Source organism: Hippopotamus amphibius, chromosome X (assembly GCF_030028045.1).
Source record: "Hippopotamus amphibius kiboko isolate mHipAmp2 chromosome X, mHipAmp2.hap2, whole genome shotgun sequence".
NCBI lineage: Eukaryota > Metazoa > Chordata > Mammalia > Artiodactyla > Hippopotamidae > Hippopotamus > Hippopotamus amphibius.
This window is the reverse complement of record NC_080203.1, coordinates 3906178-4012861: the sequence shown is the minus strand read 5'-3', so window position 1 is coordinate 4012861 and position 106684 is coordinate 3906178. Positions and strand designations below refer to the sequence as shown.

At 51.0% G+C, this 106684-nt stretch overlaps 2 protein-coding genes across 13 annotated transcripts; both read left to right on the top strand.

Moving 5' to 3' along the window:
* The first annotated feature begins 25321 nt into the window (after window positions 1-25321).
* Window positions 25322-83123, top strand: ZNF185 (zinc finger protein 185 with LIM domain). 12 transcript variants are annotated; one of them, XM_057717789.1, is made up of 24 exons: window positions 26525-26704; window positions 39312-39390; window positions 39513-39636; window positions 39801-39866; window positions 40915-40953; window positions 41058-41135; window positions 41533-41622; window positions 42401-42487; window positions 43192-43275; window positions 43568-43606; window positions 45044-45127; window positions 45531-45620; window positions 53826-53930; window positions 54948-55046; window positions 57143-57238; window positions 57959-58048; window positions 62540-62737; window positions 70463-70660; window positions 73007-73120; window positions 74198-74278; window positions 75373-75444; window positions 76681-76783; window positions 79778-79876; window positions 80813-81198. In XM_057717789.1, the coding sequence occupies exons 2-23, from the start codon at window positions 39357-39359 to the stop codon at window positions 79874-79876; spliced, it is 2070 nt and encodes a 689-aa protein (XP_057573772.1). In that variant the 5' UTR covers window positions 26525-26704; window positions 39312-39356; the 3' UTR covers window positions 80813-81198. The 12 variants fall into 12 exon arrangements, with proteins under 12 accessions (XP_057573762.1, XP_057573769.1, XP_057573763.1 ...); XM_057717782.1 differs by having other exon boundaries at window positions 43565-43606; XM_057717783.1 differs by having other exon boundaries at window positions 43565-43606; window positions 81056-81191.
* Window positions 83124-94377: 11254 nt separating this feature from the next.
* On the top strand, window positions 94378-96182 carry LOC130842649 (paraneoplastic antigen-like protein 5). Its single transcript, XM_057719332.1, has one exon. It carries the CDS (start codon window positions 94378-94380, stop codon window positions 95716-95718), a length of 1341 nt encoding a protein of 446 aa, XP_057575315.1. The 3' UTR covers window positions 95719-96182.
* The last annotated feature ends 10502 nt before the right edge of the window (window positions 96183-106684 follow it).

Below are 106684 nucleotides of genomic sequence, written 5' to 3'. Positions count from 1 at the left end.
ACACTAGAACCTTCCATCACCAGCATCCACTTCTTCACAAGCAGTGTGTAGTTGTTGATCTCGAAACACTACAAATTATGGTGGGCCCAAATTAGACTTCCGTTTGTCAGGTCTGCCTCTCACCCACTCAGCCCCAGAAGTTTTGTTCACATTAGCCTCTTCAGCCCAGAGAACTTTCTAGAGTGATCTGTGCAGGGGAGAAAAGGAGGGAAGAGGGTCTGCAGCCTGTCTCCCAACTCTTGCAAGATGCCTTGTCTAGCAGGCACTAGGAGACCCACACGCCATTGGCTTTGTTCTCCATGGGAAGCAGGGGGGTCGGGGACCATCAATTTAGAAAATATTAACTGACCACCTGCTAAGTCCAAAGGGATACAGAAGTGACCAAGATAGAGCCGTCACTCTCAGAGAGTCCCATAGAGAAAGCAACAACTCAAGTGCTCCTTGCAAACTGTAAAGTCAGGGTCAAATCCTGCTTGTTGCCTGCTTTGGTCACTATAGTTTTATTGGCGCATAGCCATGTCCATTTGTTTACGTATTGTCTATGGCCGTGTTGTGCTACCATGGCAGAGCTGAGCAGTTATGACAGAGATCGTGTGACCCACAAACCTAAAATAGTTACTACTTTCCTCTTTACAGAAAAAGTTGGCCAACCTCTGTTTGAGTGACCGATATGCCAATAGGCAAATGAAAAGATGCTCAACATCACTAATCATTAGGGAAATGCACATCAAAACCGCAATGAGATACCCCCTCACACCCATTAGGATGGCTACTATCAAACAAAACAAAACAAAAGAAAACAGAACAGAACGAGACAAATTTGGCCAGCTTGAGGAAGAACAGGATTCCACCTTCCTGGCTAAGTGTACCACTGTGGGCTCTGGCTGAAAATGGTAGGAAATGAGGTTGCAGGAGTCAAGGAGCTTTGACTCGATCACCCCTGGACAGTGACATGGTGACAGTGTTTGGATGCTAAGAAGAGTGCAGGCAGAGGGACCAGAAGCAGGGTCCAGTGGGGAGAAATGGTGACAGTGTGTCTGTCTTGGGGGACTGGTAGTGAGGAGACAGGACGTAGTCTGGAGATGATTCGAGGCTAGAATGGACAGTACTCAGTGATTGATTGGATGTGGGGCTAAGGAACACGGAGGCGTTAAAGATACTAGGAAGTTTCTGTGCTGGCCATGGTGAGTCTGAGGAACCTTGGAGTTCTAGAAGGCAAGAGATTGATATTTAAGGGATCTTGGTCTATTGCTGCTACTTAAACCATAGGCGGATGAAAACTGGGACCTTGAGGATTAAGAAGTGAACTAACAAGTAAGTCACCAAGAAGTGAGAGACTGCTCAGTGGTGTCAGACAGTGCAGAAAAGTTTAGGAGGCTAAGAACAAGAACAGATGCCCAGACAACGAGCAGGGACGTGTCCCTGAAAGTCTAACAGTCACAAATACTTACTGAGCACCTACTGTGCAAATGGCCTTGTGCTAGGGGCTGGGGCACCATGGCGAGCAAGGCAGACAAGAGCCTTCATGGAGCTCACGGTTTCGTGAGGGAGGAGGAGGTAGTTATTAATGAAAGAATCACAATTCATTACAACTGGGCTCCGTGGTCACAGAGAGGCTTCAGCCTGAGGCAGCAAGCGTTGTCAGTTGGTGGTACCCTTGTGCCCAAGGCAGATTTCCGTGTCCTGTTCATGCAACTCATACCCTTCCTTCACCTTCCCCTCCATATTCTTCTTTGATGATCGTCTTCTCAAGGGCAGATTTTCTTTGACCCAGATGATGCTAGTCACACCAATGACACTTCACATTTGTTCAATGATTTTCATAGGAGGGGACTGGAGAAAAGACCAAAGCGGAATGCAGAGAAAGATGACAGGAGCAGGGTCTTGGGGAGGAGGGCAGAGGGCTGGCTTTTGTTCAGCAGGTCCTCAGCCAGCACATTCTCAAATATACGGATGAACAGACACGTGGATCGGCATTCCCTCCTTTGATCCTCACAACAATCCTGTTTATTCTGATCCCCCCTTTGTACAGGGAAGCCCAAAGCCTTGGGCTGGGCAGAGGGGCTTTCTCCAGACACACAGCTGATTGGGTCAGAGTTGTGCCTTAACCCCAGGCTGGCTCTCCTCTGGCCCAACATTCTTTTCCCCGATGGCTTTCCATTCTCCCAGGAGAATCCTGAGTGGCCTAAGCCCCTAACCCCTACACTGGATGGGAATACTAGATGTACAATTTCCCTGTGGCTGCTGTAACAAATTACTGCAAACTTAGTGGCTTAAAACAATGCAGGCTTATTCTCTTCGAGTTCTGGAAGTCAGAAGTTCAAAATCAGTTATGCTGACATAATGTCAAATTGTCAACAGGGTGGTTGCTTTTGGAGGCTCTGCGAGGGGAAGTGCATTTTCTTGCCTATTTCAGCTTCCAGGGGCTGCCTTTCAGCCTTGCCTTGTAGCCCCTTCCTCCATCTGTGAAGTGCCTCACTCCAGCCTCTGGTTCCATTGCCATGTCTCCTTCTCCTCAAGATACACACATCTTTGGGAGCCATTAATCAACTTACCACAGTAGCTAATGAGGTACATGGGATCTAGAAAGGGATTCCTCTGGGCTGGTGGTCAGTGGGGTGGGAGTGTCCTGGTCCTCTAAGATTTGTCTGGCAAAACCAGCCACGCATGAGGTTCTGTCTGAACCCAAGTGCAAGACAGTGAGACAAGTAGCTTAGGCAGTGGCCAGGTAGAGTCGCAGCACTATGGGTAGAGGCACACAGAGGATGCTGAGCAGGCCACTGAGGCATGGAAGGTAGTGGGTCCCACGTACGTGGCAGGCCTCCAGCTGCAAGAGGGGGCTGAAGGGCAGACAAGTCCTGACAGGCTCAACATCATGAATCCAGGGTGGGGCAGCTCCTGCAGAGCTGGCTGGAAGAGGCGAGGCCCTGGGTAAAGCGCCTACCTAACACTCTAACCTGCCTCTGATGGGCCAAGGGCTTTGAGCAAACCGCTAGATCCCTGCCAAATATTATTCAGATCATTCACTAGGCTAGTTTGGCACCAAGTGACGACTGTAAAACTTGTACAGAGGTCATGAACAGGATGGCGCTGGCTTAGAAGGTGCTGAGAAATGTGGGTGGATCTGTAGGGTGGGTTCAGAAAGGCCTGAGAATCCAGTGGCCCAGGTGAGCAAGTGTTTGTTCCAGCACTGCCTCCAGGCCCAGGACCAGGGCCTCTGCTCCTGGACTGGGCCTTGGGTCCCAGTAGGGGAGGGGCTGGCATTTGGACATGCTCTTTGTGCCCTGTTTGGGGCTGGGATTAGTATTCAGGGGAGTGAAGCTCAGAGGCTAAGCTAAGGCCACCCAGCCAAAGGCCATCTAGCCATAGCCTACTAAAGGGGCTCCCAATATGGGCCCATGTGGTGCCGAGACCGAGCCTGTGGAGACTGGGCCCTGCAAGAGAGGCAGGGACAAGACCCAAGGCCCCATGGCACTACAGGCTGTTCAGGAGAGGGTGCCCCATGCCACTGCAACGCCAAGGGCTCCAGAGGTCCCTGTCCTATTAACATGACTGTCTGATTGCTCCCTTTTCCAAAGCCAGTTCTGGCTCAGAGCACTGGATGTTGAGAGGCTGTTTTCAGTGTGGAAGGGCCTAAGATAACCTTTGACATCTACGGCCAGGGATTCCATGGGGAGTCTGCTCAGGAGCTTTAGAGGGAGACCCATGCAGCATGTAAGGGCCTCTCCCTGGAATGGCTCCTGTCCCCTTTGCCAGGGCTGGCAGCCTGGCCAGTTGAAGCTCCCGCTGTGCCCTCCCCTAAGCTCCCATTGTGCCTGCCTCGTCCACCACTGGCACTAGCCCAAGATTCCTGGCTCTTATATCTGTGTCCTTTTAGAATAAGGAGTCCTCCAAGACAGGGCCTGCTCAGAACTTCCCTGTGACCCCTGCAGTGCCAGCACAGGTATTGGCACCCTGGAGCCTACCTCTCCCCACCTCAGCATGTGTTCCACAGAGCTGAGCTAAATGGAATGGAAAGGAAGCAGAAGCTGCCTTATGGGTTAGCCAGAGGAGGCCTCTGCTGTAGGAGGCCACTGGCATAAAAAAGCCAGCAATACAGTAATGAGAAAACAGTAATGACCCAGGGCTAAAGGAATACTCCAGGACCCAAGTTCCATGACTTCAAGTTGGCCCAGGACTGCCTGGGAACAGCCAGGCTCTGCCTAGCAGTCTTCTGAGGCCAGATTCGAGTACCCAGTTGGCTGAGCTTCCTCCTCCAGGATCTGGAACTGAGTGAGGCACCTAGGTCAGCCCTTTCTTTGCTCAGGTGAGGGGCCAAGACTCAGGGAGGGCAGAGATTAGTCTAAGAAGAAGAGCCTATTCATGAGAGAATAGCTATTACAATGATAATCCCATCCTAGAGTCTTCTGACCAGCTCCTTCTAGAAGTCTGTGCTGAGGAAAGTAGTGATGGAGGGAAAGTCACAGGATTGAAGCACTCAACTGGCTGCTGGAGACCAGATGAGCACCGTTACAGGTTGCCTTGTGTTCCTCCAAAAGACATGTTGAAGCCCTAACCCCAAGTACCTGTGAACGTGACCTGATATTGGAAATGGGGTCTTAGTAGACGTAAGCAAGTTAAGATGAAGGTATTTGGCGGGGGGGGGGGGGGAGGGGGCAGCTGCTGTTAGTGCAATAAGATGAGGAGAGGAAACAGAGACACAGCCAGCCATGTGGATATGGAGGCAGAGGTGGGAGGGATGCAGCCACAAGCCAAGGAAATCCTAGGGCCACCAGCATCTGGCAGAGGCAGGAAGGATTTTCTCCTAGAGGTTTCTGAAGGAGAACGGCCCTGTGCATACCTTGATTTCAGATTTCTGGCCTCCAGAACTTTGATAAGATCAATGTTTGCTGTTTAAAGCCCTCCCCCACCCCCATGTGTGGCTCTTCATTGTGGCAGCCCCAGGACACTCGTACACACACACTCCTAGCCAGCGGCAGAGGCCTTGCCCATCTTCCCATTCCAGTGTCAGCGTTCCTGGCGCTGCCTCTCGGATTACCACTTTCACCCCAGTCCTGAATAAACAGCGCTCCTCGGCTTCAAAGCACTCCAGACATACTAATTAACTCTCGGTTAACTGGATGAAATAACGTGAAGCTCTAGTGACATCATCTCCATTCTGTGCCCAGATCTAGTCACAAGCGAAGTCTGGTGACTGCTGGGCTGTGAGCTTCATCTTGTGGTAACATGTCGTGGCTTTCACAACCGTCCCTGGAACCCCCTCAGCTTCGCAGGCTTCAGATAACGACCAGCTGTGGACACGCATGGCCAGTCAAGCACATGTGATCCAGATGGTTTCTGTGATTGTGTGTGTGTGTGTGCCTGTGTGTGTGTGAGAGAGAGAGAGAGAGAGAGGCAGAGACAGAGAGAGACAGAGAGGGAGAGAGCCACACAGACCTGCACTGTCCCATGTCACTAAAATGGCCTTACTGGTGGTTCTAAACAACAGCCTACAAAAACTCAGATGTACCTTCAGGTATTCCACAGGATGGCCCGCTGGGGCTCTGTGACCCTCAGGGCCTGTGCACCCCCTGCCTTGTAGAACCAAAGAAAAGAATCCCTCCATCCTTTATGTTCAGGACCTCAGAGGATGAGCAGTACTCGAGCTGGGCACGTAGCTGCTTGCAAGGCCTAGAGTCAGAGTGGGAGAAACTCAGACCAAGGTCATAGCAGGGAGGAGCAGGGCTGGGGCTGTCCCCACAGCACTGGGGGCCCCAGTGCAGTAGACGGTGGGCATGCTGTGGTGCACAGAGTCAGGGATGAGGTGGGAGTCCTGTCTTGGACTCTGCCACTGATTAATCTGGAGGAGGGCAGCAGCCCTGGCCCAGGTCTCCCTGACTCCACTTGGCCTCCCCTTCATCCCCCATCCAATGACCAAGGGCTCCATGCACCAGGTGGGACACAATCAGTGGTTAAAAAAAAAAAAAAGCCATCGTTGTCCAATAACAAAGAAAGGAAGGCCATCCCAGCTCAATTCTCTTCCAGTCCTTCAGATAATTTTTTTAAAATACAAAAACTCCAAGTTTGGTGCCCTTGTGGCTTTTTCGTTTGTATTGAACCAGAATAGACAGTAAAAAGAATGTGTATCTCATACATAAGTGTGCAGCGTGATGTCAGCTCACAAAGAGAACATTATCTGTGCAAAATCATGCAAATCAAGAAACGGAATATGACCAGCACCCCAGAAGCCCATTTGCCAGGTCCCCTCCTAGTCACTACCTCCCTGAGGGGAACCACTCTCTTGATATCTAGTAGCAGACATTAGGTTTGCCCATCTTTATGTTTTACATAAATGGAACCACACAGTGTGTGCTCTTATATGTCTGGCTTCTCTCACTTATTATGTTTGAGAGCCTCAGCCATACATTTGTGGTTCTGCAGAAATGCTTTGACGGGCATTGGGGCTGCTTCTGACTATTATAAGTAATGCTGCTATGGATATTCCTTGTGAGTGCCTTTTGTTGCATGTATATATGCAATTGTGTTGAATGTATACTGTGTGAGTCTGCTCAGGCAGCCATGACAAAGTATTACAAGCTGGGTGGCTTAAATAACATTTATTTCCTCCCAGTTCTGGAGACTAGAAGTCTGAGATCAAGGTGTGGGAAGGGCTGGTTCCTCCTGAGGTCTCTCTCCTTGGCATACAGACAGCTGTCTTCTCCTTGTGTCCTCGCGTAGTCGTCCCTCTGTGTGTCTCTGGGTCCTCATCGCCTCTTCTTATAAGAAGTCATATTGGACTAGGGCCCTCCCTAATGACCTCATTTTTATTTAATTACCTCTGTAAAGACCCTGTCTCCAAATACTACAGTCACTTTCTAAGGTATGGTGGGTGAAAATGTCAAGATAGGAATTTGGGAGGAACACTATTCAACTCATAACAACCCTTGAGAGTGGTTGGGATATACTTTTATCTCCTCTTTCCCCGGCCCCTGCTCCCAGCTTTGATAAGGGTCAGAGAACATGCATATTCAACTTCAGCAGACAAGGTCAAACAGTCTTTTAAGGTTCTTGTACCCAGTTACCCTACCGCCAGCCATGTGGGAGTATTCTAGTTGCCCTCACATTCCTGCCAACACTTGGTATTCTTTGTTGTTTTTAATTTTAGATCTCATGGTTTTAATTTGCATTTCCTGAGAACTAATGAGACTGACCACCTTTCCATATGTTGAACCATTCGGTTATGCTCTTTGGTGAAATAACTGCTCAGACCTTTTACCCACTTTCCTATTGGGTTGTTTGTCTTGTTGATTTATAGTAGTTATTTGATATATTCTGGATGAGTATTTCATTGGATTTCTGTATTGTGAATATTTCCATGTTGCGAGTGGCCTTTCATTTTCTTAACAGTGTGTTTTCATGAACAGAAGCTCTTCATTTTCATGTAGTTCAGTTTATCAATTTTTTATTTTATACTTCGCACTTTTCTTGTCATGTTTAAGAAATCTTTGATTACTCTAGGTTCACAAAGATATTCTCCTGTTTTTCCCCAAAAAGCTTTCTTCTTTTATCTTTCACATTTAGATCTGCAGCCTGTCTGGAACTAATTTTTTTATATGACGTGCAGTGGGGATTCATCAGCATTTTTTTCCATACAGATACCCAACTAGGTGATGTTGTGTCCTTGTAAGTGTGTCATCTACATGATACTAATTTTGAATGCCCAACGTGATAACCAATTTCTCCCATGTGTAGTTACATTGTCCCCCCTTACAACTAATAAGTAATCTGCAAGAGACGCTTCAGGACCACACAAATAATTTTCGTGAAACTTGCCCCCTGCCCTATATTTAGCATCCATTGACGATTTTTGCAGTGATGATTGTAAAATGATGGGAAAAATGTTTTTAATGTCATGTTGCAGATAATATTTACTGGAAAATCTATCCTTTTCCTACTGCCCTGTTTCAGTAGGTCCTCAAACACTTGCTAAGCCTTTTTGTTAACAATAAGAGAGAAGACCTCAGCCTTAAAGCATTCATCAGATGATAATATTTTAGGTAATTTGTCATATTATTTCCTTCTTATTATAATGTTTCTTTTTATGGCTACTACTTATGACAAATGATACTAGTTTTCCATTTATAATCATAATATAAAATTTACCTTTTATGTAAACATATGTGACTTGTAAAGATTGAGTCAATTGAAATAACACATTTTAAGTAAATATGGTACTTGGATGTGGCAAAATTTAGTGAAGATAGCATGCAAGTGACCTGCAATAACATGTTCTAGCTCTTAGTGAGATATTCAATATTCTCCACAGTGAGATTCTTGCCCGAATTCCTAATCTTCCCTGTGGCAGGTACCTCCCACCCCACAAGACCATTACTTATCAGACACATACTATAAAAGAGCTACATTTATTATGTTTAAGGAAATGAATGAAAACTTGAAAAATATCTACAGGGAACAGGACTGAAATCATGTAAAGTATATACCCTATGACAACAATGCAATTAAGCTACAAATTGATAACAAAAAAATACCTGGAAAATTGTGGCATGTTTGGAAATTAAGCAACATGCTTCTAAATAACTATAGGTCAAAATATCATAATAGAAAGTTGAAAACATTTTGAATGTTTTGATAGGGAAAATACTACATATCAAAATTTGTGGGATACAGTCAAGGTCATGCTTAGAGGGAAAATTTAGCCACAAATGTGTGTGGTTCAAAAAGAAGCAAGGCTAAAATTAATGAGCTAAGTGTCTCTTTTGAGAAGTTAGAAAAAGAAGAGCAAAATAAACCAAAAAAAAAAAAAGAATGAATGAATGCAGATGACAGAAATTAATGAAAAAGGGGAAAAAAAACTCAATACAGAGGGGTCAACAAAACCAAAATTTACTCTTTGAAAAGACTAATAAAATTAGCAAAACTTTGGTGAAATTAATCAAGAAAAAAGACAGAAGGCACAGGAATGGAAAAGAGTCTGTAATTATAAATGCTGTGGACTCTAAATGATAATAAGGAAATTATGAGCAAAAACAGAAAGTTTGAAATAAAATACAATTCATAGAAAAAATGCAACTTAGAAAAGTCCAAATAGTCTTATAACCATTTAAAAATTGAATCAGCAATTAGAAGTCCCCCCACCCTGTGATGGCCAGTTTTACTTGCCAACTTGACTAGGCTACAGTCCCCAGTTACTCAATCACTTTTCTAGGTGTTGCTGTGAAGGTATTTTATAGATGTGATTAAAGCCCATAATCAATAGACTTTAAGGGAGATTATCTTGGATAATCTGGATGGGCATGATTCAATCTGTTGAAAAGCCTGTTCTTCCTCACAGCCTGCCCTACAGATTTCGGGCTTCCTAGCCAGCCCTCAATTCCTGACAATACATGTGTTTATAGATCTCCTACTGATTCTGTTTCTCTGGTTGAACCGTAAGTGATACATGCACGCACCCCCCAACACAACTTCCAGGCAAAGGTGGTTTCAGTAGTGAATTCTATCAACCATCCAAGGAAAAGATTCCAGTCTGACAAAAACAGTACTTTCCAGAGACTAGGAAAAGAAGGATGCCTCCCTAATAGAAACAGAATGGAAAAGAAAAATGACAGACCAATCCCACTCACCATAAATACACACACACACACACACACACACACACATACACACACAAACCCTCAACAAAATATTAGCCAAGTGGCCACAGTCAAAGGATCTTATATTATGACCAACCTTGATGGCACTGGAATGCAATTGCACACTGGGTTTTGCAGGGCCAATTCATATTAATGTAAATGATGAAATTTAATTTGGGAAGTAAGTAGCACATTAACAGTCTAACTTTCTAATGAAATACATTGAAATCAACCCACATCCTCCAATTACATTCATATCCTTGGTATCCTTTCCACCTTCATGCCCCAGGACCTAAGGATGAGAAACTGGACTGACGAAGGTTCCTGACCCCACAACTGCTTCGGCTCCACCCCGAATTACCTCCTGAAACTCCCCACACCACCCTGCCCACCTTGCTCGGGAGCCACAGTCCTCAATCTTTGGAGCACACCTGAGTCTCCAGGGTTATTTGTTTTAAATGTGAATGGTCAGATCTCACCTCGAAGCTAAAAATTAGGAGCTAGGTGAGCAGAGCCTGGGCATGAGTGTGGTTCCCTGCAGCTCGAGGAAGGCTCCTCAAGATAAGCATTGAGCTCCAGCCTGACAGGGGAAGAAGAATCTGTCAACTATAAAAGCTGCATCCACACGTATACTGGCCTAGGGCTTGCAGAGCCAGGCAGCTGTGTCTCCTGGGGTAAGTTAGTGGGACCCAGCAGACACATGTTCCTGAAGGGTTCTGGCTGCCTCGGCTTGCCATCTGGACTCAGACACTCCTCAGCTGTGTGGCCTTGGGCAAATGACCTCATCATTTTGAGCTTCAGTGTCTTGGACCATAGCCTAAAGTGGGGGGAGAGGGTAGCAACTCCTCTGCCCTTCAGGCAGCCCACCGAATGTGTGATGGCAGCAGCTGGTGGGGCAGAGGGTGGCATTATTCAGGCAGCCTAGGGACTGGGGCAGCAGCTCTGCCTGCTCAGACCCGGAAGGAGGAACACCTCTGCCAGGGGCTCAGCTGCACCCCCTCCCCCGCCCTTTCACCAAAGGCAGACAGCCATGGGGCACTTCCTTGGGGTCTGGTGCCCAAATGCAAGTCACCCTCTGCTCTTCCTAGAAATATCCTGCTAAGAGCCAAACACATGCTTTCTTTCAAATGTGGCATTTTGCACAGATGTTTAAACTCTGGCATAGGCAGCAGGTTGCATCAGCCTCTTCTATTTATGACCTGAAGAATTCAAATAATTTAATTTTTACCAAAAGAAGAAAGCCTCCTTACAAAGTGACAGGAAGAAGGGAGGCGAGGCCTCCAAGGGGATTTTCCTAGGATACCTAGTAACAGAGGCACTCTGTTTTTTTTGAGCTCCCACAAATGCCATCTGATTCCGGATTCCAGATTCTGCATGTAATTGGCTACTTGACTGGTCTGAACCCAGTGAGGTGATAGATGTGGAAGTTAGGAGTCCAGGCCTTGGAGACAGCCCATTCTCAAATCCTAGCTCCAGCACATGCTAGCTGTGTGACCTTGAACCTCAGTCTCCTCATCTGTAAAATGGGGATAATCATCGTATTGCCCTCAGAGGACATGTTGCAGAAGTTTCTCCTTTTTGGTTATTGAAATTCAGAGAAGACTAAAATGTCAATCTCAGGCTGGGATTTAACTTTCCTCTCCCTGCCTCCTGCCCAGTGCAGCCTCCCTGAGACCCTGGCTGCTCTGAGACCCACCTGCCACTGTAACCTCTTGAAGAAAATTCAGGGACACTGGCCCTTTCATGGCGGGGGGGGTGGTGGGGTGTGTGTTGTGGGCTCTTTTAAGGATTCTTTGGGAGCATCGCCACTGTCAGTCCCCGCCCTGTCATGGACAAGCCAGGCCCTGCTGTTTTTTCTCCCCTGGTGGGGAGAGGAATGGGGGTGGGGAGGGCTGTGACAGTGACTGGTAACAATGGCAAGGCCTGTATGGCCACCTTTTGTACATCTCAGTGGAAGGTATCTGGCTGCCACTGTCAGTGGATGCCTTTAGATTGTGAGGGCACTTAATGCCGCACCTTTCGTTGTCAGCCGGGGGCTAGAGTAGTGCCTGACTCTTAGCAGGAACAAATCAATTGTTTGCAAACAGCCCCTGGGAGCAAACAGGTCAGAGCCACAGGCATCCTGTTCCCCTGTGCTCAGGCTGCCTTGAGTATTCAGCTCCTGGCAACTGGGTGAGCCTTGACAAACGTTGACTGCTGATGCCTGATCTCTGACCCCTTCTTCAAAGGCTCTTTCTTCATGGGGGCACCCGTTCAGTTAAGCTGGGCGGGGCTCCTCCCTGGCCTTCCTTATCATTCTACACACTCAACCTTCCCATACTGCCCAGGGGATGCCATGTCCTCTGTGGCCTCCAGCGATCATCACAAACTACCTCTGCCCCCACACACTTGGCCTCCACCCTGGACAGTCTCTCTGAGGCCCAGCCCCGTAATATCCTAGTGGCAGTTTGTCTTCTCCACTTGGTTGTTGCACAGGCCCCTCAGTCTCACTACCTCCCAAACAAGTTTCACTCCCTGCCCCTCAGAAGGGCACTCCTGAAGACTGGATTCCCGCCCCACTCCCTTCCTCAATTATTTCACGAGGCTTCTCTAAGTCCTGAAGAAAAGATTTGTGCAAGTAACTGAAGCAAGCAGGCACCCTTTCTGTGTTTCTCTCATGGCCAATCCAAACTCCCTCTGGGCTCAGCCCATTTCTTGTTCTAATGCCACCAAACACTTGCCCCTCTCTTCTTGGATGGAGCAAACGTCTCAACTCCCCTGAACCTAGGGAGGACAGGGCTGGTGGGGGCCTCCCTTGTCAAAGCTGGGAGTGGGGGCCAGGGGAAGAGGAGATGAAAGTCTATCCCAGCCACATAGGAATGTTTCTGCTGCTGCAAGAAACCTACATCAAAGTGGCCACAATATGAGCTAATAGAAGATGAACAAATGTGACTCCAAGTATATTAGTTTTATGTGGAGTCTGGATTCCGTACAGAGGGGGGCCCAATCATGCCATTTCCCTGACCCCTTGCCCTCCTCCCCCCCCACCTCCCCCCACCCCATGTTTAGGGTTAGTTCCTGGCATTTGAGATTCTTATCTGTTCCTTTTATTATTTTGAAGCGCATGCTGACCCTCTCTCCAACCCTTGCTTTTTTCCCTAGGGGAATATCAAGAAAGAATAAAGACATTCTTATTCAGTTGGAAGAACTGCTGTGAGTCCAACTTTTACATGTAGGGAATAAACTGCAAAGAACCTTGATGATGGTGGCATGTCAGTGACAGGAGATTTCCTACTTCCTTCCCTTTTTCCCTCCGTCACCCTTTTTCCAAACATCGACAGAGCAGCCCATGTCCCCTGTGGGTGCAGCAGTGCACTGGCCAAGACCTGTGACCTAAACGAGCTATCTGCCACTGCAGGAGGCCATGCTTTCACCTGCCATCTCTGCCTCCTGCCTCCTTGAGGCCTGAGACTCAAGGGAACTTGGAAATCGTTCATAACTGGCAGAGCCATAGCCAGGCTCCCCTCTAGCCCACTCTCTCCAGGACCACCTCTTTCACTTTTCCCCCAGCAGTCCTCTGCCTCCTCCCCACTGGCTCCCACCCCATCCCAGTGGCTCTTCCTCCCTCCAGTACTAACTAGTTCTTGCCTCAGGACTCAGTGACTTGTTGCAGTTTTGTTTCCCTTACCAGACAAACGTGCAGGCCAGCTGAAGCCTGCCTGCCAAGGTCATGTCCCTCTGTGCTGGCTCTGGGAGCACCGTCTGGGATGACTTCATACAATCCTATGCAATTTTGATATTTTAGAGCAAGTATGTATGACTTTTAAGATATAACTTGAAAAAGCACAATTTAACCTGTTTTAAAAAACATACCAAACATTTACTTGGCTCCTAGAAATATTATCTTCATGCAGATGTTAAGAGCGGCCAAACGCTGGTTCTGCCTGCCTCCCACAGTGGGCGAGGGGAGAGAGGTGGGCACTGTGAAGTCCCATACAGTTTGTGTTTTGCGTGGCTGTTCTATTAAAGAGAAAGTATATGTTCAAGGGAGTGTCACCTCCTCCCAGCCACTCCCTGGGGAGGGACCCACTTGACAGTCCTGCTGGGCCATTGCAGATTGGACAGTGATGCCACGACTCGTCCAGCTGTGACTCTACCTTGAGTTTTGAAAATGAGCATTTGCAAAATGGCATCTCCATGTTCTTTCTATACTGAAGACGATCCCATTCCGTTCACCCAACACTTACTGAGCCCTTAGTGTGTGCCAGGCCCTGTGCCTGTCACAAAGAGGAGGGGTATGAATGGGAGCTGGTTTCTCCCTTCTAGAGCTCACAGGCTGTGGGGGAGACAGAGGCAAACTGCACGACCACCACGTGACGTGCTCCATGAAGCAGGGCGTCCCCAGTCCCCGGGCCGCAGACTGGTACTGGTCCTCGGCCTGTTAGAAACTGGGCAGCACAGAAGGAAGTGAGTGGCGGGTGAGCGAGAGAAGCTTCATGTGTTTTTACAGGCGCTCCCCATGGCGCGCATCACTGCCTGAGCTCCGCCTCCTGTAAGATCAGCAGCGGCATTAGATTCTCACAGGAGCACAAACCCTACTGTGAACAGCGCACGCGAGGGATCTAGGGTGCACACTCCTCGTGAGACTCTAATGCCTGATGATCTGAGGGGGAGCTGAGGCAGTCCCATCACCCCCAGATGGGACCATCTAGTTGCAGGAAAACAAGCTCAGGGCTGCCAGTGATTCTGCATTATGGTGACTTGTAGAATTATTTCATCATATATGACAATGTAATAATAATAGAAATAAAGTGCACAATAAATGTAATGTGCTTGAATCATCTTGAAACCTTCCCCCCCCCCCGCCCCCCACCCACATCTGTGGGAAAATTGTCTTCCATGAAACCAGTCCCTGGTGCCAGAAAGGTTGGGGACCACTGCCATGAAGGGACTGAGCCAGGTGTGTTGACATGGCAGTGGCCAATAGCTCAGAGGGGCTCCTGTGAGGAGGAGGAAGTAGCCCCTTCTTGTGGCCCTCAAGAGACAACAGTCCCATTGTACATCCAGCCCCTGCTGTGGGAAGTCTTCTTTTTGTTTTAGATCCAATTCATTCATTCTTAATCCCGAGCGACTCCTGATTCTGCCATACAAGTGTGTTGTAAATGAGCCCATGTTCACTGTCTACACCTTTCTGATTTTGTAGACTTTATTTCTCCCTAGCTCTGATCTTTATAGACTTAAAAGTTCTTCGTTAGAGACACAAGTTGTTCATTATTGGAGCTTGTCCCCGCCCTCTGCCGCCTGCCCCAACTGTCAGTCAGCTCCTTGGCTGTGTGAATGGTTTCTCTCTGGGCCCTCTGAGGGGCCGGCCTCTCCTTCCAGCACAGAGGGTGGGGGAGCCCACACCAGGATGGTGTATGGGGGTGAAATATGCCTTGGCTCAGGGCAGCACCCAGAAGCAGGAGGAAATCTCTCCTGGGCAGCCCACGGACTGGCCCTGGCTCCACAGCTCGAAAGCTCTTGGGCCAGAGGCGGTCTGGCACAAATTGAGTGGGCTCCTTGTGAAGTCGTTGGGGCCTCAGCATGGCTAGGTAGGCTGAGCTGGGCCGGCAGGGGAAGGGGCTGGCAGGGTTTGCCAGGGTGTGAAGAATAGCTCTCTTTTCTTTTTTGTTTTTATTAGTGTTTTTTTTTTTTTTTATTATGAAAGTAATACCCTGCCATAAAAATTCAAAAAGTAGAGAGTGGAATAAAGAGAAAACTCAAAGTACCTTCCCACTCGGCCCACACAAACCCACTGCCTAGAGGCAGCCACTCTGATCACTTTCATGTGAAACCTTCCAGATACTTTCTAGCATATGCAAACACAAATATAATAATGTATTTTTTGAAAATCACTTTTTTAAACAAAAGAGATACACACATTTTTTAAAAATCTAACGTTGAAGAAAATAGAAAAAAAAAAAGTAAAGGTAACTCAAAATCCATCTCCTAGAGATATGAAGTCTTAATATTCTCCGAGGTGTTTCTCAATGCCTTCAGATAATGTTACAGAAATGAAATCACGCTATATATGCTGTCATGTGTCTCGTGGAAACTGCTTTTCCCCTCTTGTTCAACAATATATTATAGGCATTTTCCATGGGGTTGGAAGAGAGAACATGTAGTTGCCACCTGAATATAGATGCTGGTAACTCAAAACCGGCAATGAGTTAACACTTTGTATCCATTACATTGGCAACCATAGCACCTCTGACAACATCAAGTATTGGCAAGGATGTGGAGCACTGGGCACTTTCGCGCACTGCTGATGGAAAGGAAAATCAGTGTTGTGTTGTAAGGTCGAATATGCACGTATCCAGCATTTCCCCTCCTGGGTATATTATACCCTAGAACTGGGTATAATATACCCACACACTCTCCAAGTGCGATTGCCCCACCAGTAGCAACAGCATCACCTGGGATCTTGCTAGAAATGGAAGTGCATTCCTAACCAAATTGGGATCTCTGGGGGTGAGGTCCAGCACTCTTGGTTTTAACAAGCCCTCCAGGGGATTCTGAAGCCCACCAAAGTATGAGAACCACTCATCTAAAGAATCTCTTGCCCACGTGGTCAGGAGATGTGTACAAGAATTCCAGAGCAGCCTTGTTCTAAACAGCAAAACACTTAGAAACTCACCAAACAGTAGAGATGGGGAGAAGTGGCCAGATTTCTGTATCCTCAGCTTTGGTGGGGACGGCTGTGGAAGGAACAGGTTTGGAAGGGCTGAAAAGGAGTTTCATTTGGAATGAATGAAATATATAATAGATATGCATTGGATAGGCCTTGGGATATGTGAGTCTGAAATTATGGGGAAAGGCCTGAGTTGGAGATGTAAATTTGGGAGTTAGCAGCCTTCAGATGGTGTTTCAAGACACAAGATGGATAAAAATCACCATAAAAATGAATATCATTGAGAAGAGTTCCAGGGACTGAGTCCTGGGGCCCTCCAAAGTGAAGAGGTTGGACAGGGTGGGGGCAATGAGAAAGGGTCAAGAGAAAAGTGTTTGCAGAAGCAGTGTTTCCTGTGTCCAGTGCTGCTGACACATTGAGTAAAATGAGAACTGAAAGATGACCATTGGATTTAGCAAGATGGAGAGCACCGGGGGCCTTGACAAGAGCCATTTCTGTGAAGTGCTGGCCGTGAGATAAAAGGGAAGAGGAGGAATCAGAGACGGGAAGTGTAGATAATTCTCTCCAAGACTGCTACTGAGAAATGGGGAAGGGAAATAAATGGAGAGTAACTGGAGGGGAAGATGCAAACATGGAAAAGCATTTTGATGGTGGGAAGAATTACAGCATGTTTGCATGCTGATCACAGTGATCCAGCCAAGAGGAAATAATTGATGACCCCAGAGAAGAGGAAACAAATGTTTAGCAGGCCATCCCTGAGTAGGTGGCAGGAGATGGATGGGATCAAGGGCCCAAGCCAGACAGATCATCCCGACTACTAGGCCAGAGGGCAGAAAGTGTAAATAACGGTGGGTAGATGTTTACATGCATCACATTTTATATAATATACATACATATCATTTTACATATATATCAGATAATAAAAAGAATTTTTTTAATTTTTATTTCTTTTACTTTAATTTTATTGAAATATAATTGATTTACAATGTTGTGTTAGTTTCAGGTGTACAGCACAATGATTCAGTTTTGTTTTGGTTTGGTTTGGTTTTTTGGCTGCACCTGCCGCACCACATTTGGGATCTTAGTTCCTTGGCCAGGGATCGACCCAGTGCCCCCTGCACTGGAAGCATGGAGTTCTAACCGCTGGACCGCTAGGGAATTCCCAAAAAGAATTTTTGAATGTTGGTATTGTTAGGTCAAAGGGAGTCCTCATCGTTCTTGTTGTCATGTATTTCTAGAAAGGTCACAACAATTAATCCTCCCATCTTTAGGGCCCCTGGGGCCTGAAGGTGACCATTTTCCCACACCTCAGGTAACCCTGGGTTTTGTAGATCCCATGTAACTTTAACTTCTCGGAGACTGTATTTCCATTTAGCTTCACATGTTAACAGAGGCTCCCACAAGTCTTCTTTTGTGAATTGTCTGTTCCCTTCTCTGCTGGCCCATTTTCCCATTGCTCACTTTGAAAGGAGCCCTTCTTTATTTTAGGAAGATTAAGTCTTTTGCTGTCACATGCAGTGCAAATAACTCTTCCTTGTTTGTCATTTGTCTAAGGACAGTTATGATGGGTTTTGCCATACAGAAGTTTTTAATTTCTCTGTCTTTTACGGTTTCTGGTTTTCATGACATATTTAGAAAGGCCGTCCCCACCCCAGGATTCTTTCTAGTACTTTTATGGTTTCATTTCTTTTTTTTTACATTAAATTTCTGAACCATCTGGAGTTTATTTCAGTGTGGAGTATGAGGTAGGAAATCCAGCTTGTTTTTCCACACAGCCAGTCGTTCCAACGTCATCTACTGAATGATACATTTTTAATTCACTGCTTTGAAAAGCCAGTGTATTATTTGATAATGCACGGCATTTGACATGAACTTTTATCCCTTCTTTCATTCATCTGGCAAATATTTCTTGTGTGCCAACTCAGGAACCCTACCAGATGCTTGAGTGAGCGAGTGAGCATGAGACGTGTTTCCTACATCCAAGTGGAAGGGAGGAGAGAGACAGAAGACAGTGACTCTGCAGGGTAATGAGTGCCGGGGCTGAAGGGCAACCCGGTAAGAGACATTTGACTGGGTCTTGGTGGTTAGGGATGACTTCCTGCTAGAGGTGTGCGCATAGTAGCAGTTAACCCAGGCAGGGGAACCTCAGTCAACACTAAGGTTTGGAAACAGAGAACAAAGCTTATGTGGGGATCAGCAAGAAGTTCAGTGTAATGGGAGCTTGGAGCTTGAGAGTTGGGAGAAGAGGCTGGAGCCACAGCAGGCATCAGACCTGGAGGGGGAGAAGGAAAGAGGAGTCTCAGCTGGTACACCAATTTCCAGCTTGGACAGCTGAGTGAATGAAGTCACCGTTTATTACTCAGACTGAGAACAAAGGGGGAGATTGCTCTGGGTGATTCTCAGGGAGCAGATGCAGCAGGGCTAGAATGGAAGCCAGAAGACCAGGGAGGAGGTGAGTGAGGGTGGAGGCTTGGACTAGGATGGTGGTGGCAGTGGAAGTGGGCAGAAGTGGTCAGGCTCTGGGTATATTTTGGAGGTGGAGCTGTAACCAGGACTTGCTGATTGATTGGATGTAGGAGATGAGGGAAGGAAAGAAAATCAGGTTTGCCATCTGGGCATTTGGATGTGCACATCTGGAAGGTGCCACTGATGGAGATGCGGAAGACCTAGACAAGAGAGGTTTGGAGGGTGTGGAGTAGAGAACGAGGGCTTTATTTGAATGTGTTTGGTTTGAGTCAACCCTTGGACATTGTAAGGGAGGAAAAATGTTTCCTCGACCTTCTCAGGGTCCCTGGCTAGGTATCAAAATTAGACTGACAAAGAATGATTGACAGGAGAAAAGTGTACACATTTAATCTAAGCTTGGGAGCCCTCATAAGGAAATGAAGACCTGAAGAAATGGTTAACCCTGAGTGGTTTTATACTGGATTGAGGAAAGTGTAATCAACTGGGGGAAACTTAGCAACGCCTGTTTTTTTGGATTCTTCTTGGCGTTACCCCTGTCTTAGAGATAAGGCTGCTCCTTTTCTCCAGGTATGGGGAGGGCACCTCTCACATGAGGGTCTTATGATCTGTTTCCAGGGAGAAAGGCAGGAGTCTGGGGAAGGTCAGACAGACCTTCTTGCTTCTGCCATTTTCTCAAACTCCTTCATCTTAAAATATTCGACGTGCTAAAGTGCCATGTTTGGGGGTCATGTGTCTTGGACCCCATCAACATCCATGTGGGGATTTCATGGAGCATCTCTCCTACCTCTATTCTTAGTACTTTTATCTGTTACCAATGAAACCTTCACAACAACCCCAGGAGGTAGATGCTGGTATTTTCACCTCCTTTGTACAGGTGAAAAATGGAAACCTAGAGAGGGCAAGTAACTTGCCCAAGGTCACACAGCTATTAATTGGCACAGCCAGGATTTGCACCCAGACAGTCCAGTTTCAGAGTTTGTGCTCCTAACCTTCAATACCTTCTGGGAAGTGGAGTGTCAGGGAAGCCAAGAGAAGCATGTTTTTCCAGAATGAAGGAGTGATCAACTGTGATTTAGAGGTTAAGCGAAGGCAGAGGTGTGAGCAGCTTTGGCAACATGGAGATCACTGGTAACCTCGACAAGAACAATTTTAAGGGAGCTGTAGGGTTGAAATCCTGATGGGAATGGGTTTATGAGAGAATGAGAAGCAGAGACAATGAGTGCAGACAACTCTTTGGTGGAGTTTTGCTCAGTAGAGGAGCAGAGAAATGGGACACTAACTGGAGGTGGGAGTAGGGTCAGGTGAGACTCTTCTTCTTTTTTTAACATTGATGGGAATGCTCCAAATAAAATGGACCTTCTTATGATGCAGAAAAGAAAGGGATCATTACAAAGACGGAAGTCATTGCGGTGGTGAGAAGGGGTGGGACCTTTGCCAGCACCATCATCACCTTGGTGCAGGCAGGAAGAAAGCAGATGTTTAGATTTGTCCAGATTTGATGCAGTGTCAGGTGGAGGTGACAGAGGGACAGCGGAGCAAGGGAAATTCAGATGCTAGCAAAAGAGGTGTCGAAGTCATGGGCCATTGACTCTATGTTGGATAGGGAGGGAAAGGAATGGAGGAAAGGGCTAATGGATGGGAAGAAAGCAGACCAACAGACAGGAGGTCCCGATGAGCTGGAAAGACAGTTGGCGCTATCTTTCATCAGGAGGCTGCTGAACAGGCCCACTAGAAAGAGGGGAGACAGGGGTCAGAAGGTGACAACAAGATGTAGCGTGCCCCTGTGGGAAGAGGCAGCTGCAGTGGTCTTGACAGGGTCTTCAGAGATGTCAAGGTTGAAGAAGCAGGAGGCTTGAGGGCTGAGGATGGATGGTCCACAGGCAGGGATGCTGAAGTGTCACTACTCTACATCATTGCCGTCCTGTCTCATTCTCCCAGTCACGTTCTCACATGCAGTGAGGTCTGGGTGGAAAAGAAGAATGAGCCTGATGCAAAGACTTGCCTGAATGTTGGGTAGTGTGTTAGCCAGCTAGCCTGAGCTCCGAAGGAGGAGAGGTTTTCATCCAAGGAGAGACTAGTCTACCCCAAGGTAGGTGGGGTGTGGGAGAAGGAAACACCTCCCTTGGGGAGGTTGCAGGGGGTACCTTGCTTAGTGGAGGGACCCTGGCTTCAGTTAAGGAGGAAGTTGAGAGCTTCCCTCTGAGGAGAAGTGAAGCAGCCAGAGTGGCAATGTGGAATAGAACTTTCTGTGGTGATGAACTGTTCTCTATCTGTGCTGTCAATTCCAGGAGCCACTCGCCACATAAGGCTAAATGTGGCTACTGTGACTGAGGAACTGAAGGCTCCTCAGTTAAATGAATTACAGTTTTATTCCACTGTAATTCATTTAACTTTAAATAGCCACATGTGGCCAGTGGAGATCTAGAGAGGTGTGATGGTGAGCAGGGGTTTCCAATCCCCGAGCTGCAGACCAGTACCGGTCCGTGGCCTGTTAGGAACTGGGCTGCAGAGCAGGAGGTGAGCAGCCGGTGAGTGAGTGAAGCTTCCTCAGCGCCGCCTCCCCCACCATCGCTCACATTACCATCCCCCCAACACCATGGAAGAATTGTCTTCTACGAAACCGGTCCCTGGTGCCAAAAAGGTTGGGGACCGTTGCTGGTGAGGGAGCTGCAGTCCTCAAGGTCACAAGGGGGCAAGTGGGGGAGAAAGGGGAGTGGTGGAGGGCACAAGGCCAGAGAGCCTGGAGCCATGTGGTCAAGTTCATAGTCCCCAAGTACAGGTTACTGGAGACAAGTGGAACACACAGGGGCCAGATGCACCCCCATCCACACTGATGTGACCCCCTTCCCTCCACGCTGAGGCTGCTCCCCTTGAGGGAATCAAGGCATCTAAGCACCCAGGGAGGTTTCTGGGAAAACTAAAGTGAGTCACAGTAACCCGGCACTCCTGTGTGAAGAAACTTCAGGGATCTACTGCATTTCCCCTTCCCAGATGGGCATCGCCCGAGTGCAAGGTCAATGCTTGACCCAAAGGAACAAATCAGCAACTCCTGGAGCTGGACAGACCTTCAGGTTGTTTTGGCCTCAGCTCCTGCCACGAGTGGTTGAGCCAGGCCAGGCTTAGTGGGGCCCCTGGGCAAGCACATCCTTCCTTGCTGGACAGATCTAGATGTTTAGAAGTCAGCTTTCCCATGCATCCTGCACCCTTGCCAGGTCTCCCAGCCCAGGGCCCCAGTCAGGTCGGGGGCACCTTTCTGTTTCTTGACCAGGTGGCTGCTTCCACACCTTTCCTCTTCTTGGCCTGTGTTCACAATGCCCAGTGGGCATGGGTCCTGCCAGAGGGTCCTGGGGGTCTGGACTGCTTCTGGGGCAACAGTGAGGCCTCTGGGGGGCAAAGCTCAGGCTCAGCTTGGGGGAGGGACTCCCAGCAGGATGAGACAGGCTCCAGATTCCCCAGGCCGCTGAAAAGACTGGACCCTCAGCATGGCCCCTTGCCGAGAGTGGCTGAGCTCAGGGGACGAGGGGGCGCTGGGCAGCCATCCCACTGTCTCCTCCTCATGACTTCCCTTCCTCCTCATCCCAGGAGCCTCCTTGCCGGCCAACTGTACTAAAACTCCGGAAAACCATGGCGGGGAGGTTTTCCAATTAGAACATTCTTTTTCCGATCTGTGGATGATTCTTAAAGCAGCAAAAAGCCATTCTTCAGGGCATGTGGGGATTATCTGCCAGCGAAGCCTTGGCTCGGCTTGTGCACTCGTGCTCTGGAGGCCTGGCCTGGGGATGCTTCAGAGCCAGAGACAAAAGGCAGCCTGCGTTCTGGGGCATCAGGTCACACAGGCCAAGACTGGTGGCTGAGTGTTTCCTGGGCTTATTCAAAGTAGTAGATTCAAAAGGCAGCGGGCAACTATACTCCAATAAAATTTTTTTTTAAAAAGGGAAACAGGGTGTCCATGCTACAGGAGTGGGAGTTGTCCACGTGGCCAGGCAGGCCTGCCTGTACAACCTCCCTGCTCCTGGTGGGGCCACCGTCCACAGAGCAAGACATCCTCGGGTGTGCATTCTGCCCCTTGGAGCTGCACTGGTCTGCCTTCCCCACCAGACTGGGGGCAACTCCAAACCAGGACTGCATCTGGCTGGTCTCTGGGTGGGGTGGGGTTGCAGTGCGGTGGGGGATGGGAGGGCCTAAAGGGGGCATTCGGTGAGTGAGAGTATGGTATGTGTGTATGTATGCCAGGGCGGGGGAGCAGCCCCTTAGCCAGCAGTGCAGGCTGAGGGTAAGGCAGGGGCCTCAAAGGCAAGACCGGGCAGGCAGGATCTCACTCCATGCGCTGCCGGGTTGGACCAGCTCCCAGCAACACAGAGAGTTGGTTACAGACTCAGAGGCCTGGCCTGCAGGTCTGGGGCTCTGTAGGGGCCACTGTGGCTACCACCACGCCTGGGGACTCCTGCCCTGAGGGGACCCACCCTGCTTGGAGCCAGTGGAGTCACCCAGCAAGTGGAAACTGGTTGAAGAGCTTAGGAGGATGAGGTGTCAGGGCGGGCCCTAGAAGGAGGGAGGGAAGGAGGGGATTAGGGTGCAAACAGAAGCCTGGCCCTCCCCACACGTGAACCTGAGCACCCCAGCTGGGTGGTGGTTCCATCCAGCAACTGGAGCCCCGGTTTTAGTCCCAGCTCTGCCTCAGACTGGCTGCGTGGCCCCTGCTGAATGCCACCCCTCTCTGGACCTGTTTCCCCTTTTGCACCCTGGCAGGGTTTGGGTCAGTTGTTGGTCTCCAGTCCCCTCTGGTGTGGGGACCCTGTCCCTGGGTTGGCTTTGGGGCCTGACGGTCTCCAGGGCCCCACCCATCGTCCCCCTCCCTCACCTGGGAACTCTTCGGCTAGACTGGCTTGCCTGGGTTCTGTTCCCAGCCCTGGAGATCTGAATGGGGCCTTCCTGGAGCAAGGAGCACCGCTGGCCACTTCTTCCCAGACAGTCAGCTGCCCCCTCCATTGCCTGCTCAAGGTTCATGGCTCCCCTCAGCATCGGGGCTCACCACCCACCCACTCCTGCCTCTCCCTTCCAGGCGGCTCAGCCTGGCCCCACCCTCCAGCCCCCCCTACTTAGAGGCAGCCCCTGTAGCCTCAGAGCAGAGCCTTACTGAGGGACTACCTGTTGTGGGGAGACTGCTCAAGCTAGGGGGCTTCAGGAGGGCTCTGCCAGAGCCTGGGGGGCTGGCCAGGCTTGGAGCTAAAGATGGGGGTCAAGGCCCAAGAGGACCTGAGAGTAGAAAGGGACAGGGCCAAGCTCAAGCCAGGCAGGGGTAGACCCCAGTCTGGGGGCAGCCGGCAGCCAGCAGCCACCAAGGTCTTGGCCCTCGAGCTCTAGGTCAAGGAGAATTTCATTAGGGACCAGTGTTATGGCTGAGAATGGGTGGGAGGTCACCAGCAAGGGGGCATCATGTGCAGGGGCCTGGTGGGACGAGAGCACTTGGTGAGTCTGGGTCCACATGCCTCAAGGGGAAGGAGTCAAAGAGGAGGCTGACGAAGCCTGGCTGAGGTGGCTGGGGGTGGCCCTGGCGGGGAGGGGGGTTCTGTTGGGGCAGTGAATAGGTGGGCAGGGCAGGGCAGGGTAGGGCAAGGCAGTTACCTTTCGAGTCAAACCCGTTTGCAGGCAAGATCAGATGCAGGGCCTGGCAGGCTGGCAGGGAGGGATCTGGCCTAGCAAGGGCTGAATCACCTGTATATTGGAAGAGCTTGAGGCCCCAGGGCAGCCCAGCCCAGGGCAGCCCTTGCTGACTGGCCATAGGTGGCTTTGGACACCACTCTTACTCGTACTCTCTAGCTGGCTAGCCCAGACCCAGGGCTCTGGAGTGAGCTCGCCATTTCCTGCTGGTGGCCTTGGAGAGAACGGCCACCCTCTTTTTCATCCTTACATCTACTCCATCATTGTATCCTCTACATTCTACCTCTTTAAGCTAGGGGCTCTGGAAGGGTAAGTGGCCCAGAGAGGGGATGAGACAGCCTCAGTCATATAGTGAGTATGTTTAGGAGCTAGGATGCCAAGCCAAGTCCATGGCCACCAGCAGCCTGAGGCTAGGGGCAGGAAGGTGTTAGATGCTGGCTACCACACTGGAAGCAGAGAAACGTTTGTTGGCAAAAGACACAGATGAGCTGAAGTGCCATTGTACTTGATGTACAGTTCTCACCCCCACACTCCACACACATATTCACACAGACACAGGGCCACCTCCTCCTGAAGAAAAAGGACAGCTTCCTGAGTCTCTATCACCTCTCAATCCCCTCCAACCCTCATGCTGGTTTCCATGTCCCAGTGATGACTCAGACAAGGCCCTGCCCTCTCCGAGCTCACCATCTAGAACAATAAAAGAGGACAGCCACTATGCTTGGTTGATATAGTCAGAGGGAACTGGGGGAGCACACAGAAGGAAGTGATCCACTGGCCCCAGTGGCCCATGCAGTCAGGAGAGGATTTACAGACACTAGAGTAAAGTTTTGAAGAATGACTAAGAGTTCACTAACCAGACAAGGGGACAAAGGACATTCTAGGGAGTCTGAGTGCCAGGAGCAAAAACCTCAAGGAGACAGGATGTATTCAGAAGGCGGAAGGAGGTGAGTGTGGCTGGAATGTATTGAAGAGAGAGAGAGAGAGGGAGGGAGGCTGGGTTTGCAGAGAAAGGGCAGCACAGCCGAATCCTTGAGCCCCTTAAAAAGTCTGCCTTTTATCTCGAGAGCAATGGGAAGCCATCAAAGAGCTGCAGGCAGTGGGGCCACGTGTGAAGTCTTAAACTGACTTCTGTGTGGAGACTGGACGGGGAGGAAGGCAAGACCAGAGGCAGGGTCCTGTGGCCAAGGCCTGGACTAGGCTGGTGGCAGTGGGCATGGAGAGACCTGGATGGACTGGAGGGCCCTTTGGGACATAGATTTGATGAAGAAGAATGTGTTGGTCCGTTGTTTTGATCCTGTCATCCTCATAGGCCAACTCCTGGCCAACTCCCTGTGGTCTCCCTCCATCCTAGCCCTCCGTCCAGTGCCTTAACCAACACTCAGCAAGCGTGACAATGACACAAGTACTCAAAAAGCAGGAATGAATGACACTTATCAAACGGCAGTGGCCCTCAGGGTCTGGCTGTGTCTCCCCAGCCAGTTTGTGGGGGTGGCCTGGCTGGCTGACAGAGTGTTTGTCGCAGTGCCTTGGGAACCCCAAGTCCCCCCAGGATGGTTTTCCAGGGTGAGAACTTCTCAGGCGCGGTGGGGAGCAGGCTCTCTCACTTTCTGCTCCTTCCCAGCCTGCGGGACTTCCTGCATGATCTCAGCCCAGCCCCTCCTCCCCGCCCCTGTCTGGGATCTCCATCTGTAAAATGGATCTAGGAACAGTAGTTCTCGACAGAATTAACCCGCAGCATCTGTGCAAGTCATCGCCCCGAGCGGGGGCCAGATCGCGTCGGGCGCGGGCAGGGGCGCAACTGGACAGCCCGGGCCCTTCACGTGGCGGAGGCCTCCCAGCCCGGGGCTGCGAGCCCGGAGGAATTTGCCTGGAAGTTTTCCACGGCGGCAGAGCCTTCTGGAGCTCGCTCTGGGCTCGGTGCAGGGAGCCCCGGCCTTGATTTCTCCAGCAGCCCCGCGGGGCGGGGCCGGGAAGGGGCGGTCGGGCCGAGGACACTGGCGGGAGAATGTGCGGAATGTGCCAGGCGCATCTACCTACCCCAGGAGAGGGCAGAAGAAGGGGGCCGGCCGAGGGGAGGGGCGAGGGGCGAGGCTCCGGGCGCAGGAGAAAACCTGTTTGTTCTCCTGCGGGCGGAGCCCAGTCCGTGCCTCCACGCCGCCCTGCGCGCTCCCCGCCGCGCCCCGCACCCCGCGTCCGCTCCCCGGCCCGGCCCGGCCGGTGCTGCCCACCTGAGGGAGCACACGCCCCGCGACCGCCCGACCCTCCGCCCGCCCCGCGAGCCGGGCACCTGTGCCAGGTAGGGCTGTCGAGTCGCTGTCGGCAGAGTCAGCGGGGGGAACCTGGCCGGTGTCCAGCCGGGCGACAGGGACAACTCGGGGCCTCAGTTTCCCCATCCGTAATCTTCACCCTCTCTAAGCATCCCTCCTGGGCTTCCGGCGGCCGAAGCAGGGTTCTTATTTTCTGATTTTCACTGTGCGCAAAGAGACTAAGGAGAGAGGCACCTAAGGCTGGCCTGGTCCCCGCGTCCTCGGTCTTTCTGGAAGAGAGGGTTTGATTGTTAGTAAATGGCCTGGGGCCAGGGTGCTCTGCGAGTTATTACAGGCGCCCAACATAGGGGAGTCTCAGATCAGCTAGTTGTCCCTGTGTCCATTTTGTAGATGAGAAAACTGAGACCCAGAGTCTGGCTCACCCTGGAGCCCAGAGCAGGAGGCCCACCGGTTGCTTGTGATGAGCATGTGCTGGGCACAGCAGTCTCCCGAAGGGTCACTGGGAAGGTAGCTTCTCAGACAGAAGGCGCCAAATCAAGCGCCGCTGGGTGTTATCGCCGGGATCTGCAGTGAGCAGCCTCTGTGGCTGGATTGTTTCATAGGGTCAGGGGAGCCAAGAGCCTTGTCCTCTTTGGAAAGGCAGAGCGATACCTCTGCCTTGGAAAGAGACTGAAAGGTCAGCTCCTCTCTCTGCTCTGCTGCTTCTGAGCTGGGGGCACCTAGACAGCTCCATGGTCCAAGGGTACCGGTAAGACACCAGATTGCCTCCCACCCAGGGCTGCTGAGGGTTCAGATGAGGTCAGTGGTGGGTGTGCCTGGGCTTTGGGACACCTGAGGCGCAATAGTAATTGTGTTCGCACTGAGCCATTTGCACTTAGTCTTGACATCATGGAAGGCAGTGCAGCCGCATCTCAGGACCACTCAGTGAGCCCTGAGAGAGAGCCCCTCACAACCCATGCAGTGGTGGTCCAGGCCTCTGGCACCTGGACCTAGTCCTGCCTGGGCTCCATGGCCTTTTGGACTTCTGATTGTGGTACCTGGCTGGGAACAGGTGGCAGGGCCCCATGGGCCGGTGGGCTTAGATGGTGGGGAGGGCCTCTGGGTTCGCACTCCCTCCTCACCAGTTCACTTAGAGCTGTGGTGGAAGGCGGGGGCGGGGGCGGGGGGTAGTGTCCTACCTGCCCAGGGTCTCCACTGCCTCATCCAAAAAAGCAGCTCAGAGGCCCTGCTCATCAGTTAGGAGCAAGTGGCCAGGAGATGGATGCACAGACCAGGAGCCAGTTTTCAGGTTGGCCTTGGTTCTTGTGCTGTTCACCTCATCACCCCTGAGCCACCCAAGGATGGGAAGGAGCAGCTCCACCTCACCTGCCCTACCCCCGTTTTCCATCAATTAGCAGCCCCAGCCCGTGTGCCTGCCTGGCCTGGCCTTCAGAAGCCAGGTCTGGCTGGGGGCTGTGTACTCAACTGTGGGGAGTTGATGGGAGGCACCCAGCGCAGGACCAGGCACACAGCAGGTGCCCCGGATCTGGTCATTTCCACCTTCTGGACATGCACAAGTCAGTGACAGAGGTGACCGATGACCACACTGGGTGCTGCAGTTCTCAGCTGTGTAAGCACAAGGGACTGTGGGAGCCTGGGGTGGAGGAGGATCAGAAAAAAGCTCCTGGAGGAGGAGGACTTGGAAGCAGCAGGAGGAGCTCAGGAACCGCCCAGTCAAGGCCCGCACATTCTTTAGGGCTGCTTGAGTCTAGCCTCCCCCTTGTTCCCGAAAGACAAAAGGCAGTTCTTCCTAAGCCCTGTATGTTTCACCCAGAGCTAGGCAGCGGAGCCCTGGTGAGAAATCAGTTGCAAGCCTTGCCCCAAGGAGTGACGGTGTACCTGGGGAGAGAGACAGGCTGCTCAGTAAGGAGCTGCCACCTGCTTCGAAATTGTCCACCTCACTTCCAGGAGAAGCCAATGCTTCCCTTCAGCCTCCTTCAGCCTGCCTTGCATTTCTGCTTAACGCCGCATGGCCTTCTAAGACCCGGCAGGACAGAGACTCCGGGTCCCCAGCACAGGGCTTGGGACCTGGCCACGGTAGCCATTGACACTCGGTTCCCGAACTGTCCTCCATCATGTGCCAAGAAAAGTTGCAAATCTGGCTGAATGCACTCTGGAAGCTCGAAGCCTGCCGTCTCCCGTCCCTACTCAGCCTCCACGGCTGACTAATCCCTTTGGTCTGGATCTTGCTTCAAGCCACAGCTCATAAGGTGCCAGCTCATGCGTAACACCAGCTTGCTCTCTGCTGGCTGAGTGAGGCTGCCCCGACGGCCAGGCCCCCCTGGCATCACAAAGGACCATGGCTGGGGGAGAGGAGAGCTGCTTGCCGTGGCTCCAGAGTCCTGAGCAGCAGCCCGCATGGCGCCCCGGGTCTTTGGGCCCCAAAGGTTGGGATCCATCCGGGGTTCTGTGTCCACTCATGCTGCGCCCACAGACAGCTGGCTGATGCCAGGACAAGGGCAGCCACCCAGGGACCCGCGCACCTGAGAAGGACGCTCAGGAGAGGCTGGCATCATTGCTGCTGAGGTTCGTGAAGTGGCGATGGGAGGCGGATGGTTGTAGGGTGTGTGATGGGACACGAAGGCGCCTTTACAGTCTAGCAGTAAGAAAGCAGCTTGGAGGTCCCACTGCGTTAAGACTCCAGCTCAGCCACAGGCTAGTTGTGCAAACCTGAGCGTACAGAGGGGAGGCTGGAGCCAGGAGCACCGTGCTCTGTCACGGCTGTCAGTGGAGCCAGGACCGCCGTGTCCTCCTCCAGGAGCCGTGGTCGCCAGAGGTGAGGTTGAGGCCAGGTTGGGAGGAGAAACCGTTTTAGGATCCCTGCTGGTCTATGCCAACGATGCATATTGTGTCTACCCGCAGTTCAGTGATTTGCTACTTAATTCTTGGGTCATTTCTGGATGCCTACTAACTAACATCTGATTTGCTTTCTTTGACAATTTTCAGTGCTTTTGTTTTTAACTTTTATGTTGGATTCATCAAAAGCTCACAGACAAGTGGTAAAAATGGTACCAAGAACTCCCTCATCTGCATCCCTCACTGTGAACATTTCTGACGTGGGAGCACTTGTGTGACTGTCACCTTCCAGTGGTCGTGGTGGGGTCAGGAGGTGGTCAGGGCTGGTGTCAGTTCACTTTTCCAAAGGGAAACTGAGGCACAGAGAGGAACTGAAAACTCATGTGAGGATTAGGAACAGAGTCAGGCTACCTTATCTCGCAGATACTCATGTCTGTATTTGGCTCTGGGGCGTAGGGCAGACTGAGGGCTGAGGAGGGCACGGGTAGGAAAGCAGGAGGGGCAGGGCTGGGTGGAGAAAGGACTGGAAAATGAAAGACGAGAGGCCCTGTGGGTGTCATTCTAACAACATCTAAACTCTAATGGGGATTGGGAGAGAGCAGGAATCGGCAGCTTAGTGACACATCCCAGGGGACCTGGATACCAGAGGGACCCATAGGCCACTTTCAGAAACTCTGCCTAGGCTTTTCCTATGAGGAGGGTGCTCACTTCCCATTTCAAGAGTGAGCTGGGAACCGGGGCTGCTGCTGGTGGCAGCCGAGGTGGCTGTGGGGCTCTGTGGCCACACCCTGGGTCCAAGAGGAGGCCTGGCCTCAGCACGCCGCTTTCGGATGACTAGGTAAGTTTCCCACAGAGCTTGGTGGGACAGAGAGCCGGCCCGAGGATTCCCAGCAGCAGAACAGGTATCCCTGGGGTAAATGCTTACATCAGGCAGAGGCTGGTTTAAGACTGAAACAAAACAAAACAAAACACCAGGACTTGCCTCCTCACTTCTGCCCAGTGAACTCCTACTCATTCTTTCAGAAGGGCCCGATCCAAGGGCACCTTCTTGCAAAGTGCAGTGCTGCTCTAGGTTCCTGTCTGGCTGGCTGGCCAGCACCTAGCCTGGCTTCAACTTTCCGGAAAGACTTGTGGGATAAATGAATCTGTGGCCTTGGGCAAATGCTTTCTCCTCCCTGGGTCTCCATATTCTCCTCCAAAAGTGAGGACTGTGATAAGAGGTAAGGGTGGCGCTCAGGGAACTCTAGGTCTGGAGTGGACAGGAAGGTGAGAAAGGAGGGAACTGGGAAGGGAGAGGGCAGCGTCACTCGTGATCACTTGTGACTAGGACAGAAGGAATTAGCCTTGGCCAATGTCAGTCACAGACAAGTGGAGGGGACTTCCCTGTCACTGGGCCTGCTCTGGCAGAGGCTGAATGGGTGGCAGTAGTGAGGGTGCAGGGGTATGCCTGGGGTGGGGAGAGTTGGCTGGGGTGGAAGTGGGCTCTCATGTCCCCTGGGTCCCTTTCAGCCCATTTGACTGTCTGTGTGCATGTGTGGACAGCATCTCTGTGCCACTGGGATGAGCCCAAGACCGCCCTGGTTCCAGGCTGAAGAGACAACTGCGGTGTGTGGTGGGAGGGATAGAGCTGGCCAAGGCCCTGCAAGAGGGCTCCTGGGCTTCGTCTGGGCCCCTTCTCCTGGCACAGCAGGGGAGGTGGCAGCCCTGGGAACAGCTCATGTGGGTGGCTCTGCGGTGAGGCGCATTCATGGGCCCTACAGTCCCCAACATGTTGGCCCCGCCCAGCGCCCCAGCCTCCACAGAGACATCTCAGAGGGTCCTGCCCAGAAGCCCTCGCTGGCCCTTGAGGCCAAGCCACCTCTGAAATGGCCCAGTTGCTCAAAGCAGTTGCTTGTATCTAGCCAGCTGAGGGCTAGCAAACGGGCACAGGAGGGGCATGTGGCTGGGTGGCTGTGGCTCCTTTTGTCCTCTTGGTGCTCAAGCTCCCCACTGCCTGGAGGGAGCTGACCAGCCTCAGATGTCTGCCTCCCAGGGCCCCTCTGGTGGTGACGCCAAGAAGTCTACAATCTGGGGTGTTGGGAGTAGGATGCAGGGAGGCGAAATTCCAGACTTTCATGCAGAAGTCATTTACCTGTAAAGCACATTTACAAATACTCCCCCTAGTCAATGCATTTTTTTTTCCATATTACATTTTCCCCCTCTGAAACCCGAGTCTCCTCCAGCTCTTTTTTCCATGTGGTGCACCTCCTTCCTGCCACCCCTTGGCTTCCAGGCAGGAGGCCTGGGACTGGAGCATCACTGGCCAGCAAGGCACTCCACTCTGCTGCTCGAAAAGGCCAGAGAGGCCGGCGAGGGCTTCTGAGAGCTGTGTGCTACACAGCCAACTGAGGGGCTTGGATGTGACCCAGCTGCTCAGCCATCAATCTGGAAGGCCTCTGAAGGGCCCCTTCCTCCTGGACTGCTGCCAAGAATCTCTGGATCCCCAGAACCCCTGGAGGAAAGCAACCCATCTGCTGACTGTCCTTTCACCAGCTGCTGAGACCGGGAATCAGGATGTCCTCATTCATGAGACCTGGTCTCAGGAGATTACCTCATAAAATGGCACATTTGATTGTTCTAGCCCTTTCGGCCTGGGGAATCAGGTCAGCTGACCCAGTGCCGGCTTAAATCAGCCTGGGTCCAAACTGTGACACTCGGGCAAGCGTGTGCCTGGAGAAAGGACTGGACAAGGATACCCAAACAGGGGCCCTCAGCCTCCTCATACTCCATGTCCTGCCTGGGGCCTCAGCATCGTTCATCTGGGTCAAGGCCTTTCTTAGCCTGGCTCAACATAGGCCCTCCCTACAATGCTGGGCCTTTGACCTCCAGGAATGTTGCAGAGGAAGCGCAGGAGGCTGTGGCCCTGGTGATGAGCTGCACTGAAGCCTGTGCCTTCTCCCCACAGCCAGGTGCAGGGGTCAGGGAGTGCTTTGAGACTGGGGCTTCATCTTCAGCCAGAGAGCGTAAGTGTCCAGCAACTTTCTGACAGAACAGGACTTGGACTCCGGGCCTCTTGCTCTTTCCTCTGCACGTGCATTGGAAGAAATAACACGTGCTTCCCGGAGGGAAGCTCTCTAAGGAAGGATAGGGTAGGTGAAGACATCTGCTGCCCCTTGGGTAGAGGTGGAGCTCTCCAGCAGGTGGGCTTTGATTACCTCGGTGTCACCCATCCCCTGGTAACACAGTCTGCCCCAATTCTGGGACACCTGATTACCCTGAAGGACCTTGAGAGGGGCCTCTCGCAGGCACTTACGCACTAGGGAGGACCCCTTTCTTGAAACTTAAAGGCATTTGAAACACACCCAAAAGGTACCCAGGTGTCTATTCTGGGAGGTGGCCCTAAGGCCCAGGGACTTTTCTTTGAGTCTGTTCCCTGATGCTGGGGCCACTGGAGGCTCTTTATCCAAAGGCAACATTTATAGTGAACATGGGCGGGAGCCCCACCTCCACGCTCAGATCCCACCTCACCAGGGCAAGTCTTCCAGTGGGTCGAGCTGTCAGACAGGTGAGGTGGGGCATGGCCTGGGAGGGTCATGAACAGTTGTCCTCACTGCCTCCCTGTCACCCCCTTCTCTCTGAGGGTGGTGGCCCCCAGGTTGAACGGGGTCTCCCTTGCAGGTTTTGTTTTTCCATGGTTTAGTCATGACACCCTTGTCCAATGGTCGGGAGCTGAGGCCCCTTGGGAGAAAGGAGTCTCCCTCCTGCCAGGCCAGCTGTCTTCTCTGAGCCCCTGCACCTGGCAGCACCCAGCTGAACGATCAGAACTGGCTGGGTCCACCAGGAACAAGCTGCTGGGAAACAAGGGACTTTTCACCAATTCACCTCTTCCCTCCTGCCCCAGATAGGAGCACTTACGTTTCTGCAGAAGTGATGGGGGAGGCTATATTCCAGGCCCTGCCTCTGTTAGTGCTCCCTCCCCCAGAGCCCCATAAAAATGTTCAGAGACAGAGCTGTACTCAAATGTGGCCTAGAGTTGGCCCAGCAACCAGCCTCTGCAAACCTAACCCAAAGCCCCAATGACCTCATCCAGATGCCCTGTCACATCCAGATGCCCTTGTCACTGGGCTGCATGAGTCACGCTCTGGGCTATGCCCTCTTGTCCTGTCCTGATGCTTTGTCACTCTGACTCCTGATGTAATGGGTCCCCCCAGAGCTGAGCCATGGGCTCTGGTGCCAGGGGACAGAATTGTGTCTGATCCCTGCCGGCCAGAGATGGGGCCCTGCAGAAGGTCGATACACATGAGGAAACACAGCCTGGCTTCCTGTCAGCTCCCTGGGTGCCAAGTGTCACAGCTCACCTCTGCGGAAGAAGCCCTGCCCCTCGCTCTTCTGCCAGTGGCATGCCCCCTCATGGCTGCTCACACACACAGGTCCTCTGGCTGCAGCTCCTGTGTGTGAAGCGATGTTCTGCGCTCCTGGAAGGCATGGCTAAAGGTGCTTTGTTCCTCTGCCCTCCCAATTTACCTAGGAGGTCCCTGCCTGGCATCCAGCACTGCTCCCCCCGCCCCCGCCCAGCTCTGTGCCATCTAGGGTGGGAGAAGGGCAGTCCCTCAGCCCGCTGTCCCCTTTCACATAAGCCCTTGCCACGAGGATCCCAGGCAGGGGCCCGGGGGCTGGGAAGCCTGTGTGCTCAGGCCCCGCCGCCTGGAAGAAGCCCGCCCGTCCCAGCTTTGCTAGCGGGAGCCGGGGAAGGGTGTGGGGGCAGCAGCACCAGCGTGAGGGCTGAAGCTCAAGGCCATTTGTCAAGGAGGTATCTGCAAGGGCAGACACACAGAGGCCTGCCTGGGGAGTCAGGCAGGTTGGCGATTCTAGAAAACTTTCTCTGAGTTAGTTTTCTCATGTTGGAGGCAGGGCACATACTTGTGGGGTGACAGGGTGACCCCTCCTCCTGCTGTTTCTCTCTCCATCTCTGTCTCTTCACACATCAGCCAAGCATTTGCGTCACTGTCTGCCAGCTCTCCCGGTTCCCTCCCTCCCGCTAGTCTGCCTGCATCAGCTCTGTTGGCCTCTGACGCCACCAGGCTCCCTGTGGCCGGGACCACAGGCTCTGCACAGCCCCCTCATTGGCTCCTGGCTTCTGTCTATCCAATCAGGGCCTGAAGCCCTTCCCTTGGGAGATTGGGAGGCTGCCGCAGCAGGGAGGAAGGTGCAGGGCAGCTATCTGTGTCAGGGCCCAGGGCCGACTCTTCCTCATCTCCCCCAGCCAGTCCTGCCAGGGACACTCCCCCTGCGTGCCCCAAGAGACAAGTGCAGGCGAAGGGAAGAGGGAGAAAGAAGGGGGTCAAGGGCAAGGAGGGTGGCCTGGCTTGCTCAAGAGGACTTCAACTTGCTCCTGAGTCACCCTGGGACAGGCTGGTGTAGTCCGAGGGAAGGGCCTTGCTCGGAGTTAGCACAGGAAGGGGTCCTGCCTCGTGGAGCCACATCTAGGGAGGGCCCAGGGCCGTGCTGTGAGGGGTGGAAGGTGGCCCAGGCCCTGGGGTAGGGCAATGTGACAGTTCCTAAGGAATCAGAAGATTTCTCCCTATCATGGTAGAAGTGGGGCTGTCGTCCTGAAAAGGTGCACAGAGCAGCCGCCCTGACGAGCCCAGCACTCACCTGGGCCATTTTGGAGGTGAGGACACCCATCAGCATCCAGACACAGGGAGTGGCATGTGCTCTTGCTTGGGGGTGTCCTCCCAGGAGGGGACCCAGAGAGCAGGTTCACAGGCTTGGTGGCTCAGCACCACTTCACAGATGAGGATCAGAGAGTGGGACAGCGCTGCAGCCCTGTGAGGCCCCTTAGGGATGAGGAGCAGAGCTGTGAGCCTGGGGGGGCGGTGTTTGCTCTCAGGCTGGGTGGCGCTTCCTGATGGCAGGGCTCGTGGGCCAGGAGGGCCTATGAGGGTTTGGGGGAAGCCCAAGTGTCCAGGGGAAGACGAAGCCTGGAAGGCCCCGCTTTTGAAGGCAGCTGGAGATGCAACATAGCAGTGATGTGGGGTCTGTCTCACCTGGTTCTCCACCTTCTGCGTGGGATGAGTGAGGAGGTGCAGAGGTCCCCAGTCAGAATAGTTTCTCTGTCCCCACGTCTTCTTGAGTTTTGCATCCTGCATCTCAGGCGCAAGCCCTGGGCATGAGAGACCTTGGCATGTTGGACGTGGAGAGGGGAGAGTCTGGGACTACAGGGAGAGTGCTGCCCACTCCAGAGAGGATGCTGGGGCCTGGGGCTCAGAGTCGCTAGGAAGGCTGAGAGGCCGGGCAGGCACTGTGTGCAGGGCTGGCCCGAGTCCAAGAGTCTCCTCCCTGCAGCAGGTGCAAGCAAGTACCTTGGGGCCAAGTGCCCTGCTTTGCAGGAAGCATACTGGTGCTGGGCCGCCTGGACTCCGGGATTTTGCTCCAAGGAGAACTCCATGATGTCATGTGTGGGATCAGCAGGGCTGCTGTGTAGCCAGAGCTGGGGCTCAGATTCTAGCTGGGCCTGCCACCCCCTGAAAGTGTTGGAAGTGTGGCCTGGGGCCAGTTGCCCAACCTCCCCAAGCCCAGTTTGGCCTGATGCCTGGCTGGGTGCTGGCCACCCACATCCCAAGGCCCCATGGATGGGCGGGGGGACAGTCAGCCTGGCTGGAAGGGGGGGGGGGGTGGGGGGCAGAATCCTTGAGCCTGGCCAGTTCTCCCCAAGCGATGGAGGGAGCAGGGCCTTAAGAGCCTGCATGTGCAATGTATGTTCATTCTCTCCTCCTATGTCTCTTGTGGTTTTGAGTCGAAGCCTGCCTCCTGCTCCCAGGGGTGCTTCTGCTGCTGCATGATAGGAAGATGATAAATACACAGAGCAGTGAAATATTTTTGTATATATCCTTTCAGATGTTTCTTTTCCTATGCATTTTTATGTAAACATATTTTTAAGGAAATGGAAACACCCTACACATCTTGTTTTAAAAGCTGCCTTTCATTTAATGATGTATGGAAACCAGTATACACGAAGGCTTGTTAAATATCACATATACCAATATCATTTTTAATGGCTGCATACTATTTGCTTGAACAGTAGATCATAATATGTTTAAATACAACTATTGGGCATTTAGATTATTGCCAAATTTTCACCATCATATTCAACATTGGGATGACACCCTCTTATATTGTGTTCTACTTATGCACTTGTCTACTTAGGAGAGGTTGCTGTGAGGGGAACTGCTGGATTAATGGGCTTGCCCTCTCTAAGGCTTTTGATAGACACGGAGACTTGTCATCCAGAAAGATGCCCTGATTGATCTGCCTGCCAACAGTGTTTGAGAGCTGCCCAGGAAATGCCCTCCTGAGTGGTCCACCCACCATCCTCCAAAGCTGCTCTTGTCTGATGGCCCATTGATTGGGCGGCTACTTTGCCCTGCTCTCTGAGAAGGCTCAGAAGAGGGGAGGGGATGGTGGGTCTGAGAGGAGACTTGGGTCAAAGGAGTGGTGGTGCTGTTGGGTAAGTCAGGAGCATGGTCCCCGCCAGCCTCCAGCCCAGCAGCATAAGCAAAGGCCCAGGGATAGTCTTGGCAGGGCCAGCTTCCAGGGATGCTGAGGCATATGGTCTGCTTGGAACACAGTGTTGACACTGAGGTGAGAAAAGTGGCTGGGTCAAGGGATTGGGGAGTTTGCCCCCACTCTTAGAGACAGTAGGGGGCCAGCAGAAGCTGACGTGGGCCAGGAGGCATCAGGGGCTAATGAGTGCTGCCGGAGGAGGCACAGATGGAAGCTGGTGGATCAAGGAGGGCAGAAGTGGCTGCAGCCTGAACCAAGGCTGTTGAGTGGGAAGTGGGGTGGTGAAGTGGAGGGAGAAGCCAGCTGTCCAGCTGGGGCATAGATTCAAATGTCATGTGCGCATCCATCTGGCTGGGAGTCATCACCTTAACGTCTCCTTGTCCTAAAGTGCTGCCTTCTTCTTCAGTCTCATGAGAAGACGCTACTTCCTGACTCATATTTATTGTTCCATGAAAAAGGACTTTTGACTTCTGAGATGAAGCATCAGTCCTGGTCTTTGCCTGCTGAGGTGGGACAAGAAGCTGTAAAGCCATGCCTTGCTGTGGGCTCTTGTGCATGTCCCTGCCCCTTTGGCTTGTGAGTCCCCAGTGGCCCCTCTGCCTCTGTCATTCTGCATGTGTGTGCATCTGCCCTGAGTTTGGAAGTAAGTGTCTTATTTGGTTCTGATTTGACAGAAAACTTCTAGGCAACGTGGCCAACAGGCTTGTCAAGGGGAAACTGATGAGTTCCCGATCAAGAAGTAGGAGGGCCCAAGATCTTAGGTGGCCCAGTGGGGCCACTCCAGGGGCTGTTGGGATGGGACAGTTGGGTAGTGTGGTCCGAGGATCACCTATGGAGTGAGCTCTGCTCGACAGAACTCTGACGTGGCAGCGTGGGTGCAGGGCTAGGCACGTGGGCTCCCATTTGCAGTGATGAAGTGCTGTTCCTGGCACGCAGAGGGCTCGGGCCTCCTGGGCTGCTCATTCGGTGCAATGTATGGGAAATCCAGCTCTTGCTGATGTGGCAAATTTGGTTTCCTCTTGGCACCCTGCCCTGCCCTTTTTAATGTGCCCCTGACCTCCGTGAAAACATGTCCAGGACTTGCCAGCTGGCAGCATGGCCCAGCTGCTCAGGGTCTGGCCCTGGAGGGGCCCAGAGGGTGGCAGGCCCCTAAGAGGGAGGCCACTGTGCCTTAGCACTGTGTGGGCAGAGCCTGGGCCCTTGCTTCCCGTCATGTCCACTCACTTAAGCCTCCAGCCCCTCTCCTGAGGCCCAAGGGGCCAGCTGTGGCGGGTCAGTGCTTTGACTTGACCCATATTGGGCCAGTTCCATCCTGCAGAGTTGGCTTCCTAAACCCAGCCCCTCCTGGAGCTGGAAAGCTTTGGAGACCACCACGGCCCACCGCTCACGGGCCACAGAAGGGTAGCACCTGGCTCAAGGGCAGAAAGGAGAAAACCGGAGGTGGGGGGGAGGAAGGCGCAGGGCAAGAAGACAGAGAGAGGAAGAGAAAGCAGAGCACAGGATGTTCCTGGCCTCCCCACCCTCACCTGGTGCCCAAGGGCCACCAGGAGTTGGCAGTGCGGCCCCAGGCTTTCCCCACTGGAGACGGAACCAACTCCCGAACCACACAGGGCTGCCACCTCCAGGCTGTGCTTGTGCTGCTTAAGGCCCCCCCACGGTCCCCTGTGCCAGGGAGGACAGGTTGAGAGCCACTGCAGTCTTTGCTGTGCCGTGTAGGGCTGTACAGTTGCAAAAACATTGATGCCTTCTGTCCTCACAGCAGTCCTGAAGGGTAGACTTTTTTTGACTCCCATTTTATAAATGAGGACACTGAGGTGGGCGGGAGAGGTTAGGGGACCCGTTCAAGGTCTGTCAGGTGGCCAGTAAGGAGTGAGAGGGATGGTCGAACCCCAAAGCAAGTGTCCCCCAGCCTCCATGCTTCCCCCATCCCTCCTCCTGGGCCCACCAGTGTCGGCCACCGCTGCCACCCCTCCCCCACACTCGCTGGGCAGGAGTCTGGCCGTCAGAGCTCTCTAAGAGGGTTGGCGTTCTGCCTGTCTCAGCTACCTCCCCGGCAGACAGCCCCTGGCAGGCCATGTCACGTTCCCCAGGTGAGTAGCCCTGGGCAGACCACGGGGTGCAGCCTAGCGGGGGCCTCTGCCCAGACTCCACAAACTCTGGACAGTGTGCATGGTCTCCGTGTGGCAAGGACCACATGGCGACCCACGAGCCATTGTAAATGCGTGAAGTGACAAGCCGTGCGCTTGCCTTTGCCCCCAGGAGCCCTGCTGAATCCACTGAGAAGGGACGTTCAGAGCAAACGCCATGAGCATCTCAGCTCTCAGAGGAAGCAGCAAAGGTGAGGCCACAGCATTGCCCGGGCAGCAGAGGGAGAGCCGTGTATTGGGAGGGCTGGCAAGGAGGCCTCAGGGTCCCGGGGCCGGGCTTGCCTGGTGACGCTGCCTGCCCTCGCGCCGCCAGGGAAGCCTCTCCCCCCAGGCGGGGAGGAGCGCAATATCGTCCTCAAGCAGATGAAGGTTCGGACCACGCTGAAGGGGGACAAGAGCTGGATCACCAAGCAGGACGCATCAGAGGGCCACACGCTGTAAGTGCGGGAGGCCGGGTGGCCAGCTGCCCAGGTGCGTGTGGGCACACACACCTGTGCAGTGTGCATGCAGGCCGGGGAAGGAGAAGGTGACATGGGAGCAGTGGGCCAAATCCCTGGGGTACATGTAGTGCCCCCCTCTTTTGTGTCCCCTCTTTCCTCAGTGAGCTGTCCTCAGGCCGGAGTCGTGCCACATCTTTTTCTTCAGCCGGGGAGGTCCCGAAGGCCAGGTAACAGGTGGGGCCCAGATGGCGTGTGGGTGGGCCCTGTACTGCAGTCCTTGCGAGGCACTGAGTCATTTGAAGTCCACAGGAAGGATGGCCTTTCCACTCTGCTCCTTGGAAAAAGGAGCACGGGAGTCACTGGGTCCAGGTCCCTGGCTTTGCTCTGTGACCTTGGGGCTGGTTGTGTCCCCAGCTAGGCCTCCGTGGCTTCGGTTGTCAACTGCGATCAAAATGGTCACCGAGCATAATAAAGTCTTAGCTCCAAAAATGCTAAGTTTTGCCAGAGCATATGGGATTATAAAAGCAAATGTGTATTCTGCATAATATTTTGTCACATCATCAGGTGTATTTTTTAAAAGGCAACATCCACAAGTCTGAGCAACTTCAGTTTTATGCAAATTCTACAAGCACTAAGACGTACTTACTTGTCACTTTTTTGTTGTATCAGCACAGCGCCCCAAGGGTCAGGGGAGACTCACACACTTGCTCCAACTGTCTCCCAAATTCAACATGATATATTTTGACAGCTGGCTGAGGGGAACCAGCTCTCCTCTCTATACCAAGGACTCTTGCATAGATGCGTCCAGGGAGGCTCTGAAGGGTGGGCACATCTTGCCTGTATTGGGAGGAGCTACTCCTGAGAATTACGGGGTTAGGGTTATGGGACCACTAAATTCAGGCCTGATCCTTGCTCCAAAGAGGCAGCAGTTGGCAGTTGAGTGCAGAGCCAGGGCCTTCCTGGGGTGCTGGTACAGGCAGTGGCAGCAGCTGCAAGGGAGGGGTCCAAGTTCACTGCTGGCCCCAGGGGCTGCCTCCGGTAACTGCGGACTGTGCCCAACACAGGACCTGGCAGCTAACAGGTGCTGAGTCATTGAGAGATTACGGGCAAGGCACCCTAACTAGGGGTTTGGGCGTGGCTGGCTGTCTTGGGAAGCAGCTGGCCACTCTTGCTCCCCTTATTCTGGCTGCGCTGGGACACCACCAGCCAACCCACTTTGCCATCACTGGGCAGCATGGGCATCGCTTCACATCATACCTTCTTTTCCCTTGGCAGGCCCCCGAGCACGAGGGCTCCCACTGGCTATATCATCCGGTAGGTGACCGCGGGGTCCTGCCCACCTCCCCATTCCCGCCAGCACCGCCCCCAGCTTCCCCCAGGGGGCCTCACTGGGCTGCTTCTCCCGGGCTCTCTTTTAGGGGAGTGTTCACCAAGCCCGTAGACAGCTCGGCCCAGCACCAGCAGCACTTCCCCAAGGCCAACGGAGCTCCAAAAAGGTGTGTTCACAGGGTGCTGGCCAGCGGGCCAGCGGGAGCTGTGAGGGCCTGGGCCACACTCAGGACAGAGAGAGTCCTTTGCCTGTCACTGAGGGGGTGGTGGGTGGCAGGTCTCTTCCTGTATAACACAGGGCCCTGGGCCACTACCAGTGCCCTTGTCCTTGGGCCAGTCCTGACTGGCCCCGATTACCAGGACAGAGGCGCACAGAGGGGGCTGGGCAGGAGCCCTGACTTGCTGATCAACTGCGCTGAGCTGTGTGCAGGAGGGCTGAGAGCACAGAGGAAAGGGCCCCAACACCCCCCTGTCCACTTGCCACATGCCTGCTGGGTCATGTAGGCAAATCTGGAAGCAAGAGGGGCCCTGCGGGTAGACACACAGGAACTCCTTCCTCTCCAGTGCTGCCCGTCTGGGGACAGCAGCTCCCGCTGGGCCTCCCCGCCCCTCCTCCTCTGGCTACAAGATGACCACGGAGGATTACAAGAAGCTGTGAGTATGCAATCACAGACCCAATTTGTTTCTCTCCTCCAAGGGCGAGCCCAAACACCGGGCCCGCTGAGGGCGGCTGGCTGCTTGCCTCTGCGCACAGCCCAGGCGGGCTAGGCCTGCCCACCTGACATCCCTGCCAGTTGCCACTGTGGCCTGGAACACACCAGAGAGTGACGAGCCCCAGAAACGTGGACAGTGTGCACATTGTACTTCTCATCTGAGACAGAACAGGGGTTGTAGGAAGCTTATAGAAGGAGCTGGTGGGTCTGGAGAAAGCAACGTGGGTCATGGCCCTGTCTGTTTCCTCAGCAGCCTGTCACGGATGGGCACTTTGTGCTTACCTCTGGTCTGCTTCTTGGATATAAATGTTTGGGATTCCCTCTGGAGCTCCCCTTGTGCCCAGCGAGGGGGGCTCTGGACAGGTGTGGGTTGGGCCTGCATTCCCAAGGACCCCACATCTTTATAGTGTTTGTCCCTTGTCACCATCATCTAGTGACACAGAGCGGCTGGGGAATCTTTCTGGAGAAGGGGTGAGGTTTGAACTGGGTCTTGGGGGACAGTAAGTGTTGGAACAGGGAGAGCTAGCAAGTCTATCTTTCGAAGAGGAAGAAGTGGCACAGGCGAAGCCCGGGGACAGCCACACCAACACGTGATGCTGTTGTTGTTGCAAGTCAGGAAGCCAAGCTGCTGAGGGTGGCAGCCTGTGACAGGGGGCAGGGGCGGAGGGAGAGGGAGGAGGGGCCATGACTGCCAGCATCTTCAACCCCCTCCTCCCCAGGGCACCGTACAATGTCCGGAGCAGCTCAGCGTCAGGCGCTGCTGAGGAGGAGGAGGCGCTCTTCTCTTCTGACGAGCAGAAACGGAGGTAACGGTGCCTGCCGCGCTCCACAGACAGGGCAGGGCCCGAGACTCTGAAACTCGCTGAGACAGGAATTGTGCACAGCACTTGGAGTGTCAGTGCAGCATCAGTGCTGGTCTGTTGGCTGGAGGGTGGCTGCCAGCAGCACGTAGCATCCCTGGAGTCCCAGAACCACTCACTCTGTGCTGGGCCAGCTCAGGGGACCCTCTTGTGAACCTTCTAGGAGGGCAGAACCTACATAATGAGGAAGTTCCATCAGTTTGTTAAAAAGGATCCTGAGCAAATTGGACCAAAATAGGCAGTGCCCGGTGCCCTGGGAGAAGCTGCCTGCATGTGCCTGGGGGCAGGGGCAGGCTCTAGAAGTGCCCATGCCCCTTGTCCCAAAGTGAGTTCAGCCTGCCCCCACTCCCCACATCTGCTGGCCCCTCCGTGTCTTAAGAAACACATGGAAGCCCCCCATGCTGAAGACCCAGCAGACTGGCAATCCCAAGGGTGGAGTCAGCAGTAGCAGGCTTGGGAGGTGCTGGGGAAGAGCCGAGAGCTCCAGAGTCCGGCTGCCAGGCATTGACTGCTACTCTGCCGGCTAGGTGTGGGGTCTCAGGCAGGCCCCTAAAGCTCCCGCTGCTTCCCGAGTAGCTGCCAGGCTAGGCTGGCTGAGCTAAGCTGGCCCCGTCTCATGCCATCAGGCATCATATGCCCCCTCCCACCAGGTCAGAGGCTGCCAGCAGTGTGGTGAGGAAGACAGCTCCCCGGGAGCACTCATATGTCCTGTCGGCGGCCAAGAAGAGTGCCAGGTGAGTTGCACAGCAGGAGACCTGGCAGGGCCTGGTCTCGGGCCAGCTCAACCACCAACCCACTCCATGCCCTGGGCTAGTTCCTCTCCCCTTAAGGCTCTGGTCTTCCTCAGGCTGGTGACGGGTTGGGTTGAGAGGGCCCTCCTAGCCAGACCTTCTGGGACTCTCAGATCTACTTTCTGGAAACCTGAGAGGTTTGACTGCTGCAATCAGGGTAGGCAAGGTGCTGGGAATGATGTCACCTGTCTGTGGGTTCTGCCCAACTCGTCACCCTTCTGCCTCCTTCCAGCAGCCCTGCCCAGGAGACACAGGCCCCGTTCATTGCAAAGAGGTAAGTGTCAGCAAAGGAAGGGAAGGTCTTCCATGGGCAGGGGTGAAATGTGGGGAGGAGCTGACACACACAGAGCGGGATGGGGTTGCTGTCCCTGAGTGGAGGGAGTTGTGAGGGGCTGCTGGCTTCTGTTTCATAGCCAAGGATGCACCTGAGCGGCTGTGGTGGCACATGAGGCCGTGGCAACCAATGCTGCATAGGCAGGAGCCTGGCTGAGAGAACACAGCTTGTGACCAGAAACTTCCATTTGCCAGTGGCTAACAGGGCCAGGCCCCTGACCCAAGATGGAGCTGTAGTATTTCCAAGACCTCTGGGGTTTTGCAGCAAGAGAAGCTAACGGGTTATAAAGCAGTTGTTCCTTTGCCCTCTTGGCCACCCTACCAGGGGTGGGCTGGACAACGCCTTGGCAGGACGGGTCATTGGGCTGGAGTCCGGAGGCTTATCACTGGGAGCCCCTGCCTGACCAGGCCCTTGGAAGTGACCATGACATTGGAGATGGGCCCTAAAGGGTAAACAGGGTTCAACGGGCCGTGATCAGGATAGCAACACACTCCAGCTGAGTGAAGGAGGGGTGGCACCATTAGTGGACAGCACGTCTTCTCGGAGAGGAGAGTATTTGGGGAGGACAGGAAAGAAACTTCCTGAAAGTTGAATTTTAGGGGTATTCTGTTGCATAGAGAAGGAAGACATCCATGACGAGGTGAGGACTCGGCATGCCAAGTGTTCCAGGCAGAGGGCCCAGCTGTGTGAAGGCCCAGAGGTGGGAAGAACGAAAAGGCTGACTAGAATACAGGCAGCAAAGGATGGTGGCAGTGTGATGGAAGTGACAGATAATGCTGTGCTCCTCCTGGGACTGCCATGACAAAGTACCACAAACCGGCACTTTGCGGGAACTTGCACAAAGTCCAGGAACAGATTGTCTCCCAGTTCTGGAGGCTACAAGTCCAAGATCAAGGTGTGGGCAGGCTTTGTTCCTTCTGGAAGCTGTGAGGGAGAAGCCGTTCCAGGCTTCTCTCCCAGCATCTGGCATCGCTGGCAGTCCTTGGCTTGTAGACACATCACTCCTATCTCTGCCTCCATCATCACATGGGCTTCTTTTCTCTGTGTGTCTGTGTCTAAATTTCCCTCTCATAAGGACAACAGTCATTGGATCTAGGGCTCACCCTACCCCAGTATGACTGCATTGTAACTTGAAGACAAATTGATTGCAAAGACTCTATTTCCAAATAAGATCACATTCCCTAGTTCCAAGAAGATGTGAATTCTGGTGGAATTCTCTTCAACCCAGTGTTCTGTTCTTATCCCAAACTGGAGTTGCTCAGCCATAAACACCACTGAAAGAAGCATGTCCTTCAGGGGCAGCAAGCTCCAGGGCAGCTTCACAGGCCAAAAGGGCCCTGAGGACAGCGATACATCTGTTTCTCTTCTTGCCTAAAGGATTGAGGTGGTGGATGAGGACAGGCCTTCTGAGAAAAGTCAGGACCCACCTGCTCTGGCGAAATCCCCTCCCGGCTCAAGCAGGTAATCAATTGCTCATTTCTGCCCAGGGCTGGTGACTGTCAGGTCACCTCCCTACAGGGCCCCGAGGTCGGTGTCCCCATGTGCCCAGTGACAGGATAGGGCACAGAAATGAGTAAGGGCCTCTCTGGCTAGATGTTCTGGGGTTGAAAGGAGCAAAACAGCTTGGTCTCCTGGGAAAGAGCGCTTCAGTCTTGTGTGTTTAGTGCTCATCTGTGTCAACTTAACCCTTGCACCACTAAGTCCAGTGGCAGCCACAACATCTCGAGAAAAAGTGCCAACTGTGGGGTGTGAGAGGGTCTGTGGCCAGGGCACTAGCCCTGCTATTCCTAGCTTGTTCAAGGCTCTGCTGTAAGTTGGTCAAGTTCAACCTGCCAACGCTGTCCTCTGCCTCCTTCTTTGCCAGTACGGACAGGGGCAGAGCCAAAGTGTCTCAGGTGATTTGGATGGAGCGTATGCGCAGCCTGCCTAGCCCTGCTGGGACTCAGCAGCCCAGGTGGGTGCTAGAAACTGGCTCTGGTCTGTGAGCCTGTCAGATGGGACGGTCTGGCAGTGGGGTGATAGGGCAGGGGCAGGCTGAGCGCAGGTGATCTCACTCCAGGTGGGGCTTTGATTTGCCCTGATTTCTGAGCCCCAGAGTGTCTGGGCAGATAATGGCGCTGTCTTGTCTGCAGGCAAAAGGCAATCCATACCTCCTTGTACTTTGAGCTGAATCATACTAAGTCCTACTGAGAGCACCACTGCCTCTGGGGCTGTTACAGGTCTTGTAATAACACTGCATGTCCACACTCCGCTGACTCAAGCCCCACAACCATTTGTATGTGACCTCGGTCCTCAGGGCCACCTCTTCTGTGCCAGAAGGGAGACAGGACCATCTGCCACAGCACAGACTGGTGGAGGAGAGCAAGACTGCAGAGCTTCTGTGCCCAGATGGAGCCAGAAGTTCAAGGCCAGCCTCAGGCCACAGCCAGAGCAGCAGGACTGCTGGGTGCAACTGGGAGGTGCCAGGATGAGGCAGGCGAGGCTCTCTGCCTGGGATGCCCCTTCTCTTCACTTCCTCCCTCTCCTGAGCCTCCCTGTTTGAACTTTTGTCCATAAGAACTTTTGAACAAGTAGGGAAATTTGAGAGCTCTTCACGAGGTAGCATTGATGGAACATGGTGATTGATGGAACATGGGGGCTTAGTTTGCCAGAGCTGCTGTAACAAACTGGGTGACTCAAGTAACCAAATGTATTGTCTCCCAGCTCTGGAGGCCGAAAGTCCGAGATCAAGGTGTCAGCAGGGTTGGTTTCTCCTAAGACCTCTCTCCTTGGCTTGTGGATGGCTGTCTTCTCCCTGCATCTCTTCACAAGGTCTTTCTCTGTGTGTCTGTCTGTGTCCTGACCTCCTCTTCTTACAGGGACATTAGTCAGATTAGGGGCCACCCTACTCCAGTATGATATCATCTTAATTATATCTGCAATGACCTCATTCCAAATAAGCTCACGTTCTGAGGTACTGGGGATTAGGAAGTAAATGGAGGGGACACTATCTAGCAAAAACAAGGCACATCTCTGAATTCTCCTTAATTTCTCTTTTGAATAAAAGAAAGCAATTAATGTTGGTTTCAGATGCCTTCTGAAAGAACATAGGAGGAGAACTAGGTTGTGCTATATTATCATTTGAGAGGCATTTTAACATTTATTCCAGAAAATTCCTTTGGATGTTCACTATGCATCACCTGGCTGTCATAGCAAGGTGGCTGTCTATCTCGTCCTGGCTGCCATAACAAAGGCCCCCAAACTGGTGGTTCAGATAACAGAAATGTATTATCTCACAGTTTTGGAGGCTAGAAGTGTGGAAGTGCCTGCAAGGCCCCAGGAAACAGAAATGGGACCAGATTATGGAATGTTCCAGACACTAGAGCTGTCTCACAGAGCGGCAGCCTCCATCAGGAAGGCAGGAGTGCCCCCTCACCATAAGTATGCAGTAGTGGCTGGTCAGAGAGGCTCGGTGTGATGCTGCTTCCATCACGTCTGCAGTGGCCAACTATTTGCAACCCACAGGGGGCAGCTTCCCGGCGAGCTGCTGGCCGGTGCTGGGCCGCCTTTTTCTCTGACCCCACCCCATCAGGTCCTGCACTGGGTCGCGGAGCCGCTGTCAGTCCCCCATGCTCAGCCGCTGTCTACCTGGTTATCTGAGAAGTCTAGGCCCGGCTTTACCCTTGAAAGAGCCCAGACCCCTGGGGAACAGGGATTCAACCAAACCCTGGGTCATGTAGCACCTCCAAAAAAGCTGGTTTATGGTAAAGTAGGAAAGGAGTATTTAATAGCCTTGTCCCCAGGTCCCTTTCCGAGCACGTCCCTGCCCCATCCCCCTTGGCTCAGGCCTGAAACTCAGCTAACTAGGAGAGGCACCCTTGCCTTAGGCAGCAAACCCTTTAGGGACTTCAGAGAGAAATAGAAAGAGTGCCACACAAGGATGCCCCGTCTTGCTCTGGACTCCTGACCTGCCTGGGTGCCCCAAAGACCCCTCAGCACTGAGTGTCTAAATCTGAGCTCCTGTCTCCACTGTCAGCCCTCTCCCCTCCCCCCTCCACACATCATGGGGCCTGGTTTCTTGGGTTCATCTCATTTCCCCCTCTTGGTTCTCTGCCTCACCTGATGAGGGTGGGGCCTGGAGGCTCTGTCCCAGCATGCTGCCTGGCACAAGAGCTGGGGAGCAGTGAGTAAAAGCACAGCTTCTGGCACAAGGCAAAACCCTGGCATTGCCCTGTACTGGCTGTGTGACCTTGAGCAAGTCAGTTTACTTCTCTGTGCCTCAGTGTCCTCATGTGTAAAGTAGAGAGCAGTGATACCTACCTCCAGAGGCTGTCCCAAATACTAAATGGGGGTAATGCACATAAAGTCCTTGGCACTTTGCCTGGGTGCTGGTATGGTTGGGTGATTCCTGATTTGCTGAGCCCTTCATCGAATGAACAGACCAGTATCGCCACCTGCTGGTCTCAGCAGGAAATGCCACTGTGGGCGCCCAAGAAGGAGCTAGTCCCTCCTCCCTCCCTGACTTCTCTTCCTCTTTTAGCTGACCTTTGGCACAGGTCTTTGGCACACCCTTTGGCACAGGCCACTGTCACTTGTGTTCCCACTGGCAGCTGGGGCCGCACTGGATAAGAGCTACTGGCCTCCAACTGGCCAACAACTTCAGATTGAACTATAGTTATCAGTGGTTTAGGGTCTGGGGAGGTGGTGGGGTTGGTGAGGGCTGCAGGGGAGGAGAGGCTGGAAGGCCCCTTTATGAATTTGCTGGGGCTTCTGTGACAAGGTACCAGAAACTGGGTGGATTAAACAACAGAAATTTGTCCTTCCACAGTTCTAGAGGCCAGAATTCCTAAATGAAGGAAGGTGTCAGCAGGACTGTGTGCTTCTCCGAAGTCTCCGGGGTAGAATCTGTTCCAGGCCTTTCTCTTAGCCTCTGGGAGTGTGGTCAGTCCTTGGTGCCCCTTAGCTCCAACCTCTGCTTCTGTCATCACATGGCTGTCTTCCCTTTCTATAAGGATGCCAGTCATATTGGATTATGATACATCCTACTCCAGTAAACCTTATCGTAACTAATTACCTGTGCAAAGACCCTATATTTCCAAATAAAGTCACATTCACAGATACCAGGGGTTAGGGCTTCAGCATATCTTTTAGGGGGGACACAGTGCCACCCATAACAGGACCCCTGGAGGAGGTGCCATTTGAGCTGGGCCTTTGAGAAGAAATCACGCAGGGGGAAGATGCTGAGGGAGAGGCGCCAGCTGGGGCAGCGTTTGGTCCCTATTTCTTCTCTGACATAACTAGAAATGCCTGTGATGTCCCCAAGTGGCACGTGTTCCCACTCCCTGGCACCATGTGCTTTAGATGGGACAGAGCAGCGACAGTGGCCTGGTACTTTACACTGTCTTTGTAGCGATCACAGATGGAGACAGGTGGAGATCAGAGCTACCTGCGTGCACCAGGCCCTCACTGGGCTTTCATGTGAGGAGAGGCCCTGTCCCTGGCAGCCCTTCCATTTCCTCTGGTCATCTCCAGTGTCCAGGAGGGACAGAGATGAGCAGCCCACTGACCTGGCCTCCACGGGTTCCCAGTCTAGGTTGCAGTCAACTCCAAGGTGACTGCGAGCAGCTGAGCCACCTGGGCTCATCCAAATCAGGGACTACTCAACTCCCTGTCTCCACCCTTCCCCCACCCACCCCTCCTCCTCCTGAGACCCCGGAGTGTCCTTTCTAATGTGCCAGGCTGATCATGTCAAGACATAACCCTCCCCCAACTTCAAGTCCATCTAGTCACTGCATTTAAGACCCCTGCCAGCCTCCACCTCCTCTCCGCATCTCCCTCCAACTGGCCTGCTCTGGGCTACTCCTCCATGGAGCTTTTTGGGTGCCTTTGGGGCTGGCTTTGTGCACAGCCCTACAGGTCAGTAGAGTAAGCGCCCCTGCCACTTGGCCCTCATCCTGACCCCTGCTGGGCTGGGGCTTCACCAGGGCAGACCTGGGGCTCACCCCAATCTGTACCCTAGTGGCCAGGGGCAACCGAAGGAAGGAGTGAGTGGCTGTAATGTGGACCTGGGTACATGTGGTTTGGAGTGAAGGGGAACCCCACAAAGCCAGGGAGTTCTAGATTCTCTCCAACCCTAGCCGTCCCCAAGGCCCAATCCTGCTGGGTGCCAGACCCTGCAGTGGGGGCAAAAAATACAGTGGAATTGGAAGGCTGTGTGCAGTCACCTTTGGAGCAGGCTCTGAGCACAGGAACCCTCAAAGGGACCTTCTGAGTGCTGAGAATATCTGATCCTCCCTGGGCTCAAGCTCACGGGCACCTGGTCTCTGACCCTGAGTCTCCCACCTGCCCCTTCCACTGGTTCTCATTTCAAATTTGGTCTCTAGGTTTCGTGGCCATCTTGTTCATCATCTGTTCCCATCAGCCCATGAACTCACAAGTAGCCACTTTGGATTCTGCAGTGTGGCCGTGGGCAGGGCTCACCTCTGCAAGTGGTCAGCAGCACTGTTAGGGCTGAGAGGTCTCATTTGCACCCAGCAGGCCCCTCACTGTGTCTGAAGGGGCCTGGGATTGAGGATGGGAGACTGGTGAGGGGTCCTTCAGTCCCTTTCCTCTGGGACCTGGAGGTCAGTGGCTGAAGCTCAGCTGCAGCACCAAGAAGGCTCAACTCCAAAGAGGAGACAAAAAAAGGAGGAGGGGGGCAATGGGTCTGGATGTCCCATTGCACTAGCCAGGAGGCTCCTGAGAGAGGATGCCTTTGGACTCCCAGCACAGATGGAGAAGGGGAGGCCTTTCTTACCAGCAACTCTCTGGCTCTCTCCTTTGGCTGCAGCACAAGAGGTGAGGAGACTGTCCACCTACAGATCACGACACCTGAGGTGGGACCCCACCTGGTGGCCCCAGATCTGGAAGGAATGAGGTACAGGGGCCATGCTGCTCCCTGGGCTCCTAACACACGATTCTAGAAATGGGGGCAGCAGGGCCAGGGTACAAGTGATGAAGTCTGGGGGCTGGCTGGTGGGAGACATGAGGCACCTGGGTTCTCTGCCCCCATCTCATTTCACTCCACAAGTCCTGGGGAGTGAGCACTTGGTCCATGGGAGACCAGACCTGGCCCTGGGGACCCAGCAGCGACCAACTCCTAGCTGGAACTGCTGACTTTCTGCCTGGTGAGGGAGGCAGATGGAGACACAAGTGAGGCAGGGCCTGAGATGCTGACCGTGCTGTGTGCCAGGAGCCCTTGGAAGTGATGTCTCACCCTGCTGGGCCCTGTGGATGGGACGAGCCAGCTGTGTTGGGTGGGGATCTGGGCTTTGCGGAGGCACTGGGGCCACTGAGGCAGCTGTGTGTGAGGGGGCCACCAGGAATTGGGTGGGGTCACTGGGTCAGCCTTGTCAGTTCAAGGGACGGGGGAGGCGTTGGGGCGGGGGGTGGGGGGCACAACCAGTAGGGAGAGAGGTAGGGGCAGGGTTTGGGGGCTGGCAGCTGGGCCCCAGGGAAACTGGGGTGGGCCAAGGGGAGATCCGAGCAGAGAGGGGCCCCTTCTCCCTGGAGGGGCAGATCTGTGGAGGGAGCCCCCTGCCTCTCTGCAGCACTCGGACTCCTGCTCATGTAGCTACTCACCCAGCTCGCATTCCTGTGCCAGCACCTGGGGTGCAGCAGTGAAGCAGACAGACTGAGACCCTGCCTGGTGATGCCAGAGTCTGGGGAGGTAGGCCAGAGCATATGCCCAGGCTAACCCTTGGGGCACTGGGAGCTCCAAGCAAGGGCCTGTCTCCAGCATGGCGGTGGGGGTGGTTAGGGAAGGCTTCCTGGAGGAACTGACATCCAAGATAAGTCCTGATGGATCTCTGAGTCCCTCGACTGACTTCCTTGGCTCCTCCCTCTCTACACCCCCGCCCTAGTCAGGCACTGAGTCCTGTCCATTCTATTTTAGAGATATTTGTATCCCTACTGCCCTCTCCTGGGGCCAGGCCTCCTCCATCACTTGCCACATCTCAGAATCTCCTTATTTCTACCTGGGTGCCATTTCTAAAGGGCAGGAGTCGTCCTATACCAACCCCCAGGGAAACACCCTGCCCCCTCCCGTTTAGGCTCTGCAGCCTGAACTCTACCTCGCCTGGTGGATCCCATTTCCCCACCTCCGGGCTTCCCCCATATCACCTCCCTCCCTGGGCCCTCCCCTCCAGCCTCCCCCAGTCCCATTCATCTATGCAGGCTGTAGGCTCTGCCCAGAATGCCCTTTCCCAGCTACATTTTCCAGTCTCAGCTCAGATATCTCCCCTCTGCAGCACCTCCTTCGCCTGTGTTTCTGAAGCAGCTTCTGTGAGAGGCTTTCCGTGCTGAGCTCACACAGCGCTGTGTTCATCCCTCCACCAGAGTCTTCCACACAGAGTCACAGTTGTCCACTCACAGGTGGCCCTGCCCCAAGAATTCCAAGCTTCTGGAGATCCCAAAGCGTAGCCCAGAACAGGACTGCAGTAGCATTTATTGCTGGAATGATTGAGAATCACCCAGTGTGAGGATGTCTTTAATAAGGCAACATTGGAAGCGGCTTCACTGGTTTCTCTAAGGTGACCAGTCCCTGACAAACAGAGGCAAAGAGACCCTAAGAGATGCAGGAGGAAGCCAGGTTGTTCCTGAGGAAGGTCTGCACTATGTGCCCCATAAGGTCTCTGGCATTTTGTCTGGGAATAACAAAGCTATAACAGCCCATCGAGATCCCCTGGAGCGCCCTTCCCCTTCTTCGCGACAGGAAAGTCAAGTTGGAGAAAAGGAAGAAAGAGGGAAAGCTAGAATTCAATTAGCCCTGCCCTGCCCTAAACAGTCTAGCACGTATCCACATGGAGGATGTAGATGCAATCACTGTGTCTGTTTTACAGATGAGGAAACTGAAGCCCTGAGTGATTAAGTAAGTTGCTCAAAGTCACACGGCCAAGAACAGGCAGATCTATTACTCCCACCCAGGCTGCCTGATTCCCTCCCAGCACTTTTTTTGCTCCATAACTCACTACAGTAGTGGGGATGGAGGGAGGGGCAGGGAGGGGGTGCTATTAAATACTTAGTACTTTACAAGTGACTACACGATGAGTTTATTTGTAGGCATCCAAATGCAAATTATCAGGAGGCATTTGAGGGTTTGTGGTTGAGCTTTGGGAGAGAGGTCAGAGATTTCCTCAGATTCCATGTTCTATGCAGAGGGAGAAGAGTGGAAATAATGGGGTTCAATATTGATGTTTACACAGGTACAATGTCAAGGGACTCGAGGAGAGAGGAGCCAGCAAACTGAGCGCAGATCATATCATGGAGGTGGCAGCTCCCTGGTCATTGCCTTGAGGGCAGCTGGAGAGGGTGATCAGTTCTGGCCATGTTGAGGGTGAGCTGCCTGAGGGCCAGTTCAGGAAGCAGTGGGGGTACAGATCAAAGCACAGAGGAGAGGTGGGAACAGGCAGACATCATTGGCTTAAGAATGACCGTTGACACCATGGGAACAGAGGAGGTGACCAAGGTAGGTGGCAGAGTATACAGATAGAGAGGAATGCCAGGAACATCAACATTTAGGGGGCAGAACAGGAGAAATAGGTGGAGGAGACAGGGAAGGTGTGGCAAGGAAGGTAGGAGGCAGTGACACAGAGTCCTGAGGGACGGATAGGGAAGAGAAGGCGGGAGTGGCGCACTGGGTCAGTGGTCCTGAATGGTGAAAATGATGGGAGTGTCTCTGTTGGGCTTGACACCATGAGGCTCCCTGATGACCTCAGACAGAATAGAGGGAAGTTGAATTGGGAGTTAGGATCAGTGTTACACCATAGAGGGTTATAGTCCGGAACTCTGAAGTCAGACTACTTGGGTTCAAATCTCAGCTTTTTCCCTTGTTACTTGTGGAACTTGAGGCAAGTCACTCCAGGCTCTCTGTGCCTCAGTTTGCTAATCTGGAAAGTGGGCGTGGATAAGAACAGTGATCATGTCATGCGGTTGATGTCGAGAGCTAATGCATGCAGAGTCATGAGAAAGGAGTCTGACCTTCAATCAAAAGTAGCTGCTAGTAGATTTTGATAATTAGCCAATCCTGCAATATCAGCATTTAAGCTCTTTGGAGAAAGCTGGCATTTGGCGATGAGGTAACTGCCCCCACCTAAGTGTGGGTGGCTGATGGGTGATTAACTTCTGTTTCTTTCCACCACAGGTCTTCCCCAGGCTCCAAAGACAAAGAGGCCTCCAACCCCAGAGAGCCCAAGAGAGACTTGACTGGTGAAAGGGTCTTCAAGGACCTTGATGCAGACTCTGAAAGGTAACTCAGTGCAGGGACACGGAGACCATGTGGCCCGCCATCCAAGGTCAGTGGATGGAGCTGGGACCAGGACTGTGCCATTCCTCATTGTGTTTCCAGTGTCTGGCACAGTGCAGGTCCTCAATGAATATCTGTGGAAAGAATGAATGAATGAATGCATTAGGCTTGGAGAAGGACAGGCCCCTGCCAAGATTCCTCAGGGAGCCAGTTACAGAGAAGGACAAAACTCTAGGGCAGGCCGCCCCAACCCTAGCTCTTGGCCCAACCTCCCTGTGCTTTTACTCCATTGAAAGCAACCCTTTGGACAGCCAGGGCAAGCAAGGCTGCCAAGCTGGAGGTTTGGGGAAGTCAGTGACCAAAGGATGCATGGACCCCAGCAGAGCATCTACCAGGGCCTTCCAGGATGGCCTGTAGACAAAGGGAGATGTGGAGGGGGCACGGAGATGGGAGGCAGAATGATATCAGGGGATGCTGAGTCCAGAGGGGCTGGTTGTGCCCAGCCATCCCACAGCCATCCCACTGACCTGTCCTTCAAGCCAGACCAGGGGATCCTGGATGTGGTGAGCAGTGGCTAAGAACTGGGCAGTTCCTCAACAGGAAATTGGTAGCCAGTAATGGATAAGAGCCTACAGCCTGGTCTGCCTGCCATTGTCTTCTTGGTATGCAGCCCTAGACCCTGTGGAGCCCCAGGCCTGGGAATGAGGGAAGGGGACCCAGGATTATTCAGGGAACCTTGTCTCTGCCTGGGCTCTATGGTTTATTCGTGGCCCCATTGGTCATTGGGCCTCCATTGTGCCACTTTGTTCTGTTTCTTGGCTCCACTCTGGCTCCCAGCCCATCAAGTTTGGGGAAAAAAAAAACAGAAATACTGCTGATATCAGCTTGGCTTCAGTTGGAGCAGTGCATGGTGGCAGCTGAAGGCCTGGGCTTCTTGTCCTTGAGGCCCACTCTCAGGACATCTCAGTTAGGTGAAATCAAAACCCAATCAGTCAGCAAATGTTTCTCTTCCCATAACAGATCAAGTGTGCAGTCAAGGGATGGCAACGTGGGATCCGGAGCCATGGGCTCCCCACCTGAAGGCTTGGCTGGAGCAGACATCAGCTCTGGGAGAGGAGGGTGAGCTACCTGGAGGAGGCTGGTGGCCCCAAGTTGTTCATTCTCTCATGTTCCTGGTGAGAGGCCAGGGTCAAGGCACCACAACTGCTTGGGCTCCTGGGGGTGGGGCACTGGTCATTTCCCAAAGTCCTGTTTACTGCTTCTCCCATACGCAGCACTCCCACCACCACCACATCCTTTGTCCCTGGACTTTCCACTTCTGAGATTTACCTGTGTTTAAATCTTGCCCCTTCTCCTACCCTCTTCCACTGGCTCTCAAGCTCCTCCCAAGTAGGCACAAGGGTGGGCCCGGGCCAGAAGGATGAACATGTGCAGAAGGAGGGAATGATGGATGAATCACTGCCTTCTTGCTTCTTGGCTGCCTTCTTCCTTCCCTTCCAGAAGCCCCAAAGCCTCCTCCCTGCACACCTTCCTCCTCTGGCCAGCTCTGCTCTCAGGTTCAGTGAGGGGGAAAGCAGTGGCCCCGGTGAGACAAAGTAGGAGACAAGAGTGTCCAGCTGGGCTCTGACTTCTTGGACCTGGGTGGAGTAAGGGACCATTTTCTCAGGTGATTTGGAGAGTGGCAAGGCCCCACCTGTTCCCAAGTGGTTCCAAACCAAGCATGACTCATCCCTGGGGACAAAGGCTAAGGTGTGCAGATGTTGACACAGATAGTTCAGCCCCAAGCTGTGCTAGAGCCCTTGTGGTTCAGAGTAGATGGCCAGAGAGGAATGGTGGAGCCGGTGTCTGCAGAGAGCCACTAAGGCATGCTGCCAGCCGGCACCCTTGCCCTATAGCAGTCTCGCCAAGGAGGGAATGCCTGCTTTCTCAACTGGCCCTCTCAGCTGCCCCTACTTGCCCAAGCCCACCGGGAGCCCCTTGCCCTCACTAACTTTACTTGTTAAAGTAAACTGATGCCTGGACCCTGGGCCCCAACTTCCAAATCAGGAGCACAAGCCAACACGGGAAGAGGATGGCAGGCCCCAGCCTCTGCCCGCTGTTCCTCGGCCGGTGCCTCGGTTCTCTGAGCTCCCACTAGTGGGGAGGACAGTGCAAGAGCCCGACACCTGCAGCCTACGTCACGGTGCTGGCCAGCATGGTCCTGCAGTTTGACTCCATTCCCTGGTCCAACATGACTGGGCTTGGTTCTTGACTGCTTCGTCTTCGAATATTTACCCAGAACATCCTTCTTGCCTATGCCCCCTCACAAAATGAAGTCTTTGCTTTCTGCTTTCAGTTTGCTCAAAATGAAGCCAAAGCTCACATTAACTTGCAAAATTATCTGAAGAATCTTCTGGATTTTTATGACTTTTAACACAGTGTTTTGCATTGTCACTTCTATAGTTATTTTGACAATGATTTTTAAGAGACTTGCTTTTATGGTCTTTGCAAAGAAAGGGGTGTGTGTCATGGAAAAAAACAGCCACTCTCCTTCTCCATTCATTTTCATGAGTTTACTTAATAATTGGCGTAAGTGGGTTTGGGAAGAAACACAAGGAACTCCTAGTGAGCATGCTGTTCAAGTGGAGGGTGACTGCTCAGCATGCTGTGATTCACCGAGAGACACTGAACTCAGCCTACACCTGGGAAAGCTACATAAGACAGCACCCACGGAATCTGTATCAGGTTGATGGGTACAGACAGACTGCAAAGGGTTGCTGCTTCTACAATGGCCACAGGGCCCAGTAATAATCACAGGAGCACTTTTGCACACGTTGGGACCTAGGCCTTATTCTAATTAGTTGACATCTATTGACTTATTTACTCTTCTCAGAAAATGCATGAGGCAGACACAGTTATCACCTCATTTCACTGACAACCAAACTGAGGCCCAAAGAGGTCAGTTGCCGTGCCCAAGGTCACACAGTCAGGAGGTTAGTAAAGCCATGATTTGAATCAGAGTAATGTGCCCCCAGGGAGCGTGCACTTCACGTCAAGGCCACGCTGTCCCGGCGTCAGTCAGCTGTGAGATGTGAGTGAGTCTTGTGCCCTGAGCGTCTGTTTGAGCAACTCCTCAGTTCCCATCATCTGTCGGGGACAAAAGCCACCGTCTCAGGGGTAGGAGACATAAAGACTCAAAGTCCTGAACCAAGACTGGGCTTGGCCTCTTTCCACAGGCTGTGCTCACCTGCTGGCTTCACCCCTCTCCTGAATGATCAGGAGGTGCCTAGTGCCAACTCACAGCCTTGCAAGCCTGGACCATCAGTCACCAGGTAAGGGTGGGGCAACTGCCCAATGACCAGTCCCACTGCCAGAGGGCCTTCAGGGTTCATCCTTACCTCCAGCACCTCAGGATTCCCCTCGCGCTTCTCAGCTCCATGCCATCTTCACATCAGGTGATCACCACAGGACAGGGAAGGCTGCGAGGGGCCCTGACCTGGAGATGAACCCACCCACCGGGGGCAGTGGGAGGGGGGTACAGGTGATAAGTCAGTGGACCCAGACAAGTCAGCAGCACAGAGCCACAGGGACTCAAGCTGAGGTGACAGAGAAAAGGGCGTTGGGAGACAGACCTTGTGAAGAGACCCTGCTAGGAGGAATCAGGGGGAGCCAGCCAGCAGTAGAGGGCTCAGTCCCAGGGAGCATGTGGAGCTGGCTGGGGAGGCACAAAGGTGAAATGGGAGGAGGTTGTGCATTCCCAGGCTGCAAGCTTCTCTCCTGGTTCATCTACAAATCCACCATTTTCCTGTGGCTGTGTGGAGCATTTAGTAAGGAACCATCTTTCTGGATTCCCCCAGAGCCCCAGAAGGTGTAAGTCACGCAAGGATTCTGGAACCCCAAACTAGGAGGACACTTCCCCAGGGGTTCCATGTTGCTCATGGCCAGATGTAGGTTCCCCTTTCCCGTGAGAATGCAGCTGGGAAGGGGAGGACCTGGGTCCCCGGTCTCCCTTGGTCGGAGGCTTCAGCAGGCCTGTGTGCTTCCTCCCTCAGCTCTGGTACCACTTCGGCCTCTGCTGTCCTGGCTGAGAGGAAGTGCAACAGCCCAGCAGACCTGGAGGACATGGAGACAGACCCAAAGGGGTAAGGCATCAGCCAACAGTGCTGAGCTTCTGCGGTGGAGAGAGGCAGCTCAAGTGTGCATGAGCCTTTGGCTGGGAAGGTGAGGACAGTGAGGCCCGTGAGCTGGCCCAAGGGATGTGGTGAGGGCTGAAGCCCCAGCTGGAAACCTCTGGCCTCTGCCTCTGAGGCCACAGAACCTTCCACTGCTTTGTTGGCTCCAGCCAGAAAGTCCTCCATAGTCAATAAGTCACCCACTCTTTCAGTTAGCAACTACTTGGATGGCACCTGCCCTGTGCTGGAGGCTGGAGCACACAGACAAAACAGCCACGGGTGATGGGGGACAAAAACCAGCCCAGACTATCACAGGGGAAGGAGGCCCCAGGACAGCCTTGTGGGACACGTGACTTTTGAGCTGAATCTTCAAAGGTGAACAGGAGTCCTCCAAGCAAAGGGTACAAGATGCACAAAGGACTCTAAACAACTTGATGTTTCCTGGGTACTATAAGTAGCTGAGTGTGGAACAGGAAGCTTGTCGAGGTAGGCAGGCACTGACTGGCCTTTAGTATCAGATATTGTTACTAATCAGAACAGCTACTCCACTTCAGGGCACCTACTGTGTGCACAGCCCTGTACTCAGTGTCTCATACAGTCCTCCCCTCACCCCACGCCCCCAATCATGTGAGCTTTGCGCCTAACTATAATGAACAGCAAAGGACTGGAAGTCAGGTCTGTGTGACTCCTGGGAAGAACAGTGGTCTGAAAGAAATAGCCAGGGTGCTAAGATAGAAAGTAATGGTGGTGAGGAGGATACTACTTAGACGAGTGGAGGGGGGCGACTCAGGAGAGCTCCTCTAAGGAAGAGAAGGAACCAGCAACTCTATGAAGAACAAGGAGAAAACAGCTGCATATAGGGAAAACACAAACTTAAAACCCCTGCTGTGGGAACATGCTTAGCAGGTTCCAAAGCATAGAGTAGCCTACCTGGTGAGGGGGACCATAGATGGAACTGGGCGCTGGTAAGCCATGAGAGGGAGATTGGATCTTATATCAAGTTTTAAGCCAGAGAGGAACATGGTCTGATTTAGATGTTTAAAAAGTGAGTGAATTTTTGCAATTTCACACCACATTACATCTACTTTTTTACATTTATCACCTGTGATGTCAACTGTGATGCTGGGGGTGGGATGGGCAACGGATCTCTAAGGTATGAGGCTCTATTATGTGACTTTTTGGTTTCAAATTGCACTGACAATTAACAGTGAAAACAAAAAACGACACCTATAGTGTGCTCTGCCAGGTGCTTTACACTCTTCCCAGCAACTCTGTAAAATGGATAAAATGGGGAAACTGAGGCATAGAAAGGTTAACTGACTTGTCAAGGCATTACAAATGGCAGAGCTGACTCCCAATTCAAGAGGCTCTAAGAAAAACCCCAGGAAAAACTTTAAAAAACTAGTTTATGCAATCTGTTCTTTGGAGTCTATTCTCAAGACCCAGAACCAGTAGCTGTCCAATGGTTAATGTGTACAGCATGCCATCTGCATTATCTCATGTAATATCTCCCAAACCTGGAGAAGGATCTGGCTTCTTGTTATGTAATTTGACAGTGGAGGAAACGGAGGGCTCCTGTGAAGAGCAGAGCTAGGAATAGACTTTAGATCTGGCTAACTCTAGCGCCCAGACTTAGAACTAATTTCCTCTGATTAAAAGTTTGCAAAATCAAAACAAACTTTCTTGATGAGTTAATGAGTGTTTCACAACTTTGGCTGCATTTCATAATCATCTGGGAAGTGGCTTTTTTTTTTTAAATAAGCATCCTGTGACCCATACAGAGAGACAGATTTAATAGTTCTAGGGTAGTGGTTCTGAACCAGGGGCATCTCCCCCACCTTCAGCCCCCAAGAGTCACTTGTCAATGTCTGAAGACACTGCTGATTGCCACAACTGGGAATAGGGTGTTACTGGCAAATAGTGGGTGGAGATCAGGGATGCTGCCCAACGTCTTACAGTGCACAGGACAGCTCCCACCACAGTTATAGTGTATAGAGTCCAAAATGTCAATAATGGCGAGGCTGACAAACCCTGTCCTAGAGCTGTCACAACCGCTATGGGGAGCCATCAAAGTCTGGTTTGGGAGGAAAATGAGGTGTTCACAGTCCCCACAGCCTATGCAGGTATCTGCGCAGGCGGCGCAGAACGTGCGCGCCTGCACGTGCGCGCCTGCGCGTGCGTCCCCAACTCGCGTACGCCTGCACGCCTTTGGGTCTAGGCCAGCGTGAGACCGTGGCCTCTGCGCCTGCGCGTGCGTGCATCGGGAGGGTGCGCGTTTGTGTCCGGCGCGTGTGCGCCTGCGCGCGCCGCCATTTCCTACAGCCGCGAGTTTGCCTCGCGGTGCTTATTGGGAAATGCGACCGTCCACACAGCAAAATGGCTACCCTGGGACAGGGCTCTGAGAGGCTTTGGAGGCGCTCCTCCCGCGGGCTTGCCCGCGTCGGCCAGTAGATGGCGCGCGAGGATCACAATTGTGCCGGGCCTCCCGACTCGGGTGCCCTGGGCTGGCGCTGCCCTTCCCCCTATGGGTGGAGGACGCGGGGGGTCCCCAGGTTTGGGGCGGAAGCGGTCCCCGCGACCACGTGTGCACCATCGCCGCAGTGCCGGCGGAGGCGGGAGAGAGGAAGGGCGCTGGGTGCCCGCAAGGAGCCAAAGGGGCCTTTTGGCGGGGTGCTCTGGTGTCGGTGGTCTCTGGACCCTGGGCGCTGGTCTTCAGGGATGGCCGGGGCCGGGAGCAGTGGACACGCGGGGAGAGCGGCTCGACCTTCCAACCGCGAGGGACCCCGGCGGACCTGCCCGCTCTGGGCCCTGGGGCTCCGTGGGGAAGGGGCTTCGTTCCCAAGAGGTGGGGGAGGGGGTGGGCAGGGACATTTTGCAGAGCAGTAGAGATGTCCCAAAGTCGAGGAACTCTAACTTGGTTTTGCTTCATCACAGTACGTGACAGGTACAGGAAGAGGTGGTATAGTATGGTGAGCATGGACTCCTGTGCCTGGGCTCAGACATAAGCTCTGTCCCTTCAGTTTCCTTACGTGTAGAATAGTGGCCATAATAGATCCTACCACTCAGGGTTGTTTTGAGGGTTAAACGGGTTTGTATGTAGGACATTTCCCGGCACAAAGTACTACATAAATGTTGGATTCTCCTTTTATAAAAAAGCTAAATAAACCGGTCCCAGAGGAATACCTCTTTCCACCAGAACTATTTAAGGACACTCAGAAAGCTGGCCTCTGCTCCCCTTTACCAGCCTTATTGGCCTGACTTCATTTAATAAGACACAGAGTAGCTCACCCCCTCCCTACTAAATTTTTCTATTAGACTTTACATCCAAAGTCTAATACAAAAATTAGAAAAAGCATGCAGTTTGCCTGTGTGTTGCAAGTCTGGAGTTTTTCAGGTTTATGTTCTTTCTGCATTAGGAACAGGTGAACTTTAAGCACATTTATTCACTGTGGACAACTGCTGTCAACCATTGGAGGAGTCTAACAGAGGTAGTGCAAGAGCGGAAGGATCTGTTCTCTTCCGCTTAGTGTGATTGTGTCCAGAATTGGCGGTAGCTGTATTAGGCTTCTGGATCTTTGATCTAGTTACAGCCAGAAGTATTACCTTCCCTGTCTCTAAACACTTGGCCTTCTTGGTTTGCCTTTAGGGCAAGCCTGCATGTCAGAGTCAGAGGTGGGGCAGGTGTGTCAGGGCATTCTGCTGGCTAAGGGACTGGCATTATCTGAGAAGAGCATATTCTCCAAAAGGTATGAGCTCCACTCCCCTTGTTATTCCAGCTTGAAGGCAGCAAGCCTGCCTAGTATGGGATTAACTTTCGTGAATAAAGAGTCCCAGAACTGGAGGTAGCTAGTGGTGTGATCTTCTTGTCCTGAGATAGCCCCACCTGCGTTTGGAGGCAGGCTGCTGATGTTGGAAGGGTTGAGTTCGGGATAGGCCAGGATCAAGGTAATGGTGAGCTAGATACTCATTTTCTGGAATGCTAAGCTCATGGTCTCAATAATCTCAGTCAGTCTTGGCCCCTGGCCAGTGGGCGTATGACATCTTTGGTGCATGAGGCCACCAGGCAGCAGCACCATCACATGGGATGTGTGGAAGGCACCAACAGTGAGAACAAGTCCCTTGGAAGCACCTTAGGATGGGGATGGGAGGGATGTGCAAGTGTAGGTGTGATGTGAGGCCAGAAAAGAAGGAAGATCTCACAAAGAGCTTGATGCTGAGGAGAGCTGGGAAGCCACTCCCTCCTTGCTGGATTGAGGGGATGACAAAAGCATCTGGGGACAGCCTTTGTCGTTGGGAGGGGAGCAGAGGTGCTGGGGTCCTCCTGGGGAGGACACGAGCTCTCCCCGAGGTGGGGGCCATGCCAGGATCCTCCCTGCCCCACCTCCCAGCAGAGGAGCCTGCTATTGCCACGGGATGGGATACTGGTGTGTAGTCAGTGACCAAGGGTTCATTCTTCCTCAGCACCTTGGCTGGTTTTGAGGAGAAGAATGTGGTCACCAAGGTGAGAGATGCCTGGCAGCGGAGGCCTGGAGTCCTGCGAGATGACGGGGGAGACCCAGCTGCACCCACCCTCCAGCCTGCAGACCTCTGCACCCCAGAGCAGCAGAGCTGCCCTAGAAGTCCTGAGCAGCGCCTGGAGGTGGACAGCGCAGCCAGCAGGTAAGGGCTGCTCTGTGCTGGGCTCCTGCCTGCCTGAACCGGACTTTTGTCAGGGGTCATGACCGAGGTGGGATCTGCTTGTGCCCCACATCCATGATAGTGCCTGGCTCATTGCACACCCAGATGGTTAGGGTGGAGACTCCTTGGGTGTGGAGCAGTGTCAAGGGGCTTCTTGTGATGCAAGGAGCTGAGGTGGGGCCTGTGATGGGAGCAGTCATCTGTCCCCAGAGGTTGAAGCCCTCGCTAATTTGTGACGTGTGGAAGAGGACGGAGATCTTCCAAAGTATAGGAGCACTGCAGGTTGGGGGTGGGTCTCAGGTAGGGTGGGGGCTATTTGTGTGTGTAAAACGGGTCTGTCAGAGAATTAGAGAGAGTGGGAGAGGGGGAGAATGTCAGAGCACAACAAGGAAGAGAACGTGAGGTGCCCTGACAGTGGCAGTAACAGTGGCGGTGGGATTGTGATTGGCGACGTGTTGGTGTGTGGTATGCAGGAGTGACAGGGCAAATGTGACTGTCACTGGAGGTGACCTTGTGGTGTGGCTGTGCGTGGTTCAAGTCAAGGCTCTCCTGATGGCATCTGGCTGGCTGGCCCCTACACTTGTGCTCTGTACAGCTTACGGATGTGCCGACAAATCATTGAAACAGAGCAGGCCTGTATTGCTTGGAGATTTCAGGGAGAACAAATGAAAGCACTTGCCACTTCTGCAGATTCGCGCGAGACAAAAATGCTAGAAGGGAAGAGTCGAGTCTTTCATCAGCCCGTGAGACAGGAGATGGCATCTGTGGCTCTTCTTGCAGGAATAAAATAAAAACGTTCATCCACTGTCATGATATTGGGGTTCTTATACATGGAGTTTCCATAGTTAAATGGGAGGCTCTTTTTAGGGCCAGGCTCACCTGTTAGATACCAGGTTTTGTTATTTAAGAATATCCAACTTGTCTTTGATTGTTTTGTCCATCCTTGGCTCCAGACCCTGTAGAGGCCCAGACCAGAGATACTGAATGAACAACTTTGGACTTCCAGCCACACTACTCAGTGTGCTATCTGGCAAGACAGAGTGTAAAAAGTGCAACCTATAGATGAAGGAGGAGGTGATTGGGGTTTTTGGAGGGTTGGGGTGGGTTTCAGGAGAGTCTTTCTATAACTGGGATAAGGTTGGAGCTGGTAGATTTTGCCAGAAAGACAGATATGTTGTGAAGGAAATACAGAGTCAGGGTGGCTGCAGTGAAGGAAGGGTTAATGGGTGGCTTGGTGGGAAGTGCTGAGCGGGGCTGGGCAGGGACCTGCTCCTAGGCTGAGGGCCCCAGGGGCCACTGACAGCTTTTGCAAAGCAGAATGTGAAGACCAGGCATGACTTGCATAGGATCAGACCCAGGGATATACAGCAACACGAGGCAGGAGACAAGTCAAGAGGCTGTTTGCCCAGTCAACGGGTAGGTGACAAGTTGCCTTATCAAAGGTAAAGGTGAGGGCAAGTGGCAGCCAAGGCTGCTCCTGAGATTTCAGGGTTGGGCAACTGCATGTAGTGATGGCCCCAAACTTTTATGGGAACTAGCTGCGGGCTGGCGAGGATATTGATCAGAGTGCAGAGATGCAGTAAGGTCATTTGGGCCTGTGAGGATGCCTATATGCTGAGTCCTGGAAGTTCTCCTATCGAATCACTGACCCTGAGGGTGGTGTGGGAGACAGCAACACACTACACAGTACATCAGTCTAATAAAGGACAGAAACTACATGATCGCAAGCACAGATGGGCAGAGTCAGACCTTTATGCCATAATAAGGACTTGGGCTTTCTCCAGAGGACCGAGAGCCAAGATGATTTCTTTCTAAATGGTTGTAAAAAATACACATAACATAAAAATTACCACCTTCACCATTTTTAAGTGTGCAGCTCAGTGGCACTAAGTATGTTCACAGTGTTGTGCAACCAATCTCCAGAACTATTTTCACCTTGCAAAACTCTGTCCCCATGAAACAACAACATCCCCTCCGCCCCTAGCCTCTGGCACATGCCATCCTGTTTTTTGTCTATATGAATTTGACTGCTCTAGGTACCTTATAGAAGTGGAAACATACAGTGTTTGTCCTTTTGTAACTGGCATCCTTCTCTTAGTCGTAATGCCTTAAAGGTTCATCAGTGTTGTAGCATGTGTCAGAATTTTCTTCCTTTTTAAGGCTGAATAATATTCCATAATATGCACATTCCACATTTTGTTTATCTATTCATCCATCCATGGACAGTTGGGTTGTTTCCACCTTTTGGCTATTGTGAATAATGCTGCAGTAAACATGGCTGTACAAATACATCTTCAAGATCCTGCTTTAAGTCCTTTTGGATATATACCCAGAAGTAAATTGTTGGACAATATGGTAATTGTATCTTTAAGTTTTTTTTAGGAACCGCCATACTGTTTTCCACAGTGCCTGCACCATTGTCCATTCCCAGCTACAGAGGCAGAGAAGTTTTAAGCATAGGATTGATGTGGTCAGATTTGTGCTTTACAGTTATCTCTATGGTGGCAATGAAAAGAATGGACTGGAAGTGGGCAGACTACAGGGAGGGAGAATAGTAGGAAGTAGTTCCAGTCCTCCAGGTAAGAGATGATGGGGCTCCACAGGTACTGACTAGCGTAGTACCTGTGGAGATGGAGACAGAACTGTTTAGTAAGTATAATGGACCCAGAGTTCAGAGAGCAGTGAGGGAGAGGGAAGCATCAAGTCAGAAAGCACGTGGCTAGGTGGAGTATGTGACTCCTCCCAGCCCACGTGGTGGGCAGGGTATCTCCACGCTGCTGCTGCACTGCCTGGATCCAGCTGAGCAAATGCCCAGTCCAGGGACATATCAAGCCAAGGCAGCATGCTTAAACAGGTCAACAGACAGGGGAACCTGAGGCAAGACACTGGCTTCCAGGTGGAGGCTCTGCCTAGGCCAGCCTGAGTGGATCCCCATGGCACACTGTGCTGTTTCTGAGGTGAGCAACAACACTCTTTAAGTAGCCCTCTCTTCCTTCTAGTAGTACAAGTCCTGGAGCATGCTGGGGTGTGGCTGTGGACAAGCCCTCTTTCCAGACCCAACTGGTTCTCCATTTCCAGTCTTTGGGTCCAGTCACTGGCATGGTGTCTCAGTAAACTAGGTTTATCAGGAAGGGTGGCAATTGTAGTCTGTGAGCCAGGGAATTAAGGCTAATAGTCTCAAGTAGCAATCAGTTCCTCAGCCCCAGACTGGGCATGTGTCAGGAGGAAAGCTAGTCAATGCACCCTCCTAGTGGACGAGCCTTGACTAGCCTGGAATTGCAAGAAACACAGAAGGGCACAGAGTGAGAACTGTAGGGATGTAGGCAACAATAACAGCAGAATTGTGAGGGAGGATAGAAAAAATCCTTGTCAGTATTTTAGAATGTCTGAATTGACCAAGTTAGAATCTTTGAGGGCCAAGACAGAGTAGAGAGTTCTCATGTGTGGGCTGGATATAATTTCACAAAGAGACCTTTGGTGTAGCCCAGCAGAAGAGGACCAGAAGACAGTCACTGCCAAGGGAAAACCTCAGGCTGTGGGAGATTGTCTTTCCATCAGTTTAACCATCTTTAATTTTTATAGCTCTGTCATTTCAGATAACAGAGGATAACAAAGACAATGTAATTTGGGGTATAGGGGAAGAACTTGGATTTCTTGGATGACTTAACTGGTGAAACAGATTCCTCAGTCACTCAAAAGAATCAGAATTCCTCATGTGGGGTTACTGGTTCAAACAAAAGTTTAGCAATAGGAGTAGCAATGCCCTTTTGAAAGGGAAAGCTTCAAGCCAGTGAAGGAGCAGACATGGTAGTAAAAACATATTCAAATCCATTAGATTTAGGAGCTAAACAAAATCAAATTGCCAGTGAAGAAAAGGTCCTGAACATCTGTTTATTTACAAAATTCCATAGGTAAGTGATATGAATTTCCAATTGAAACCCACTGGCTTAGAATACACTTGATTTAAATTTTAAAAGGTAAAATTGCAGCGAAGTTAACATTTTAAAAATAATTGAAATTATGACTGGTAACATTGTGCCATTGTTGACTAATATTGGACAAGGCAGGGCAGCACCAGGACTCTGAGAGATAGAAGCATATCATGGACAGTGAGGGCACTGACAAATCTCTAAGAATTTTGTATGATTTTGTAAATATTTATATAATTAACATTTTACCCATTAAAATTTAATTTAGGAAGGGCTCAGTATTATTATTATTATTATTATTATTATTAGATTTGACAATGCTTCCCATGCAATTTATACAGTATTAAATAAACCTAATTATTTTTAGCACATCTCTTGTTACAAGGTGAAAGAATAAATAAATCCTTTCTGCCCTCTGAGAAATCCCAGTGTCAGTATTAGTTGTAAAAGATATTTCAGATTTGATTTGGGCAAGGCAGAATGTCAATGTTATCAGGAGGTTTGAACATTTGATTAAATAAGATGGGATAGTGAAAAATAATACTTGGTTATCTATTGAATCAAAGTGGCAAAAAATTTAAGGTAAAGATGGGGGTAACATGGTTGTAAAGACTCTTAGCTCCTTTAAAATTAAAAAGCCTTTTAAAAATTGAGGACATGATAAAGTCAACATAAAGGATAGGACATTAGTTTGCGAAGACATGAAAGCTTTGTCGTTTAGACAGATTACTCAGGAGGAAAGAAAGACCATTTATACTCTTTATTAAGAGCAGACCAATGATCCAATAAAATTTTGTTATTTTAACAGAGAGAAAGCCAAATTTTAGTTTTGCATCAGTATAATAATTGATACTAGAGCTCTTTTTAAAAAATCTTACAAATAGTCTCATTAAATTTTAGTCAGTTTTGACCATGACAATAAAATTTCTTTTTTGTGAACATTTTATAACTTTAAAAATACCCATTTACATTTCATTTTACATATTTTTTGGAACCAGTAACTTTTAATTTAGGACAAAACTGTTATTTTTCCTTAATAAAAATATATTTGCATATCGTGCACACAGAGTTGTTCTCCTTTGCCATTATTACTTGTAGTAGTCTCTTTTATACATATTATTTATAATTTTTAACTATGAGTAATTTCTGTCTTACAGAGAAAATTACAAGGTAGGTCATTTTGAAATGTCTGCCATATGCCAGCATTTTGTAGCAAACTAGTAAAGCTTACGAATATATATCTCGTAAAATTTTATAGTTATATACTTTTTTATAGTATTTTTCTATGTTGACAAATGAATACATTTATTATCACATCCTAATACAGCCTCTCTGTACTATAAAAAATAAGAAGCAAAAAGTATATACACTTAAGATTAGGCTTAGTAATTAATGTTTCAGTACTTTATCTTACTTAGAAATCACCTAGGTATGTAATGAATATCTATTAGTTAATTTAATTCTGCATAAGTCTAAGATTTTAAATTACATTATGACCATTGAAATAAAGTTTGTCAGAATAATGACTGATTTGGTAAAAATCAAGTTTATATTTTTATAATCTTAAACATCTGGTAGATGTAATACTAGGTTGTTTCACTAGTTAACCTGTTTAAGTTTAGGAAGAATATACCCAAGTAGAATAAAAATATATGCTTGTATTATATGTAACATTGATAACTCACAAGGCATAGCTGTTTTAATTAAAGTAACAATATTAAACTAGTCTTGTTTGCCAGGGATTTACCTAAATTGTTTGAACTTGAATTTTTTAAATATTCATGTTTTTTATAAGAATACTTTTTCTTTTTTACATTCAAAGTACTAGAAATTTTTTCCTTATGAGTTTTAGGAATATTTAATTCATATAAGTGCTAATTTATCCCTAAGTCAACTGGAATAAAGGATAAGGGATTTTGTAAGTTAACTTGGTAATTCTATCCAGATGTAAGAAAATATTACACATATATAACATACATGTGTACATAAACATGCAGACAGACTCAAATAAAAATCTTATGGCTTTAATTCTAAATTTTCAGCCATGTGTTAGGTATAAACACAAATATAAAACTCATTGGTTTATGTAAGAGTTGGTGCTCATCTTTGCCACACTTTATATTTTTATCAGAATTGTGTTTCTGGCAGATGGGACAAGTTGAGGTTACCTGCTCAACATGAAGGCTAAAGCTTCCTATTAATATTTGTACAGGAGGCTTTAACATTTTTTGCCTTGATATACAATCTTATGGAGACTGTAGACTAAATTTTGGGTGAGCAGCCAAGGAGCAATCAGTCAATTGGGGTATCACCAAAGTTCTTCCACCTGGACAAAATATCCAGAGAATTTCCAATTAGGTTTTTCAGCTTCATATTGTTGTTTTTATGCTCCCTGAGGCCCTGGAAGAGTCCCCAGTGGAGGCAGGACCTAGAGGGCAACATATTGGTCCTAGGCACCTGGGGGAAGAGAGGTCCTACAGCAGAGTTAGTTTGGGATATTGGGAAGCAATGGTAGCTTCTGTGGAGAGTTAACAGGGAGGAGGGAATGAAGAAGTGAGAACTAGTGCACACAGCTTTCAAGAAACTTGGCTGTTGCAGGGGGACGAGAAGAGGCAGAGCGGGGGATGGGGTGTTGGGTGAAGGTCAGAAAGACCTTTTTGTTTGCTTTAAACGGGGCGTCTAAGTTATTAGCCCTCGCTTCTGCTTCCATCCTTCTTCCATCCGCAGACTTAGTGATGGGAAGTGTAGCGGCAGCAACTTCATCAGATTGAGCCGAGGGGAGAGGGGCAGTTTATGAGCTGCAAGCGGACCCTCACTCCAGAATTTTCATGTGTGGGGAAGAAAAAAAAGAATGAAAATGCTACTGCTTCGTAGTGATAACTATGACTACTTCGCAATAAAAAAGACAAGAAAGTCCAAACTGCAATCATCAAAGGGCCCACAACGTTACGTGCGCCCCTGTGCGTGCGTGCGTGCGTGCGTGCCCTCGGCTCATGCACAATGCAGTTTGGCATGTGTGCGCATGCGTTAGCCGCCATTTCCTGCAGCCGCGATCTTGGACCGCGGTGCCCACCGGGAAATGGCAACCATCAATAAAGAAAATGGCTGTCCTGGGCAAGCTCGGATTTGACAGGGCTTATTCTGGGCCTTGCCCATACCGGCCGGCAGATGGCAGGCGAGGATCACAGATGGGTTGGGACGCACCTCTGGGGCCTGCTGGGGAGCCTTTAGGTTTTCATGGCCCTTCCCCCCGCATTGCAGGGTCACCAGCCGGTTTGAGAATGTAGCGAGTCGTGACGATTCTCTTCCCACTTCGTCGCCCCCACCCAGTCAGCCAAGGCAGCCTAGGGGAGAAGCCTCTGGTCAGAGAGCTGGGCCCCTGCTGGGCTTTTGTGCATGGGCCTTCACAGCACCGTGGCCTCTGGAGAGGACAGGATGGCTTGGGACTTTTTAGGCAAGACAGATGAACTGGGACTGGGAAAGTTTGGAGAAAGGGACGGCAGCAGAACGAGGGGGACAGAAATGTCACTGTTTCCAGCGAGGAGAAGACTTTGTCTTTTAAAACCTCATTGAAGTCATCACGTGTTCTCAGGGGTGGCCTTTGTCGTTGGGAGGGGAGCAGAGGTGCTGGGGTCCTCCCAGGGAGGACACGAGCTCTCTCCGAGGTGGGGGCCATGCCGGGCTCCTCCCTGCCCCACCCTCCAGCAGAGGAGCCTGCTATTGCCACAGGATGGGATACTGGTGTGTAGTCAGTGACCAAGGGTTCATTCTTCCTCAGCACCTTGGCTGGTTTTGAGGAGAAGAATGTGGTCACCAAGGTGGGAGACGCCTGGCAGCAGAGGCCTGGAGTCCTGCGAGATGACCGGGGAGACCCAGCTGCACCCACCCACCAGCCTGCAGACCTCTGCACCCCAGAGCAGCAGAGCTGCCCCAGAAGTCCTGAGCAGCGCCTGGAAGTGGACAGCGCAGCCAGCAGGTAAGGGCTACTCTGTGCTGGGCTCCTGCCTGCCTGAACCAGACTTTTGTCAGGGGCCACAGCCCACAACAAACCCTCACACATTATGCATGCCAGTTACCTTCGACAGGTTTGGTGGGTTAGGAGCCCATGGGAAGCTGACCAGCAGTGAGTATCCCAGGGGTAGAGCTCTGTGGGCTTGAGTTTGGAGAAGGTGCCCAGAGAACCATGCTGTGTGGCAGCCACATGGAGCATGAAGACCTGGTTGGCAGAGGGATACAGGGTGCCTTTGCCATTCACGGGGGTGGAAGATCTCTGAGGAAGGTGTGCATGGTGTGGATAAATTCTTCCACTGCCACAGCCACCAAGGTGATCTTGTATGGCAGCATTTCAGTGTTCCCTTAGCTCCCCAGAGGTCTTCCCCCAAAGTGGCCATGAGTTTGGGAGTAACCCAAAGAAGATATACAAATACTTAATGTGAACCAGTTGTAGATAATGGCTATATACACACTGAACAAGGTGGCCAGGCCCCCCAACCACACCCTGAAGAAGCACACAGTGCATCAATGAACAAATAGCACAGCAGTAACACCACAGTAATAACCATTAGCATCTGTTGTGTGCTGAGAATGTGCAGGCATTCTTCGCATGCTTTATGTGTCCTCACTCATATAATTCTCATACCAACCCTATGGAAGAGGTGCTGTTATTAACTCTGTTCTACAGATGAGAAAATGAGGTGGAGGGAGGTTGGATAGCTAGCCAATAGTCATCCGGCCAGGCAGTGGCCTAACATGCATTAGAACCCAGGCAGTCAGCCCAGAGCCTGTATTGTTAATCACCATGCTATATGTGCTTGCTCTCCATTTTTGATAAGCTGGCTCCTCCTTGTGCTTCAGGTCTCCTTGCCCCCTCAGCTCTTCTGTCCCCTCGACTATCGTGCTGGATGTGGATCAGAGGATGCCAGACACTTGCTAGCTGTTCAGTCAGAAATGGATGCTGTTTCCCTCCTCTTCTACTCAGTCCTCTCTCACTGTCTGTACTTTATCTCCCACCTGTCTTTCCAGGTTCCTACAGAGCCTTCCTTCCCAGCCAGTCTACCTTTTCCAGTCTACATGGTGCATTCCTGTGTCCTAGAGTGACATAGGACTAGGCACAGGGTAACTGGCCACATTGAGGCAGGGTACCTCACCCAGCCTGGGGTGAGAGGGCAGGTACCATGGAAGGGCTTCCCAGAGGAGAAAGTGATGTCATGTACAAACATACAAGAGAGGTTGGGTGTACATGACATAGTCTGAGAAGATGAGGCTGGGGAGGTGGGCAGGTGCTAGATCATGATTGTTCCCTACTGTCCCCACTCTTAAACTAGTTGAAGTCCCGGGCACTGCATGCTCTGGCAAAGGGGTGATAGCCTGAAGCTTAGGCCAGGTGGATGCAGAACATTATCTGAGTGGCAGCACGTTGGAGAGAAGCCAGAATTAGTCCAGGGCAGTGTGTGCCCATCGAACCGGGCTGAGGCTGCTGGAAAGGGGGCCGTTGTGAGGTGAATGGCACAAATGGGGAAGAGTCAATGATGGAACCCAAGAGAATGCCCTGAACTGTATTAGGCAGCTGTAGCAGCTTTTGATATGGGACTGGTGATCCAGGAGCAGGCAGAGTAAGAGCAGGTAAGGGCCTGGCCAGAAAAAGGCCTTGTGTGCTGGCTAGGAGGTCCAATTTCAGGCCAAGGGCTGTGTGTTACACCAAGGGATGGAGATTGAGTAAAACCATTATACTTGTCAGTTTCCTGCCTCTTCTTGTGGCAGGTGACTTCCAGAATGGGGTCCATCCAGATCTCTTCCTTGGGGTCCATCCAGATCTCTTCCTTGGTGATGCCTAAATTTATTTGTCCCTTTCTCTCTCAGCCTTATGTTCTGCAGAGGCTTCACTGCAGGGTTGGGGCAGGGAACTCATTCCAGGAAGGGAGTGTCCCACCCATTGAGGAGGTGAGCGGGGCTGTGTCTGTCAAGTCTGCACTAGCCCCATAACTCTGCTGCAACCAAGTGAGTCACAGGCCCAGGCTGTTGGCTGCAGGGGTAGTTCTGGGCACACACTGGAAGGTTGGGGTCTTGCCACTGACTTACAGTGTGACCTGGGTCACATAGTCTGGGTTTTCTCATCTATAAAATGAGTGCTTCTACCTATTGATCTCAGGAGCCTCAAAGAACAAAAGCTCAGTGATTTTCAAGGATTGTTTCAAAAATGTCAGCATTCTTTTAAACTCATCAAAACGACAGTCTTGGTATTAGCCCCTGATAACCCTGTTTGACCCTGGAAGACGTCAGCTTTCAGTGTTGACACAGTTGTCCCTCCCTCCACTTCTTTCAGGATGAGAAACCCCTTGAGCTGTATGGTCACTGCTAGCATCATTACCACCTCTGATCAGCCTCATGTTTATATGCCAGCCTCCCCAAGTGAATTAGAGTCCAACTCAACAGCAAGGTAAGAAGGGACAATCTGGGAGATGTTCTCCGGGCTATTTCCTCCCTGGAGCTAAAGGGCTCGGCTTTTATCCCACATTACTTCCCTGACAGTAGTTCTAGTGCCTGCTCCAGTTCTCAGCAGCCCCATTGGTCAAGGGGCCACAGAGTGTAGCCCAAATTCGCCTAACATAAACTCCTGTGTGTGGGCCTGGACGGAGTCTCCCAATGAAAAGCTGAGGTGGCACTTCTTAGGGCTCTGCCATCATTCAGACCTTGCTATTATTTCTTGGGGAACATGCTTGTGAAGGGTGAAGGAGTCCCTTTGGGGCCAGGGCCTATGTCTGTCTCTCTCACGTTATCTGTTGTGAGAAGAGGCTCATACCCACTGCCTCACCTGTGCTCCTGGCTTCACCTACCGTCTTAGAGTGCAGGAAGGGAGCCATTGTAAGGAGGCTGAGTGGGTGTGTGTGTGTGTGTGTGTGTGTGTGATCAGAGGAGCATCTGCTGCTGTCAGGCATGGAAATGGGGCCAAATTTGGGGTCATGGTGAGCCCATCATGAGGTAGACCTTGTTTCCAGTGTTGCCAGGGGCCTGTCCAGGGTGAGGTGACTTCTCAACCTCTGGAGCTCCAGGATTAAGAAGGAAGAGGTTACATTTCTGATGGAGATTTTACAGTCTAGGATTGAGACTTAGAGGCAGTTTTGGTCCCAGGCAGAAGGGGAACAAAATGTGGTCAGAAAGGAGGCTGGAAAGTCCACTGGACTGAAGTCTTAGAAGGGGATTGTCCCACCACTGGCTGCAGGGAGCCTCTTTCTAGCGCTCTCAAATCCACACACATCAGGCTGTACTCATGGGCTTTGATTTCAGCCCGAGTCCACAGTGGGCTCAGCAGCCTAGCAGCTCCCATTTCCTGCTTTCCTTGCCCTGAGGGGGCAAGAGCACCAGCACCTCTGCCCCCAGGCCTTCCCATGAGTTCCTTGACTTCCTTCAAACAAAATGGGGGTCCTCCCTCCCCTGGACCCCTGCTTTAGGTCAGGCATAGTCTCCTGAAATCTCCCAGTATACTTCTTTCTGTTCTACTATGCTTTTCCTACAGCAAGGGGATTCTCTTTGTGAAGGAGTATGTGAATGCTGGCGAGGTATCTTCCAGAAAGCCACTGTCTTCATTCTATGGCAGGTAAGAAGTCCTGGATATTTCCATATCACAGCCTTCTCCTGCCAGACCCTGTGTTGTCTCATTCATGCATCCCCAGTGCCTCACTAAGTACCTGGCCCAGAGTACCTTCTATGTAATCATTTATTGAATACATGGATGGTTTAATTGCTCATGGACGTGATTTATGCCTTTCCAGCTGTTCTACCTAACTCAGTGCCTTTGTGCTCCCCTTTTATCATAATGTCATCCTGTACTCCACTTTCAGTGCCATGTGTTTCTGCCTGTCTTTGTTTATTGGTAGACTACAAGCTTTCTTTTGTGAAATCCTGAGAGCATCACTCTTGACGGAGCTGGTGAGGCCCTTAAGAACCATCTAGTTAATTCCATCCTGTTCCAGAAGTCAGGGCTCCTCTCTTCAGCTCCCGTGGTCTTTCCAGCATGCCAGGTTGACTCATTTGAACACACATTTCACTGCAGGTCCTAATATATACATAACTTGTCACTCATCATCTCTGTCTGCTTGCTTCCTGGTGTCATTTTGAAGGGTACCTCTGTGTCACCTCAGCTAAAAACCAACCCACACTGAGACAGTGTCCTCCTGGCTTTTTTTTTATGACACATCACCCCACTACTAGGGTGAGGATTTTACTTACAGAGAGGGGCATTCTGGCCTTATTTCAGGATTGGGCCGCTGGGGTTTCCAGACCAGCTTTCACTGCTGCTGTGGAATGATGATCATGGGCATGGGGTCAAGTTCAAGTCCCCACTCACCTCCCACTTGTTGGGCCATTTTGGACAATATGTTCAACCTTTATGAGCCTCACTTTCTTTGTTTGTAACTCCTTAGAGTGATTTTTCCCAGTAACTTTATTGAGGTATAATTCATATATAATAAAGTTCACTCTTTAAAGTGTATAGTCCAGTAGTTTTTGGTACATATTGTGCAATCATCACCACTATCCAATGCCAGAACATTTTTATCACCCAAAAAGGGAACCCCATACCCATCAGCAGCTCTCCCACGCTACCAGCCACAGCCGCTGGCCACTGCTTTCTGTGTCTGTAGCATTCTCCACTCACGACTGCCTTGCTCTCTCCCATCACACTCCCTGCAGTGTTGGCAGCATTGAGGACTCATGCAACATGCAGAAGAAACTCCCACACGACCGTACTCCATACTCTGAGAGGTAAGCGTGCCATGTCACCAGGGAGCTCACAGGCCTGCAGAGGAGAAGCAACTGCGGGAGACTGACACTCTAAGTCCACTTGCTTTTGTCTGCTGCTTTGCTATTTCTGATCCATTACCAAATGTGATGCGTCACACCACAGCCTAGGGCACTGCTTCCCTCATTGGGGTGTCACACTTGTGACACCAAAAGCCTTTGAATCCAGCTAAGACTAAAGGGCAAACACAGTGAGTTAGTGGCAGAGCTAGGAGGACTAAACCCCAGGGCCCTGGGTACTCCCAGGTAAGTAAGGTGTTTTTGTTTTTGTTTGTTTTCTGTTTTGTTTGGTTTTCTGTTTGTTTGTTTGTTTGCCATGTGGGATATTAGTTCTCTGTAGTGGAACCTGTGCCCCCTGCATGGGAAGCACAGAGTCTTAACCACTGGACCACCAGGGAAGTCCCAGGGAGGTGTTGATATGAAATGTCTCCACTCTGTCATCTAACTAACTGAGCTGGAACTGGTGGTGATAAAATAGGAGGGAGGAACAGGGCTGTGATGAGGGCTGCAGTCTTTAGCGACATTGTCAAGAGACTGAGTCCTGGGCCAGCAGCAAGTCAGGCAGGGACATTCAGCAAGTTCTGTCTGAGGAGGAAAAGCAGGGGTGACTCGAGGAACAAAGGCAGGATCCTGGAACTGGGGAGATAATCTACAAGTCAGTATCTAGGACTTCAGTATGAGGTGCCAGCAGACTCTACAGCCACATGGACTTTGTGACAGTCCTTGGACCCATGCTGCCTCTGCAATACTCCAGCCAGGAGTCAGTACTCCCAGGCATGAGGAGAAGGGCCATCAAGACAGAGGCCCAGGTAGGGCATACAAGGACACGTCTCCTGTAGGAGAAGACAGGGGTCTTCTTGTTCTAGAGGGGAACAGCATCCCATACAGATATGCTACTCAGGGGGACAGGGAGAAGAAAGCTGCCTGGAATAAGAATCACACTGCAGTGTCCATAAATTCGATAGAGAGTAGGGTGAAGATAGAGGACTGGTTTCTGGAGACAATGTGAGAGTCTACAGTGGACTGAGGTCCAGTCTGGCCCAAGGCTTTACGGCCAGTTGCGTACCACAGAAAAAGACAGCAGGCTGCGAATCCTGGCAGCAACCTCGGCCTGCCTGTGTCAAACCACAAGGTCTGGCTGCATCACATCAGTGATCTGCATACCAGCCTGACCGTGGGTTCTTGTCTTTCATTTCCCAGAACAAGTGAAGGGATCTGTACTTACTGCAACCGGGCGATCGGAGACTGTCCAAAGATTACCCTAGAACATCTTGGCATCTGCTGCCATGACTATTGCTTTAAGGTAAGGAAGAGGGGTGGTGCTGCTGAGAACATCATCCAGAGCTGGGGAGTCTTTATGGGTTCCGGGAGTGTGGAGATCATGCTCCACCTCAGAGGCTTTGCAGAACTGGGAGCTCAGTGAGCTCCCAAGTCTAAGCGAGTTAATGAGTGTTGGCAGTTCTCTGTGGTTAGTACTGTGAGGGAAACCACCACCTAGAAGAAGTGGATCAAATCCTAGAAACATACAAGCTACCCAGACGGACCCAAGAAGAAAGTGAAAGCTTGAACAGACCAGTAACCAATAAGGAGATTGAATCAGTAACCAAACCGCTCTCAACAAAGAAAAACTCAGGGCCAGCTCTTCACAGGCAATTCTACCAAACATTTAAAGAAGAATTAATGCCAGTCCTTCTTGAACTCTTCCAAAAATGGAGGAAAGAACACTTCCAAAGTCATTTCATGAAGCCAGCATTACCCTGACACCAAAGCCAAACAAAAAATTAGAGATAGAGCTACCATTCGATCTATCAATCCCACTTGTGTGTATACACACAGAGGGGTTGAAATCAAGATCGCAAAGCGGTATCTGCACTCCCTGTTCCCTGCAGCATTGTTCACAATAGCCAAAACATGGAAGCAACCTAAATGTGCGTTTCCTGTTGAGTGGCTGAAGAAAATGTGGTATGTACGCAGAATGGATATTATTCAGCGCTTAAGGAAAGAAGGACATCCTGCCATTTGCAACAACATGGATGAACCTGGAGGACATTATGCTAAGTGAAGTAAGCCAGGCACAGAGGACAAATACTACATAGCACTACTTATACGAGGAATCTAAAACAGCCACACCCACAGAAGAGAATAGAAGGGTGGTTGCCGGAGCCTGGGGAGGGGGAAACGGGGAGGCGATGGTCTAAGGGTGCAAAGTGTCAGGTACGCAAGATGAGTAAGTTCTAGGGATCCACACAGCACAGTGCCTGTAGTTGGTCAAGCCACGCTGTACTTAGAACTCGGCTAAGAGGGTAGTTCTGCCGTTAAGTGTTCTTATCGCAATAAAAAATAAAGAGGGTGGAGGGAAAAAAAGTTTAAAGAAGCCCTGGAGCATTTTGTCAACTTTTGCTTACGTACTTTAATTATAGGGCACCCGTGTTAAACAGCAAGCAAAATTACAGGAGTCAGAGCCCTAAGCAACTCTTGGCACGTTTGGTCTCACGGAGCCAGGCGTTGGGGGAAGGGGGCAGTTCGAGTGGCTGCAAGTCCCAGGAAGGCTTTGTGAGGGAGGCGGGTCCAGAGCCAGAGGTGAAGGGGTATCCAGGGGTGTTTTCCGGGTGGCTGAACACGTCTCCATCGTGCGTGCAGAGGAAGTGGGAATGAAGAGGCTGACAGGCGCGGGAGGAGGAGGCACGGAGTGGCGGGGATTTTAAACTTGCCAGATTGGGGCTCACACAGGTCTGGGGGACTTGGAGTTGTGGCAGCATAGAGAGGGCTGGTATTCTTGGGGAGTTCTTGGACTGTGAGCCGGGTGCCCGAGAGCCACCCCTGGGGTCCACGAGCACAGAGGTGGAGAGGATGTTATTTTTGTAAGATCACAGAGCCGTTCAGAACTGAGGGTCGAAATCCCGGTTCTGACACCAGAGCCAATGTTGTCCCAGCTACATTCTGCAGCCTCCCAGGAGATGCCATTCCATTGCTCAACTTCCTTTGTATAACCTAACCTGTCACCATCTTTAAGTATAGGTCTGTCTTACTTTTGTTAGATTGACATGACATTTTAAAATACTAGTTTGTATTTTTTTAATCAATTTATTTATTTATTGGCTGCATTGGGTCCTTGTTGCTGCGCAAGCTTTCTCTAGTTGCTACAAGTGGGGGCTGCTCTTTGTTGCAGTGCGCGGGCTTCTCAGTGCAGTGGCTTCTCTTGTTGTGGAGCACGGGCTCTAGGCACGTGGGCTTCAGTAGTTGTGGCATGTGGGCTCAGTAGTTGTGGCTTGTGGGCTCCAGAGCACAGGCTCAGTAGTCGTGGCTCAGAGGCTTAGCTGCTCTGCGGCATGTGGGCTCTTCCTGGAGCAGGGGTCGAACCCACGTGCCCTGCATGGACAGGCAGATTCCCAACCAGTGCACCATCAGGGAAGCCCCTCGTTTGTATGGTTATATTTAGGAAGAAAGAGAGGACACGTATGGGCACAGCATCCTAACAAGCTTTTAGGGTCCCTGTTCTCCACAACATGAAGCGCGTTGCAAGCCCAGAGCGGAGCCCCTAAGTGGATCTGCATTAAAATGACAGAGGGCTGATGACTTTACAGTGAGAAAGTGGCCAGGAGACAGGAACTGAAAAATAGAAGAGCCATGAGAGGGGTGCTTGATGAGAGTGAATACAGGGAGTTGGGGATCCTATAGCAGCTGCTCTCCACTGCTTTCAGCTTGGAAGCCAGAAGGCTTAGTCCAGGCGTGGCCTGGAGACAGCTAGAGTCCCAGATATATGGGGGCTCGGTCTCCTCTTCTTTGAGACTGTCTGCACGCCACCCTGCTCTAACCCCTGGTACCAGGAAGGGCCGCTGGAGATGGCTAGCTGTTCTCATCCTTGAGACATTGGCTGGAGAGATGCACCAGAGGGGCTGGACTGCTGCAATAGCCTTCCCTTTCATTGGATCTTCATTATCGCCTTCCTTTGGACTTTAAATGTCACAATTAAAGCTCTCCTGTAGATGAGGACGTGGAGGCTCAGAAAGCCTCAGTACCTTGCCCAAGCTCACCCAGCTAATAAGGTGTGGATTTAGGGCTCAAACCCAGGCCCAGCTCTGAAACCTGGGCTCCTAACTGCTCTGTGATCACTCTGCCTGTTAGTTACTTGTTTGTTTGTTTTTGCTTTTGTTTTTGTTTGGGTTTTGTCTCTGTTTGCCATTTTTAAATGGTCTGCTTCAAAGTCCAGGATGTGCCATCAGCGCAGTGCCTGCCCGCTCCACTCGTTTGTATTGCTTCACTTGTATGTTGACCTCTAGCTTGTTTTCTCTTCCAGTGTGGGATTTGCAGTAAACCGATGGGTGAGCTTCTGGATCAGATCTTTATTCACCGTGACACTATCCACTGTGGGAAATGCTATGAGAAGCTCTTCTAGGTGGGTGTTGGAGACTTATCAGGGGGAGGAAATGTGCCCTGGTCTCTCCCTGAGTCTTAACCTGGGACACTGGTATCTCTCTTAGCCTTTATGTTCAGGGGACCCCAAGTCTCTGTGTCCCTATACCCTGTGATACCGTGAAGTCTTAACGTGGCACAGATGAAGACCCTCCCTATGGACATTTCCAAGTTGCAGGAGTCATTGTCTTTTCCTTTCAAGAAGCGCCTTCCATGCAGCACCTCAGTTAAGCCCTCTAGCTGCCCTGGGATGCCGGCCAGGCCTATGTTGTCAGCCTCATTTGGGGACAAGGAAGTAAAGACCTAGAAAGGAAAGGGACGTGTGAAAACACCCAGCCTGTAGATGGCAGAACCAGGACCTCAACCCAGGACTTCAGATTCAGGTCCGGGGCTCTCTGCCACAGTTCCTTGGGCTGCCTCCACCACTGCTCATATAGCATCAGATCAGGACTCAGTAGCCAGGGTACTCGGTAAAACAAGAGTTATGGCTGGAGACCAGCAGCAGGTAAAGGCCAGGATAAGTGGGCATGTGTGGCAAGTGATGGTGCTGTCCTGGTGCTTGGGCAGCCTGTCGGCCACACTGTCAGCTCTGCCTAAAGACAGGTTTGCGTCCTAACAGCCAGTGGAATTGACCCCGGTGTCTGAGCTTCATGGGGCCTGGTTATCCTGGCAGCCCCTCCTCCTTAGCAGCTCCTCAACTAGAAGCACAGAGCAGAATATCTCCCTTGAAGGCTATGGGAATGGGTAGCAACCAGGCCCTCCACCAGCTGCAAGCCTGTTCTGCCCTTTTTCCAGAAGACACATCGACCTGGACTGTTACTCCTGATGCCTGCAGCAGTCACCCTCCCCAAGAGCCTCTGACTACTCATTGGGTTGAGTGTGTGTTTCCAATCTCATGGATACTTCAATTTTCTTTTAGCTCCTCCACGCTAAGAAGCAGCTGATGACTCCTGGACAAGTTCGGCTGTTCCCAGTTGCCCCAAGTTGCTGGCTCTTCTTCTCTCACTTCCTCCCTCCCCCATTTGATTTCTTCATGTTTTTGCCCTTCTTAAGTTGAAGTTGCTTACATCCAGTAGCATAGCTTAATGATGTTATGATAGTTACTTGTGTGTGTAGCTTTTTATAGCTTAGAAAGCACTTCTCATCCGTGATCTTACTTCAGGCTCAAGCAAAGAGGATTGACCAGTCGGCTTCCTGATGAGTGGAGATGGCCTGATGCGATAGGCACAGACAAGAGCATGGGGTTCAGTGTATCCTGCCTCTTGGGACAGAGAGCAAATCACATCCCGGTTCACAGCTCTGCGTGTACCTTTGGGAGACCCCCTGAAGCTTCTGAGGGTCCAGGTTAAAGACTGTTGACGATCCCTGGTGGGTAAATTGCAGACATTGAATGCTGGGGATTGACATAGGCTAATGTTTAGCTCGCCTGTTTGCCATTTATATTTTTTAAACTTTCCATATACTTTTACAACTAGTTAGTTGCTTTTGATTGAGTTACACAGCAGATTTTAATTACCTCCTCCCACCTACCTTTCAGTGTAGTTGCGTTTCTTCCTGCAGGCATGTGCGCATGTATTAGAAAGTTTACACATGAGGTTTAAATTCTATAGGATGTGATTCTTAAGAAGCTACTGACCAAAGGGACATCTGTGTCTGAACCTTGATAGCTAATTCGTACATTTGCCTTCAACTTCCGACCCTTAAACTTTACCCAGAAGTCCCCTAAAGCAGGTTTTAGAGTATATAGACTCCGGCAGGATTACCAAGGGAGAAAATCAGCTAACATTTCTTGAGACCTTGCTACATACCAGGCATTATCACAAGGTGGTGGCATTAATCCCGTGCTCATCTTGTCCAGAGGGTATTCTTCTCCCCAGTCTGCAAATGAGGACGTTGAGGCTCAGCGAGGTGGTCATTGCATTGTGCAGAACCATTGCTGTCTCTCCAGAGCCCATGCTCTCTCCAGGAACAGGAACCACAAACATGAGCATCGATTTAATGTTGAGTATATGCCAAGCACTGTGTGGAGGTTACCTAATCCTCCCAGGTAACACCACACCCCTCAGGCCTTCCCTGAGGCACACTTTTACAAAGAGGGGAAGGTGGGAACTGGCCCTCCTACTCGGGGCATTCTGGGTCCCCATCAAATAACAGAAGGGCCAAACTGGCTCCCCTCACCTCCCTTTTCCATGAAAATGCTTCTGAACTTCAATCCTCTTGGCTGGGAAGAGATTTAACTCACAGACCTTCCCAAAGAAGGGCTTGTCAACCCAGGGGAAGCTGCAGTGGGTTAGCGGATCTGAGCACAGGGCCCTCAGTGACTTCCCGTCTTCTAGTCCAGACTCTGTCCCAAGCTAGTGGCAACTACTGAGACCCCAGGTACTTGGAACAGGGACACCCGGTGGCCAGCTGGGCAGATGCAGGCCCATTCATGCAGTCAGCTGCTGCTCCGCTCAGGTTTGACTGGGTTCCTCGGCCTTTGGGACCCGCGTCACTGTGCAAGTTCCTTGAGAAGACAACCTGACGGTTTTTCTGTTGACAGATGAGGGCCTTTTCTCTTGGTTTAATAGAAAATGTCTCCCCGTCTCTCTCCAGTTTCTGAGCCCTGTGCACATTGGCTGGTGGACTTGTTCTTCCCGCCAAATGATCAGAGAGGAACGTCCCATTTATTTGCATAGATGTGCACCAGGTTTGCTCTGGAGGGGAAAGGTGGCCGTGTACTTACACAAAATATGAGCTGGTTTTCCTCAAGGCTAGCCCTCACCCTGGGACTTGGCACATGGTAGGGACTGACACATAGGTGTTGAATGAATGAGTGAAAGGGAAAGAAAGGTCGTGCCTTTGAGTGGGACAGGCCACCCCTGAGTTTTGGCAGGATAAAGAGGTCCAAGACAGGCTGGCTTTCCCACCTTCACGAGTCACTCTGCCTTTAAGAGCGTTCTAGAACCAACATGCAAGATACTGATTCCAATCTGAAAAAAAATCTCTTCCATGTTCAAGGCGGCACGGAATTCTGCAGACTTAAGAGAGGTGGATGCATTACACTTTTGCTTCTTTTTATTTGCCTAGAATTTTTAATCATATTTGCTTAACTCACATTAATGTACACAGTTATAATAAATGGTAAGATATTTCATGTGTAAATGGTAAGGTTTCCTTTTTTGAGTGTAATACCTTGGTGTATTTGGCTGTGTCATTTATTTTCTCCTATTACCTGAAGCCACTCTCTTTGCAAAAGCAAATAAATAAGGAGTATCAAAATTCTCTCTACAAAAGCAAATAAATACTTTTAAGAAGTATCAAATCTGAAGAGAAAACACAGCATTATCTAGAAACTACGCAGGTACAGGAAGTGTGCAATTCTAGACCTGTCAGATCTTAATGAAGAATATTTTTTTCTTTTGGGCCCATCCTTCGTTTCATTGCCAACAGGTGGCTGCCTTGTCCTTATTGAACACTTGCAATGACTAGGAGCTCAGTAACTTACAAGCCCGTTTTGTCTGTGGCAATGCATTGCTCAGTTGAGTTACAACCTGTTCTCTTTCACTGTCGCCCAGTGGGAATCTGTAATCCCTCTTCTATATACCAGCCCCTAAAATAGGTAAATGTGCTTGTTGGGTTCTTCCTCTGTCAACTCTTCTCCCATTTAAACAGCCTTGGTCCCATCAACTCCGACAGTAATTCCGAATGCTCATGTCTCAAACACCCTCCTCGAAGGTGTCCCCCAGCCACACATCCGAAGGCATTCCTCCAGATGTGTACTGGCAGGCAAGACTTTGATCTTGCTCATTAAGGCCGGTGCCCCAGGCTGTCAGGATCCTGTTCAGTAGTCATTCTGCCTATCACATGATCCATGCTTCTAAGTTTTGTATCTGAAAATATACTTTGCCTGCCATCCATGTCTTGATCCAGTCTGGGGCCAGAAAGGGTGATCAAGAAGTCAGTCCAAAGATAGAAGACGTGACAGAGAAATACATCCACTACTGAGCAGGGACGTCAGTAGGAATTGAACTAGTGTCCCGGTAGCTACTTTCTCACCTCAACCTCAGCCACCATCTTGGCTACATGAGTACCGCTGGGAAAGGAGGAAGAGGTTTTACCACTTCAAAAGACAGGAAGTATCACAGTAGCTCCTAACCAGATATTTCCAGGACTCTGTTGGTGAGGGTATGTGACACAGAGACCTTAAAAAAAAAAAATAGGGTAGTGTTATTTTGAAAAGTGACTTATCAGGCCAGGTTCCCACCAAGCTGGTTGATCCTAGTACTCAGCCTCCGCTATTCCTCCTTCCCCTCTATAGATCCACCTGTGAGGGCCCCCAACCCATACACGCCCATGTAGGGTCTTCTGGGGGACTCTGGCTCATGAATGTATTTCGCCTGTGACTTTCCACACAACACATTCCCCTTGTGATGTTTCTCTGCACAATAGCTTTTCCCCGTGAAGTTCCCAAGGGAGGAAAGCCTCCACCAGCTGACTCAACACTGATTACACTGAATTCCAAGTTGAGATGGCAACCTGGCCATTTGGGTCCCCTCTTGCCACTGAATCAAGAAGGGTATTATTTTACCTGGCTGGCTGACTGCTCCTGATTATCGAGGGGAAGAAGGGTTACTGCTCTACAGTGGAGGCAAGAAGGACCACGTCTGAAACCCAGGAGAAAAGTTTCCTGGGAGTGTCTCTTAGTGTTCCCATGTCCAATAATACAAGGTAACGGATGACTGTCGTGACTCACGCAGGCAGGACCACTAAGGCATCAGATGGATTAGGAGTAAAGGTTTGTATCTTACTGCCGGGGAAACAACCACAACCAGCTAGATGAGGTCATAGGGATCTGAAACGTGAGTGGAAGAAGGAAGTTACAAATACCAACTATGACCTCATGGCCAGTTGCAAAAATAACAGCTATAGAAACTATGCGTACCTTGTCTTGCTTTGTTATTATACATTTGACTCTTCTGCCCCACTATTTTCCTTTCTCCCATTTCCAAATCCTGCATTTAAATTGTGAGTGGTGCTTCATCATATAACTTAACCTAGAGATGACAGTATATCAAAGTGTAATTATGACAGAACTAGAGAAGGAACAGATATCCCCCAGAGAATGAGTGTATCTAATGGAACTTCTGACGTCCCCCGCTTCTTGGAGAAGGTGAAGGCATGTTCACCTATATGAGGTATGGTTGCATCATGCTAAGCAGAAGCATCGTGTCGCTATTGTTATCTTTTGGAAGAAAAATATGGAGAGGAGAGTGTTATGGATGATGAGTGGTCAGAGAGGTGGACCGTGCTGGATTGGCTGTTAGCAGCTAGGCTGTATCTCTGCCCCTTTGTAGTTTTTCTCCTCGGTATAAGGGATGATCCTAGGAACTACATGTCACAGAATCCCGCATCAGAGTGCTTGGGGCTCGATTACCCAGCTACCGGAGAGAAGGAGAAGCCTCCACTCTCTGGCAGCAGCACTGGGCACTTTGGGGTGTCAAAAAGAGGTTACACGTGGGGTTTCTTCCCAGTGGCCTCTGGGAAACCTCATGAGAATCATCCATGACAGTCCTGCAGGCAGCTGGAATCATTGGCAGGTTTTCCCTCGTGTACCAGCAGCAGCCTCCCTGACCTTCACGGCTCCAGCCTTCTACTGGTTGTGTAAGCCACTGATTCCCTGTTCTCAACCCTTCCTGCTTGGGAAGGAGTGGCATTGCTTTCCTGACGGGCGGCCCTGTTCATGCTGTCTCCAACCAGCCTTCTTCTGTACCGTATGCCCTACCTGTGAGTGGCTTCTGCACTGTGCACTCTGTCTGTGACTGTTTCCTACCATGCCATCTGTCCCATGAAAAATCCCTGCTCCAGGCCTTCCTCAGTATACGCTCTGTCTCTGAACACCTTCTGCCCAGTGCTGTCACCCAAGGAGCACCTTGGGTGCCAGGCCTGTTATCTAATGCCATCTGCAGGATTTCTTTTCCTCTGAACACTGACCCCTGATCGTGAACACTGCCCGTGTTCCCTCCCCATCCCACCCCCCACTGCCCAGGAACTCCTGTCTGCTGCGCTCTTTATGACGTAATCAGCGTGACCGCCTCCTCTGGGTGCCCTCTGCATCTACTCTCCGCTTGGGAATGTGTGGGCCTCTCTCTAAAGTCCTCTGGCTATGCGTGGTTGCTACAGGCCACTCTTTGTGAAGACTGTCTGCACATTCATATTTTTAACAGCTTTATTGAGATATACTTAACACACAGCAAACTACACACATTTGAAGTGTTCATTCTTAATTAGTTTTGACACGTGTGTATATCTCTGGCCTCATCACCCCATTAACATAGTGAACACATACATCACTCTCAAAACTTTCCTCGTGCTTCTTTGTAATCCTTCAATCCTGCAGCCAGCTATCTGCTTTCTGTCACTATGGATTACTTTGTATTTTAGAATTTTGTATAAATGGAATCATACAGTATGCACTCTTTGATGGAGTGATGGAAACATTCTGAATCTTGATTGGGATGATGCGTATATAGAGGTATACATCTGTCAAAACTCATCATGTGTACACTTAAAATGGATGTGTTTTATTGTCTGCTAAGCACTGTCAAATAAAAAATACAGACTCAGTAAGGAGAGACTTTTATTCGGAAGAATTATTGAAAGAGGGGACAGGGAATATTGCAACAGACAGAGGGGGACTTTTGCAACAGGGAGAATGCTGTAATAACAAATTCTGCAAGCATCCAAAAAGTGAGGGGAAAAGTTTTTCTTTTATAAAGAAGAGTAAGCAAGGTTAGAAAGAACTGGATGTGGGGAAGTAGGATGAAATGGTGGCATGACTGCATAGCAGATCAGCGAATATTTTCCACTGAGGCCAGTCTATTTCCAGGAGGGGCTGTCTGCTGACTCAGGCTGGGGGTGGGTCAAAGTTCAGGGGCCTGGAGGAAGGAAAGAGGCTAAACCAAAGTTTGATTAACAAGCTTTTTTTTTTTTCTTCAACTCATCTGTGCTTCAAGGCAACTTAGGGTCTTCATAAGGATCTAGGCTGTCAGGTTTTTAGGTCTGTGGTGCCAAATGAGGAGGAAGAGACAAAAATGAGAAATGTTAGTTTGGAGGGTTGTAGCCACATATTGAAAGAAAGTGGAATAACTGAAAGTTTGTCAAGTGTTGACAATGTGTGCAAGATTACAGGATTCAGTCCAATTTATAAACTGTCAGGGACTTCCTAGGTGGTGCAGTGGTTAAGAATCCGCCTGCCAATGCAGGGGACACGGGTTCAATCCCTGAGCCGGGAAGATCCCACATGCTGCGGAACAACTAAGCCTGTGCACCACAGCTACTGAGCCTGCACTCTAGGGCCCGTGAGCCACAACTATTGAGCCCACATGCCGCAGCTACTGAAGCCTGTGAGCCTAGAGCCCATGCTCTGCAACAAGAGAAGCCACCTCAATGAGGAGCCCACACACTGCAATGAAGAGTAGCTCCCACTCACCACAACTAGAGAATGCCCATATGCAGCAATGAAGGCCCAACGCAGCCAATAAATAAATAAATAGTTACATGGTAACAAAACCATGAAGTTTACAAAGCGGGGCAAAATAGCTCAAAGACAATGAACAGAACCAGAATCTCATAACTCATAATCTCATAGGATGCTCCAGTTTTCTAATGAAATGCAAAATTTCTCACAATGGTCACCCTCTTTTTGATCAAAGATCATCTCAAATAAGGTTATTCTTGATTGCAAACTAATTCTGGTCTTATTAGATTTGGCCTGATTATTTGCACAGGTGCAGCAAGGATGGTAATTGGCCATACAGGCCTTTTAAAGTTTGCTTTGCTGTAAGTTTTTATGAAGAATTTCAGATTGCCTAGAGAGGTGGGATGGGGAGGGTGGGAAGGAGGCTCAAGAGGGAGGGGATATGGGGATATATGTATAAATACAGCTGAGTCACTTTGCTGTACAGCAGAAACTGGCACAACAGTGTAAAGCAATTGTACTCCAATAAAGAGCTGGAAAAAGAAAGAAAAAATAAGAATTTCAGATTGGACTTTTAAAGCCTCTCAAGTCTAGTAAGCCAACAACAACTCACCACCAGAGTTTATATCTATATATATGTATATATATAGGTATAGGTATATATAGATACGAATTCCTCTCTTCTCAAGGTACCCAAAACATCCTAAGTTTCCCGGACTTGCCAGAAAGAGAACTTCCTTACTCATCGGTAAGCCTGAGAACACTGTAAGCCGAGCGTCAGGCTCCCAAGGAGTTTTATAAGACTTGGCCTCATAAACTCAAGCTGAGTTACTTAAAATTGTCAGGTCATTTCTGATTGTATGAACATCATTTACAAATGTGACATTCCAGTCAAAGCCTTGGTTAGATAACCAGTGTTTCCAATTATGTCCTGTTAATAAGAAGGGCAGGTTCTTACTGAACCTAGGCATATAATTGTAGTACCATGAAAATGAGTGCTCAAAAAGAATTTCCAAATTCTAGAGGGATTGGGCAGGGAGAAAAAGATAAATGTTTTGCTTCCATTTAAGAAAGTGAGTCTACTAAATTGTTATGAGTTATGGATAGCTTAAGAGAAATGAGAAGGGATTCCTTATATCCAGAATATAGAGCATGAAAGCATCAGAAATATTCCAAACCAAACCCATAATTGTCCTTCACGAGTTCATTAAGTTCTATGTAATTAATGCTTGTTCTGCTCAGCCTCATGAACCCATCAGCTTCTTCACTAGAGTTCTGGAAATTCTGGTTCAGTCCAGTGTTAGGATTTCAAAGTTATTTAAGTAATGTCATGAGAAGCTTGTGCCTCAGAGCATCTGGCATACTCCTTTCCATGGGGGTCTGAGACAGTCCCTTTCTCTTGAAGATGAAGCATTCTGGCCTGTAGCTGACTGCTAAGTGCTTTCAGGGAAGCCTTAGTGCATGACAAAAGATTTAAAACACCCATGGTTAAAGATCTGATGAGAGTTCATCGCAAAAATAATGCCATTCACGAGGAAATCTGGTTGTTTCTGTGGCACGCAACATTTTAAAAGATAACTGGAATTATGATTGACAACTCCACACTGTTTACTATTAATCAAAGCAGCGCCAGGACATATCATAAACAGTGAGGGCACTGACCAACCTCCAGGAAATGCGTACGATTTCTGAAACACTTATATTAATAACATTTTGCTCACACAAATGTAACCTAGGGAAGGTTAGGCATCTCTTATGATTTGACAAAGCCTCCCATGAAACTCAATATATCAAATAAACCTAATTATTTCTGGCACCTCTGTTTTTACAAGGTGACAGATCCTTTGTGATTTTCCAGAGTCCCTCTGGGAAAACTCAAATGAGGTTTCAAGAATATGGCACTCAGGAGACTTCCCTGGCGGTCCAGTGGTTAGGACTCGGTGCTTTCACTGCCGAGGGCCCAGGTTCAATCCCTGGTCAGGGAAATAAGATTCCATAAGCTGCCTGGCACAGCAGGAAAAAAAAAAAAAAAAAAAAAAAAGAAGATATCGCTTAGCATTTGAGTGTGGGGAAAAGTAAAATTAAAAAGTTGTCAGGAGGTTTGAACATTTGTTTAAATAAGATCATGGGTCAGTGAGAAACACGACTTGTCTATTTAACCAAAGTGACAAAATATTTTAAAAGTAAATACTGGAGGTAATGAAATTATAAAGAATCTTAGTTCTTTCCAAAGTGACAAGACTTGGTTGAAGGCCGTGATAAAGTCAACATAAAGCAAAGAAAAGTATTCTGATAAGAAAGAATCTTTGCTTTCTAGGCAGATTACTCAAAAAGCAAAGAAAAACTTTCTACTACCTCTTATCAAGAGCAGACCAATAATCTAAGGAAATGCTTCCATTTTAACAGAAGAAATCAAATTCTAGCTTTGCCTCAGTGTACTATTTGATATTAGAGCTCATTTTTAAAAATCTTATACACAAACAAATGGATTGAACTTTAGCCAGCATTGACCACAAGAAATAAAATCTCTTTTCTGAGAACCATATCCAGTCAGGTTTTGTCCTACACTTTCTCATCTTTTTCATTCTGGAACAACCAGTCATTTTACTTTAGGACAAAATTATTCTTTTTCCTTAACAAAAACACATCCTGCATACCTTGTATAGTGAATTTAGTGTGAGTGTAAGGTTTTAAGTTAGCAGAAGATCTTGGAAATGATCTTTAAGGCTGACATACTACACATGAAACATAATTGCTGCTGAAGTAATGTTTTGCGAGAATAAATTCACTTTCATTAATTCCTGATCATTTAAAGATCAGTTTATAAAAGCACTTAATTATCTCTAAGCCAATAATAATGGAGCTCCTTGAAGGGCTTTTATAATCTAATTTGGTAATACTATCAGCGTAGGAAATATAATACACGCATACATACACACAAAAACATACACAGAAAATAAATAAGTCCTGGGAATGTGATGTACAGCATGGAGACTATAGTTAATAACACTGTACCGTATTGTATATTCACAAGTTGCTGAGAGAGTAGATTTTTAAAATTCTCATCATAAAAAAAAAATAAACTATGTGTGGTAATAAAGGTTAACTAGACTTATCGTGGAGATCATTTTGCAACATACACAAACATCGTTATATTTTACAACCTGAACCTAATATAATGTATGTTTTCAGACATATTTCTTAACCTCTGCTGTTTTGCAGGATGGCAGCCAGAAGCCCTCTTCCCATGGTGTCACCCTTTGTGACACCTTGTCATATCTGTAATGCCATGTGGCTGAGAGGGGGCTTCACGGAACCACATTGAACTGGTGTTATGAGAGCCCTCAGGTAAAATGTCCCACTTGGGGTCCGTCACTTTCTGACACCGGCAGGTAGCTGCTTTTTCTGGGTATGGGAAGGGGACTGATTTAACAGCCTCCTAGCAGTACGTTCTAAGTAAGGCGTATTCAGACCTGTCTTCCCCTTCTCAGACACAGGAAATATCTGCACTTAAAGGGGATTCTGCAAGTATCTTGCCCAGAAATCTTTAATCTAAAATTTGGTTCGCTTTTAATATTTTTATTAAAACATTATCGAAAAGCCTCTTCTGTATACCAAACAAAGCAAAAGAAACCTGGTCCCGAAAAGTGACTACACTGGCTTCAGAGCCCTGGTACTCCAAACGTATTCAGGGATCTGCGGCATAGGAGTCACCTAGCTTTTGAGCAATGCAGAATCTCAGTCCCAGCCCAGTCCTCCTGAATCAGCAGTTGCATTTTTATGCAGATCTACCGGATTTGTGCATACTTTTCAGCGCGACAACCTGAACTCCACCCACACCTTTTTCCGGAAGAGCGGAAGAGCGCGTTAGGGGCCCGCGCGCCCCAGGGAAAATATTCCAGTCTTCCCTCTGTGGAAGAAATTTCCTCTGGAAAAGGGCGGGAAGCAGTTTGGGTACTAGGTGGTTAGTACTAGGTCGTGAAGGGAAGAGACTAATGGCAGAGTGGAATCCTTTGATAGTTTTTCGGTCTCTTGCTGAACCCTAAAACTTTTCATGCCCTTGCCTTTTTACAGGAAGCCGCTGTATTTCTTGCCGTCCTCCCCCAGAAAACAGCCCAGTTTAAAAACAAAATAGGCTCAGGATTTCATGTAGGAAGCACCCACGAGGGCTCTACCTTTGCACCAGGCCCTGTGCGGAGCGCCTGGAATATTCAAGTCCGGGGAGCGCCCGGTGTCTGTGACGCCACAGCGCCCGGCCAATGGGGAACCGACACGTCCAACACGGGCCGCACAGGGCGCTGGGCCTGGCGTAGCACGTGGCGGGTCTGGCGGCCTCCTTCGAGCTGACCCGAGGCTGGACTCCGGCCAGCTCTGCCGTGTAAGGGACCCCCCGTCCGATTCGAGCTCTCGGTCGGCCTAGACACAGCCATAACAGGGGCGCCGGGCGGGGCGGGGCGAGGCGAGGCCCCCCGCCTTCCGTGGGGGCGGTGGGGGCCACGCTGCTAGGGCGCAGCCGCGAGTGGGCCGTGTGCAGCACGGCGGGGGCAGGGGGTGGGGTCTGGCAACCGACCACCTCTTCCCGCCACGGGCTCCCGGCCCAGCCTGCACCGCGGCAGCAGCGGCGTCGGACGCGTGGTGGCTGCGGTGCTGCGGCGCTCTGGCCTGAAGGCGTCTCCAGCAGGTATCCGTCGGGGCCGGGGCACAGAAAGCAACCCAGACCGCATGGGGGTCCCCACAATGACCCTTGCCATCTTCCTCGGCGTCCCAGGGGCTGGTGGCTACAGGTCTCCCCTGGAAGTGGGCTCCCATTACCTCAGGCCTGGCAGCGCACCAGTTGCGTGCCATTTCCAGGCACCGCGTCCAGCCTAGGAATTGCAGGGGAACCTGTTCGACACCTAACCCTGCTCACAGCCCTTACGGCCAGGACTGGTGGCTCTGGGCCTTACCCTGGAGGGAAAGTGGCTTCAGCCCTTCCTCCGGGCCGCCACGAGTTTCCACTGACCAGATGTATTCCTGCTCTGAAATGAGGCGTGTTTGAGGTAGGGGGTTTGTAAAGAGGTGGGGAGACTTAGGGAGGTGGGCTTAGGTTTGGGTGGGAGCCATAGGGGAATGAGGGCGGGAGGCTTGAGGACAGTAGTTGGACTCGAGTGAGGGCAGAGCTTGGGACAGTGATGGTGCTTGGGAAGGGGTGGGACATGGCTTGAGTGGGGGCAGGGATGGGGCTCGGGTGGGGGCAGGGATGGGGCTCGGGTGGGGGCAGGGATGGGGCTCGGGTGGGGGCAGGGATGGGGCTCGGGTGGGGGCAGGGATGGGGCTCGGGTGGGGGCAGGGCTTCATTGCGGATGGAATGTGAGTGATTGGATGGGACATGGGAAGGGGTGGGGCTTGGTGGGGTCAGAGATTGAACTTCCGTAGGGCTTGGGCTCCCCCTCAGGGACTGGGCTTCGGTGGGGATGGGGCTTGGCTGGGGGAGGGATCTTGGGAAGGGGTAGGACTTGGGGTGGGGCTTGGCATCCGGGGCCGAGCTCATTTGCGAGTGGAGCTTGGGGGGGAAGGGGGGCGCCTTGGAGGGGTGAGGGGTGGTGCTTGGTGGGGACGGATCAATCTTCTTGAGGGCAGGCTTGGAGTTAGGGGTGCGGCTTAAAGCGTAGGTTGCTCTTTAGTGGGGGTGGGGCAGTGGGGGCAAGGTTTGAGGGAGGGGGTGGAATTGAGGGCGGGGCAATAATGTCACTGTAGGATCCCTGCTTCACTAGCACCGAATACCAGTTGAGCAGTTTCTTGTATCCCTGTACCAGAGTGCTTGTGGGCACCTCTGTAGGCCCACAGTTGGCACAACCTGAGCAGGGGCGTGTCAGGCAGAAGCATAGCAAAGTACCTCTGCCGTGCCTTGGACAGATCCAACACCCACCACTCCAGCACCAGGAACTGTCTGTGGTCAGAGCTAGAGGGCAGGCCTAGTGTTGAGTGTGGGTGGAACCCCGGCATCTGCACTGCCTAACAGGCATGCTGAACAGCTGTGAGGTGGGCCTGCGTTAGGAGAGGCCTCTGTAACCCTGGCAAAAGTCAGGAGAGGCGGGGTTGCCTGCCACGGTTTCTAGGGTCTGCAGGCTAGGGTCACATCTAGGGCGAGAGTTGTCTGTTTCTGCAGTGTGGCACTGGAGACCCTCTTGGGTCCCTTTTCTGCCCCTGATTCTAGCTTCCACGCAGTTTGAAACCATAGGCTCCTGTTTTTCAGCACTTGATCCTTGCTGCCCACCCCGCATCTCCCCTCCCCCCAACAACAAATGACACTTCGTGGGAGGCCAGTGACATCACTTGTTGCTCCTTAATCTTACCACATGACACCCCTCTGCGATGGAAACCCATGGTCCATGCTGTTGTCGGTATCCATTGGCACCACTGTAGCTTGTCACACGTTCTCCACTCCCACCAGTTTCATTAACTTGTGCACAGCTGCAGCCATCTTTCTCCCTTGTCAGGCATTTTCTGAGAAAGAGGGGGACTCCACGTCTCTCCCCTCCAACATTGCTGCAGAGATGTGGGTACCAGGTGCCCTGGGCCTGAACAGCCCTGAGCCAGGGAGTGGGACAGCCTCCTGTCCTCTCCTGCTTGGAGGGCTTTGTCAGGCCCCACCTCCTGACGCTGGCCTTTTCACCACAGGAACCTCCAGTACCCACAGCAGAGTCCTCGGACTTTGAGGAGGAGCCCATGGCAAGTGGAGGTCAGCAGGGAGGGGATGAGGTGGGGGGACCTTGGCTTAAAGAGACCCCTCCACCCAATGACTGGGGAAGCCCTGGGAAGCAGGGACTGAATCCCTGTGACCAGAAGTGGGGGCAGTGGAGGGGCTTTTGGTGGTGGTGGGAGGGTGGGCATTAATGATGCTTTCACTCCATTTGCATTACAGGAAACCTGGAACGATTCTGCCTTCATACTTGACATTAACTCAGAACTCCTTGAGTCCTGGTCAAACTCTGTGAGCTGATTACTGCCCCTAGTATTAGGTCAGTCCATAGGAAGTGGGAGCAATGGCTGTGACTCTGTTGGAGGTTTGGTGCAAGGGCATGGACGTGGACCCCAGGAAGGCCCTGCTGATTGTAGGGATCCCCATGGACTGTAGTGAGGCAGAAATTAAAGAGACCCTGAAGGCGGGCTTACGGCCCCTGTGTGCCTACAAGGTACTGGGCAGAATTTTCAGAAAGGAAGACAATGCTAAGGCAGCTCTCATTGAATTGGCTGACACTGTCAATTATGCTACGATACCCAGTCAGATCCCAGGAAAGGGAGGTGCCTGGGAAGTGGTGGTGAAACCCCGTAACCCAGATGCCGAATTTATCAACAGACTGAACTACTTCCTGAAAGATGAGGGCCGGAGAATGGTAGACGTGGCCAAAGTCCTGGGGTATAGCACTCACCTTGAGGGTGTAAAGCTGGAGGACTTGGCTCAAGTCAAGTCACCAGTCGTGCAGCCTCTGAACGATAGCACGTGGTACCGAAAACTGAAGGTGTTTTCGGGAAATGCTTCCCCAGGCCCAGGTGAAGAGAAATTTGAAATCTGGCTAGAGCAGGTGACTGAGATGATGCAGATGTGGCAGGTATCTGAGGCAGAGAAGCAGCGGCGTTTGCTGGAGAGCTTACGTGGCTCTGCCCTGTCCATCTTGCGGGTGCTCCGGGCCAACAATGACTCCATGACCGTGGAGCAGTGCCTGGACGCCCTGAAGCAGATCTTTGGGGATAAAGAGGACAGTAGAGCCTCACAGATTAAGTGCCTCCAGGCTGTCCAGAAGCCTGGAGAGAGACTCTCTGCTTTTTTGATACGCTTAGAGCCCCTGCTGCATGAGGCCGTGCAGCACAACCCCTTGTCAGTGAGAAGCACAGACATGTTTCGCCTGAAACACATCCTAGCTCGGGCCTCCATGACCGCCACCCTCCGGGGCAAGCTCAATCTCCTGGATCAGCGAGGGTGTGCGCCCACTTTCCTAGAGTTAATGAAGCTCATTCGAGATGACGAGGGGGAGACCACCATGGCAGTGACCATGGAGCAGCAGAGGCAAGTAGGAAGTGGCCACAGGGCCTCGGGCAGGCAGGTACTGGTAGAAGCCAGTGTCCCGATACCTCAGGTCATGGTGCAGGCAGGGCAGGTTAGTGAGCGCTGCACTCAGACCGTCCAGGTAGGGATTACCCCATCACTGAAGCGCAAGCAGCTGCCGTGCAGCTACGGGGCCTGCGTCGGAGCCCACAGCCAGGAAGCGTGTCCTGGGGCTGAGAACCAACCTTCAATAAAGCGTAGTCCTCAGCCTGCAGCAGAAGAGTCGGGAAACGAGAGGGGGACTGGGGCCACGAGCCACCCCAAGTCCCAGGAAGCATAGGCTCAAGATATCCAGGCACCCCCTCCCCTAGCAGGCAACAGAAATATGTTAACAAGGGGAAGGGGCCGTCCACACAAACAGCAGGGGCCTTGAGTGGGGCAGAGGGGCAGAGCAGCCAGGCCCAGGCCCGGCCCCCTCAGCCTCCAGCAGCTGGAAAGGACTCCACCAAACAAGCCAAAATCAGCTCAGGGAGGCACCGGCAACACAAGCAGGGGGCCACCATGCGCAGCACATGGGGTACGCGAGCCTCAGACAGACACCCCAACCCAGCAGAGGCTGAAGAAGGTGTAGTCAGGGGCTCTGGCATCAGCCCCGTCTCCTGGCCACCCCCAAGGGCCCACCCTGTGGGCTCTGAGCTAACGATGCAGACTGGCCCCCAGGCCACGGGGGGCCTGGAGGAGCCTTTCCCGGGGCTGCACCAGGCGGAAGGAGCCAGCGCTGGCGAGAAAGAGCTGTGGGGCAGAGAGGAGATGCCCCGTAGGGGAGACCGCAGGGTCCAGCCCGTCTTCAGGATCATCTACACTGCTCTAGGGGAGCCCCAGGAAGGCAGCACCCTGGAGCCTCTGCGCAAGTGAGGGTAGTGGACTCAGGCCCTGGGCACCCAGCACCAGCCTACAGGCAGTCTCCTCCCCCTGCAGCCTGAAAGGACTGTAGGCACAAGGACAGCAGAGACTGAGGAGATGATCCCAGGCAACAGCCTGGACTCAGCCTGGCAGGCAGGGCGCTGGGTACCTAGTGGGCCAGTACCCCAGAACTGGCTTTCCTGAGAGTGGGTGTGTAGGGAAACTTTTGTTCCAAAGGAGGAAGAGGAGGAGGAGGACTTGAAGAAGGAGGACAAGAGGAGGAGGAGGAAATAGGAAGTGGAGGAGAAAGAGGGGGAGGAGGAGGAGGAAGAAAAGAAGAGAAGAATTTGCTGGTGGGAGGGAGGGGTATTTTGTTCTTTGGTTTGTGCATGGCCACTGGAGACCTGGGACTGGCCTGGAGAACCAGAACTCACCAGCTGCCAATGCCAAGGCCAGCCCCAAAGGCTGCCAATTGGGGGCAGCCCTGAGAGCCCAGCCCTGGCACAGATGAGGGGCATCTGCAGGCGGCTGCCACTCAGAACTGGCCTGGGAGACCGTCAGGGGCCATCTGAAGGTGCCTGGTCCTCCCTCCGGAGAGGGGACCCCTGTTCAGCCTCCCCTGGGGCAGGCTGCTTCCTGTACTGGGAAGCCCAAATGTGATGTGTCCATGTAGGCCCCATAGTGACCCAGGTGTGAAGGAACCATCCTCCCAGCCTGCACTCCCCTCCCCCCCCCAACACACACAGCCTAGCCATGGTTCCCCTGCAGAGCCCTGAGGTGCATGTGGACCGGGGCCGGGGGTCCCCGCCTACCCGGGCAGCCAGCCCTGCGCCCAGCCACGTGCCCTGGGCTTCAGCACCAGCCAAAGCTCTGCTCACTGTGGGCCAGTGTCGTGAGCACGACGCGTGCTTTCTGGGTGTAGATGCAGGCCCAGCGCTGCTTGTTCTTGTGGAGATGTGCGTGTGTTCTTCTCCGAGCAGTTCCCCCCACCCCGGTCCCAGCGCAGAGACCCGAGCCCAGTCCCAGGAGCGCGTGGGAAGGACGGCAAGGACGAGGCCACGGCTGGCGCCCAGCCTGGGACCTCGGGAAGGAAGACCTCGACCAGCGCCTGTGGTCTGCTGAGTCACCCAGCCCATTGTTCCTCGAGACTCAGCGGCATCCTTGGCTGGGTGGCACGTGCCCTGCTGTGTGACTGTCCAGTGCCCGCCACAGGGCAGGGCCAGGCCCCGGGCATGTGGGCCCTGGGGGCTGAGCGGGCATCGCCGGAGCCCATCGTCCTGGCAAGAGGCCGCCCGCGGGGCCCTCAGGAAGGGAGACTGTGGGGGGAGGGAGGGCCACCGGGTCGGGGGGGCAGCGGAAGCACCTCGTTGGGGACCCCGGGAGGAGGGGCCCGGGACCCGTGGACTCCAGTGACCGTTACAAGTTTCTCTGTGTGTTGTCATGCCCTCTGTTCAATGGTTTCAGTCCATGTTTCTCTTCAGTAAATTTCCCTGAACGTTTCAGCTGAGTCTGGCCTCTGCTGTGGGCAAGGGAGGGATGGGGCTGCTGGGGGTGGAGGCGGGGGTGGGGGAGCAACCGTGGCCTGGTACTCCGAGTGGGCGCTGGGGTACGGTCCCGGCAGGGTCCGAGAGGGTCTGTGTGGTCTCCTGGGCTGGACGGCGCCGGGCGACAGCGCCTTGTGGGCCGGGGCCCTGGCTGGTTGGGTCCCAGGGAACCCGGCGGAGCCCCCGGGAATGAGTGGGCGGGGGAGGGACAGCAGGCAGCACCCGAGGCCCCAGCCTCCCTGGCAGCTGTGTGGGGCTCGGGGCCCCCAGACGGTTCAGGGAGCTCACGTGCGCCATCCCAAGGACCAGCCGGCCACAGAAGGGTCCAGGCGTGAGGTCAGAGGCCCCTTCCAGCAGTGCGCTGCAGGATGCTAGGGTGGGGGGGGGTGTTTGCCCACCTGCCTGAGATCCGTCCACCCCTGCTGGCCAACAGCGGCCAGCCCCGGTCTAGGCACTGAGGGACATTTGGGGACCTGGGGGTGTGTGAGGGCAGAGGGAAGCAGGGCTGGCCAGCAGGAGCTCCGAAGCCCTGAGGCCCCGGGCGGGGGCGCGGAAGGGCAGGGAGAGCTGTCCTCCACCTTGAGTCCCGCACAGGGCGGCCCCCTGAGGGGCAGGGCAGCCCCTTCCTGTCCCACTCCCCTGCACCAGTCCCGTGTCCTGGGAGCAGGCAGGAGGCGGGAGGGGAGGCTTGTGTGTGGGAGGCTGTAGACGGGGCCTGGGGATGTCCCCTTCCTGCCCAGAGGCTGGCTCTGGACCCCTGCAGCCCTCGGAGCCCTAGGTGCTAGCTGAGGAGGGCATGGGCCAGGGTGGAAGGCACTGCTGCTCCGGGAGACCCCTCCCTGAGGGCCGTGCCTGGAGGCGTGGTTCTCGGAGGGGCTGTTATCAGGGGTGGGGAGCCAGGAACCACCCTCCTCAACCCTCCCTGGTCCTGCCTTCTCACTCCAGGAGATGGGCGAGCCCACCTAAATTGGGGGCTGCCCTCCATCTGCCTTTGAACTGATTCAGACTCTTCGGGGGCGGGGAGGAGGGGTTGGGCCCCTCCCTGCAGGGGGGTGTTGGAAAGGAGGTGCCAAGGGCCATGCCTGCAGCTTCCTCGGCCCAATGGGCTTGGTCCCTTGTTATGGGGACACTTGGATATGTCCCATCACAGTGCACTGCAGGATTGAGGAGAGGCCCCAGGTGGGCCCCGTGAGTGTCAGCTCTGCCGTGGCAACCGGCCTCTTTCCACCAGCCCCTGAGCACCTGGGGGGCAGGACAAGAAGAGAGGGGATGGGAGGGTGCTGGTCCATCGTCTCTCCCTCATTCAGAGTGTCCCTGAGCAGATGGGAGTGTATGTGAGTGAGTGGGAGTGTGCAAGGGTGTGTGTGAGAGCACGCAGGTGACAGAGTGTACTTGTCGGAGCGGTGTGTGTCATCGAACGTGTGTGAGAGGGTGTGTGCGCCTGTGTTGGTTGGCTGGTGGGTTTGAGTCCTCCTAGGTAGCGTGGGGCCTCCACTTTCCCGCCCCTCCCACAGCAGGGGTGTCCCGAGGAGGCTGGACCCCAGGCAGGCTGACCCAAGAGGGACCCTGGGAATCAGCCGTCCTCCTCCTGGACCCGGCACAGAAGAGAGAGGACCCCACCCCTATCCCCCAGGAGGCCGCTTCCTCCCAGCCTCTCCCAGTAGGGAGAGGATTTGGAAAGAGGAATGTGCACTTGTCCCCCCTCAGCTCTCTTTCTCCTTTGCCTGTTCAGTGGGACCACCCTTCTTCCTGCGCTGCACACCCCCCCCTCCCCGGGCTCCTTCACCTAGGGCCAGTGGGCAAGGTTCAAAGACCAGGTGATCTCGAGCCACTGCCCCAGGCCTGGGCGATGGACCCACATCCCCTGTCTGCTGAGGGCCCCCAGAGCTGTGCGCCCCGCATTCGTGCCTAGCCAGGCTGGCCCCGTGCCCAGGAGTCAGCTCTGCCCTCTGAGGTTTTCCCCACTTGAACCCCCTGTCGTTTGGGGTGCAGCCCTTCTTTGCGGTGCAGACCTTTGGGGTCTGGAGCCTCTATCCTGCTCCAGAGCCGGGTGCAGGGCCTTCCTGTGAGCACTTTGGCTGTCAGCTCCTCGGGCTGCCCCGCTTCCCCAGTTGCCTGCTGACAGTGTTGAACTTCACTTGAGCCCTGTGATCCTGGAAAGCAGTGGATGGTTAAGAAATTCCGTTATCCTTTTGTGTTCTGGAAAATGACTTACTGCAAACAACCAGTCTTATGGAGTGAATTGTATCCCTCCCAAAATTCCTGTGTTGAAGTCCTAAGCCCCAAAGCTTTAGAATGTGACTGTATTTGGAAGTAGAGTCCTCCCAAAGGTGATCAAGTTAAAGTGATGCCATCCAACAGCGCCCTAATAGGCCGTAATCCAATATGACTGATAAGGTTATAGAGAGGGAAGAGGATGTGCATAGACAGAGAGAAGATGCTATGTACAAGCCAAGGAGAGAGGCATGGAACAGATCCTTCACTCACGCTCATTAGGATTAACCAAACTTATCTTGTTCTCAAATTTCTGGCCTTCAAAATTATAAGACAATACATTTCTGTTGTTTAAACCATCCAGTCTGTCGTACTTTGTTTTGGCTGCCCATGCAAACTCATACAACTTTCCTTCCCCATATGATATAGATAAGACTCAGGGATGCCCCCCATAACAAATCCAGAAAAAGGCCCCCCAGGTTCCCATTCTTTGCCTCCTAAATGATTAGCTGAACTGCTTGTTTCCACTAAGTGATCAGAAGAAAATGCTTGTTAACCAAAGTTTGGTTTAGCTCCTCTCCTTCCTGCAAACCCCTAAACTTTGGCCCACCTTCAGCCTGAGCCAGCAGACAATGTGAACAAGCCTTCTAAGAGTAGGCTGGCCTCAGGCAAAACCTTCTCTGATCTACTATCCCATCATCCTTACTCCTTCCTTTAAAAGAAAGCCCATCATTGCCGAAACCTTGAGGTACTTGCTGGTCCTATGTTTGGCATGTTCTCCCTATTGCAACAACAGTCCTTTCCCCCTTTAGCGATAATCCTTTTTCTTCTTCTTGTTTCTCTTTCTCTCTGTCTCTCTCTCTCTTTTTTTGGCTATGTCACGTGGCATGCAGGATCTTCCCCACTGAGGATTGAACCCATGCACTCTGCAGTGGAAGCGCAGTCTTTTTTTTAAAAATAAATTTATTATTAATTAATTTATTTATTTTTGGCTGCATTGGGTCTTTGTTGCTGCACGTGGGCTTCCTCTAGTTGCCTCTAGTGGGGGCTACTCTTTGTTGCAGCTCATGGGCTCTAGAGCGCAGGCTCAGTATTTGTGGCACTCGGACTTAGTTGCTCTCTGGCATGTGGAATCTTCCTGGCTCAGGGCTTGAACCCATGTCCCCTGCATTGGCAGGCGGATTCTTAACCACTGCACCACCAGGAAAGTCCTGGAAGTGTGAAGTATTAACCACTGGACCACCAGCGAAGTCCCAATAACTCTTTTGAGTAAAGTCTCCCTTTACCAATTCAGGATTTGTTTTTGTTTGGCAGTGAATGGTGCTGAGACATATAGAATGCTGATGGGTCCTTGGACCCCTGTCTTCACCCAGGTGTTCATGTTAGCTTCTTGGACCCTTTGTGTCCTTTCCTGGCTAGGAAATTGGGATCTATGGTGGTGAGTCACATGTCCTCTTTTAATCCAGTGAACAGACAGTTGTCCCTTGCGACATGGTAGTCAGGAGATACTTTTATGTTTTCTTCCAAAGAGACTTTTATTTGCTCCTTCTGTGAGGCCTCTTCTGTTTTTCCTGGGCTCCATGTTAGCAAACAAACTTGGATCTGCTTGCCCTCCCACAGTGAAGCCAATCTACTGACGCTGGGTTGTGGTGAAGGAAAATGCAGCATTTACTGCAAAGCGCAAAGCAAGGAGACTGGGCAGGTCATGCTCAAAAGACCCCACCTCCCCGATGGCTTTCAGGGCAGGGTTTTTAAAGGCAAGGTGAGGGAGGGGGTCGCAGGATGCCTGATCAGCTCATGTACATCCTTCTGACTGGTTGGTGCTGAGGTAGCAGAGTGGTATTTTGGGAGGGAGTCAACATCATCAATCTTCTGGTTCCAATGCTCTGGGGTCTACATGCTGGTGGTCAGCATGCAGTTAACTTCTTCCACCTGGTAGGGGTTTCAGTATCTGCAAAACAACTCAAGGATATGACTCGGTATTACCTATGGCCCTTGAGGAGGAACTAAAGGTCCTTGACTTTTTTTTATGGCTAAACTATTATTATTGTCTTGCTTGACTGTTTTCCCTTGTTTCTGCATTTTCTCACTTCTTTGATTAAGTTTGCTCTTTGGATCTCAGGGAAGGCCTACGAGGCTAAAGCTTTTCTACAAACAAGAGGCAAGGGACACAGGGGGGTCTACCCCCCTGGAAGGCTCTGCAGAGTTCTGCTCAGTTTTAATCCATAGGGAGGGAGGTTGCGCTGGGCTCTCTGAACTCAGAGGTTGTAGAGGGGGCTTAAGGGGAAAGGGATGTTCCTTTGGTGCTTTGAATGCATAGATAGTATCCCTTGGCTCTCCCATCTGGGAGATTCGTAGAGGCTTCCCTTGGATCTCTGACCCCAGAAACTGCAGGGAAAGTTTTTCTGGCTCTATGAACCGGAAAATTGAGGGAGGTTCCCTTGCTCTCTGTCCCAGACATTGTGCTCAGGTGGGAGTTGGGGTTGGGAGTTTTTCTCAACTGTCTGAGCTCAGCGATTCATGGAAGGATTCCCTTGACTTTCTGACTCCAGAGAATGGGTGTGGGGGGGGCAGTCCTTAGGCTTTTGGACCCCAGGATTGTATGGGGTGTTCCCTTGGCTTTCAGACCCAGAGACTGTAGGAACTTAAACGACCAGGACTACTTCCTGATCCTTTGAAAGTTTTTTTTCTCTTTGGTTCAATTATGTATTTATCCCATGGGTAATTTACCCTATTAGGCACCCGTTTCCTTTCTTCTTTCTTTCTCACTACATGCTTTGATATTACAGAACCAATTCAGTTCAATAACTCCAAATTTGGCAAAGTTTTACCAAAGGCAATTTAGAACTTCAGTGGCCTCTTTGGGAAACTTGGGATCTCCCCAAACTGGCTCACTAAGATTTGTCCCTTCCTATCATGCAGGGTCCTCCTTCCTCATTTTTAACACCTTATACCTTCCCTTCAGTGCCTTGAAGCCTTTGCTCTGTCCCCCCTCCACAGCCCTACTTCCCTCATCCTTCTATCCACCCCTACCAGACCTTTCCCTTCCAACTCCAGCCCCTCAACTGCCTATAGTTACCAGACCTTTAAGCCCTTTCACCCACTGGGGGCTCTCCAGGGGCTCAGGAACCCCAAAGCAACCATCTGAGGCTGAAAGATCTAATTGGAAACCCTCTGGATATTTTATTTACTCAGATACCTTTGGAGACACTCTGATGGCTACTTGATGTCTTTTCTGTCCCTCAGCCAAAATTTAGACCACAGCCTCCATAAAATTACACATTAGGGCTAAAAAAAATCTTTAAAAGTCTCCTCTACAAGTATTGGTGGTACACTTTAGCCCTCATATTGAACAACTAACCACAACTTGTCCTGTCTGCCAGAGACATAATCCTGGTAAAATTGTAAAGATAAGGCAAAGAGGTGTATGTAACAGTAAGTTTTGCATTTTTAAAATTGTGACTCATGGATGAAATTTTTAGACTTAAAGCCACAAGATTTCTACTTAAATCTGTTTGTATGTTTATGTATGTATGTATGTATGTATGTATGTATGTATGTATATGTGATATTTTCCTGCCTCCGATCGTATTACCAGATTAACTTATATAATCCCTTAAAGGAGCTCTATTTTAATTGGTTTAGAAATAAATAAGTGCTATATACATTAAATAGTGTTAAAACTCCTGGGAATGTAGAAAGTAACACAAATATTTTAATAATTCAATAATGAAGGTAATGCTTTGGCAAAGAAGAATAGTTTAATACTTCTGGTTTAGTAAAACCAGCTATGTCTCTCAGTTACCAGCATTAAGCCTATACAAGCATTCACTTTTATTTTACCTGGATATGCTCTTACTAAACTTATACAAGTTTACTATTCAAATAAATTAATATTACAACTGCAAAAAAGTAAATCTGAATTTATCCAGATTGAATCATTATTTCGACAACCTTTATTTCAAAATAATTGTGTTATAACATGTCTGGTTAAAAATAATTTCCAATTTTTTTATAACTTACAATCTCAGCCTTATGGTGAACTAAGTAATAGATAGTCATTAAATATCTAGATCATTCCTAAGCAAGATAAAATACTGAAACATTAATTACTAGGAATAACTTTAAATTTATATAGGTTTTCCTTCTTATTTTTATAAGGTACAGAGAGGCTGGTGTGTTAATTAACATAGTATCTGGAACACTGAGAAACTGCATTTTAAGGAAGCATATACCTATAAATATTACGAATGTATATTCATAATCTTTGCTAGTCTGCCACAAAATGCTGGCATATGACAGATGATTCACAATTATCTACTTCCTAGTTTTCTCTGTAAAGTAAAAGTTATTAGTGGTTAAAATTATAATCAATATGTATAAATGAAATATACATCAGATATAATGTGATCAAATTATTTTGTGATCAAGAAAAACCTTTCATTGAAGGGAGAGTGACTGTAGAGAGAAATTTTATGTTGCATTAGAAAGCTATATAGCACACTGTTGTGGTTTGTCAGATTCAGTTCTTATTCATTGTCATCAAGCTATTTTGCACCTTTTTGTAAACTACAAGTAACTGATGGTGTTGTTACCTACCTGTAAATTGGCTTGGATCCTGTTATCTTGCACAAATTGTCAACCCTTACCAAATTTTCAATTGTCCCAGTTTCTCTCACTATCTGGCTACAACCCTCCAAAGTACTGTTACCAATTTCTGCCCTCTTTTCTCACCTGGCATCATTGAGACCTAAAACCTAACTGCCTAGATCCTTATCCGGACTCTAAGTTGCCTTGAAGCTGGCTTTTCTTCTCATAATTTGAAGCATTGCAAGGTAAACCTGAAGACTTGATATAAGTCTTGAAGGACTCCTCACCAGAATGGATCTTATATGGGCCAGGTTTCTCTTTGGCCCAGCCACCCTCTGGGCCACTATGGAAATCTGGAAAAATTCTCAGATCATGCATGTCTCTTATGAGAGGTAACCAAGACGGTGGACAATATTGTGAAGAGCATAAAAAAACTCAGCGAGCAGTGCTGCATAATCAAAAGATTTTCATCCACTGTCTTTTTAGACTTTAATATGGACTTTTACACTAATATATCTCTCTTCCATCTTAGGCATCCCTTTTCTAAGGTGCTTAAAACCATGACCTTTGCCACCACCTCTCAGCAGATGGTTCAAAGGATTTTGCAGAATAACACCAATACGAGTCATCAGGAGACTATTTCTTTGCCCCATTCAGAAGATCTGTAATCCTCTGAGTTGTTCAATGATGATGAATATCTTTCATCTTGAACAAAAGAGGGGCCTGAGAATCTTGAATTTTACCTGAGCCCTGTGATTCTGAAAATAGCAAAGGTTAAGAAATCCTTCCCCTTTTCAGTGTTCTGGGAAACATCTTACTGCAAAGAACCCCCTTTGCCCATGTGACTTAGATAAGGCTCAGGGTTGCCCCTTTTGCTTATCTATGACAAGGCCAGATACAGGCTCTCCAATTACCATTCTTTGCCTCATAAATTATTCACTGATCCCCCACTGATCAATTGGAACAAATGCTTGTTAGACAAAGTTTGGTTAAGTGTCTCTCCTTCCTCCAGGCGCCTGAACTTCGTTCTCTCTCAGCCTGATCCAACAAACAATGCTTCCTTAGAATAAGATGGCCTCAGGGTAAAGAATTCTTTCATCTACTATTCTATCGTGCCACCCTTTTATCTCACTTCTCCCTCACATAGTTTGTTCTAGCCTTGTTTACTCCTCCCTATAAGAGAAAAAAAAAACATTTTTTTTGAGATCCTGACTATGCACCAGACTTGTGAATGGGTACAATTATCTGTGAGTCAGGAATAAGAAAATCCAAACCAAGTAGTCATCACTCTCAACATTTAGAGAGCCGGAGAATGAACTCTGGAAAGCTGCTGCAGAAAAGCATCCAGTTTCCATGATCTTGGACATCAGCAGAAAGAAAAATGGCATGAAAATGTTAGCTAAAATGATGAAGTAAGGGCCTACAAAATTTGCCCATCCATAAAAGCAATGAGAAAACTGGAAAAAATTATCAAAATTAACTTTTTCAGAATTCTGGAAATTAACCAAATGCTCGTACCAGCTCAGGGTACATTTATTTAAAAAAAGCAAAAATTATAGCTGTAAACACACACATTAAAAAAGAAGAAAGATTTCAAATAATAACTGAAACTTTCATCTTAAAAAATGTAAAAATAAGAACAAACTAAACCCAAATATATCAAAAGGAATGAAATAATAAAAAATTAAAGGGGAAATAAATAAAATGGAGTATAGAAAAACAAAGAAAATCAACAAAACCAAAAGTTGTTCCTTTGAAAAAAATGAACAACACCTGAAACTAACAAAACATTCTAAATCAACTATACTCCAATAAAATTTAAAAAACATCAATGATATTGACAACCTTTAATAATACTGAACAAGAAAAAAGTAGAGAAGTCTCAAACTACTAATACCAGGAATGGAAAAGGGGACTACCAACCTTGCAGAAATAAAAAGGAGTATAGAGAATACTGTGAGCAACTGTATGCCAACAAATTAGATAAACTAGATAACAGTGACAAACTCCTAGAAAGACACAAACTACCAAAACTGATTCAAGAAGAAGTTAAAA

Coding starts and splice junctions, on each gene's coding strand:
- ZNF185 (XM_057717779.1), top strand. CDS start 39,357: ATGAGCATCTCAGCTCTCAGAGGAAGCAGCAAAG. Junction 45,128..45,530: donor TCCCCTCCCGGCTCAAGCAG/GTAATCAATTGC, acceptor CTTCTTTGCCAG/TACGGACAGGGGCAGAGCCA. Junction 70,661..73,006: donor GTGGACAGCGCAGCCAGCAG/GTAAGGGCTACT, acceptor CACTTCTTTCAG/GATGAGAAACCCCTTGAGCT.
- LOC130842649 (XM_057719332.1), top strand. CDS start 94,378: ATGGCTGTGACTCTGTTGGAGGTTTGGTGCAAGGGCATGGACGTGGAC.